At 39.1% G+C, this 144,179-nt stretch overlaps 5 protein-coding genes across 6 annotated transcripts; 3 read left to right on the top strand and 2 right to left on the bottom strand.

The window, feature by feature from the left end:
- Positions 1–4,001: 4,001 nt before the first annotated feature.
- LOC117303922 (alpha-2-macroglobulin receptor-associated protein-like) lies at positions 4,002–14,522 on the bottom strand. Its single transcript, XM_033788382.1, has 7 exons — positions 14,195–14,522; positions 12,221–12,365; positions 10,049–10,180; positions 8,540–8,647; positions 7,705–7,946; positions 5,651–5,815; positions 4,002–4,741 (listed from the first exon to the last, which is right to left on the bottom strand). Exons 1-7 carry the CDS (start codon positions 14,390–14,392, stop codon positions 4,673–4,675), a joined length of 1,059 nt encoding a protein of 352 aa, XP_033644273.1. The 5' UTR covers positions 14,393–14,522; the 3' UTR covers positions 4,002–4,672.
- Positions 14,523–16,226: 1,704 nt separating this feature from the next.
- On the top strand, positions 16,227–21,393 carry LOC117303986. The gene is made up of 4 exons (XM_033788457.1): positions 16,227–16,330; positions 18,109–18,496; positions 19,757–19,795; positions 21,046–21,393. The coding sequence occupies exons 1-4, from the start codon at positions 16,238–16,240 to the stop codon at positions 21,309–21,311; spliced, it is 786 nt and encodes a 261-aa protein (XP_033644348.1). The 5' UTR covers positions 16,227–16,237; the 3' UTR covers positions 21,312–21,393.
- Positions 21,394–76,799: 55,406 nt separating this feature from the next.
- Positions 76,800–98,528, top strand: LOC117304048 (low-density lipoprotein receptor-related protein 4-like). Its single transcript, XM_033788527.1, has 16 exons — positions 76,800–77,005; positions 78,119–78,250; positions 78,905–79,104; positions 80,078–80,265; positions 80,801–81,022; positions 81,478–81,668; positions 82,113–82,458; positions 82,581–82,685; positions 83,628–83,790; positions 84,442–84,676; positions 85,014–85,142; positions 87,586–87,702; positions 89,733–90,222; positions 93,199–93,357; positions 93,904–94,042; positions 97,718–98,528. Exons 1-16 carry the CDS (start codon positions 76,915–76,917, stop codon positions 98,126–98,128), a joined length of 3,318 nt encoding a protein of 1,105 aa, XP_033644418.1. The 5' UTR covers positions 76,800–76,914; the 3' UTR covers positions 98,129–98,528.
- A 7,628-nt stretch (positions 98,529–106,156) lies between these two features.
- LOC117303831 (prefoldin subunit 1-like) lies at positions 106,157–112,384 on the bottom strand. Its single transcript, XM_033788216.1, has 4 exons — positions 112,336–112,384; positions 110,661–110,827; positions 107,073–107,157; positions 106,157–106,447 (listed from the first exon to the last, which is right to left on the bottom strand). The coding sequence occupies exons 1-4, from the start codon at positions 112,372–112,374 to the stop codon at positions 106,358–106,360; spliced, it is 381 nt and encodes a 126-aa protein (XP_033644107.1). The 5' UTR covers positions 112,375–112,384; the 3' UTR covers positions 106,157–106,357.
- Positions 112,385–114,876: 2,492 nt separating this feature from the next.
- LOC117303714 (polycystic kidney disease 2-like 1 protein) lies at positions 114,877–137,015 on the top strand. 2 transcript variants are annotated; one of them, XM_033788008.1, is made up of 16 exons: positions 114,877–115,441; positions 117,772–117,885; positions 121,422–121,552; positions 122,262–122,515; positions 123,228–123,455; positions 124,659–124,887; positions 126,091–126,261; positions 127,054–127,235; positions 127,817–127,937; positions 128,496–128,728; positions 129,256–129,373; positions 129,849–130,027; positions 131,080–131,227; positions 132,633–132,809; positions 133,301–133,360; positions 136,522–137,015. In XM_033788008.1, exons 1-16 carry the CDS (start codon positions 115,072–115,074, stop codon positions 136,549–136,551), a joined length of 2,745 nt encoding a protein of 914 aa, XP_033643899.1. In that variant the 5' UTR covers positions 114,877–115,071; the 3' UTR covers positions 136,552–137,015. The 2 variants fall into 2 exon arrangements, with proteins under 2 accessions (XP_033643899.1, XP_033643900.1); XM_033788009.1 differs by lacking the exon at positions 133,301–133,360.
- Positions 137,016–144,179: the final 7,164 nt, after the last annotated feature.

Genomic DNA, 144,179 nt, shown 5'->3' with positions numbered 1-144,179 from the left:
ATTAATCCAAGGAAGATAGTAAAACTAAACCTCCGAATGGCTCTCAGGTTTGTTTTGTATCAAATGTAAAGTTTGTCAAGTATGCTTGAAAAATAACTTTAAGGCAGTAGACACTGTCAGATGTCCAGGCTCAGCCAAAGACAGCTCACCATTGCCCTCGTTCAAGGTGATGTCATATTATGCTAGAGGTCTATTCCCCCTCTTGCCCGCAAGGAACAACACAAAGATTACAGATCTCTGTATGAAACGATCTGTAATTGACTTCATTTTGTTTCTTTTTTGTCACTGTTTTGAATATTTTAAACATGCTCCTCAGTTAAAGGCAGGGGCACTATTGGTTTCTCAAAATAATTATCAGCATAAAACCTTTCTTGGTAACGAGTAATGGGGAGTTGTTGATAGTATAAAACATTCAGAGAAACGATTCCCCTTGAAGTAACATAGTTTTCGAGAAAGAAGTAATTTTCCACAAATTTGATTTCGAGACCTCAGAATTAGATTTTAAAGGTCTCGAAATCAAGCATCTGAAAGCACATAACTTCGTGTGACAAGGGTGTTTTTCTTCCAATTCTCTCGCAACTTTGACGACCAATTGAGTTCAATTTTTCATAGGTTTGTTATTTTGTGCATATGTTGGGATACACCAACTAAAAAGACTAGTCTTTGACAATTACCAATAGTGTCTAGTGTCTTTAATGAGTACACTTTCATTATTATTATTTTTCAACATGGAGACATTTGTATAGATTTGATAACATTTATTACTTCATGATCGTGCACTGAAGCTCTTTAATCCATGTTATCGTGACTCCACAGGGAAAAATTCACTTCAGAAATTTTAGAGATTACAACATTTCCATGTTATCGTGACTCCACAGGGAAAAATTCACTTCAGAAATTTTAGAGATTACAATATTTCCATGTTATCGTGACTCCACAGGGAAAAATTCACTTCAGAAATTTTAGAGATTACAATATTTCATAAACTACAAAACTACAAAATATTTAAGAGTCCTTCTTCGGAAAAAGCAGAACAAAATTCTTAATAAAACAAAATAAAAAAGCCATCTCATACGTTTACTTCTAATAGATTGAAATTTCAGACTTATTTGGAGAAGAATAGGACATCTCATTTTGGGAGGGAGTTTGGTGAACACTTTGAAAGTGTTAAAGGGAAGGTACACGTTTGGTAATTGTTAAAGACCAGTCTTCTCACTTGGTGTATCCCAACATAACCATAAAATAACAAGCATGTGAAAATTTGAACTAAATTGGTCATCGAAGTTGCGAGAAAATACTTTCAGAAGTCTTTGATTATTTTAGGGAGAAATTACCTCTTTCTCAAAATATATGCTACTTCAGAGTGAGCCTTTTCTGACAATGTTTTATGCTATCAACAGCTCTCCAATGCTCGTTACCAAGCCAGTTTTTAAGTTAATATTTGTTTTGAGTAATTACCAAACGTGTACCTTCCTTTTAAAGAAGTAGCATGCAGGAGCTTGTACGGTAACGTACTCTAGACATGGGGGGAGTTTGTTTTCCATACCACAAAATGGACTTAAAAATAGAGTCCCAATAAATGCTTACTGTTACTCCCATTCATGCATAAAGCTGGATAAGACAATCTCCCAACTGGATTCAATAAGTGCTGTTCTTAAAAGCCTGTATTAGCCTTTTGTCAAGGTCTTCGGGCCTTAGAGAGCCACGTCCCAAGCGACTGGAACATTAGAACAATATGCCAGTGGCCCGGTGGCTTCGCCACTCGATCGCCACCTCGACTCGTGCGCGTGGTCTTCCGTTCCAGTCGCTCTGCTGTTTACGCTAAAAAAAGGCTAGTATTATAAAAGTGCTTAAATTCACGCGGGAATTCGAAGCACGAATGACTGCTTCCTAAAAATAAATGAGTAACCTAAAAGATAACAAAAATAAAGACATATCCTATAGTTTCCTAATAATTGAAGAAAAAAAGAAGACTTAGAATAGTTATTAATCCAAGGAAGATAGTAAAACTAAACCTCCGAATGGCTCTCAGGTTTGTTTTGTATTAAATGCAAAGTTTGTCAAGTATGCTTAAAAAATAACTTTAAGGCAGTGGACACTGTTGAGAGTTACTCAAAATCATTATTGGCATAAAACCTTACATGGTAACGAGTAATGGGGAGATGTTGATAATATAAACCATTGTGAGAAGCGGCTCCCTCTGAAGTAACGTCGTTTTCGAGAAAGAAGTAAATTTCCACGAATTTGATTTCGAGACCCCAGAATTGGATTTTGTCTTCAAATGAATGTGTTTTTTATTTTTGTCAACATAATGCTGATTTATAGACAATTCCATCCCAACGTCACTCAGCCCAAGTTTCTGTCAACCGGGGATGGATAAATATGCAAAGCCATAAAATAAATGCCAAACAAAAACAGATGGCTACAGTTTGTCACACAGCTGTTCAAAAATAGTGTTGAATTTGTTTGAAACAAAAGGAGATATTTTATTTATTAGAAAGAAATTTGCAAAAAAATAATATTTACTTTGTTCAGAACATCGTCAACACGATTGAATATTTGCTTTAGTGTTGCATTTGTTGAGAACAAAGAATTTCAATAATGGTAGATATTTTCGTTGAAAATTTGGAAAACAAAAATTGAATTTGGTCAGAACATCTGTTCACACGATTGAATGTTTTGCTAATACGTTCATGCCAACAAGCGTGGTTTGCTTTATATCATGGAAAGGTAATAGTCCAAAGATCATCCAAGAGAGTTTCAGCTGAATACAGTGTACATTTCTCGAGGCGAAAAAGCGAAAACTGTCATGGTATTTTCATCAAAAGTACCGAATCGATCCGGTTTACATAGGTCACAGAGGGTACCAACCTCACCTCTGACCGCAGCATTCCCAAACGGACAACAGGTTTATCTAAATCTCGAACAAAATCAACTTGCAGCCAATGATAGACTAGGCCCCTGTCTTTATCCGAAAGGATAGCGGATAGAGACTGGACTTGCTTTTCCGGACCAGTGATTCCATTGGTACAATGTCATGGATAAACGTGCAGTGACGTTGCTTTGCTTATCTGTATTTTGATTGGTCCGGGGTGATGTGAGTGCAGCTGACAAACATCCCCTCGGACCAATCAAAACACAGATATGGAAAGCTAATTTTCGGTCGTCCGCATTAGTCCACATGTGTAGTATGTACAGTACATTGTACTTGCATGTAATGTTGGTGTAAAACTTGACTGCATATCTCTATGTGAAATGAATGTAGGTGAAAGGTGAATATGGTCGGGGATTGACCTAGGCTAAAGGCCAGTCTCTGGCGTTATTCACGAGCCTCAACGTGTGCTGTCAGATGTCCAGGCTCAGCCAAAGACAGCTCACCATTGCCCTCGTTCAAGGTGATGTCATATTATGCTAGAGGTCTATTCCCCCTCTTGCCCGCAAGGAACAACACAAAGATTACAGATCTCTGTATGAAACGATCTTTAATTGACTTCATTTTGTTTCTTCTTTGTCACTGTTTTGAATAGTTTAAATAATGCTCCTCAGTTAAAGGCAGTTGACACTATTGGTTACTCAAAATAATTATCAGCATAAAACCTTTCTTGGTAACGAGTAATGGGGAGTTGTTGATAGTATAAAACATTCAGAGAAACGATTCCCCTTGAAGTAACATAGTTTCGAGAAAGAAGTAATTTTCCACAAAGTTGATTTCGAGACCTCAGAATTAGATTTTAAAGGTCTCGAAATCAAGCATCTGAAAGCACATAACTTCGTGTGACAAGGGTGTTTTTCTTCCAATTCTCTCGCAACTTTGACGACCAATTGAGTTCAATTTTTCATAGGTTTGTTATTTTGTGCATATGTTGGGATACACCAACTAAAAAAACTAGTCTTTGACAATTACCAATAGTGTCCAGTGTCTTTAATGAGTACACTTTCATTATTATTATTTTTCAACATAGAGACATTTGTATAGATTTGATTCCATTTATTACTCCATGTTCGTGCACTAAAGCTCTTTAATCCATGTTATCGTGACTCCACAGGGAAAAATTCACTTCAGAAATTTTAGAGATTACAATATTTCATAAACTACAAAACTACAAAATATTTAAGAGTACTTCTTCGGAAAAAGCAGAACAAAATTCTTAATAAAACAAAATAAAATGGCCATCTCATGGGTTTACTTCTAAATATAGATTGAAATTTCAGACTTATTCTATAATTTGGAGAAAAATAGGACATCTCATTTTGGGAGGGAGTTAGGGTGAATACACTTTGAAAGTGTTAATACAACATACGCGAATTTTGCTGAGCAAAAGTAAGACAACAATTTGTGGACATGAAAATATTTTCATAAATAAATTTAAGCTAAAACGTAAATTTAAAAAATGAGCAAATGCTATTTCCACAAATAGTTCTCTCATTATTTTGTTATGAAATAAAACAAAAATGTCAAAAAGTTGTAGTCAGTACAAAATTGTTTTTAGTATCAAAGACGGTGGAAATTCCAAGAACTGACATAATTACTATACTTCGTTTCTAAAAATGAAAAAAAAATAGTTAAAAGAGATAATTATTTCAAATAAAGATTTTAAATAAAAAAGAATATTCCTGTATCTTTATAGTGGCGTATTTCGTTCTGGTCTATCTCTCTGTGGCTGGCGCTTGATTAGAGTTCATCTGCACGAAGCTTCCCTTTTCTGATCTGACCTCTCATGTTGTTTATATATTGGTTAACCTGAAATGAAGAAAATTAAGAGAATTCAATAAGAATTTTATTGTCAACATCATACATACAGAAGTTTAGTGTCTATTGCTTTTTAAAGACATTGGACACTATTGGTGAATGTTGAAGACCAGTCTTCTCACTTGGTGTATCTCAAAATATGCATAAAAAACCTGTGAAAATTTGAACTGTATTGGTCGTCGAAGTTGCGAGATAATAATGGAAGAAAAAACACCCATGCCACACAAAGTTGTGTGCTTTCAGATGTTTGATTTTGAGACCTCAAAATCTAATTCTGAGGTCTCAAAATCATTTTTTCTGTGAAATATTTTCCTCTGAAATGAACTCACTACAGAGAAAACTAAATTAGAAAACCTGAAAAACACCCAAACTGCTGATTTTTGGTTGTTACAACCGAACGTGTTTCCATGCAGAAATTTGTGCATAATGTATCACTATTTTCTCCGGACTCACGCGACGAACCAAGTCAAAATTTTCACAGGTATGTTATATCATGTACAACACAGGCCTGATACTTCACAGAGGCAATAAAAGCAACTGCCTCCATGCCCCCTGGTCATTGCCTTAATGCCCTCGAAATGCTCCAGTAGAAAATTGACAATTTCCTCAAATGGTGCCCAATCGTCAAGTACTTGCACTTCCGATCCCTATTCTTATCCGGACCTCTGTCATTGAGATTGTGAGTTATTGTTGTGCCAAGATAACGAAACTTGCTGACACGTGGTATCATGGCTCCACAAAAGGTGATTGTCACATCTGTTCATAACTTCACAAGGTACTCTGTCTTACCCGGATGAAAAACAAGGCCATACTCCTCAACCCCTTTAATAGCCCCCACCGCCAACCCCCAAACAAAAACATAATGTATTCTCCCCCCCCCCCCTTACATGAAGCACTAACCTTACTGCCGATATCACTAGCCTGTTCTCTTAGAGATCTGTGCTTCATGGCATCAGCGGGTTCACCAAGTTTCTTAGATACGCGATAATTCTTCTCCGCTTCCAGTGACTGTACATGTAGAGTCTCAAACTTGGTCAGCTTCACCTCAAAATGTTTCAACTCGGTCTGAAAGAAAAGTTTAAAAACTTTTACATGGGCACGTTGAGCAGTCTAAGCGCACCAAATTCCAAGTTGTTGTAGGCCATATGGGTTTGAATCTCGGTCTCTGCACTTATGTCCTTGAGCGAGACAATTAACTTCAATTGTTCCTTGTCCTTTATATCCTTACTTAAAGACACTGGACATTATTTGTAATTGTCAAAAGACCAGTCTTCTCACTTGGTGTATCTCAACATAGGCATAAAATAACGAAGCTGTGAAAATTTAAGCTCAATTGGTCATCGAAGTTGCGAGAGAATAATGAAAGAAAAAACGCCCTTGTCGCACAAGTTGTGTGCTTTCAGACGCTTGATTTCGAGACCTCAAAATCTAATTCTTAGGACCAGAAATCAAATTCAAAATATTTTAGTGAGAAATTACTTCTTTCTCAAAAACTACGTTACTTCAGAGGGAGCCGATTCTTAATATGTTTTGTACTATCAACAGCTCTCCATTGATCGTTAACAAGTAAGTCTTTATGCTATTAATTATTTTGAGTGATTACCGATAGTGTCCACTGCCTTTAAAGCCATTATACACTTTCGGTACAGAAACAAAATTAAGTTCAGATTTACAAATAATTTACAGGGTTTACAGAAGGTAATGGTGAAAGACTTATCTTGAAATATTATTCCATGAAATGCTTTACTTTTTGAGAAAACATTTAAAAAATATAAATTCTCGATAGCGAGAATTACAGATTTATTTTAAACACATGTCATGACACGGTGAAACGTGGGGAAACAAGGGTGGGTTTCCCAATTTTTTCTCCTGACTCCAATGACCGATAGAGCCTAAATTTTCACAGGTTTGTTATTTTATATATAAGTTGTGGTACACGAAGTGTGGGCCTTGGACAATACTGTTTACCGAAAGTGTCCGATGGCTTTAAATGGACTCTGCCGAGTAATGAAAAAGTCAGCTTGGACTCAAAGTCAACACTTGAAAAGTCAGACTTGTCAGTCTTGAGTTTACTGGCTTGAAGGTGAAATCACTGGCCTTGAGCCTGTGGTCCACTGGCCTTGAGCCTGCAGTTGACTAACCCACTCAGCTGCTCTACAAAAAAAGCTCAAGAGCAATGCCACACAGCACATCCTCTGTTCAAGTTTCTAAAAAACTGAACCTCACCAACATTTCAGATGCATAATACTGTGAAAATATAACTGACTGATGAACTCAAAAGAAAGGCACTGGACACCAGTCGCCTTTTAGGTAATTGTCAAAGACCAGTGTTCTCACTAGGGCCCAATTTCATAGAGCTGCTTAGCGGCCGATTTTGTGCTTACTGCACAATCTACATTTGATAGTGCTGCTAACCAGAAGCACACGAAAAGGCATGCTAACCTTCCGGTGCTTACCGCCGAAAATAAATGACGTCACAATGCAAATCCACGGTAAACACGCAATATGGCCGCCCAATTTTTCTGCTAACCAGTGAAATACGCTAAGGCTTAAGCAAATTTTTCTGCTACAGTAAGCACGCAAATTTGCTTACCGTTAAGCAGCACTATGAAATTGGGCCCTGGTGTATCCTAACATGTACATAAAACAACAAATCTGAGAAAAACATTTACTCAATTAGTCATCGAAGCTGCAACAGAATAATGAAAGAAAAAACACCCTTGTTGCACAACTATGAATGTGTTTTCAGATGCTAAATAAAAGGCTTCAACCCTGAAAATCTTTTTTAAATATTTTGATTGAGAAATTGCCTCATTCTCAAAAACTATATTACTTCAGAGGGAGCTGTTTCTTACAATGTTTTAACAGCTCTCCATTGCTTGTTACCAAGTGTTTATGCTAACAGGTATTTTGTGTAATTACCAACAATCTCCAGTGCCATTTACCCAACTCACCTTGAGCGACTCGAGTTCCTCTTCCGTAAAGTTTGAGAATTGGGCTTCCCTCCAGAGATTGATGATCCGTGGCTCAACGAAGTCGCCGCGATGACCCTCGGGAATTGTGATTGAAGAGAGTCGCTGAAAGTCACGACTCAGGCTCCGGTGCTGCAGCTTCAGATCGAGCTCCAAGATGGAACGATCTTTTGGATCCACCGGTTTGATAGAATCACGATCAACACGATTGGCGTCTTTGGCTTCTAAAGAATAAATTGGTAACAGGTAATAAAGTGAATCATCTATTGGCCACAAAGTGAGAATGGAAAACAGCAGACTTACAAACTGCATCCTACTTGACACAGGCCTAGGCAGATATGTGAAAATGATATCATCGCCAACACCACCTTCTATGTGAAACAATAGACCTTATGCATGGACGTCATCATGTCGCCATCTAAGAGGTAAAACGATGATGCAACAAATGGTGAACACACATCTATACACGCGCAGCGCGCAAGGTGGACCATTGAGAGACCTTCTTTTTACCTCTTGACGAGGGCACCCTACTCAAATGGCGTTATGTGCATAAGGTCTACGAAGAGCGCAAGAAAGGCAGTATTGGAGAGTGACATTTTGTGGGGGACAATGTCCTATAGGATATGGTCCAAGATTGATTGTTTATAGTTGAGTTCTCTTCAGTCCACAACTTGCAATTTTTGCCCAGCACTCTTGAGCAAAATATATTGTTCAAACCTGAATTGTTTAAAATCTACCCAGTCAGTTTCCCTTGTGGTTTACTATTTGATATAATTAATTAAATTCTGTTTCTTATGATTGCATCAAATTGACATACTGTCTCCATAAAGCTGTTCTGACAGTTGCTCAAACTGGTCTTGTTTTTCTTGATGGTGAAGTAGTTCTTCTCTAAGCTGTTCCAATTCCAGAGCGTTAAAGTTGGGTACTGTGTGGGAAAGAAGACAGAAATGTTTAATCTAAATGTTTTGTCAATTTTGACATTTAATGTTGTGTTGACGCCCCACTATTTTCCAGTCTAGCATTAAGGTGACGTGTATTTTCGTGTCCCATCATAGGACTGAAACAAAGGCTGCCAGCACCTTTACTGCACGAAGCGTTGTCAAAGCATGCACTCCTCGTGCAACGTTTTATTTCACACACACGAAGAGGACAACACACAGCAAGAAAGTTCTGCCTTTTGCTTGGATTTTTGAGTTATCCTCAATTCCAGGCCTTTTGCCTTTTTGCATATCGAGAGGCTTCCAGTATTTTTTTTTTTTTAGTTAATCCAACGGTTCTTTTCAGAACCACCCCCAACTCATTTAGAGACAGTCATTACATGGTGTTACCGCAAACTCTTCTATAGCATTTTCTTTTTTTCACTTTTTTTTACCAAAATTGACCGAAGGTCGTTTGAAGTCCTGCTGCTCCTGTAAATTTTGTCCTTGTTAAAACCCAAACTATTTCAAACTCAAACTTCTGGTTTGTTTATGAAATATTCAATTACAAAACAGATACATTGGGAGAGGCATCACAAACCAGGAGCTCTACGGTGGACTACCGAGAGTTAGCACCAAGATTAGGACAAGAAGGCTGAGATAAGCAGGTCACTGTCTCAGACATACTGAGCTGGCAGTGAGCAAGCTTGTGCTTTGGGCCCCTACCCAGGGTTACTGTACCCGAGGTAGACCACAAACCACCTATGTGGACACCTTGTGCCGGGACTCTGGCCTGCAACGGGAGGAGCTGCGTACAGCAATGGAGGACCCATGTGTGTGGAGGGACCATAGAGCTATATATATTGACTAGAGCGCTAACACCCCGTTATACACGCACTAAAGTTTTGAAGCCATGTGGGCGCATCCATGTTTATGTACAAACCAATACAAAAGCTTGAAATTTTGTAAGGCAATTGTACGGCTATTTGCATGATCGTGCGTCTGTTCTTTTTTATGTGCCATCGAAGCAAAAAATGCAGTAAATGTGAACGCACAATCTGCTGATCAGCGCATAAACTGCGAGCGTCATGTGCGTCATGATTAAAAGGCGCGTTTACTTTTTTTAGTACGGCAATCAAGTCGAAGTTACGGTTTTCATAGCGCGGACGTACGCGAGTGGACAGCTGCGTACGTATACGCACACGCCGAATGTAAAATAATCGCGGCAATGTGTGTTCTCTTAAAATTCCGAATTCACGCAACACACCAAACATGTCTGCGCCCAGGGTGGCTTCAAAACGCAGAACAAGTTAGCGCTCTAGTCAATATATATAGCTCTATGGGAGGGACACTATCCGATGCACTGCATCGACTGGATGAAACTACTGAATGAAGTATTCCAAACTTACATTGTTGCGCCTTCATCCACAGCTTGTTGATTTTAGCGTCACTGAAATCCCCGCCGGATGTTTTAAAAGCTTCTCTGGACTTCCTCCTCTCTGTCTCCTCTGGTGGAATCATCCCAAATTGTCTCATAATGTCTGAAAAATTATCAACACGGGTCCAAAACAAATCAGAATCTCAAATCTTTGATGGCATGTCAGTGAAAGTTTTTAATTTTAAATAATTTTGTTTACAGACAGGGAAAACTTATTACTAAGAAAAGAGACAAAAGAATTTAAAAAATAACATCCAAAAAATAATTACTTTTGGCAATGCTATTGTCTTATTTTGCCCGAATTGGTCTTCAAAAATGCAGAAAAAAATATTGTGGGAAAACCTCATTGCATAGCAGTCCCACTGTAAAGAATTGCATGCTTTCAGATGCCTGAAGCCTTTCTAAGATTAAAAACTACATTCTTCAAAGAGGGTCGTTTCTAACAAAGTTATTTTATGTAATCAGCTCTTCAGTGCTCTTTACCAAGGGGAAGTTTTTCAGTGCTCTTTACCAGTGGAGTGGCGGCATGTTGTTTGTACACTCTGTTTTAAATACCCCGTTCTATCTGTACATTGGCAAGTAATATAATAACTCATAATGAAGTCTTATATAGCGCATTTATCTACCAAACAAGGTACTCAAGGCGCTGAGTAATATACAAACTTTCAGAAAGACAGGAACATTGCAGTGATGAATTCTGAGACCCAATTATGTGACACCTGATAAGGATTTTACAAGGTGCTACATGTATGGCGCATACAGCAGTAAGTATATTGGACACCCAGTTTTTAAATTTTCCAAAAAATGTTGACACCCTTTTACCAAATCCTGGCTTTAACTTGCATTAACTTGTGGAAATTACCAAAAGTAATGTACACCTTGCCTTTAATGGTGAACAAAATAAACAGTTTATATGTTTACTTTCATTTGTTCCACCTGTCATAAGGGATGAATAAGCCCACTGTTTGCCAGCATTTTAGTTTCACTATGGTAAGCATACAAAACTGTGTACTTTATAATTAATATGAAAATTCTGACAATAATTAGTAATTAGTATCACTTTCTAATTCACCAAAAAATTACCCAGCCAACTTAGGAACTTCTTCGCCTAACTTTCTGCTATAAGCAATATTAGGGGATGTTTAAATTGAAGATGAATTTGCTACATTTTCAGTTTGTAATCTAATACATTAAAACTCGTAAGTAATAACCTAACTTCACAGTTCAGAATCTTCCAACAAAGAGAAAGAACTCTCTCTGTTTGTAAAAGTGCCCGAATTTTTAAATGCTTACAAATAAACAAAAATCAATTGACAAACAAACACAGCTGCAACAAATGAATTTTTGCCAGCAATGCTTTTCCATTTGACGTTTGTTTTACTTGCCTGTTTTCACTTGCTGTGACCTAAAGATTTCTGTGGAAATTTTAACCATTAGGCCTACTACTGCGTCCTTTGGACGATAGCCGTAGGTCCTGTGTGTTACTTGTGAAGAATGGGTTCGCCTGGTGGTCCTTGATTGGCAGCATATTGTGCCACATCACCTTGTAAACCATAGTAGGGTGTCGTGGCCGAGTGGATAAGAACACCGAACTCAAGCTCTGGTGTTTCTGTTCAGCAGAGTGTGGGTTCGAATCCCGGTCATGACACTTGTGTCCCTGAGCAAGACACTTAACTATAATTGCTTCTCTCCACCCAGGGGTAAATGGGTACCTGTGAGGGCAGAGATGGTTCTTGTGATTGATTTAGCCGAGTAGCGCATATTAATGTTGCACAAGGCTGTATACTCCCCACTAGGGAGCTGAGATGGTTTAAGGAGTGATTTAAGGCCCAGTGACCAGGGGTAATAATGTGATGCGCTTTGGGACGCCCTCCGGGTGTGAAAAGCGCTATATAAAAACGGGTTATTATTATTATTATTATTAGTACAGTATATAGGAATTGATCTCATACATGTACTTCAAGCTCCACAACACCTGTCAGGAAAACACTAAATGTTGAAATGCTTTGAGCGTCACTGAGTAATGGCTTTGACCGGTATATAAGAAGCCACTGTTACTTTATATCATTACAAGATCACCGAATAAGGACTAGACATGATCACAAGATAATCCAATTGCCAGATAATCCTCCTCACTAATCACCTGATAATCTTCGGCGTAGGAGTGCTTCGGTGTCTCCATCAGCATCCGCCCCATCTCGTTGATGTTTCTTCAACTGCATCACTTTAGTGTCATGTTTCAACAAAGACTCTCTTAACTCGTTCATCTTGACTGGTGGCATCTTCATCTAAATGCAGGGGAGAATCACCATTAGATTAATCATTTGATGCCAAAACATCAGCAAATGTAAAGGGTTCTGCCCAGGATTTCTTTACTGGTAAAAAAAGTAATCATATAACAGACTCTAACCAAAAAAGTACGTTCAAAATTAATGGCTTTGGATACAGTTTGTGTTCCTGGTAAAATTTTGTATTATACAAAACTTTACATTTCATTTTTATGTAACTGTTGAAAAATGTGCGGTGGTTGGAAACAGAAACAAAACTGTCAGTGGTGGCTGCAGAACCCTGGGTTTTCACCAGGGTTTCCTGAAGTGTGTCTGTCAAGTCAGTTTAAATTTAGTTTTGATGCTGTGAAATCTCTTTGGACACCAAGTAATAATTACACAATCTAGTGTCCCAAACGTTGTAACTTCTTGGGCATTAAAAATTATAAAACTTAACAACCTGAAAAGAATAATGCGACCAGTTCCGAATTTCAAACAAATTGTCCATCAGACAACTCGACCGTTCGAACTTAGCGGTTGGGATAACTTAGCAGTTGGGATAACTCAACAGATTTTATGTTCAACCGTGATATCGTGTGACACCGGCGTGTAGCAGCTGAGCGGAGTAGAAGGGGCCTAGCAGCGGGTGTATCATGACTGTACTGACTTGGCACGCACGAGTGTCCCCTGGGTATTTGGAGGTGGTATGACGGGGTACAGCGCCCTAGTAACCATGGTAACTGGGTCTAAAGTAGCCCCATAAATCGGTTCAATCCACTCCCTATCCTTGGCCCCAGCACGTCTGATATCTTTCGCTTCCTTGACAAACCATCTGCAACGATCTGCATCACGAAACTTACCGATCTAATGCTTCAGAAGTTGCAGATAGCCCTACACTTGGAATTGTTCAAATAGGTATCACAGGTTTTGAGTAAAAATCAAATGAATTTTGAGTGTGAATTTTCTCAACTACCGCTCTTTTTACCGCTAATGCCGATATGCCGATAGTCCCCGACTGTGCGCATATTTTTTTCCCAGGACAAACGTGTAGAATTATCTGCACACCTTCGTCCTGGAAAGAAAAAATACCCAAACCGCACTTTGTGTACAAACATATGGACACGCATATGGGAACTATTCTTTGTAGTCTAAAGCGCATGTCTAGTCATTGTTTTATAACACTAACAAACATAAGGTTTGTTGGAAACAAAACACCCTCTAAAGCCTGGTTCGTACTTCCTGTGAATGCGAATGCGATGCGAATGCTGACTTCACAAATTCGCAACAAAATCCACACTTAGTTGAGTTGTGCTCAACTCTCTAGCAAATATCGCCGCGAAAGAAAAGTAAGTTGTGACGTCAAATTCGCATCGCATTCGCAGGAAGTATGAACCAGGCTTCACTCTTCCCTCTTATCCTCACCAGTGACCATGCTCACTCAAAATTCAAGCAAGAAGTACAATGTCAATGTTCATAATAAATAAGTTATTAACTGTTTCGTTTTTTAATTTTGAGAAAATAGAATTAGCTGTTGCAAACAACTTCCAACCAAATGGACCGAGCCCCGAGAGTATAAATGCAAAAAATAGTTAATGGCCTGACGTTTCGACCCTAGTACTAGTAGCAGAGTCGTTCTCGAAGGCTAAAAAAAAAAAAAAAATACGGCTACTGTGCTAGTGCTAGGGTCGAAACGTCAGGCCATTAAAAAAAAAAACCTACTTATTAATGATTAAGTAGTTATTGTTTTTTAATTTTAATTAAAAGAAAGTAATAAAAAACAACTAGAAACCCACAGTCGCACTAACTTCTAGCTACAGTTTGCAGCAGAACAGGTAGTCTTGTGAACTAACCTTGTTGGCTTTCTCCCAAACTTGTTGAACAATTCTTGATCTGAAGTCAAGGTCTTCTTGAGCAGTTCGCTTTCCATCTCGAATGTTACGCCCACCCGACTCGTTGGTGTTTTCTGAATATTTACCCTGAGCTCGAACAACACTACAGACGAAAACCAATGTAAAAATAACTACAACTATTTCCTTGATCGAAAACATATTGGATATGGCAGCTTAGGTTGGAATATCTAGGGGTTTTAAAATAGAAAAGTCTCAGTTCACACGACGGCAGCACACAGTCGGTAAAGAAAACTCAGTGATATGACTGCTCTTCTTGCATGCTAGCTACGTAGGTGAACGACGTACAGCTATCACATGGCAAAACACAGTGCGACCTTTGACTTAAACGTACGGTCTCGTGATTGGCTAGCAATAAAATAAACTGGCAAATTAGTCCGTCGGCGACAATCTGAACCACAAACCAAAATAAATGTTGTTTTTTTCCCAATATTGTATTCTTTATGAGGATTTCAATTTATGATGAGAATTAATCTATTAAGTAGTTGATCGTAGTTGATCGGGACTTCTTGATGAGGGTAGACATTTCTGGTTACGAAAAGAAAAATAAGTTTTTCTCCATGTTAATTCACCTGACTCCAGTCCATCATCAGAATAATCTTGGATTCGCCATAATTGGTGGGCTATGTCATCACACTGTGCATGCATTAGACATTGAAAGAAGTGCGTATTTTAGGCGACGCGACATTTATGCAAACTATGCACTAAGAAAAAGTATGCGACAAAGTATGCGATAAAATCTGCGACATCGCAAACATCTGCAAAGATATTTGTGACATCGCAAATATTTTCAAAGATATTTGTGCATCGCAAATATCTGCAAAGATATTTGCAAAGATGTTTGTGACATCGCAAATATCTGCAAAGATGTATTTACAAAGATATTTACAAAGATATTTGCCATATTATTGCAAATAATAGTGAAAAGATATTTGCGCGATCACAATTATTTGCAAAGATTTGCAAAGTGCGATGTCCTTTCAGGGCCACCACCATACTATAAAATATAATTCCAGTCAAAAAGTGCTTCGATTTTTTTTATGAGGAAATGAACAAATCATTTTTAATGTTTTTTGAAGGGGGAGGGCCGGGACGCTACACAATATTTTAACTTTTGGGGCCTAACTATGGTGGCCCTGAAGAAACATTGAACATATATATTTACGTAAATATTGGCGTCAATATTCATGGATTTTGCCCTAAATCGCAAATATTCAAGTCAATATTCACGTAAATATGTGTGATTTGTGACCAAACGCAAATATTTACGTAAATATTCACGTAAATATTCACGATATATTTCTTTGCCAAAATCGTAAATATTCACCTAATATATTCAGTGTCCCTTCAGGGCCACTACACCTAACTGTGTTGGGCGCAATCTTTAAAGATGACCTTTTTCAAATTCGCGCAAGCTGCCATTATTTAACGGCGCAAACTTCGTTTCCTTGCGTGATTACGCAGGGGTAGGTGGGCGCAAAGCGACTTTGGCTACAGATACGGCTAGATCAGCGCGTCTGTAGTGTTGAAGAATGGCAGACGCGCGCGCCCTAGCCGTAGCCTGCTGTAGCATAGCCGAAGTCGCCAATTCGGACACGTCCGCCAGTCCTTGGATGGATCACATGTCACACGACGGTTTTGCAATGCACTATGTTGAAGGGAAATTCCCTTCCATTCATGAACATAAGTTATTTTATAATATAATCGTGCAGTATTGATCTACATTTCTTCCTCCATGATTAGATGAAGGCACGGCAACAATTAGTTGAAAGCCACACAAGAATAAAGAGAAGAGCTCGGCTACAATCCATGCAAGTACAAACAAGCTACATCATACATCATACAGTACATGTACATGGCGTAAACAACAACGGTCGGTCGGTCGTCAGTGCAGTGTAGTTTACATCCAGTCATTACACATTAGTGTTGAAAAGAAGATTGAGGTATACTACTATTTTACTATACTACCCGGTAAACTTTCTGAAGATGATGATGGTTGACGCGAGGCTAACTAGTGCTAGTGGGACTGGGACTAGTTTTTTTGGCACGTCGACAGGAAGCGCATTCAAGGACACGAAGGTAATTTTAAAATTAAAGCATTTCATTTCTCTTTCCAGATTAAATTTATTTCATGTCAACATCCATATGATATATCAATGTTGTTATTTATAGTCAGAAAATGTATTAAAATATCAATAAATTGTACAAATGAAATCTAAGTTAATGATGTAGGGATTGTTGGAAAAAGGAGAAGTAAATGCTTTTTGTTCCCTTTCCCTGATAAAACTAAAAAACAACTAGACAAAAAAAGAAGCGTATACACACAAAAAAGTAACAAGGTCAAGGGAGACAAGACCGACTTGTATGATGTTATTGTTATGTACAAACAAAAGGGACACAGGCATGGAAATGCATTATAAACGCTCCATCATGATCCTCCCGACCCAATGGTTGTAAAGTAGCCCACATTGTTGAGCTGTTAATGGCTCCGCTTTTAACATCGGTCTCATCACTGTCACCATTACACAGTGATGAGACCGATGTTAAAAGCGGAGCCATTAACAGATCAACAAGGTGGGCTAATTATTAAGGTGCTTCCGATGCCGGCAGGACTAGTTGGGATAGCATTAACCCTCCTCGCTTTGTACAAACAGCCGCCGGTTTGAGGGTACAGTACAGTGAAGAATTGTTTCTTATTTGAACAACTGTTCGTCTGCTTTAAATTCTGCATACTCCGTCAACAGAAGTTTGAAGAGGAATAATAATGTATTGTTACCTAGAGGTATAACAAAACAATGATTAAACATTGTGACGGGGGTCCATTGGTTTTGTACACCCTCGGGGGCAAATTGCACTTTCGGGAGCAAATGGCACCCTCGGGTGTGCAAAACGCCATGGACACTGTCACAGCGTGCAACAATTGTATAATGTTGTCTGGCAGACTGCTGTAAAGACTTGTTCTTCAGCGAACTCTCCCTTAACAGTGTTCTGCTGGCTGAAGACCATCTAAAGGCAGTGGACACTATTGGTAATTGTCAAAGACTAGCCTCCACAGTTGGTGTATCTCATCAACATATTGTATGCATAGTTGGTGTATCTCAAAATATATGCATAAAATAACAAACGTGTGAAAATTTGAGCTCAATCGGTCATCGAACTTGCGAGATAATAATGAAAGAAAAAACACCCTTGTCACATGAAGGTGTGTGCGTTTAGATGGTTGATTTTGAGACCTCGTGTTCTAAACTTGAGGTCTCGAAATCAAATTCATGGAAAATTACTTCTTTCTCGAAAACTATGGCACTTCAGAGGGAGCCATTTCTCACAATGTTTTATACCATCACCCTCTCCCCATTACTGGTCACCAAGAAAGGTTTTATGCTAATAATCATTTTGAGTAATTACAGATAGTGTCCACTGCCTTTAAAACACCAAAGGACCGGTCAAACTTCACTTTAAGTGGTCCGGTTGTCCAGTTCAGTGTAGGAAAGCATCCCTATTTCATTTAAAATATGGACCAGTGAAAGAGGTGATGGTCTAGTAAAACGAAATGACAAACAAACTGGTCCTTCAGCTAGTCACTGAATAAAGGTAGGGCAAACCTAGCCCTGGTAGGCATCAGTCAGTGCCAGTTTGAGTGCCACAGCACTGACCAACCTGGGCTCATGCAAACCCTGCCTCCAATGTATGTAGTCCTGGTTTAAGCTCCTCCCTAGCATTGTGGTTCCATAAAAGTGTGTCTATACTATCCAAAGCTGCTGTAGGTTTCCAACCAAAGGTTTTTAATAATGCCATTAAGATTTAAAAGAGTGATTACCGAAAGTATGACCTTTACCCTTTTTAATCTCTTTTTGTAGAAAGTACAGTATCGAAGAGTGCTGAGTGACATCGCAAGCAAACTCAACGCAGAAGATATAAAGACCATGCGATTTATTTGCAAAGCCGTTGATGGACTCTCAAAGAGAGATTTGGAACTAGAGGACCCCCTGGACTTTTTCCAAAAATTGGAAGACCGCGGAGTGATGTCTGACGACGATACAAGCTTTTTTAGAGAACTTCTCGATATGGTCCACAGACCGGACTGTATGGCGTTGCTAGATGGGTACGAGAGATCAAGAAGTGCAACTGAAGGAGCTGAACGAGTGAGGGATCATTTGGGGCAAAGGGTCTCTACCGACGGTGTGTGTGAAGACTTTCACAAGCTCTACGTACATGTAGGCATGCCTGGTCCACACAAAATCAGAGGTATGTTAAGTCTAAAAAAGGGATGTGTCTCAATCCCATGAGGCAATTTTTTATATTATGCAACATGACAGCATTGAACTGCACTGCAAGCACAACAAACCTAATTTCATGAGGTTAAAGTCTAGGATTCCCATTCAAGTCTATTTCCATAGCAGCTACGGCTATGGCCAGATCACCATGTCATTGTGCGATGAAGTATAAGACTTCCTTAGCAACACCCTTAGCAACACTTGTAGCCGTAGCTGTAGCCCCTGATTCAGCCATGGCACAACCACCCAACATACCCCATCTTGCCAACAGGCTGGTATAGTTACTCAAGAGTCAATCAAAGACTAGGTAGGATTTGAATCTTTGCGTGTTGGGAGTATAGTGTTGCTTGTTGGGATTATAGGCAGGACTTGTAATCACACAGTTGTGGGTTTAAATCCCCCCAGCTAACTGCATGATTTCACAATGACTAGGACAAACATTGACGTCTAATTACTGAATCACAATTTCTTGATTTGGGCATTGTAAGTTTAACCAATGTTTGAATGAGAGAGATTGGTTGTTGCCAAGCATGGTGTTTATATCCCCCTGTGGGAGTTTGCCGAGTTCCCTTGACAGGGGAAGATCATCTACATTGTAAACAAACAAATCAACAAACAAGATGCATTTGCGCTAGCACCATGTGTCAATCTATTTGAGTAGTTTTTGTTCTGAAAAGAACCATTCGACAACTCATCGTTTCGATCAGTATGCTCCGAGTATTAACCCGCCTGAAGGTGATCAGACGACCATAGCGTATTGATCGAAACGTTGAGTTGTCAACCACCGGTTCTTTTCAGAGCCAACACTAGAAAGATTACGGATGGTGCCACTTGTGGACGAGTCTTTAATGGTCTGTCACGGTGAGACAGTCGAGTCGTGGTGGTTTGCCACAGAACGAATTACTGCTGGCAAACTGCTGGCTGCCGACTTCTACTCCCTCATTAACGACTTGTTAAAAGGAACAGTAGTCGTGAGAGCAGTCAGTAGTCTCGCGGGGCCAGCAGGCTTGCTAGAATACCGCAAGTGTCGCGGGAATCGTGCAGGGAGTCAGAATCGCGGAGAGAGGGAATGCTATTACCACAACAGACAATTAACGACTTGTCCGCAAGTCTAGGTGCCACAGCAAACCTCACTGAATAAGAGAATTCTGTTTTATTGATAATTATTTCCTGTCAAGAAACACCTCTTTTAAACAGTCCTTTTTGTTTCCATTCCTCTCTTTTTCAAAAGGTCCTATCCAGCAACCAATAGAGGGTAGCTTTGGTGAAGGTGAGATAATCTTAAAAGATTGCGAAAAAGAAATTTCACGAAATTTACTTTTGAAACTAAATTCGAGTTTTATTGTAATACATTCCAAAATTGATTACTCATGTTTAAATTTAAAGCCACTCTGGATGATACACAATAGGTCTTGGTGAATAGTGAAAGTTGTTACTTGACTAATCGCGCCATAAACAGTCGCGGCTTTGACACTAGTTGTGACTAAATTTTTATTTCCAAGATGCGTTGCGCCATAATGTTTGCCACAGGCGCAATAGTTAAATTCACCCTTAGAAGATTGAAGGATTATGTCACTGACGTCTAATTGTGTTTTGTAAGTAAGTTATGGTGTCACAAACAGCCGTTAGCAACACAATTGGTTCACCAAACAGGTAGTCGCAACTATTTTTGTAGTAGTTGCGACTGTTTTTGTAGTAGTTGTGGCAGCACAATTATCCGATTAGTTGAAAAATGGTAGTCGCGACTCGACTGAGCAATCAATAGTTGCGACTTTGACACACTTCGCACTAGTGGCCCAGGGGTGGATTTCACAAAGGTAGTCCTAACTTAGGACTGGTCCTATCTCTTAGCATTGCCTAGGACTAGTCCTAAGTTAGGACTACCTTTGTGAAATCTACCCCAGGCTTAATTAATACACAGGGTTAACACAGGGCTTCCTTCTTTTTTTTTCAACAAGACAACAGGGCTTGTAGTTCAGTATTTTTTATTCCATTTTTTTACCCACTTGCATGAAGACTCTATTGGAAAATGAGTACACCACCAAGTTGAATTTGTCATTTCCGTTCCTATTTAAAAACACTGGACACTATTGGTAATTGTCAAAGACCAGTCTTCTCACTTGGTGTATCTCAACATATAAATGCATTTATAAAGTTACAAACCTGTGAAAATTTGAGCTCAATTGGTCGTCGAATTTGCAAAACAATAATGAAAGAAAAAACACCCTTGTCACATGAAGTTGTGTGCTTTCACATGCTTGATTCCATGACCTCAAAATCTAATTCTAAGGTCTCAGAATCAAACTTGTGGAAAAATTACTTCTTTCTCGAAAACTGCATTAATTCAGAAGGAGCCGTTTCTCACCATCAACCTCTCCCCAATCCTCGTTACCAAGTAAGTTCTATGCTAATATTATTTTGAGTAATTACCAATAGTGTCCACTGCCTTAAAGATGCTAGATTTGTTCAACTATCCATTCTCTGAAACCAACCCTCCCATTTCCTTTTGTTGACATTTAGATTTGTCAGAAGCTTTCGAAATTGTGGTCGAAGAGCTTGGTAGAGACTGGCGGCAGCTTGCTCGTAGACTTCAACTAACTGAGACGGAGATCGATTTCATCACTGAGAATCACATGCGAGATCTTAGAGAGCAGAGTATGCAGTGTTTGGTCGTCTGGAAGAAGAAGATGAGAACAAGAGCCACTAAAGCCGCTCTAATTGAAGCCCTTAAAAGATGCAAGATGATGTACATCTCAGACAGATTGGAAGGACTTCAGGTCAGATGATAGGAGGTTTTCTATCACTGCATACAAAAAAAAAAATCACAAGCCTGCCGCCGATTTCACAAAGAGTTTGGACTCGTCTTATCTCGAGTTAGGACTAGTAACTCGTCCTAACTTAGGATTAATCTTAAGGTCTGCATGCTACAGTGCAGGACTGGGACTCGTCCTAAGTCCTAAGATTAATCCTAAGTTAGGAAGAGTTTTGTGAAATCGACGGCTGATGCTTTAAGTCCGGTTCATACTTCCTGTTAATGCAAATTCAACGTGAATTCAACGTCACAACTCTCCTTCGCAGCGATATTTGCAAGTGAGTTGAGCAGAGTTGAAATGCTGCAAATTGTTCTTGAGAATTTGTGACGCCAACATTTGCTTCGCATTCGCAGGAAGTATGAACCGGGCTTTACAGGGTTAATAAAGACAGGTGCTTGCTTTTTAGGACAAGTGAGTTTGTTGGATACAATGATTTCGTTGGATAAGCGTGCAGTGATGTAAGCTTTTTTAACTGTGTTTTGATTGGTTTAGGGTGATTTGGTGCAGCTGAAAAACATCACCTTGGACTTGGACCAATCAGAACACAGTGATATAAAAAGGTTAGGCCGTGTCCGAAACGACGACTTCGGCTACAGCTACGTCTAGATTAGCGCGTCTACCAGTGTTGAAGAATAGCAGACGCGCGCGATCTAGCCGTAGCTGTAGCAGAAGTCGCCGTTTCGAACACGGCCTTACATTCAGCCGTCTGCATGCAGTATACACTGTGTACATATATTATGTACAGTACTTGCATGTAATGTTGGTATGTAGGATTTGACTGCGTACATGTGAAATGAATAATATAGTTGAAAGGTGATCAGGAAGTCTCTTCTGAAGAGTCGACAAAACCATGAAGTGTATACCATGTTTAATGCTTATATTATTACACAGTTGTAAGGGTTCTTTGATACAATTATGACATAATTTGCGGTACAAACTGTTAATGACCTGGGGCCAATTTCATAGAGCTGCTTTTGAAAGCAAAAAATTTGCTTCTGCACGAAAATAGCTGGCTAATTTTACACAAGTTACTGGCCAAAATGTCATGCCATATACATTGCTTGTGACTGGTATTTAGCTGTTGTTTACTTAGCATAACAATTGAGTGGAGTCTTGGTCGGTAATCTGTTTTTACTAAGCAAGGCTTTTTTTGCTTAAGCAAAACTTAGTGCTTAAGCAGCTCTATCAAATTGGGCCCTGGGCCCAACTTCATAAAGCCTGTAAGCACCAGAACCTGCTATGAAGCATACAGGAAAATCTTGCTCAGCAAAAACAGGGTACCAGCCAAAATTCTATGAAGGTTACACTGTTGTGACTGGTGCCCCACATATTTTGTGCTTAGCAGAGAAAAAAATGTCAAGAACTATTTTCTGCTATAAAACAGCTTAGTTTTGTGTTCTGGAGTGTGGGGGTCGAGGGTTCTATATCCACTTGAGTTGCTTGTGATATGTGAACTCCTTGAAGGACCCTAATCTAATTATAAGATGGCACCGGTCAATCATGAATCTCTAGTGCAGTAGCTGTACGAATGTACACTTACCATTCTTTGAGGAACTGGGCCCAATTTCATAGAGCTGCTAAGCGCAAAAATTTGTGAGCATGAAATTTCTTCCTTGATAAAAACAAGATTACCATCAAAACTTCCACGTGATTTTCAGGATAAACAAACAACAGCTAAATACCAGTAACAAGCAATATGCAACGAATAGAAATTTGGTTGGTAATCCTGTTTTTATCAAGGAAGAAATTTCATGCTTAGCAAATTTGTATGCTTAGCAGCGCTGTGAAATTGGGCCCACGTATGCACATGATGTACATGTAGATGTTATGGTATACTGGTTATTTTGGTGCAAAGCTTCTGTTTCTCGCTGGTGGTAAACAAAGTGGTGACATCAGGTCCCTTTTCTCCATGATGGCTGCAGGTAGTGTAACGAAACCTCTTCGGGGACCAGTTAACCCCTGTTTGTCAATCCACCATTCTTGTTTTTAACTAGGGCTTGAAAACCACTGATTTTTCAGTGATTATTACACATTGGTGAAGGGAGAACCTCAAAATAAGAAAGAAGTTCATTAATTTTTAATATGATTTGTAGTCTCAAGAGTATGTAAAACTTCTCACTGAAATATTAAAAGACTTCTAGCTAGAAGTCTTTTATTCCTATCTGAAAGCACACAAATTCGTCCAACAAGGGTGTTTTTTTCTGTCACCATTTTCTCGCAACTCCGATGACCAATATTGATCTTAAATTTTCACTGGTTTGTTATTTTATACTTATGTTGGGATACACCAAAAGAGAAGACTGGTCTTTGACAATTACCAAAGGTGTACCTTCCCTTTAATGTAAAACAAGTACACCCCTCGAGCCCAACCGTGTGCTTGTTCTACTGTTTACCCAAACGTTTTGGGCCCAAACGGTGTACCTGTAAGTAAGGGACTAATGCTTAGAAGCTTTGCTTCTTAGTGAGCTCCCCTACAGTGTTATAAAATTGTATTTATTTCCTCCTGGCTTAACTGTATTATTGTGAATATGTATATTATCGCCTGTTCTATAAAGTTAATGTGGATACAATCAACCTTAATAGAGCAAGGACCAGTAATGCAACTAATTACTGAAAATGTAATTCTGAATTCTGATGTTCTGGTTTCCATTGCAATCGTCACGTGTAGCCAACTTTTATTATAACTTTCTTGTATATATATTATCTATTCGGCATTTTGTTGTTTTAAAAACACACAGATCAAAAATTGAAAGAGAGTGATTTTAAGTTGAGAGCACGGTGTCTTTTAGAGAGTCGTCGTAAGTCCAGAATGAGATGACATAAAAGAAAGGTTGCTCAGATTGTCTGCTGCCGGCCACCTCGTGTCAAAAAAAGCTCATTCGGTAGTGTTGGGGATGCGCTTTGTAAATAACGGAAAGGAATTATTTGAGAAATCTTACATTTTAACCTTATGAGCCATAGATATTTGATCGCCCCTTCGAGTAAAAGATATTTTTTTGTTTAGTATTAATTTTGTGGTTGGTAGATACATTATAAACTTGCATTATAAACTTACTATAACAAATTCTTTAAGTGAAACACAACAAATGTTGGGACACCCAGTTGAGATCAGATACCAGTCATACCAGTACGCGTGGTAAATAATAACAACAATAATAAATAAATAAATAAATAAATGTATAAAGAAAATGTTTTTTTTTTCTTTTTTCGATACACCGATGTGTGTTAGCACTGTGTACTAAGTACTGTCCCGAGTCCAGTGAAAAAAATATAAAAATGTTACTCGGGTGGGATTCGAACCCACGACCCTTGCAATTCTAGAGCAGTGTCTTACCAACTAGACTACCGAGGTTGCCCGGTAGTTAGGGGCAGTTTGAATCCTATGTTATGGCAGCGCTTACCGCAACGATATAAGAGAGCTCACGGTAGTATTACAAGATCTATAACCTAAATTGGACTTGGTATAATCATCAATTGTTCTGATTGTTTATTAAAACAACCATGCAAGTTATTCTGAGTTAAATATTTTGAAGAACAAAAAACCTGTCGAATCAAATAAGCCATTCTGAACGTTCTCTTTAAATTTGTCTTAGGAAATGACGTAACGTTAACTAATCAATTTGTACCTCCATGCAAGGACATTGATGTTACAATACAAAACACTCGAAGTACTCTTACCATTAGTGTGAAAACATAATGATTAAAGGCGCGGCCCAAACAAGTAGTGGTCTTGCTAAAATAAACTGCGGGATTAAATTCAATTTTAGCACGCACTAATAAATAAAGCAATCAAGATTTGAAAAAAGGAAGGAAAAACAACCCATTATTTTATTTACACTGTTATACCAATGGCACAACCCCCAGTGTTCAAAAAAATTGCTCAAATTGAGAACTATTAATTAAGTAAGCTCTTTGTAAATAAAGGAAAGGAAAGGTATTTGATCGCCCATTAGAGTAAAGATATTTTAAGTTTGGTATTAATTTTTTGTTTGATAGCTAGTTCTTTGCATATATATAGACCATGTGAACTTTGTTTACAATAAGTGTGACCTTGTCCTTCTTTCAGTATTCTGGCAGGCACAATACTGCACAGGTCCTATGGGACAGTTGACATTTTGTGTTGTAATTTCCACATCAATCCAAGAATCGGTGAAAGTAAAAGCTGGACAAGTTTTGAGATGTGCCCCCTTTCATCAAATCTCCATAAAATATAAGATTTTATTATTTGTCCCATTAGGCTGTGTACAAATCGTGCCTGCAGGAAGTCAGGCTATGTGGCTCTTATGTAAACATGTGATGTCGCAGGTCACATCGTCTATAAACTCACAGAGAAAGCACTTTATACGCTAAAATATTTGTTTTATTTTATACAAAATGTATTGTTGGGAAATAGCGATATGCTTATTTAATTACAAGCGACCTCCATCAAACCATGGAAACACAATTGGGACATGGTACTGTCTCCACAAATCTGTCCCTTTTAGTAACGTTTTGAAATTAATATTAATGTTAAATACATTGGGTGTATTTCTGTTGTTTTTGTTTTGGTGGTTTTGTGTTTTGGTTTTTTTCTACTTTTTTGGGGTGTGGGGGGGGGGCACAAGTATTTGCTTTGAGAATACTTATAAAAGGGTTATTTTGTCGGTGTAGGCCTAAACCAATTAATAGAGATCAGTGGTGTAAACCATAGACTTTTTCGCAAAGCATACACATTTGCTTAGCATGAACTTTCCGTAGTAATTGTTGCTTTTTGCTGATACTAATGTCCAGCTGTCGTTGACTTATCATGAGAATCACGTGGAAATTTGGTTAGTAATCCTGTTTTTGTCAAACCAAACATGTCATGCTAAGCAGCTCTATGAAATTGGCCCCAGATGGGTGCATGTTGGTCATGCTAATGGCGTCTTGCTTCTGAGTTGGGCTTCGTGATTCTGAGATGGGCGTCGTGCTGGTTAATTGGGCGTCGTGTTGTTAATGTCCGTCGGAGTTGTGAGTTGGCCGTCGTAGTTGTGAGTTGGCCGTCGGAGTTGTGGGTTCCCCGTCGGAGTTGTGGGTTGTCCGTCGGAGTTGTGAGTTGGGCCGTCGTAGTTGTGAGTTCCGACGGTAAACTCACAACTCCGACGGCCAACCCTACAACTCCGACGGACAACCCACAACTCCGATGGACAACCCACAACTCCGACGGCCCAACTCACAACTTCGACGGCTCAACTCACAACAACGACGGCTCAACTCACAACAACGACGGAGGCTGTCCTCTATGGAACACCATAAGAGAGTATAATCCCTTTATTTTGAACATTGTGAGCTTCATAACCGCTATCTTGTTAAATGTGCAAACTGCGTATACAAACATTACATAGATATAATCGCTTTATTGTTAACATTCTGAGCTTCATATAAGGCATCTTGTTTATGCAAGCGTCTAACAGGTGGATGGAAGGTGAAAGGTGTGTGAAAGTTCGAGGCGGCGAGTATTAAGAGACGGCACCAAGCATGTGAATGATGAAGTGAACTCTCTAGGCTACCGTGCATGTGTTTTGAAGCTGTTTACATTGTGCGTTCATAGCCCGATTTCACAAAGCACTACGTCTTTTGTAGGGAATTCGTATTTAAAGCATGGAAACTATTGGTAATTTCTTAAAATAATTGTTGGCATAAACACTTATAGGCAACAAGCATTGAAGAGCTGTTGATAGTATAACACATTGTGAGAAACGGCTCCCTCTACCATGAAGTAACGTAGTTTTCGAGAAAGAAGTAACAAATTACCACTAAAATGTTTGAATTTGATTTGATTTCGAGACAACAGAATTACATTTTGAGGTTCCGAAATCAAGCATCTGAAAGCAAGAAACTTCGTGTGACGAGACTGTTTTTCTCTCATTGTTATCTCGCAACTTCGAGGACTAAATAGTTCACATTTTCACAGGTTTGTTATTTTTGTGCACATGTTGAGATATATGAGAAGACTGGTCTTTGACACCATCGTGATTTGTTTTGTGACATCACACTCTGCTTAGCAACTAAGATTGACAGACAAAGTTAGATCAATCTTAGCTCGTTGTGAAATCGAGCTGAATTAAACATGACGTGATACACATACTTGGTAGGATGGATATATACATTTGGTTTTAGGAACCTTTTGGGGTTTTTTCAATATGTAGGCCTATCAGGTATTTACAACAAAACTAAAATGAAAACATCATTTCAAAAAGGTGGTTATACGTTTTGAGATATCGCTGAAATCCGGAACGAATAAAAACCACGCATGGTACACACAATCTGCATTGAGCTGTAACGCTTCTCAGATTCAAATTTGGGAGCATCAACCTGATTTCTGTGTACACAAACCACATTTTACATTTTACACAAACCACAGTTTTATGCTCCAATCAAAATGACAAAGATCTACTTGGATGTTATTAAACAATGAATGTTTTACATTCTTGCAATAGTGACAATATTTTCATATTTTCACGAGTTGAAAGATGGAATGTTCCATTCGACTCGGCTTCGTCTCGTGAAGAACATTCCATCTTTCAACTCATGAAAACATTTGCACCATCGCACTCATAAACATTCACTGTTTTTGTATTTTTTTTTGGGGGGGGGGGTATTCGAAGGCGTCCAATATCTTTATGGTTGTGCGTAGGCGTATTCCAGGCTATCTGTGGTATAATACGTGTGTTGCACTTCAGATGATTCTCCGTTTGTTGGTTCGTTACAACCTTCTCCCTGGTTTTCGGTTCGTAGACCCAAGTTAGTCATGTAGGAGTGGTTGAGATTAGGTTGTATCTCATTGAGATGCTTATGAACGCGTCTTAGTTTGACGACTTTAAACAGTAGTCCAGCAGCAATGATGATGAATGATACCAATAACACCATGGCAAGTGCAAAGCCTATGATCCATGGGTTAACGTTAGTAAGTTGCGGGCCAGTTACCACGTCTGGATTCGGAAGTACCTGGATTGGCCCAATGTTACATGAACGTCTCATGTTGGGAAAATACTGGGACGAGATGGAGCACTCAAACTCGACACCATCATCTGCAACCTCCAACGTCAACCTGGAGGAGAGTACAATAGTGTCTTTCATGCTTGATGCTCTCCAAGTTGTATTAGGTGTAATGATAAGAGAGGCAATCTCCACATCAACTGCTGAATTACCATGTTCAGAGGAGCAATTGATATCTACTTCTGTCCCTGCCAATACTGTGAGGATTCCAGACGTGGAACACACTGGTGAAGCCTCGGTGGGGAAATAGAACACGGTAAGGGTTATCCTTGATGTGGTTACAGTGTCAAACGTATCGGGAACTAGTGTTGGTTCACGGATAGCACACACGTATTCATTGGTGTCATCTTTATGTGGGTTCACGATGGTAAATAGTTGTACAACTGTATTCGGGTCTTGTTGTATGGTATGAAACACAAATCTCGGGTTGATTGTTATGGTACTGGAACCCCAACGGAGTGTTGTCCATGGGTCCTCAGTTCTCCATTCCACGATGTGGTCCGGATCGAGGTTCGTAGCGATACACCTCATTTCAACCTGCCCGCCCTCTTTACGATCGGCCTCTGGTGTAAAGATCTCCGTAAAGACTGTTGGTTGAGCAGTGACGACAAACATCAGGAGTCCGCCTGCATCAAGTGAACACCAAACACACACCAGCAACACATACATGGAGACCTTTCCATCCATTGTATTGAATCTGATTCCTGGAAGTTGTTTGAGAAGAAGTTGGATGAGGATAAGGACGGATGAAATAGCATGAGGCAGACTCACAGCTTGTATACTGATTTATTGCATGATCATGAACTTGACTTTGGTTATACGCCCTTGTGCTACGCCGACGCGTCGTACTATTAATAACGGCCAAATCATCAAGGACTGCATTGTGTAATTCTATTGTTAAACTAACTGGGGTAGAAAGGGGAATTCCCTCACATTAAACTGTGAATGCTTCCTCAAAGGCAAAAGTAATTTTCCACGAATTTGATTTGAACTATAACTAAAAATATCCAAAGTCTGGCTGGGCCGTGAGGTGATTATACAGTGGATTTTAACTCAGATTCTATGCATCGCATATCTCTGAGTCACTTCGACGCAAAGTTCGGGTCATATCTATGACTCTAGACATTTTTATAACCTCAGTCTCAGACTTGAAATCAAGTCTAAGCGTTATGCGGAGAGGTGCGGATTGTGCAAAGGTTCTGTAGACCTCGCAAGTCTCGCGCCTTAAATCGAACATTTTTTTGTGCACCACTTTTTGAAGATTGAAGCAGTCTTATTTAAAACAAATAGAAGCCGGAAAGAGTGTAACGATGGTCAAAAGTGTTATGTCAGCTTTCTTCTTCAATGACTTTACACGCCAAATATTGACATGGTCGATTAGATGGGGTTTATGGGGGTACTTCAAGTTATAGGCTTCTTAGAAAATAAGGTGTGTTGATTCTTGGTCTTTGCTCAATGATTGACTGGAACGAATAGGCCCCTACATTTTTTGTACTTGCAGGATATGAGAAGTAAATGTTTTGACTTGGAAATGAACAACTATGATAATTTTATTGGTAAATACTCAAAATAAGTGTTAGCATAAACACTTACTTGGTAACGAGCAATGGGGAGCTGTTGAGAGTATAAAATATTGTGAGAAACGGCTCCCTCAACGAAGTAAAATAGTTTTTGAGAGAGAGGTAATTTCTCACTCAATTAATAATAAAAGGCTTATTATGCATCTGAAGGCACACACAATTTTAATTCATTATGTTGCAACCTTGATGTTCACACGTTCGTTATTTTATGCATTACTCATGGTGCCACCGCAAAGTTCAACATGGATAACCTTCACCATGCAACATTTCAATACTATTCGTAATAGTGCACTGTCAGGGATGAACATAATCACCCGAAAAAAACTTACAAGGGAAACAAGTCTTTTTACAACACACTGTTGTTCAGTTCAGACCATGTGGGTTTGTGTAAACAGTTTGAGTTCCGGTGTGGCGGTTTCAGTCTTCCGCCGTGTTCAGTTTTCCGGGTGACGTAGCCGGACATTTCACCACGTTGTTGGAACGGTTTAAGCTTTCCGGCGTGTTCAGTTTTCCGGGTGACGTAGCCAGACAAAAATACAGCCGCGAGTACCCTGGCGTGTACTGTAGTTCTCTCAGTGACCCCAAATTGTTTATTATTACGATTCTTTTCTGTTTAGTCACATTCTCTTGCCCCATCTTTACACGTTTTTATGCGTACAGCTGTAAGCAGGACACACTGCTTGTGCCACACCAAATTCTCTCATACGATCCACACGCGTTCGCCGCTCGTTGTATATTAGAGACTTTTCGTTTTCGACGACGGATGGTTCTGCGACGGTTGTTCAGCTAAACGTTGTCGTTTTCGGCACAACGAAGATTCATCCCAAGTACTGTCGTAGAAATTGAGGGACGACCGTCCTCAAAGCCGACGCATGCGCAGATGACGCCAAATGTCATCTTTACCGTCGCAGAACCATCCGTCGTCGAAAACGAAAAGTCCCTGTACTCGTGGACGCCGCCACGACAGCTACCGGAGAGTAACACGGATGACTCAATACAGCCCTCAAAATTGACTACTTTTGCTTGCTGTGCGCAGGCATCGCATGACGTAATGTTGCCGTATTTGGTCATTCGGAAAACTGAACACGGCGGAAAGTTGAAACCGCCACACCGGAATTGAATAATCAAATCATTGTCACCAGTAGTAGTATGCAAATTTGACAAAGTCTTCCAACAAACAATAAGTCAGCATAACGACTTCATGTTTTATTATGAAAACCGCATACTATCTGGATGAATGCTTTCAATGGCACACAGTAGTTGTAGTTCAGGTCCCTATGTCAGATTTCTTATTCCAGCTGGATTTTCGTGCCAAAATGGATTTTATTGGCTAACTTGGTCAATTTTGGGGTGCTGATTTCAAAAAAATAAGGTATCATTTTTTTTAAAGGTATAATTTTTTTGAATTTCAAAATGGCCGCCATTTTGAATTATATTTTGGCCTATATCTCAACTTCTGAGCAATGTAGAACAGTAAAAATGGTGGCTATACCCATGTTTATGATACCTAGGATTCCATTGACACATTTACCTTACTTGTAACTAATTTGGTTAAGCCGCCATATTGAATTTCAAAATGGCCGCCATATTGAATACACTTTTGTGTATATTTCAACTTGTGAGCGACGTAGAAAAGTATAAATAATGGTGGCAACACCCATGTTTATGATACCCAGGATTCCATTAACACATTTACTTTACTTGTTACAATTTAGTTAAGTCGCCATTTTGAATTTCAAAATGGCCGCCGTATATAATACACATAGAAGTGCCCAGAAATGGTGGCAATGCATGTGTTTATGAGAATTTTTTATTATATCCGTAACATCACAAGTCAACTAGAATGATAGAGACCTATCCTTTACTGCGATATATATTCTTGAAAGTTTATAGATCACTACTGATAATTTGTATTGATATGCTCTTTAGAAAAAGGGTCAATAAAGTAAGCAAAAGTCCAAGTGATTATTGTATTGTTAAGGCATTGTGCATTCATTGTATGTGGTTGCATCTGAAAGTAATCATATGCCTTTGTGCACAGTGCATGACAAGAACAGGAAATGCCCAACAGTCAAGGAGATGAGATGGGAGCTGTTAAAATCCAAGAATCTTGAAGCAGAAAAGTGCCTCCACGCAACAGTGTTAACATTGACTCAAATTGACTCATTTGACGAATTATTGTATTTCAAATGCAATTGAGCTCAAGTTTACACAGGTTTGTTATTTTATGCATATTTTGAGATACACCAAGTGAGAAGACTAGTCTTAGGAAACTACCAAGTGTCTTTAAACTTACACGGTTCGAAGATAATGCTAGTAGAAAGCTTGCTGTATAGTTTTTTGAGAAACGAGTAAAACGTTGTCACGACAATTATTTTAGCATGTAAAACGTATTTACAAGTACTGGTATTTGCGCGACTCCCCTGTGAACATATCGCTCTGTGATTTTCACTTTTTTTTTCTCAAAAACTAGACGACTATTCATGAAGCTGAAACTTCTACATGTATTAAAGTATATATACAACATAGGCATAATTATCTTCATTCACAGTGAATCGTGGCATACAACTTGATCTACAAAAGTAAACCAAAAAATTAATGGCGTCCAAAAGCTTGTATACTGGTTTCATTTCTTCAATGCAATAACACAAAATGTGCACTACAATGCAGAAACTCACACTAATAATCTACTGTGACAATAATATGCACTGTCGGAAGGTGACAAAACGGTCAGCACATGCGGCTTTCTCATACTGCAATCCACATATGTAATGTTCCTCGTGTCGAATAACAATAATGATTGCTAGTGATCATTTTTCAAAATGGGAACCAGACTATTTTGTTCTTCCTGCCTCGGTTTGGTTACACTGATATCAATGGGGGGAATTCAGTACGGCTGCACCATGATAAAGGTCTATAGCTACACGCCGCACACACATAATGCTGCATCATGGCATTGTGGTTATACACACCCGATCCAACTAGAATCCCTACAAATCACAATAATTCGGGTAAACCATGAGTGAGAGGCTAAACACACCAAAAAATAATCACAGATAGCTCTATTACTCTATTCCACCCCAAATGAATAGCTTTTAAAGCATGGCCAAGCCAGAGCCATGCTCCCTAGAAAAATAGAGGAAATACAAGACCAAAAGGTGGAGGGGGAGGAAAGATTCAACACCTGAACTTTCTACAAGTTCAACATTGAGGGCGCAGTTTGGCTTCCTGCATAGACCTTATCGCAAATACCAATGCGCAAGCGCAGACTGTTGAATGAGGTGCATTGTGGGATATATATGGATCAAATTTGGATACCAGCTAGACCACAATGCACCTAATTCCAAGCTTTACGCGCGCGCCCCGGTATTTGCGAAAAGGTCTATAGCCATTGTTCTTGTCCTCCGTTGGTTGCATCTCCATGTAGGGATCATCAGCTTTGGGAGTGACTCGGAGCATTTTGATCAGACGGTTCTTTCTGATCATGCAGGGGATGAGAACGACGGTGATGACGAAGAATGCAACCGCAAATGCCATTGCAACGATGAAAGCTAGAAACCATGGAGTTTGTGTCGAAAGCCAATCAGTCAATGGTGGAAATGATTGCGTGTCGAGGGTTGTGGGTGTCTGTGATGACGTCATATCTGTGGATACATCTCCTGATTTCATGTGAGATGTTATGGATGTTGATGATGGGTAGTCTGACGTCACTTCCACTGGTGTCGTTATCGTAATCGGTCCGATTGTACACGAGCGGTCTATGTTGGGGTAATACGTCGATGTGATGATGCATTCAAACGCAATATCATCATCGGCGACGTCAGCTGCCAAATCGGATGTCTTGATCAGTGTATCGTTTTCTTCAACAAACTGCTCTATCCACGGGGTCGACCTAACAGTACGCACTGTGGGATCGAGTGACATTTTTACCGTTCGATTACTGCCCTCAGATGTACATCTCATATTCAGCACTTTCCCATCGTCTACTGTAATGGGTCCATCTGGGGAGCATGCTGGAGAGGGAGCATGGGGGAAGTATAACACTGTAAGTGTTATCACACTGGATTGAGTTATTGGCCTGCCACCATACCGGAGCTCATATACCTCGCAGTAGTACTCATGAGTATCTGCCCTCTGCACATCGGTAATGGTGAAGTAGTGACGGGTCGTCGCAGGTGCCTCATCTTCCTCTATTTTAATCGAGTAACGTTCTGACACGGTTTCCCAGCGGCCCCAGTTAAGAAACCTATATGGATTCCTAACTGTCCACGTCACGGTTTGATCTGACTCGAGATTCGTAACAACACACTTCATATCAACCTGCCCGCCCTCCTTGCGATTAGCCACTGGTGTTAAGATCTCCGCAGACACTATTTGTTGAGCAGTGACAACCATCAGGAGTCCGCCTGCATCAAGTGAACACCAAACACCAACCAGCAACACATACATAGACATCCTTCCATCCATTGTATTGAACCAGATTCCTTGAAGTTGTTTGAGAAGAAGTTAGATGAGGATAATGATGGTAAACTTGCATGAGCAGTCCAGTCGCTTGTAGGACTCGTGGTTATTTGATGTACTCGACGAAATAAGATACGTTTATTTTGTTGAAGTTCTGTTTATGTTTGCCTCAATCATCTCATGTCATTAGGCTTTAACAATAATTACAATTCCACTTGAGTGACGTTGTACAGCTAGGCATAATGGTGCTGGGTTGACTGGTTTTTGAGAATACACCAAACCAAAGAGACTGAGGACATTTATTTTGCTTCCTCTTTGTTTTCCTGGATCCCACGGTTGCCTTTTGGTAGGAATAACAGTGTGGCTATAAAAGAGGCAGCAAACACATCAAACGTTTTCAGAACCACCCCCAACTCATTTAGAGATAGTCAATACATGGTGTTACCGCAAACTCTTCTATATATACATCAAACGTTATTATTATTTTTGTTTCAACTACAGGTTCGTCCATTTTCTCTGCCTGATGGGTAGCTCGTGGTCTACTTTTATCCTAGACTTGATTCAAGTCCCATTCTCGTGTGAGAGGCCCCTAAGCATAACCCCCAACTTACTATAAAACAACACGTAGCAAACACAGTACAGTGCAAAATGTGGTCCCGAGAATGCGGGACAGGTTTTGGAATGCAGAGCTTCACAAAACAGTAGTTTCCTGGGGATGGCATGGGATTGGGACTTGAGTCAAGTCTACCTTTATCCTGACCACTGTGTACTTTTTAGCCTTCTGCCAAGGCCTTCGTGGCGTAAACAGCAGAGCGACTGGAACGGACGATGCGCGCAGTGTGGCGAACTCGCGTGCGTGGTCTTCCGTTCCAGTCGCTTGGGATCCTCCAAGCAAAAGACTCCTTGACAAAAGACTGTAAGTACTTCCCTGAACTATAAAAATATGATGTCAAGGCCTGTTAGCTTTTAGTTGTAAATGTTGGTTGTCTGAAGACAATACTCCATTGAGTCTAAGTTCTTAGAAAATCATACGTTGCCTTGGATAGGGCGATAAGTTGGTCTATGAAAAGCGTTTGTAACCGTTTGTTATACAATTATTATGAATAGAAAGATGTTTGAAAAGTAGAATAATGATCCACACAATTAATATGTCTCGAAATTGTGTGGTTTTCCTTATACTTTCGCGACCTAACACGGTCGGCCATTTTATGGAGTCAAAATTAATTGACTCGACAAATTGGCGTGCCGTGTTAGTTCACGACGTTGGAAAACCGTGCAATTTCAGGCACATTATGTAGATCATTATTCTACTTTTTTAACATCTTTCCATCCATGCATTTCAAAACAAACGCTTTTCATAGACCCACTCGCCCGATCCATGGCAACGTGTCCCTGTAAGATAATTTGCTAGATTTTTCATTTACTCAAAATCCATTGCACCACTATGTACATTTGCTTTTGCCAATCATATTGTGACTTCTTTGGACCAACTGTTAACAGAAAAATTTGTATGCGTCTAGGTTACAAAATCACTGGATGTCAACCAACTCGGGCACTTTTTTTCGATAAATCAACAGCATGGGGAAGTGTGTCTTTTTAGAGAAGAGGCCATTATTTTGTTCATCATGTCGTGTCATGACGTCCACACAGAGGACGTTGTTCTCATTACCAAAAAAGAAAGAGTAAACAACGACAACCGTGCACTGCCCCCCCCCCCCCATGTTCAGGCTATGACAACCGTAGCCTGAATATCTGACGTCACATTTCGAGGCTCGTAAATAACGCCAAAGACCGGCCTCCAGCCGGCGTACACATTCACCTTTGACCTACATTCTACACCCCATCTACACACAAGTACATGCACATGCATAATATAATACTGTATACAATACGGGGGGCATTTGTTGTCGTACCACACGCTGGCCACGGGGTCAACAGTAGTCTTGGTTCAAGACTCTCCTGGATTTGTCACAACAGGGCGCGCAATCACCCCCAACCACGAACCGCTATCACCCGAGAACCGCTATCACAGGAGAGTCTTGGCACATTCGTTAAATCTCCCCCCCAAAAAGGGGCGGGCTCTGCGGGAAACCTACGCACGCGCATTATGTTTCCCCCCGATTTTGGGGGGAGATTTAACGAATGTTCCAAGACTCTCCTGTGATAGCGGTTCGTGGTTGATAGCGCGTTGGGGGTGATAGCGCGCTTTCTTGTTACAAATCCAGGAGAGTCCTGAACCAAGACTAGGTCAACAGTGAAGGGATCCGGGAAAGTGTCCATACCTTATGCGTGTATGCGATGGCCAGCATGTGGTACGAACAAAAAAACATCATACGGGGACATACAGGCAACCGAAAGTAAGCCACTATCTGTGTTTTGATTGGTCGCCCGAGGTGACTTCAGACCAATCAAAGCAAACACAGACACGGTAGCTTTTAGCCACTGTATTTATCCAATGATATAATATTTGTATCCAATGGAATCACTGGATCTGAATAGCAGGTACCCTGTCTGTATCCTTGCGGATAAAGACAGGGGCCCAGTCTATAACATACATCGCCTTTCATAGGATGAATGACAGAGGGCGCAATAACGAACACCGCTCTGACGAGCCTGCGTCGTCTAGTATAGGTCAAGAAATTTGGAGTGTCTTTTATAGAACAAACTTGTGCTTTCAGTGTCACTGACTTCAGTTAAATGAATAAAGATTATTTTAGTGTTGATTCTAGTTTATATGTGTATTCTAGAAACACCCGGTTCAGTTCCGAGTCTGGCTGGGCCGTGAAGTGGTTAAACCATGGAGGAAAAATCAGTGGATTTTAACTCAATATGTATGCCTCGCATAAGATTTCTGAGTCATTTTGACGCAAAATTCCTCCATAGTTCGGGTCATACTGTCGACTCAGAGCAAGCTCTAGACATTATTATTGCCTAAAAGCATAACCCGAAATGATAGACGCGCATTATGTAGACATGGTTCCTGCGCCCTCTTGTGGATAAACCTCCGTCACTAGCCTTGAGATTGCGAGTTTAATAGAGCGTATGCATGTATGATAGCAAATTTGCGGGGGAATTCTGCGTGGCCGATACAGAGAAACCGCAGTTTCAGACTTGAAATCAAGTCTAAGCGTTATGCGGAGAGGTGCGATTCGGGTGGTTCTGTAGACCTGGCAAGTCTCGCGCCTTTAAATCGAACATTTTGCACCACTTTCTGAGGCTGCAACAAATAGTAGCCATGAAGTAGTATAACGACTGTTTACAAAAAAGTGTCAACTTTCTTCTTCAATGACTTTACACGCTAAATATTTACACGTGGATTAGATGGGGTTTATGGGGGTACCAGAAAATAAACAGGGATAAGTCAACAAATAAGGTGTGTTGATTCTTGGTCTTTGCTCAATGATTGACTGGAACAAATAGGCCCCTACATTTTTTAATTTGCAGGATATGAGAAGTAAATGTTTCGACTTGGAAATGAACAACTGTAAAAAAAAAAATGATTGGTAAATACTTAAAACAATAATAATTGTTGTCCTCAACTTCGTTGGTAACGAGCAGTGGAGAGCTGTTGATAGTATAGAACATTGTGAGAAACGACTTCGTCTGAACGAAGTAAAATAGTTTTTGAGAGAGAGAGGTAGTTTCTCACTCAAATAATAAAAGGCTTGTTAAGCATCTGAAAGCACAATAGTGGTGGAACAAGGGTGTTTTTTTCTTTTCATTCATTATTCTCTTGCAGCTTCGATGTTCACAGGTTTGTTATTTTATGCATATATTTACTCATGGTGCCACCGCAAAGTTCAACGTGGTTATACTTCTACCGAGCAAAATTTCAAAATTCTATTCATAAAAGTGCACTGTGTAAAGGGATGAACAAAATCACCCGAAAAAACTTACAAGGGAAACAAGTCTTTTTACAACACACTATTGTTCAGACCATGCGGGTTTTTGTAAACAGTTTTAGTTCCGGAATTGAATAATCAATTTATTGTTATCTGTAGTATGCAAATTTGAAAAAGTCTTCGAACAAACAACAAGTAAGTATAACAACTTCATGCTATGAAAACCGCGTATCTAAATGAGCGCGTTCGTTGGCACACAGTAGTTTGCAGTGTTGTCTTTATACTTTGATTCGATCCCCTTGAGCCATCGTAGTGGTATTGTAACCTTATGGAATCATGGAGCTCCCGCCATGATCAAACCGAGGCCGGGATGACAATTTGAAAGCACTTGACACGTTTGGTAATCGTAAAAAAAACAGTATTCCCTCTCGGTGTATCCCAACATATGCATCAAATAAAACAAACCTGAGAAAATTTGGACTCAATTAGTCAATTAGTCAAAGAAAATAATGAAAGAAAAAACACTTGTCGCACAATATATTGAGTGCTTTCAGATGCATAATCAGGCCTGAAGTCTTTTTATTTGAGTGACAAATAACCCCTTTCTCAAAAAACTTCAAAATTTCAAAGGGAGCCGTTTCTCACAATGTTTTATTCTATCAACAGCTCTCCAATGCTCGTTACCAAGTAAGTTGTTAACATATTGATAACAATTATTTTGAGTAATTACCAATAGTGTGCCTTTAACTGGTTCTGCGTTACTGAAATCAGTACGTTCCGTCGTTGAGGCCCGACGAAGTGTGAGGCATGTGTTTATCGTCCAAAGGTTTGCCTCCCTGGGTCTTAGTGGGGGCGCTTTTTGGCCTTAGTTGAGAGGGCGCTTTTGAGAGTGTGACGTCATAAGCAATGACGGTTTGTATGGCCCTATTCGAATCCACGGCTTCGGCTCTAGACTCGGCTCAAGCTAACCTGGCCCCTGTGCTATACGCACTCAGGGCTTCAGACTGAGAGGGCAGAGCCTGGAACCGAATCCAAAGCCGAAGCCATGGTTTCGAAAAGAGCATCGATCGTGTTGTGATGAGAGTCAGAAAATATTTCAACAAATATCCAGCTACCTTTGAGTAAACAACATTGTCGACTACTTGTTTTCTTTTGTTTGACATAAAATTACTAACATTACCTCTTTCCGGCTTCAATTCAGTTTGTCTGTTCCAGATTTTAGAAAATGGAAACTCCGAATTGGCCTACTTTCTTTTTAGTTTTGACGTGACCGTGAGGGAAACGTATCCACCGGTCAAGGAAACCACATCAAGGTTAGACGTCTGCTGAGGAGAGAGTGGGTTTGTGAATCACAGAATCTAATGTGGACAGTATCATTGTATGAATGACGAAACCACGATGGGTATTCAAGGTCCAGCCCACCTGGGCCCAATTTCATTTATAGTCTGTAGGCCTAAACACAAAAACTTGCTAAGCAAAGACAAGTATTGCTGCTTGGGACGGACAGAGAAAGGAGTTTGGACCAATCAGAGAAAGGGGTTTCAACTTAGGCCTTCACGGCTGATGGCGAAAGACCGATATAGGGAGACTTTGGGGAACTCTAGGTGGCAGCAACTCTTTAAGGCAACTCCCTGCTCTCTAAACATCTTCCCGGATCTTGTGAAATTATAAAAATGTCATTTTGTGTAAAAGTGTGATTCATTTAAAAGGGAGGCTAAGGCCACTTCAGTCTCAATACACCGAGAGAACACTACTCTCTTCATGTTCACAGTCGCAGGGTATAGGCGTCTATCATCGGTAGGTCAGTTGGCCCCTGTTGCGGTAAGCTCAGGAATGGCGGCGTATTTAATGTTGAACTTGACGAATGAAATGATGTTGGTTTTTTGTGTATGGAAGTAGTATCTTTCAAAAATCGAGGTTGGTGGCTATATTTATTAATTACTGACTTGTTTCAACAACCATACATCGTATATTCTCTCCTGCGTTTCAGACAATTTTGTTCGTGGTGGCGCAGTGGCGTAACTTATTATTGACTATTATATGGAAGGGGCCGATTTCACAAAGAGTTAAGATTTAAAGGCACTGGACACTATTGGTAATTACTCAAAATAATTATCATCAAAAAACCTCACTTGGTAGTGAGTAATGGGGAGAGATTGATAGTATAAAACATTGTGAGAAACGGCTCCCTCTGAAGTGACATAGTTTTCGAGAAAGAAGTAATTTTCCACGAATTTGATTTCGAGACCTCAGATTTAGAATTTGTGGTCTCGAAATCAAGCATTTGAAAGCACACAACTTCGTGTGACAAGGGTGTTATTTTCTTTCAACTTCGACGACCGATTGAGCTCAAATTTTCACTGGTTTGTTATTTTATGCATATGTTGAGATACACCAATGAGAAGACTGGTCTTTGACATTTATCAGTAGTGTCCATTGTCTTTAATTGAACTGTAAAACAATCATGTTGGCACAGAGTGGGAAGTCACAATACAAATCACTCTGGTGATGCTGACACAGCCCTTGTGTCCCTCCTTTTAAAGGCAGTGGACACTATTGGTAATTACTCAAAATAATTATTAGCATAAAACCTTTCTTGGTGACAAGTAATAGGGAGAGGTTGATGGTATAAAACATTGTGAGAAACGGCACCCGCTGAAGTTCCATAGTTTCCGAGAAAGAAGTAATTTTCCACGAATTTGATTTCAAGACATCAGATTTAGAACTTGAGGTCTCGAAATCAACCACCTAAACGCACACACCTTCGTGTGACAAGGGTGTTTTTTTCTTTCATTCATATCTCGCAACTTCGATGACTGATTGAACTCAAATTTCCACAGGTTTGTTATTTTATGCATATGTTGAGATACACCACCTATGAAGGCTAGTCTTTGACAATTACCAATAGTGTACACTGGCTTTTAACCTAACAGGATTTCGGCACTGTCCTGACGTTTTGGCGGTATGGGCATATACTCAGCCATGTGAGTATGCAATGACTTTAAGTTTTGTCCAGACTTACTGATCACCAATCAAAAGGAAACTGTTTTTGGTGTTTTTATTTTTAGACTTTCGAGATTAAAGGCACTGAGCACTATTGGTAGTTACTCAACATAATTGTTAGCATAAAACCTTTCTTGGTAACGAGCAATGGAGAGCTGTTGATTGTATAAAACATTGTGAGAAACAGCTCCCTCTGAAGTAAACGTGGTTTTTAAGAAAGAGGTAATTTCGCGGTAAAATAATTATCTGAATTGATCAAGAATCTGAAAGCACACAACTTCGTGTAACAAGGGTGTTTTATCCCCCATTATTAATTGACGACTAATTGAGTTCAAATTTTCACAGGTTTGTTATTTAGTGCACGTTGAGGTACATCTTCCTCCATGGATACACCAAGTGAGAAGACTGGTATTTGACAATTACCAAAGGTGTCCAGTGCCTTTAAGCAAAATGTTGGACATGGAGGAAGGAAATAAGGTCGGAATGTCACAGCAAACCGTCATGTACAACAGAAAATGTTGAGCGTCAGAACACACTGAAAGTAAAGTGTCTGCATCACCTCTATGCCGCAGGAGGTTGGTGGTTGTTTTATACCTTTATCACGGTGGTCATCTTAATTTTCTTTTAATTCAACAAAATATTTCTAAAACTCCTATAGCATACAGTGCAAAATGCTAAATATTCTAAAATACACGAATAACAGTACTTAGAAGTCCAACAGCTTGTTACTACGGGAGGGGGGGGGGTCATCCATTGACTCTTGAACTTTAATCTGGATTTAATAATTTTATGGGCAGTTCCTGGGCCCGTCAAGTTATTCCCACTCCGAGTCAAAATACCCTACACCATTTTAATTTTCCAAACTTCCGATAATCAATCTTGAGAAATTTCCCCACTTGTCATTAAATATGACCAATGTTTTAGGACTCAATGACATCCAAATTACATCAAAATGGAAGTTAACAACCCCCAGGTCATTCAAAATCATATTTTTTTTTTTTAAGTTTGGAAGCAGACGACCTCTAAAAAGGAAACGGTGGACGTTATACATGGGTTTTTTTTTTTCGTTAAAGATCTAATGCTGTTGTAGGTTATACTATGACTTTCTAATTTTTTAAAGTATTGTTCATTAAGTTCCACATAGGCGTTGGATCCCTACGAAAAAGCAATAAATCACCGGGCGTCGATCACTGTCAGCTCGCCGGGTGATGAGCTTCGATGCCCCGGTAACGATGGCTGCCAACTGTGGCGTGAAAACGTCCCGCCACGGTCCCACAGAGGTCATCCGTGGCCCAACCCAAAAAAACGTACACCTCTGGTTTTCCCTTCAGCTTCTGTTTTTACAGTGTACTTAAATGACCCCATTTCTGACAGTACTGTTTTGAACAGTTTACAAAGAGCATGTATACGTCGCTCAGCAAATTTGAATTTCATCAACATTGAGGGCACTGGACACTATCGTTAACTAACTCAAAATAATTGTTAGCATAAAACGTACTTAGTAACGAGCAATGGAGAGATGTTGATAGTACGAAACCATTGGAGGAAACGGCTCCATCTGCTCTGAAGTGCTTTGTTTAGGCATATATTACACCATAGAGCAAGATTACACATAGTCCAACCATAGAGCAAGGAACCCATAGGGCACTATATGGTCCAACCGTAGAGCAAGAACTCCCTTTTTCCTCTTGCAACTTCGATGACCAATATTGCGTCAATTTTTTTACAGATTTGTTATTTTATGCATATGTTGGGATTCATCAAGTGAAAAGACTGATCATTTTCGCATTTCCACCTGTCTAATAGTCTAATTTTGTAATTCAAATTCAATTCGGCATCTGGTCGTGACTTTTGAAATGTTTTTACTATACCAATATTGTCCATGCAGCGCGAACATACCTGCCACAACTTCAAAAACCAAACTTTCTGCCGGTTCTTTATAAATTATAGTAGGATGGCCTCAACTTTGTTTGTCATTTAAATTAGTTGAAATAAACACAGATTTAAAGCAATGCGTTTGGCTGAACCATTGATCTAAAAACGGTCGCTTGTCGGACAACAATTTTAAATGGGTCAATCTTGTTGTGTTTGTGTCATTCAAAAAACGATCAACTGTTAATGTCTCCAACAAGACATCTAAGTTTCAACTTCCTTAAAATAGAACAACAGACGAAATTCATCTGGTGGACCACTCCTCCCCATTACGTATACCGAACACATAAACCATGTGTAAACCTCCTTTGTGGTTGGCTGTGAAAAGAGTCGCTTTGGTCTCGACGTTTCGAACAGTATACCCTGCTCGTCTTCAGATCCAACAATCACACAAAAGAGATTTAGACATTGTTGTACCTGCAAGTTTACAATTTGTTTAAAGTTTCTTCCTATTCCACTCCATGCAAAGCTTCAAACAATACTAACCAATACATTGTCCACCAAATGACATTCGCATTATAAACTTTCGCAATTGGCCACTTAGATAATCTATTCACTATAAGCATTTCCCTATGGATACGTTCGCAATCGGGCAATCGGGCACACGGACCACAGTAAGTGGATGCACAATAGTTAAAGACCCAGACACTATTGATAAGTGTCAAAGACTAGCCTTCACAGTTGGTGTATCTCAACATATGCATAAAATAACAAACCTGTGAAAATTTGAGCTCAATCGGTCGTCGAAGTTGCGAGATAATAATGAAAGAAAATAACACCCTTGTCACACGAAGTTGTGTGCTTTCAAATGCTTGATTTCGAGACCTCAAATTCTAAATCTGAGGTCTCGAAATCAAATTCGTGGAAACTTACTTCTTCTTGAAATCTACATTACTTCAGAGGTAGCCATTTCTCACAATGTTTTATACTATCAACCTCTCCCCATTACTCGTTACCAAGAAAGGTTTTATGCTTATAATTATTTTGAGTAATTACCAACCGTTCCCTTTTTTCCAATTTGTACAACCTCACGGTGAATTTCCAGTTTGCATCAGCTCCACTCCCAGCTTGAATTTGGATGATTTGCCTGAAACAACTTTGAAATTATTTTGATTCTTAAGGAGCGGTTTGTCATTGGCACGTGACTTGGACATGAGGATGGATGGTAGTGACTTTCACAATAATTCAAATTCACTTTAAAGGAACTGGACACTACTGAAGCCTTTAATTGTAGGCTAGGCATCTGAAACACAATACACAAATTGCGCAACAATTGTTTTTTTTTTCCCCTTGTTCTCTTGCAACTTCGCCGACCAATTGAGTTAAAATTTTCACAGCTTCGTTATGGTATGCTTAAGTTGAGATACACCAAGTGAGAATACTGGTCTTTGACAATAACCAAAACTGCTCATGCCTTTAAAATAATAGTTCTCAAACGAAGCAATGACAGGTTGTCATCAATGCCCGTGTTGCGGTCCGGCCACGTGGTATAAACATCGCCAGTAACGGCCGGCTTGTAGTAAAGACTCCACCCACACGGGCCTATTAACGGGCATGACAGACAAGGCTCTATGTGTATGAACTATCCTGAACGTTGAATCGCTTCCAGGTGACTGGCAAATAGGGAGATATACATTGATGATGTAGTGGTGGTGAAGTCTGGGGTGTTCACAGTTGAGATCCGATACCGGGCAAAGAGGTTGCGACACCGGTAGTGCCAAGCTACTTTATTGGAGGACCTTTCAACATAACCTCGTGGCTGACTTTGTTTGTCTCTTTGTATATCATTGACATTGGAAAGGTGTTCTGTAATGAGCAGACTTGTCTGTTTGTTCATTTCAGTTAAGAGCCAGGAGTTGTTGAACAAACATTTATTGTGAATACCTGACAAGGACCGCATACCGCAGTATAAATCATCAAGAATTTGCGTGGATGTCCAGCTTGAATGAAGTAACTGTTTCTTGGTGGTGGAGCCACATCAGCAGTTGGCTTTTGTCAATTCCTCGGACATAACACCCGGGTCCCCTTATTCAAAGGTTACATTTTTGGACGAGTTTTGAGGAAATTTTATATAGCAATCTTTTGGAGAGATTTTCTTGGTACATGCTCTGGTGGTAAACTGTAATCAGTTAGCGCGACAGCTGGGTCCAGCTGCACCGTCCAGTCTTATCAACTAACCCGTTGCTGCTCCCCATTGACCTGATTTCCCAAGACAAATTGACTTTTAATTGCTTTTCCATTTTTGGAGCTGGACTTCTTTTAAAGCCGCTGGTTAAATTTCCAAGATGGCAACATTATTAACTTTTGTACACAGCAAGAGGTTACGGTCGACATGTTTGCTTCTTCTTTGTGGTAAGTAAAATACTTCTGTCTTCTTGGTGTTTTTTTTACATGAGCACTGATTTTTGAAAGCTGATTTTGAAGTTGTTTTCAACGAGTTTTAGTTGTCATTGTTTGTGTCTGCATGACATGTGTCACGTGTGCCAGGAAATAACTTCAACGTGTGATGTGTGATATCTAGTCTGAACGAACAGGAAAGATCCTAGCCTACTTCAAAACAATGTTTTATGATGAACTTTATTTTAGTGTGATGACTTCCATATAAAAATCCATACCCCCATTTTGAGCCCCCCACTAGTCAAGAATATCAAACACGTCCGTTCTGTCAAGACATAACAGCTGTACCCACCGAATGCCTTTGGGGGTTTAACCGTCCAAGTCGTGCATTCAACGGTAGGAGAGATTACCCAAGACTACGGTCAAGCTTTTCGGTCCGGTGATCGGAGGGTGTGAAATAACAAAAACGGCACCATGTGCTCGCTGGTGCTAATCTTTTGTACCTGTGACTTGACAGGCGATTTGGGGTGGGAGGGGCGTGGTTTAGAGAATAGAGAAAGGGGTGGTGCTAAAACAAGAAACCTGCTAATTCAGTCAAATCGTCCTCTGACAGTCACAATAAAATTCTTTGTTGGTTCAATCATGGAGGAATAAATTAGGTTCAATTTAGTGTTGGCCAAGGCAAACAATTGTGAAAGGACAGTTTATGTTACAACCGTTTTTCTCAGAGATGTTTTGCTGCTAGCTAGGCTGGACGTCAACGAATTTAAGCATGGAGGAATGTTTTAAGTAAATAAAATATCAATGTGGCAGGAGCTGACCACCAGGAATTTTAGAGGGTTTTATTATTATTTGCAAACTGAAAGTGTATGAAAAGAGAGAGAACCCTCGACCTTGCAATTTTAACGGCCTATTTTATTGTTCTGCAATTCGTCATCAAAAGGGCCCATTTCAAGGGCACCTGTTAATGTACCCCTCGTCTGAATTTCGAAATGACCGAAATCACTAGACAATGTGACTCTGATTGTGTCTGGGTAGAAACCGTCCGGTCTCTTCCTGCCCTTTTTTCTCTCTTGTGGTTGTCCGGTGACGATAAACTCCTCCACATCAGACCGTCTGACAAAATATTAATCTCTACCCTTGATAATCAAACCACTTACAACCCGTCTTTCCTGTTTGTCTGTTCGTCGTCCAATTGGGTCAAAATAGTAGGCCTACACTAACACTGTGTGTTTTAAAATCCATAGAGGCACTGGACACTATTGGTAATTACTCAAAATAATAAGTTAGCATAAAAAATAACTTGGTAACGAGCAACTGTTGATTAGTATTAAACATTGTGAGAAACGGCTCCTTCTGAAGTAATGTCGTTTTTGAGAAAGAGGTATTTTCTCACTCAAATCTTAAGACTTCAGGCCTGGAGCCTTTTTTAAGAATCTGAAAGCACACACATGACTGTGAAAATGGGTGTTTTTTCTTCCATTATTCTCCTGCAACTTCGACCACATACAATTTCTTGGGATACACCAAGTAAAAATACTGGTCTTCGTCACTTACCAAAGGTGCCCAGTGCCTTTAAAACGGTTTCCACAGAGTGCAAGTCGATCGTAATTCTGAAGATGCATTTGTGTTTACTCTTCACTTGGCAGGCATGCTCAAAAAGCACTACCTTGCCGGGTGGACATAAAACCGCAGGCCTGTTTTTTTTCATCCGCCATTTCAGAGAAATGTTTGTAGGTAACCACTAATTGATTCTATAAACAAAGTTTACGCTCTGGACCTTGAGAATCTCTCTTCTGGGTGACCGCGCCTTGTTTCATGGGGTGGCCCCATTGGGTTGGTTGGTTTTAGGATAAAAAGGGGTACTTCATGAGGCTATGGGTGTACATGGGTGTACCATTTCCTTCGTGGGTAAACAAGCTCCCCGTTTGTTTATGTTTTCACGCAGCATTGATGATTTAATTATCTGTTTTTCTTTCAATCGATCTACCAAAACATATTTTAAACCTTTAAAGGCAGTGGAGACTATTGGTAGTTACTCAAAATAATTATTAGCGTAAAACCTTTCTTAGTGACGAGTAATGGGGAGAGGTTGATGGTATAAAACATTGTGAGAAACGGCTCCCTCTGTAGTGCCATAGTTTTCGAGAAAGAAGTAATTTTCAACAAATTTGATTTCGAGACCTCAAGTTTAGAACTTGAGGTCTCGAAATCAACTATCTAAACGCACACAACTTCGTGTGACAAGGGTCTTTTTTCTTTCATTATTATCTCGCAAGTTCGATGACCGATTGAGCTCAAATTTTTACAGGTTTGTTATTTTAGGCATATGTTGAGATACACCAACTGTGAAGGCTAGTCTTTGAGAATTACTAATAGTGTACACTGCCTTTAAACCATGTTTAAACGAATGTCGGTCACTTCATGTCACTTCGTACCCAAGGAAGTGACTTCGTACCTAAGTCACTTTGAACCAAAGTCACTTCGTGACCAAGTCATTTCGTACCCAAGTCACTTCTTACCCAGGTCACTTCGTACCCAGGTCACTTCGTACCCAAGTCACTTTGAACCCAAGTCACTTCGTACCCAGGTCACTTCGAACCCAGGTCACTTCGTACCCAGGTCACTTCGTACCCAGGTCACTTCGAACCCAAGTCACTTCGTACCCAAGTCACTTCGTACCCAAGTCACTTCGTACCCAAGTCACTCCGTACCCAAGTCACTTCGAACCCAAGTCACTTCGTACCCAAGTCACTTCGTACCCAAGTCACTTCGAACCCAAGTCACTTCGAACCCAAGCCACTTCGTACCCAAGTCACTTCGTACCCAAGTCACTTCATACCCAAGTCACTTCGAACCCAAGTCACTTCGTACCCAAGTCACTTCGTACCCTAGTCAATTCGTACCCAAGTCACTTCGAACCCAAGTCACGTCGTACCCAAGTCACTTCGTACCCAAGTCACTTCGTACCCAAGTCACTTCGTACCCAAGTCAATTCGTACCCAAGTCACTCTGTACCCAAGTCACTTCGTACCCCAAGTCACTTCGTACCCTAGTCACTTCGTACCCAAGTCACTTCGTACCCAAGTCACTTCGAACCCAAGCCACTTCGTACCCAAGTCACTTCGAACCCAAGTCACTTCGTACACAAGTCACTTCGTACCCAAGTCACTTCATACCCAAGTCACTTCGAACCCAAGTCACTTCGTACCCTAGTCACTTCGTACCCAAGTCACTTCGAACCCAAGTCACTTTGTACCCAAGTCACTTCGTACCCAAGTCACTTCGTACCCAAGTCACTTCGTACCCAAGTCACTTCGTACCCAAGTCACTCTGTACCCAAGTCACTTCGTACCCCAAGTCACTTCGTACCCAAGTCGATTCGTACCCAAGTCACTTCGTACCCAAGTCACTTCGAACCCAAGCCACTTCGTACCCTAGTCACTTCGTACCCAAGTCACTTCGTACCCAAGTCACTTCGTACCCAAGTCACTTCGTACCCTAGTCACTTCGTACTCAAGTCACTTCGTACCAAAGTCACTTCGTACCCAAGTCACTTCGAACCCAAGTCACTTCGTACCCTAGTCACTTCGTACCCAAGTCACTTCGTACCAAAGGCACTTCGTACGCAAGTCACTTCGAACCCAAGTCATTTCGTACCCTAGTCACTTCGTACCCAAGTCACTTCGTACCCAAGTCACTTCGTCCCCAAGTCACTTCGAACCCAAGTCACTTCGTACCCAAGTCACTTCGTACCCAAGTCACTTCGTACCCAAGTCACTTCGTACCCAAGTCACTCCGTACCCAAGTCACTTCGTACCCAAAGTCACTTCGTACCCAAGTCGATTCGTACCCAAGTCACTTCGTACCCAAGTCACTTCGAACCCATGCCACTTCGTACCCTAGTCACTTCGTACCCAAGTCACTTCGTACCCAAGTCACTTCGTACCCAAGTCACTTCGTACCCTAGTCACTTCGTACTCAAGTCACTTCGTACCAAAGTCACTTCGTACCCAAGTCACTTCGTACCCAAGTCACTACGTACCCAAGTCACTTTGAACCAAAGCCACTTCTTTGCAACTGCATTTTCGTATCGTTTCTCTTTCTGTCTTATATTGCACGAAAATAACGTTTTTAAATCATTTACTCAGATTTTTTTCAAAGGCATAATATTAATACTATGGTGGTTTTTTGTTATGGATATAAGCATTATGCTATATCTACATCAACGTGACAATGATCATTGTAATTGTCAGGAACGTTTTACATTTCGTTTAATTGTCAAGATTTTTGTTTTACTTTTCTCTTAACATTCTCGTTTACTCTTCTGTCTTATTATTTAGACGAAAAATAACTTTGTCGAATCATTGGCTCAGATTTTGTCAAAGGCATATTTTGTATGTCACACGTGGGGGTTTTGTTATGAATGAATTAGCATTCTATACGCATCAACGTGACAATTATCATAATAAACAGAATATTTCTATTCAGTAGTTGCTGAATGGAAATATTGTATTATTGTGATCAACGATCAAAGAAGGGAATACAGTGAGCTGTTTGTTGATTCAACGTCGTGGAGGGCGTGTTCCTCAAACCGCAATTAGATGAAAACCGCGTGACATAAAAACCGCGTGACATAAAAACCGCGTATTAATATAACAAGCAAATCTCGCGTAATACTCAGACACAATCATTCCTTTACATAGAATTGTTCTTCATTATTCACAGCCATTTATAATCGTTTTCTGATGTTGACCAAATAATCGATTGTGCTTCGTATTACGGAGCAGAAGGCTTAAAAACTAACCACAACTTCCGTCAAATTAAGAGCTGACCAAGAATGTCACCTCTTGTTATTTTGTTAAAATTAAAGGAACTGCCTTGGGAAAGAATCCCCAAGTAGTTGTGTAATAATTTTGTATCCAACATATTTGTTAAATAATGATGGGATTACAGTAAGTTAATTGTAGGCAAGTTCAGCGGAAAGCATCATCAATGCTCTCCCTTAAAGGCACTGGACACGTTTGGTAGTTACTCAAAACATTTAGGCTAAGCATACAAAATCTACTTAGTAACGAGCAAAGGGGAGTTGTTGACAGTATGAAATATTGTGACAAACGACTCCCTCGGAAGAAACGTAGTTTTTAAGAAAGAGGTAATTTCTCACTCGAACGTTACTTATCAGTTCTTTGATCATCTTTTTGGAATTGCGCTATATAAGAGCTGGTTTTATTATTCTGAGGACCAGATACAAATTTGGTAAAATTCATGTGGTCCGGCTGGCTGTGTTGTTGTGTTGCTTCAAAGAGTATGTGTGATTCAATGATTTCAAACTAAGGTACCATACAAGGTGCATACAGAAAACCGTTAAATATCAATAAAAAGGTCTGGCGGAACGGCGAAATGATAGACTAACTTATCCCGCTGACCAGTCACTGAGTAAGCAAAGGGAGAACCCAGATCCTGCAAAAGTGGTCCCCGTTGATAAGTTAAAAAATCAACCGAGAAGTGGTATAACCAAGGCCTGAGTTTAATCAATGGCGGGTGAACCAGTGTACATGTACTATAGCTACATCGGCAGTCAACAAGAACGAAGCATGGCATGGTTACAGAGGTTGCCCGAAGCACCGCAAAGAAACTCGTAAGAGCGGCGAGCTGGGGGCAGCGTACAAAGCTACCCTGTCCTCTCAGTTTACCGCAATCTGAACGGTAGATTAGCTACCCACAAAACACACCTTATTCCACATCAAACAATTTGCATGGCATACAGTAACTCAGTAAAATCAGACTTCCACTCTACAGTAAAATCAGACTTCGATGTTCAATGGAAGGAACATTTTATCATAAATTAATGCCCTTGTACTAGCAGGCCATTGAACTGTTTTTTTCACCGGTGCTGACAAGGAAAAAACAGAAACGACATTTATGGAACGTTGCCTTGGATCGGGCGGGTTTATCTATGAAAAGCGTTTGAAAACTGTTTGTTATAAATGCATTGATGGTTAGAAAGATGTTTTAAAAGTAGAATATGATGATCCACCCGAAAATTCCTCCAAATTGCAAGGTTTTCCTTGATATATTGTGAACTAACACGGCACACAATTGTGTTGAGTTAAATTTTGACTCCACGAAATGGCCGACCGTGTTAGTTCGCAAAATCAGAGGAAATCACCGCGGTTTCAAGGCATATTTGTGTGAATTATTTTCTACATTTAAAACATCTTTCTAATCATAGGCCTATTCATTTCATAACAAACGGCTTCAGACGCTTTTCACAGACCACCAACCTTGCCCGATCCAAGGCAAAGTGTCCCTTTAAAGAAGCAGGATGTTTTCTGTTGTTCTTTTGTTTACAAAATACTTGGACGCATTGTTCTGCATAATCATTCCCATGTGCATTTGTGCACTGTTGGTTTTCGACTGATTTGCGACTTCGTCACCACACAACACGGACATGGGAACGTCACCTTATAATTAACGATGACGAGGAAAAGGTTTCATATCGCAAACTTGAACAGTTAAAACAATTTTACTACATACTACATGTATATCAACTCTGTTATTGCTATTAGTCTGTAATATTCTTTGTTCCGATGCAAATTTAACGTCTGTATTAATTTATATCAAAGAGGTAGATACATACTCCATACTTAAGTGCACTGTAGGTCTGTATAGATTAATTTAATGCTAATAAGTTAAAACGGTAGTCTTTGACCCGGATAACAATTGTACACCAGTTCTTTGTAATAAATGCGACTACTGTATTTGCAAACACATTAAAAACGCAGCCATAAAACAAGAGCGAATTCGTCCTTTTTCTCATTCCCGAAGTGTTTTTAAAAACTTTTCTTTCTGGGTTTTGGACAATTTTCAAGAAATGCTGAAGCTGAATGGTGTGTTCAGATCATTTGATTTAATTTAATATATGGTAGGCATATAATGTTGTATGTTATGTATTTATTTTAAATCTTTAGACATACACAATAGTTACAAGTTGTACAGGGGCTGTCAAGGTTAAAACCAAAGTATAAAAACTTTCATCAAAAGATGTGTAAAACCAGACCCCTGCCAACGATAGAAATATAATTATACAATATAAAAAGGTAATTGCACTGAAACACAAGAAAACATTAAAACACAAGCAAAACCAGATTACTGGTTTTAAAAACAATTTGTTTTATGCATGGGCCACTTTAGTTTTTAAGATTTTGTACTTCGAGTACAGACCTATCTGGCTCTCAATTTCCTTCTCTGCCCGGACCTCTGCACGACCCTATTCCTGCTTCGGTGCATCTTTGCACTCCTAACACTAACAGTAACACCGCAATATTTCGAAATCACAGCCCCACACTTATAAGAATGACAATGCTCTTTTCCAAAAGTTCTTTACAAAAACGTTAATGAGTTCTTTTACAACCTTACCTGTCAATGGTTTCCGTGAGTATATAAAAACTATTATCCCCAATAGAAGGTTTGATTGATATACTTTCATTGTATAGTGATTTTATAGTCAAGAGAGTGAATTGTGAAATAAAGTTCTTTTCAATTTGTGTCAATTGTGGGATAAGCTTGACTTGGGAGTAGGAAAAGGAAGTTGGGGTGAAAACAAGGTTCCCATTTTTAGTGGGAATTGAATGAGTAACAATGGCCGGGAAGTTCGTTACACATTGAAACTGACCGCAGATTGATACTTACAAACAGCTCTAAATATAATCCTTAGACTCTATTCACTTCGGCAGAAAAAAAAATCCACATCCACCCACCTTTTTCATTTGTGTAGTTAAGTGCACCAAGTCACAAAGTAGTTTCCCCCGACATGACACTTCCACCGACCATAGATATAGCAAGGACCCCACTCCCGTGGATGCACCAGACTTCATAAAATGTTAAAGGCCCATTGATGCCCTTGGGCAAATGTTCTCTCTGTAAAGAACGTTTGATTATCTTTTATTGTGTGTGATTTGAACGTCTTTTAAAATTGTAAAGTTTAGAATACAATTTGGCTGTTGGACCGTGAATTTTTGAATGTTTTTAAATAAAACATAAATAAACCATAAATAATCAAATAGGCCAAAATTCATGCGCCAAGCTGATTATCGAATTTTGTAAACTATACGCCCTCAACATCTTTCGAGTAAGAACGTTTTTGGTGGGTAATAACAACATTGTTTAAAGGCAGTGGACACTATTGGTAATTACTAGTTATTTACTACAAATAATTATCATCATAAAACCTTTCTTGATTAGTAATGGGGAGAGGTTGATAGTATAAAACATTATGAGAAACAGCTCCCTCTGAAGTGACGTAGTTTTCGAGAAAGAAGTAATTTTCCACGAATTTGATTTCGAGACCTCAAGTTTAGAATTTGAGGTCTCTAAATCAAGCATCAGAAAGCACACAACTTCGTGTGACAAGGGTGTTTTTTCTTTCATTGTTATCTCGCAACTTCGAGTACCGATTGAGCTCAAATTTTCACAGGTTTGTTATTTTATGCATATGTTGAGATACACCAACTGTGAAGACTAATCTTTGACAATTACCAATATTGTCCACTGTCTTAAAGAGCCTGCCCCACATCTTTTGAGGAGATTTGGTAAATTTAGGCTATATAGTTGGTAACTATTTGGCTTGGGAATGGGAGGAAGGCCTCCATGGAAACTAGCAGCAAGTCGGTTTTGAAAAAAGGGGGGTTTCGGGGGTGTTTTTTTTCTAGGGTAATACTGCAAAAATTCCAAACGGCTGACCTACCAAAAAAAGTTAGTTTAGTCGTCTGAAAATATATCTGATTGGTTTTCAAGAGGATAAGAGACTTTATATTTGGGTATTTATTTTAATATTTTAGCATTTAGCATTGGTTAATTGGAGTTAGTTTAGTGTGGTCCACCCCGATAGCATAATGGGAGAAACAAAGGCCCTGCCCTCCAACAACCCTCTTCCATCTGCTTACAAATTGAAACAAAAAGAAGCGGGCCTTGATAATCGATGCACCATACGTACAACTCCACAGGAACTTTCATAAAACTACATTACTATAACGGGAGTTCTCTGAAGTTACAGATTACCTGGTCATGTGGCTGGAGGCAAGAAGTACTTTACGAGCGAGGGGTTTAGACCCGCAGTTCAAGCCCTTATTTAGCCCCGTTTATGGGGTGCCTTCAGAAGAAAGTCTCCCCACAAGCTTCGTGATTAGGTCGCGAAGACAGAGGAGCTAGTGTTGTCTGATGTACACCCTTTCTGGCTCTTCTCTTTGCACATTAAGTCTGAGAGGTGACGGGGTCGGTTTGAGACAAAGGGGGTTTAGCTGGTGCCCATGTGCTTGGTTCTTGCATAGATTATGTTTTGGTAGTAGCGCACCAACTATGAGTTGACAAATCACCTTGGTTGATGACGACCCCCAGAGCATGAGAAACATTTCAATCTTGGACTTGCCCTGAGAAACTGTCTTGGGCCAAACGGAATGGGGATTATGGATTTGGAAACGAAACTGCAAAGCGAGGCACCACCATCACTCAATTGTGCTTACAGTACAATTCTCATTTTAATTTACCGTAAAGAATTAATAAAACATTTCGTAGATGTGCACTCTAGAAATTTTGAGTTTTAGGTAATGGTGTTAAAGGGTGTTCTGCAGGATTCGTTGAGCTGACAAAATAGTGCCAGACACTGTTCATGTCTTATAGCCTATGTGATTAACCAAAACCTGTGAAAACTAGGGCTTAATCCCTTGTGTCGGTGCTCAATGTTCAGCATGTGGCTTTAGGCTAAACACATTGCCATTAATTCTGGTTGTAACAACCGAAAGCAGCTGTTTGGTTTTGGGTTTTTTTTAGGGTTCCTCGAATAATATATATGACTTCATTTCAGAGGAACATATTCGCAGTAAATAAATTGTTCTTTAGTATGAACTTCATAATAAATCAGTATAGGCATATCTAAGCTCCAAGACTAAACTTAACAGTGATTGTTTAATCCTTACAAATCCTGTAGTGATAATTACATTTTTAACCAATTAAAATCTTTGTGCGGTTATGCCACAACCTTCCCTCCTCCCTCCTGTCATAGAGCAAACCATCATGCTCTCATGCACCGGGTTGTTTTTGGATTGGTCGAGTTGGTCTTTGAAAAGCGTTTGTAACCGCTTGATATTTTAAAAGTAGAATATGATGATCCACACAAGTATCGCTCGAAATTGCATGGCTTTCCTTTAATACCTCGTCGACAACGCGGTTGGCCATTTATGGGAGTCAAATTTTTGACTCATATTAATGGCCGACCGTGTTAGTTCGAAAAGTATAAAAGGAAAACCACGCAATTTCGAAGCAAATGTGTGTGTGGATCATTGTATTCTACTTTAAAAACATTTTTTTGACCATATGCATTTTATGAAAAACGGTTGCAAACGCTTTTCAAAGACCAACTCGACCGATCCAAGGCAACGTGTTCCTTTAACCTTTGCCTGATTGTGATACATGCTACATCCATCTATAAATCTGCTCTGAGTGCAACAGGTTGCTCTTTAATATATTTTACAAAAACGATCTGTTTATCCGCACAGATAGAATAATTACAGGGATAGGATAGAGCCATGGGTTGTTCTTTTTTACTTAAAGGCAGTGGACACTATTGGTAATTACTCAAAATAATTATTAGCATAAAACCTTTCTTGGTGATGAGTAACGGGGAGAGGTTGATGGTATAAAACGTTGTGAGAAACGGCTCCCTCTGAAGTGCCATAGTTTTCGAGAAAGAAGTAATTCTCCACGATTTTTATTTCGAGACCTCAGATTTAGAACTTCAGGTCTCGAAATCAACCATCTAAACGCACACAACTTCGTGTGACAATGATGTTTCTTCTTTCATTATTATCTCGCAACTTTGATGACCGATTGAGCTCAAATTTTCACAGGTTAATTATTTAGTGCATATGTTGAGATACACCAACTGTGAAGGCTAGTCTTTGACAACTACCAATAGTGGCCACTGCCTTTAAAATTGGGTTTTATAAGCGTGCCTGGAAAATCGAAGTTGTCATTTGGATGAAGGTCCCCTCTTTCCAGTCACCTTGGGAAAGGGACCCCTGCACCGCACTATGGTTAACCCCCAATAACTTTAACACATGTTGTGGATTGTTCGCTTCAACTGATCCAAGGCAGACTGTGTTTACTGTTTGTGCCAAACCGTTACATTCGAAGATAAAAGAAACATCCTTTGTGTCCATTTTGGAACATTAAAGGAGCAGTATAAACCTGGTTTTTATTATTCAATTATCCACGCAACGCATTCACCTTAAAGGCACTGGACTCTAGGCTTTGGTATTTACGCCGCATAGTTAGCATAAACACTTACTCGGTAACGAGCAACGGAGAGCTGTTGATAAACATTGTGAGAAACGGCTCCCTCTGAAGTAATGTAGTTTTTGAGAAAGAAGTAATTTCTCACTGAAATATTTGAATGGAATTCGAGACCTCAGCTGAGCATTATTTTTCGAAAAAGAAATTCTTTTACACTTTTTATAATTTTTTGTTTCAAGACCTCAGAATTAGATGTTGAGGTCTCGAAATCAAGCATCTGAAAGCACACACCTTCGTGTGACAAGGGTATTTTTTCTTTCATAATCTCGCAACTTCGACGACCAATTGATTTCAAGACTGGTCTTCAATGACCAAAGCTGTCCGGTGTCTTTAAGAGTAATACTTATTCCTACCTTCAGCTTCAGTGGTTATTTTCATCTTAGATATTTTCTTCTTGTATCCACTTACTTATCAAGAGTTGTTTGAGGCGAACTTGTATAAATAAATATAAATAAACAAAATGGCATCTTATCTTAAGTTATTCTGAGGGAAGGTTTGTGATTGCTTCAAATTCCTTCCCCCATAGCGTGGTATCAGCACTTCCTTCCTCCATGCTCTCTCAGAGCTCAGAGCATGGAGTTCAGAGGCGTGTGTCCCAGTCCCACATCTTTGTCCCTCCGTGGTCTGTCTAAAGTGATAAAACAATATCACATTATCAGCATACTCAAATCTGTAATAAAACAACTTGATATCTCAAGTTATAAATCACCAATTTGTCGAATTATCGTCAAAACCGCTGTACGGTATGTCAAAATGGACCCTTGTGGCTACACAAGAAGTTGCGCACTTTGGCGCCAACGTTTTTTAAGAGCTCCTGTGTATAATTTCGGTTGTAATTTACGACGTGTACCTTGAAGTGTTGTTGGAGGGAAATTTGTAGTCAAACGACAGAAATGAACTTGTACTAAATGGACCTGGAATGCCGATGGGATAATGGCGTCAAGTTTGACATTATTTACGATTGTACGCGAGTGTTTTCCGCGCTAAACACGGACACGAATTTGAGGAATTGTCGGTTGACGAAGAGTACCTTGTTCTTTGGTTTTTGTTTTGATTTTTAGTAGAATGTTGAGCATTAGACTGTTGATTGATGTCACTTCGACCTTCTTCCATACCTCAACTGTCTTCAGTTAAAATGTTTCTTCTTTGTGATTGGTTGTGCTATTCACTGCTCGGACTTTTTGAATTTTGGGTTTGGGTGAGGGTGAGGCCTATACAGACAAAAATACCCAAACCTAATACTCAAAAACTGCCATATCATTGTGCCCATCCACCATTATCTAAATATTGCTATTGAGAGAGTTGCAACATAGAGGGACCAATTTTCTTCGGTCACGTGGTTGATGGACGCCATTGGGCAGGCAGACTAGTCTGGCACCCAGTATTCGTCAATGCGGCATTTTATACATAAAATGGCTTCTAATCGAAGTTTATAGAGTGTTAGAATTACACCAATATTTGTTTGGCATAATTAAATGTTGTTTTAAAACCTATGTTAGTAGGGTTTAAAACTTTGCACGATGTTATCGGTTGCGGTAGCACCGTCTCGTTTGAGTTGTGTTGGATCTAGAAATAACCGATGTAAGTTGTTTATTGTGATTCTTTTTCGGTGTCCACGTGTGATATTTGTTGCAGTGTACATTTCTGCACTCTAAACGGCTAGTTTAACTGATGGAATAATTAAACACCGACATTTTTTGCTTTTGATCAAAAGGTTTAAAAAAAATGAAGAAGTCAAGTTCCTCGAAAGAGTTCTAACCTCTTGACTTTGACTCACAGAGTCCAAAAGTAATTTTGACCCGAAAGTGAAAGTGAAGTTTTTAGCTTTAATTAAACCTGTTCGTACTACACATCCATGCCCGGTCTGTCCACGGTCCCACCCCCTTTGACATGCCTATTTATTATTTCAAGCTGATGCTCCATTTTGACAACACGTCTTTACTGCTCAGATCTCAGCGTGATTCTAGATTGCTTGGGGCACATGCACCGGTTTAACTTTATTACATTTGCGTTGTATTTATTACGAGCACATGTTCTGAGAAAAACTTGGGTTGATTTTAGCCCCAGACGGTCCGATCTTTATCGTGTTAGAAAACCGCGGGCGACGCAAATTATGCCCAATTTCGTCACTGAACCAATGTTTGTTTACCGACCGCGAACAGCCGTCGGACAACAACCTTCACTTGTCATCGGTCGGCCAAGTGGCGGTGGTGCATGGTTGAGGGCGCTGCAGGGTCAATGAACCCTCCGTGGCTCTCGCCACTTGCAATTAACCCGTCACAGTGAAATGGGGAACAATAAAAGACAGTGTTTTGCCTGAATTCAAATGTTTGTAAACAAAACAACATGGCGTAGCGCAGTAATGGTGTACACGTTTTTGCGCATGACCGTTTTCGTTTTCGTTGGCAGCTGAGTGGCTGATGATGACAAGTTGACATTTGACCTCTAAAAGATGTCCACTGACGATCGAACATTTAGAGAGGTCATCGGGCATCTGGTTTGACATTGCTGTTTTACATGTGGGTAGCAAGCATTGCATATCGTTAATAGGCTCTGGACTCTATACTCAAAAATAATTATCAACATAATAACTTACTAGGTAACAAGCAATGGATAAAACTTGTGACAAAAACGGCACGGAAGTAACAGTAGTTTTTTGGGAAAGAGGTGATACTTCACTAAAATATTGGACTTGAGATCTGACTGAAACTTGAGTGAAAGCATCTGAAAGCACACAAGTTTGTTTTTCCGTTCATTATTCTCTTGGAACGGAACGTCAGTAACTTAGTAACCAATCGAGTCAAAATTTTCACAGACGTGTTATTTTATGCGTATCGTCAGATACCCAAAATGAGAGTACTGGCCTTAGACATTATTACCAAAGCGAGTTCAGTGCCTCTAATCAAAACAATGACAAGTCTGTATAATTAAGTGTTCACACTGCACTTTCGGTTTTGCAGAAGACATGAAGAGGTTTGCACTCCTCCTGAGGAAGCAAGTCACGTGGGACCTTCTTCTCGTGAGAAACCTCATGAGAAGCTTTCTTTGTCTCTCGTTCCATCTTTTCACACCACCTCCAAAGTGCATTGTGATCCATCAACATTTACTGGTTGTACCACCTGCTCTATAGAACCCTTGCTCTAAAGGCCAAATAAATAAAAAATACCAGTTGATCGTCCTCTCCCTCATCCTTTTTTGAGGCCGCATCCTTTCTTTTTTTTTAACTCTTTTTTCCCCTTTCTTTTCAAAAAGACAAATTTCTGTGTGTGTGTTTTTAATTTAAATTAGACTTATCTTTTAAGAACTCGTTTGGCCAGTTTGCAGTAAAATGCTTGGCGGCCAACTTTGAAAGAAATGAAAAATTAAAAGGCCCTCTTCCTTCCTCCTCTTTTTGGAAAAGCGCGGACGATCAACTTAAACAAAAATTTACTCGGCCTAATGTCTAGAACACGGTTAAACTACCCCGTGGGATTGAACCATCTTTAGGACGTCTACAAACACCGAGTCTTAGAGAAAATCAAATTTGATTCCTCAACGGATTTTTTTTTTCTCCTTTTTTGTTCACATGATTCTGGAACTAGAGTAAGGGTTAAATTGTTAAGCATGTGGTTTTACAATAGCTTATTCAATTTGGTGGGAAAGAGGTCATAGGCCACTGGGGGTTTTAGTTAGAAGAGAACAAAGAGAGTCTTGGACAAAGATCGTCATTGTTTTAGTCCAGGCGTTATGGTTAAACCCTTTTTCTATGGTTAAACCATAGGGTAAGGACAGAGAGAAACCAAGACCAGAGAATCCTTTGTGATTCATTTAGAGACTTGGGGCCTTGCCAAATGAGGCAACCTTTGCAGACAGCTTCGAGGCAACCAACTGCAGTGCATGATACATGATACAATTGTTAGCAATTGATTGAGTTATCTTTGAAACAATGTGCTAAACGATCATCCCCAAGATAATCACATTCAAAATGGCAACCTTTTACAGGCAATTTGGAGGCAACCAACTGTCACAGCACCACTTTGGTGGCACATGAGTCATTTCTTAAACAATGTGCTACTATCCCCAAGATGTGACAATTCAAAATGTGAATGAATTCTCTTGCCTGAGATATGAGATTGCTTGGAACTGGTTGCCTGTAAATTTCCTCGTGTGTCATGACCCCTATACTAACAGAAAGAGGTGTATAGATGCCCCCCCCCCTCCCCCACCTCACCCTTTATCACTACCCCAACACCCTTACCTTAAAGGCAGTGGACACTATTGGTAATTACTCAAAATAATCATTAGCATAAAACCTTTCTTGATTACGAGTAATGGGGAGAGGTTGATAGTATAAAACATTGTGAGAAACAGCTCCCTCTGAAGTGACGTTGTTTCCGAGAAAGAAGTAATTTTCCACGAATTTGATTTCGAGACCTCAAGTTTAGAACTTGAGGTCTCGAAATCAAGCATCAGAAAGCACACAACTTCGTGTGACAGGGGTGTTTTTTCTTTCATTATTATCGCGCAACTTCTGCGACCGATTGAGCTCAAATTTTCACAGGTTTGTTATTTTATGCATGTGTTGAGATACACCAAGTTAGAAGACTGGTCGTTGACAATAACCATTAGTGTCCAGTGTCTTTAATGAGTTTCGGAATCGCCGTCTTCATTATTTGTTTCCCAATAATGTGGCTCGCCATGGGAACCCAAATTGTCATTGTTTTAGGTTATGGTTAAACCATAACCGGGACTAGAAAACCCTTTGTAGTTCACTTGTTGGAGAAAGGGGTATGGCACCCCAACCCCTAAACACTACCATCTCCACACCTTAACCTCACTTGCAATCAAGTCTCGAACTCGCCGTCTTCATTATTTGTTTCCCAATCATCTTTCTCGCCATGGGACCCCATTGAAGCCATGCGAGCGTCAGGTGCGCCTCCTCACAAAAACCCAAAATGACTGATTAAAAAACAGCGCTGTTGTAAACTACAGCTCTCTGCGTGTGAGATTCGCTCCACGCAACATCGCCTCCCAAACTTCTTAACTCTGGAAACCGTACTCTAATTAAATGTAAACAGTATTTACATGACGATGGGGTGACATGGTATACATTTCATTATGTGGTGTAACTGTTCTATCTTTGCCTTCTCTCCGGATTCGTGTGTCATTTGTTTTTCCAGCAGTACGTGAGCGATTTTTGTACGGGTGGATTTGTCACTTTACCCCGGCCTCCTCCTTCTGCTTGACGTACCTTGGTTCTCGGAGGTTTCGCGTGTCTGTCGTCTCACTCTAAAGCTATGTGGTTTCGCTTGCAATACTGTGAAAAGATTCCTGGCCCGATTTCACTTAATATGCCTGGGAATCTTAAAGAGAAAACCTTACTTTTTTTTTTTTTAATTGTCGGTGTTGCTGTAAAGGGGTAAAATGAAACACCATGGAGCTGTATTCACGAGAGAATACACGAGAACACACACGAGAGGCTCATTCCAACAAAAGTTCTATTTCAATGTTGAGTCATTGGGTCCATCAATTCCATCATTTGATGAGATTTCTAGGCAATGTGCCCCTTTAAACAAGCGAGTGACGTCATTCAAATTGTCCCAACTACTTGATTTGTTGTAAAACTGTTCCCACGCATCCCACACACAATTTTCTACTTAATCCGGTTAAAGAGTGGAGTGGAAGAAACATTTTCTGTTTATTATTAGTCATGATCCATCTAGAGTTTGGTGGTCCCGAATACGGTATTGTCACCCAGTGCCCATCTGTCAATGTCGAAGCTTCGATGCGCAGTGACCTTAGCTGTCTTGATCTGACCCGAGTGGGAACCATGACTGATTGAGAATATGTCAAGAGTTAACGTGTGTGTAATAGCCTCTATATGCTAGATGTAAGGCATACTGTTCGTGTTCTAAACGATATGTATGGTTTTACCTAGACTTGTGGACAAGTCGTTAAATGTCTGTTGCAGCTGCCCGCGATTCCCGCGGTATTCCCGCGAGACTGCTGGCCTGCGAGACTACTGCTCTCGCGAATACACGGTTTGGGGAGAAGTCGGCAACAAGCACTTCGCGAGAGAGCACCGCCACAACTAGACTATCTCACCGTGGCAGACAATTAACGACTTGTCCACAAGTCTAGGTTTTACCAGTTGTAGGTAACTGTTCAATCATTATTCCCGAATCGACAGTGTTGATGTTTGGTGCTGAATTTCTCTTCAGAAAGTTGAGGACCATATCACTTGGGTTTGGGTCTTTTCAAAGCTTCTAGTCTCTCTAAGCTGCCAAATCAAACCGTATTCTCCAACATGCAAAGTTTAAGATTCAATACAAAAGGGTACTTGATTTGTACACGTGGTCCCTAAAGGATTTGTCTGTAACCCAAGCTATTTTTGGAGGAGGGTGATAAGCCAACATGAAGCCTTTTGTACTATGGAATCGTAACCAAACATTACCCGCTACACTCAAGTGCACTTATTGCATTGGCCGTTGTAACATCAACACTCCGCAGCGTAAGTGTTTGTGTTTCTCGACATTTCAACTTGACAAAATCTGGGAGAAGGAAAAAAAGGAAGTTGTCTATACAAGTGGTTCAGTAGGGGCTTTGAAATGTTGTGTTGACAAGCATTGGTTGTATACTTAAAGGCACTGGACACCTTTGGTTATTGTCAATGGGCCCAATTTCATAGCGCTGCTTAGCGGCCGATTTTGTGCAATTTCTATTTCATAGCGCTGTTAACCGTAAGCACACAAAAAGGCATGCTAACCTCCCGGTGCTTACCGCACAAAAATAAATGACGTCACAATGCAAATCCACGGTAAACACGCGATATGGCCGCCCAATTTTTCTGCTAACCTGTGAAATACGCTAAGGCTTAAGCAAATTTTGCTGCTACAGTAAGATCGCAAATTTGCTTACCGTTAAGCAGCGCTATGAAATTGGGCCCAGTATTCTCACTTGGTGTATTCCGACATAATGTGCATAACATAACAAATCAGTGCAACGTTGGGCCCAATTGGTCATGGAAGTTGGAAGAGAAGAATGGAAAAAAAACACTTGTTGCATAAATTTGTGTGTTTCCAGATGCATAATTAAAGGCTTGAGCTGAAGTCTTTCAATATCTGAGTGAGAAATAACCTCTTTCTCGAAAACTACGTTTACTTCAGAGAAGGCCGTTCCTCACAATGCTTTTTTACTAACAACAGCTCTCCATTGCTCGTTACCAAGTATAAGTTTTTATGCTAACAATTATTTTGAGCAAATACCAATAGTGTCCAGCCGTCGATTTCACAAAGAGTTAGGACTCGTCTTATCTCGAGTTAAGACGAGTAACTCGTCCTAAGTTAGGATTAATCTTAAGGTTTGCATGCTACAGTGCATGGTTGGGACTCGTCCTTAGTCCTAAAGATTAGTCTTAAGTTAGGAAGAGTTTTGTGAAATCGACGGCTGGGGTCGATTTCACAAAGAGTTAGGACTCGTCTTACCTCAAGTTAGGACGAGTGACTCTTCCTAACTTAGGATTAGTCTTAAGGTCTGCATGCTACAGTGAAGGATTGGAACTCGTCCTAAGTCCTAAGATTAGTCTTAATTTTGTGAAATCGACGGTGTGCCTTTAAAAATACGCGCGGGCAGAAAAGTTAACATTATTAACTAGAGAGGTCACTTTGGGGGATTCAGTCGACGAGACATTTACGATGTCTAACAGTTGTACTTTTTTTTTAGATTGATTAGGAGTAAAGTGTGCAGGATTTTATAGGTTTGATTGTAACAATGGTTTGTCTGTTTGTTGTGGTTTAAATCCATTACGTGATGCAATTTCTGTTGTCGCCTAAAGTTAGGATCTGATCACTTTGTAAAAACAATTTGTCCAACTTTTTCTCGACTGGCCCGATGCACGGAGACTTTCGATGGAAAGTGCTCAAAGTCTAACCCTGCTCACATAATCTGAACGTCTTTCGAGACTATACCCCTGCCAGTCGCATTTTCAAATCAGTTCAAACCGCGTCGATTATTTAATTAAGAAACTGTTAATTTATGGCGGGTCTGTCACTGCCAGGTGTTTTTTTCTAGTCTAAGCTTGGATTACATGGTTATAAACCATCTGCAGTGGTTTTATTTGATATTTATTTTGATTTTGATTGATCACCAACAATTTCAGATGCACATGTGTTTCCATATAAAAAATAATGACAACATGTAATTTTATTGAGTTATGCAAAACGTAACGATACGTAGCAATGATCAGTATAGATGTATTGATAAACAAATTTCACTCGACAGCAATCCAGCAGAGGTCCCGTGCTTAATTTTAGCATGGTTGTGAAATTGCATTTCGTGTGAAAGAACACTGTGTGGACTGTCCAAGGTCCCTTTTGTGAAGTCTCAAATGTTCTGTTCTTTATGAACAGTGTAAACATTGTCCTTTCACACGATGTGCATTTTTGTAAAAACTTTTAAAACGTGCTAAAAAATAAGCAAGGGACCTCTGCTAATTTGCAGTCGTGTGAAGGGTCTATTTTGTGGGTTGTTTTGTAAAGCAGAACCATCAGTATGATCTGTGTCTGGATCGAATATTTTTTTTCTGTTTCTTCGATCTGCATGAATCCATTTTAATTCAATCATTAAACCATACGAATTATGAAAACACCTGTAATTTTCATAAGTTTGACCTTGAGTTTCTGTTCATACATTTGTTGCCACTCAGTGAAATTCCACCTGTTGGTTTACTTTCTTATCACAGCACTCTGCCATGATCTTGTTTTCGATGTATTCGCTTATATTAAGCCTATTGCATGTTACTTGACAAGATTATGGGTTTGGTCAATAAGCAACAATGTCAAGCGCACGTGAGATTTATTTGTATTTGTTTTAAAGAACTTGCCAGCCTGATTTCCAAGGCCTAAGAAAGTCAATCACAAACAGATGACGTTTATTTGTATCGGTTTGAAAGCATGGTTAGTCCTGTTTTTCAAAAAGGTCAAATCAAAATGGCGGCACCAGAAGCCTGGGTTTTTTTTCAAGTCGTCCCGTTTATGTTGGAAGAGCTTGCAATTCTGATTTTCAAGGCTTAATAGACAATGTCAATTACAGGTGTCGTTTATTTTTGTCTCAGTTTTGGAAGAATGGTAATCATGTTGGTATAAAAGGTTAAAATCAAAATGGCGGCACCAGAAGTCTGTTGTGTTTTTCTTATTGTCTGGTTTTTTGTCTGAGTTTGTTGGACGAACTTTATATGTTGTTTTTCAGGGCTTAACAAAGTTAAACTCAAACAGATGACGTTTATTTGTCTCCATTTTAAACTTGGAAGAATGACAATCCTGGTTTTTTTTAAGGGTAAAATCAAAATGGCGGCACCACAAGTCTGTTATGTTTTTCTTTAAATCATTTTCTCCGTATCTGGTTTAACCATTTGATAACCTACACGTTATCACATCACAGTATCTATTCATCTTGTAAGGTGATTCAATCCAGGCTTGGCCTCACTGGTTCACCAGTCCCCTTCAATGAGAACGAACCCAAGAGACCAGTCGATCTGCGCGTTATTCCCCTAGGGTGCACTGGAGTGCCAACGTACCCCGTGGCCGCTGACCTTAGGCGTGAAGAGTCGGCCATCAAGCGTCAAACAGGAATACAATTAATGGTTGAAAATCATCACTAGAAGTTGGATCGAAACTTTAAGCTAGTTCCGTAGATAAACTGCCAATGCCAAGATGTTTGTGCTATAGTCCTTTTCAGTCGAAGGGTTGATAAAGGGTTTGATACCTTTGTAGATCAACTATGCGTCCTCACACAGGAATACAATTAATAATTGAAAATCGTCACTACATGTATACGGGAGACCTACCGTGACCCACTTTGTCAGGGAGGGGTCAACTTTTACTGTCTAAAACCTGGCATAATATTATTATAGAGGATTCGCCTTAAACGGTCCATTGTAATGGGAGGAAGGGGAAGTTATCATTTTCTCACGCTGTGCGGGAAGAAATTGGTTTGACCATGGATGTAAGAATGGTTTAACTTCAATAACAGACAACAACATTAAGAAAATTGATGTTTGTTTTAATTGCTAATAAAACAGCATCCCGGTGTATGTAAATACTTACTTTCCCATAAAGCCAGATGAGTTTGTATTCAAAATTTTCTCAGACAAATTGAAAAGGGATGAATGAAGGAAACGCGCAACTGACTTGACACTGACATCTGACAGTGTGAATAACAATGCACCGAAGAGGGGTCGGATCTTACCGTGTCCGACCGGAAAACCGCGCCGTTTGAATGGCCCGGTTCACCGGTGCATAAACCCATCAATCACACGTCAATCTCCGGGGCCATCCGGTGGTCAAACCCCTTGCCAAACACCTTGACAGACAAGGTCAGTTTACGTACTACATGCAAACAGAAACTATTGAAACCGTCAGACTCCGAGAGTAGATGTTTTATTCATTGATAATATTTTGCAGAATGTATACTCCGGCCGTCTTTTCAACCACTTAAATATAAAAAGGAACAATGTTATCTTTCATGTTTTGGTTAAATTGTTTCCACGTATCCCAGGCCTCGAAGTAGCCCACGACAACCACAGCAATCGCCGTGCTTTTGCTGTGGTGTATGCCCTTTCCTAAACACATGAATAGCCTTTTTGAAACACTATGACTACTAAATATACTCTAACCCTAACTCTAACCCTAATACTAGTAGGTATGTGTGATTACGGACAAAATGTAGGCCCATACTCCAACAAGACAGTGTTATTGTAATGTGTACACCGTACGTCAAAATGGCTCAATAGAATTTGCGCCTTCCATCCTCAAGGGAATTGCTGTGCCCCTTTAAGAGCGGAGTTCAAGGCCTGCAAACTGTTTTAAGTTTAAATCAGTTTGAACTTTTGATGAGTTGCCAGTCTGAAGAAGCCACCTATAGTGGTGAAATCTTACTGAAAATGTGTGAGTTTGTTCTCCATAATATGCATTTTGCATCCATGGTTTGGAATTGGTAAACTGAACATCTTTAAACGAAGTTTGAACTTTGAATGCAAAGTTGAAACTGACCCAAACCTCATGTTCATGGCCATTACTTGCTTCCCTGTGCCAAGGTGGATTTCCTTGGCCTTTGAAGGTCAAGGTTCACAAAGTAACAATCAAGTGACGGTGGTTTGTGAAGGAAGAGATTAATCCCTTCCCTTGTTTATTATCATGCGTGGCAAATTTATGAGATAAGTGCTTAAAATTGTCAGTTTGGAAAGGTCGACTTATAAAACCGGAAATGAAGGTGAAATATCCGGAACGCGGATTTTTGAAGGAAAATAAATCTGAAGGCGTTGGTAATTTAATGTACTTAATGTACAGAATTGTTAGAGCTGTCAAAATTTGTGCGTGTTTGTGAGTCAACACGATAAAATAATAGCAAACCTGTAAAAGTTTGGGTTTAAGCCGTTGTGTCATTCAGGAGAAATTAGTGAACATCCACGCATACTTTTCAGGACGTTAACTGTTGCGTTTTTTAGGTTTTCAGATAAATGTTCACAGAAAAAAATTGGTTCTGTAGTGTAACTTCATTATAAGTAAGCTTTGGATGTCAATAACCAATCCATATTTTATATAATACCTTCACGGGACTAGGCACTATTGGTTATTACTCAAAATAATTGTTCGCATAAAATGTTGGCATAAAAAAAACGAGCAACGAGGAGCTGCTATATGGTATAAAAAAACATTGTGAGAAACGGCTCCCTCTAAAGTAACAAAGTTTTTGAGAAAGGAGTAATTTCTCACTCAAATAATAAAAGACTTCAGGCCTGAAGCCTTTCTCAGGCGTTTGAAAGCACACAAATTGGTGCATCAATTGTGTTTCTTTCTGTCATTCTTCTCCTTGCAAATTCGATGACCAGTTGACCCTTATAAATATTCACAGGTTTGTTAACTTGTGCATATAAAATTATGGGATACACCAAGTGAGAGGTCTTTGACATTATTACCGAAGGTGTCCATGTGCCTTTAACGGTCAATGTCCATGTTTTAAAGGCAGTGGACACAATTGGTAATTACCCAAAATCATTATAAGCATAAAACCTTTCTTGGTGACGAGTGAAGGGGAGAGGTTGGTGGTATAAAACATTGTGAGAAACCGCTCCCTCTGAAGTGCCATAGTTTTCGAGAAAGAAGTAATTTTCCACGAATTTGATTTCAAGACCTCAGATTTAGAACTTGAGGTCTCGAAATCAACCATCTAAACGCACACAACTTCGTGTGACAAGGGTGTTTTCTTCTTTCATTGTTACCTCGCAACTTTGATGACCGATTGAGCTCAAATTTTCACAGGTTTGTTACTTTATGCATATGTTGAGATACACCAACTGTGCAGGCTAGTCTTTGACAATTACCAATAGTGTCTACTGTCTTTAAAGGGCGTTGCTTTGGTTTTCTCAAACAGATAAAAATAAACCACAAATGAAGCTGAAATAAAAGCGGTCTTTCCGCTCATTGATAAGAACAAAAAGATAAGGAAAGCAATTTGCATGTCTGTTCCAGGATAGTCTGGCTCGGGAACCTATCTGGTAATCATTAATACCAATGGTCGTAGCACCCGCCTCCGGATGCGGTGCATCCGTATCGCTATGACAATGGTTCTGTAATTAACTTGTTGTTTTTAAAAGCATGCGTTTTGTTATCGGAATGACAGGAACAAGGGGATTAACTGAGATTAAAGGGTTAGTGGAGTCGGTAAGTGTTAAATGTTGACGTCTGTTTACAAACCAGTCCCAAGGTTGGAGATGGTTGGAGGATGGTTTGAGCAACCGCGAAAAATCGTATACGTTTGTACGAGGACTTCAAGATAGATCCACTAATTTTTCTCTATGAAAAGTTGTATATAACTTCACCCGGATTAAGCTAGTTTTGGGTTGTTCGTTAATCCGGAGAATTTCTAGCTATGAAAACTGTTTAGTGAATGCTCCAGTATAATCCGGAGTATCTCCGTGTTAATGTTTTTCTAAGGCGGATGTTATCCGGATTTAAGTGGCTTCACTCTCTCAAGACAGAGTGTTAATTTGTTATTTTCTTGGAAACATTTTTCAAAGGTTTTAGAGAGGATGGTCCATTGAAATCTTGTAAAAGTTTTATAACTGTTTAATTGTTTTCTATACTATGACAATGTAGGCTACTCGATATGAGAAAAAAACATTTCCGTTTCCACTGGCTTGTGGCTTCCTACTTTTCTCACTGATCGAAAGACAATTTATTTTTTTCCAAGAGATAATGGTCGAAACCTGTTTAATTTAAACTAACCGAACAAGACAAACAAACAAAACAAAGCAAAAACGACAGAACGAACGGATGTATAAACTTCTAAAAAAAATGTTAGTTCATTCCAGACGATGTTAAAACAATAAAAACAACTGTTTTGCAGAAAATACTTCTAAACCTTATTTGGTTGCAGGTTGCAGTTTAAACCGCTGATTGGTAGACGTTTGTTTATAACCATACATTACAAAGAGTTTTCTTTATTAATTTAAATTTTAAAACTTGTTTTTTAAATGACATGACACCCTCCGTCGAGGTCACTTGACTTGGTGACGATGACATTCTATAGGTTACTACCAACATCAATTGTTTTGAACTGTTTCTTTTCAATACCCCCCCCCCCGTCCCATTTCATTTTGGGGTTTTTTTTTCTCTCACCCCCCTCCCCCCCCCCCCCCCCCCCCCCTGTTTTACCATTGGCTATTATGAAAAAAACATATTCGCACTTTCGTATCTGTAGTTTAGATCGCCAACAGCTAAACGCCAACTCTAAAATGAGGTAAAATTCGACATTGCATGTATCGTAACAACCTAATAAAAGACTCAAATCTTGAACTCAACGGATTATGTTGAGACCGATAAGCTTTTGAAGTCGGCGTATTCAATTGGGCAAAGACCCATAAACTGTAAACAAATTAATCAAATTTAGGAGTAATTCTTTAAACGCATGGCATTTCATTGATATACCCTAAGACTGAGTCTTGTGGTTGGGTCTTAGAATTGACTGCCAAGGGTAACACTTGGAGCTAACCCATTCAGCCGGAAATCAGTTTATTTTTGCATCGAGTCCCCCTGGCCAGTTTATTCCAATCAACAGAAAAAAAGTTTGGTTTGGGCCTAAAATAGCTGTTGGTAATTGTGCACGTGTAAATATTGGAGGGTATTCGGTGCCTGGGGCACACTTGGATCATAACCAGCAAAAACTCCTTAAAGACACTGGACACTAAAGTTATTATTAGCATAAAACCTTACTTCTGGTAACGAGTAATGGGGAGAGGTTGATGGTATAAAACATTGTGAGAAACGGCTCCCTCTGAAGTGACATAGTTTTCGAGAAAGAAGTAATTTTCCACGAATTTGATTTCAAGACCTCAGTTTTAGGACTTGGGGTCTCGATATCAATCATCTAAACGCACACAACTTCGTGTGACAAGGGTGTTTTTTCTTTCATTATTATCTTGCAAGGTCGATGACCCAATGAGCTCAATTTTTTCACAGATTTGTTATTTTATGCTTATGTTGAGATACACTTACTGTGAAGGCTAGTCTTTGACAATTACCAATAGTTTTTTTTTACAGAACGTGTGGCCATAATTATAGCTGAGTACATAATTTCAGTCAGACGTCTTAAAGGCACTAGACACCTTTGGTATTTGTCAAAGACCAGTACTCCCACTTGGTGTATCCCAACATAATTTTATGCATAAAATAACACAATTTTTGTGTGAAAGTTTTGACTCAATGTGTTATCGGAGTTGCAAAGATTAATGAAAGAAACAAAAACACCCTTGATGCACAAAGTATCCTTGGTTTGTTTTCTGATGCATAATCAAAGGCTTCGGGTCTGAAGTCTTTTAATATTTGAGTGACAAATTACCTTTTTTTCTTCTCAAAATCTACGTTACTTCAGAGGGAGCCTCTTTGATTTATACTATCAAAACAGCTCTCCATTGCTCGTTATCAAGTGGTTTTTATGCTTACAAGAGTCATTACCATTAGTGTCCAGTGCCTTGAGCTTTCCTTTCTCATGTCTTGGGGAACTGTCTTGCCGCATCAAGTTGACTCGGGTGTGGACTCTTTTAACGTTAGACTCTTTCGCTCACGACTTCTTGAGGACGTTGTTATTTTGAGAAGTTTTACAATGACCAGATGGGCATCTTATGAACTTGCTATAGAGATCGTTAATAATCTGCGAGTGGTTTGCAAGGATTATGTTCGTCTTAAGTTTCATTTAGGTCTGTCTTCGTGAAAGACCTCTTTGTTGTCCTCAAAGTCATGGTTTATTTCTCAGCCTGGGTGCAAGGTTACGCATGGTGATCCATGCCTTTATTTAGGGAGGGGTAATATGGCGACTTGTCACACAAGGCAATTAAAGGCAGTGGACACTATTGGTAATTGTCAAAGACCAGTCTTCTCACTTGGTGTATCTCAACATATGCATAAAATAACAAATCTGTGAAAATTTGAGCTCGATTGGTCGTCGGAGTTGCGAGATAACTATGAAAGAACAAAACACCATTGTCACACGAAGTTGTGTGCTTTTCGAGACCTCAAAATTCTAAACTTGAGGTCTCGAAATAAAATTCGTGGAAAATTGCTTCTTTCTCGAAAACTACGTCACTTCAGAGGGAGCCGTTTCTCACAATGTTTTATACTATCAACCTCTCCCCATTACTCGTTACCAAGTGAGGTTTTATGCTGATAATTATTTTGAGTAATTACCAATAGTGTCCACTGCCTTTAATTTAAAGGCAACCAGTTCCGTGCTCAAGAATCCAGTCACATTTGAATCTTCACATTGTTATTCTTGGGGATCATTCTAAAACATTGTTTGAAAAATATCTCAGGTGCTATCAAAGTGGTCCATCCTGTTTAAACTCGTAGCAAATAAACAACAACAACTTGTTGTTGTATGAATTGTGAGAAAATAAGGCTAACAATAGTTAATGGCCTGACGTTTCGATACAGTACTACAGCCAAGAACAGATTTATAACTGTAAGGCAGTCAAGTGGAAATACATGAAAAGACAGATAGAGAGAAAAGCACACAGCTAAAAGCAAGGAGTAAACAATGAATGATATTGTGCTTTAATTGTTTGCTAATCCAGGCGTGATGTTCAGTGTAAAGTTGCAGGTTACATTACAACTGATAATCACGTGGCTGTCATATCTGTACTGTCTGATGCCCAGACGTCTAGTCTTTTGTTACGTCTACCCAAATGTACATCAAGGTTCCTCAGTCTACCCATCCGTTTGTCTGACTAAATTGTCTGTCTGTTAGTTGAAAACCCTGACTGCTGTTTGCCGTTTTGTTTCCTCTTATTTTGGTGAGAAGAATTTTAGACTTATTTTAGAAGAATCTGTAGGAACAAATCAAAAGTTATAACAAAATGTTTCAATACGTGTTTTTCGTTTGACACGCATCCTGCACCGACTAACTCCGATGTGAACTAAGCTATACACCCCAAGGCTATAACTTATTAGTGCATAGACCAATATTTTTACGGATATTTTAATAGATTTCCCACAGCGATTGTCACGAATTTATTAGGTTGTGAGTTTACCCTAGATGTGAACAAAATATAATCCATAACATAGTTTGGAGCCCGCCGGATATGGAATCAGACAGATTATGGTCAAAACCTCCCTGCAATCATGGGCTGCACTTGGGTGTTATTCTGGGCTGACAGGGTGTTTCATGCGACAGCAAGGCTCGTTTGCTGATACCTGATGGGTCAGGATTTGCTCCATTGTTAATGCATGCTACCAGTTGTTGTTCATTGTTGTGTTTTTTGTAAAAAGGGCAAGAGCAAAGTGTTTCACAGGAAACTTGACTTACAAAAAAAAGCTCTTTTTGTATCAATCAATAGTACAAATAAAAATCAACCTGCCAATCAATCAATCAATATTCCAAAATAATCATTTTTATTGAATGAACGACTGAAATTGTTTGTGTTCCATCTTGTTGAAGCTAAAGGTCTTTGTTGTGTTGGTCTCGGTTCAAGGCGCATAAGCTCGTTTTGCATCGATCAATAAAACGTATAACAATCAACCTGCCAATCAAATCATCCAATCAGTCAAGCATTCAACCAATATTCCAAAATAGTCAATCAATCAGTTTGACATTGTTTGAGATCTAATTGGTTTAAGGTGAGGGATTTGTCTTGGTTCCGCCAAGTCCCAGTAGTTTTTGGTTATATCAATCAATAATAATACGATTAACAAATCAGTCAATAAATCAATTTCCAAAACAATCCATACATCGGTTAGAAAAACAACACTTCGGTCCCAGTGCTTTTGTTGGTGGAAGTATTCGATCGAAAGGCTGAACTTCTTCCACATCGAGAACTTAAAGTGTAAAATGGTAACGGTATGTGTTACATCTTCTTGCTACATGTTGGCGTATGAAGTCTGTTAATCAAGTGTTACCCAACCTCGTTCTTAAAGTCACCTGGAAGTGGTATTTTTTTCAAAATAAAGCTTTTTGTCACTAATATATGTGTTTTGATGAGTGGAATGTGAATAAACAGTTAACTAAGGTTTTAAAAATCATTATTTTCTTATGTTATTTACAAATTTAAGAGTAGACCCCGACCCGAGAGGGCGCTGTTCGTGACGTCAATCGAGGCAGACTTTGCCTGTAATGCGTAGAGTAAACACAATTGCAAAGTACATGTACGGACCAAGTCGTGAGTTTGTACGTTTCAAAAAAGTTTTTTTTCTTTTTTTCCGGCAATGCCGACCAGATGTATTGCTGCTGAATGCAGAAAAACACTTTTTGAAATGTACCAACTCACGACTTGGACGTACATGTACTTTGCACGTGGGTTTACTATACGCATCGTCTGCCTCGATTGACGTCACAAAAGGGGTAGGCGGAGTCAGCCCCCCAAACAACTTTACATATTTTTTAAACATATAAATCGTGACAAACAATTACTAAAAAAATTGTTTTATTGTTCGTAAGCATATACTCTTATATTTGAAAGAAAACAAATTCTATTTCCCGGTGACTTTAAGTGAGGGTCAGTAGAGTTCATGTTACAATCCATTATCGCTGGATGGAAGAACATGGGCATACATTAAGAACATTAAATCGAAAGTCATTCACTGCACTTAAAAAGTCACAATAAACAGTAGTGTTCATCTGGGACCACCCGTTGCCATTTAACACATTGTGGTTTAACGAGGGTTTTTTTCAGTGTTTATGGATGCAATAAAATTAGTTGTTTCAAACTGTTTACCTCCAAAAGGACTCGGGGTATAAATGGGGGGGGGGGGAGGGAATGAATGTGCTGACTTTTCAACCATAATACAGCAGACTGAGTCTCTTTCAACTTATGACAACACAAGTAGGGCCCATAAGCAGAAGTGGAAATAAATGAAAAGGTATAGGCCCTCTATGCTATTACTCAAGTTAAACAAAAAAATTATTGTGGAAAATTTAGAGTTGTTTACAAAGACAAAATAATGGAGAGTTGTTTACAAAACAAGATCATTGTTACTTTCGTTGAATCTGAGTTTTATAAATGAGCAAGGAAAGACTGATTGAATGTTTCATTATTTGACGGTCCTCGGAAAAGAAAACATTTATATTATTATTGTTGTTTTAAAACAACGTTACTTATTCATTTTTGACAAAATAATACAAATCGCAGATTTAAACAATAATATTTGTATTTTGGTTGAAGGTCATGGCAAAATAAATGATAGCAGGGCCCAATTTATGAAAGCTGTTAAGCAGCAAATTTGAGTTTGGCACCAGCCACAACAATGCAAACTTAATGTAATTTTGGCTGGTAACATTTTCTTTCCATCTAAGCAATAAAATAGTCTGTGCTTATAGCAAGGTTTTGCGCTTACTGGCTAGAAATTGGGCCCGTGTAGTGTTATCACCGCACAGGATGCGTTTCGTTTCGGTCTGGATTAGGACCCACTCATGTCACTTTGAATACCGTAACTCATCCTGTATGTGATGGAAACCATACTATTTTCATTATATTTATCTTATATCGCGCGCCAAGATGATCAAATTCGGCATGAACATGATCCGCCTCTCTCTTTACTTGTGATTACTAAGCGTTTAGTGTCTATTTAGCTGGGCGCCCCAGGCGATGGTGTAACGACCGGCGCCAGACTAAACCGCGGGACTGTGGAAGAGTGACCATAAGAAGTATAAACGACTTCTTCGGATTATGATTTGCGTGTAAGCCCTCGAGGGACTCGTTAAAAGTCTACTTGTTCTTGGCAGTTCTTAACATTGTAAAGATCGTGTCCAATTTGTCAGAGAGTTTGTTGCCGGGCTCGGAAATTTTTCAAATTAAATCAAACTGACGTGTTTTTAAGTTTGTTTATTTGTTATTGGGACGCCCTTGGGAGATGGGGAATGTTTATTATTTTATTTGAGGGAAATTGTGTTAAGGACATTGAGTGAATAAAGGCTAGCCCTATATGAAGGCAGTTGAAATACCTCTGCGTAAAGTTGTTGTTTGAAATTAGTTTGTTTATTTTTGAAGGTACCGGACACTATAATTGTGAGCTCAAAAACTTTACTGGTAAAGTGAAAATTGAGGGCTGTTGATAGTATAAAACATTGTGAGAAACGGCTCTTTCTGAAACAACGTAGTTTTTGGGGAAACAGTCATACAATTCTCAATCAAATAATACAAGATTTCATACTTGAAGCCTTTAATTATTATAGGCATCTGAAAGCACACAAACTTGTGCATCAAGGGTTTTTGTTCTTTTATTATTCTCTTGCAACTTCGATAACCAATTTAGTCCAAAGTTTCGGGGTTTGTTTTCTGTTTTTTTTTTTTTTTTTTTTTTTTTTGCATAATGTTTCGATACACAGAGCATACTGGTCTCACTTACAAATTATTTTACCAATAGGTTCAGGAATGATTTTTTCTCTAATAATGTTTTTTTTCGTCCGTCAGAAGTCTTGTCATGAACCGATTTCAAGAAGTATGGCCCATAGTTTTGCTTTTAGCCTCATTGATATCGAATGATATTAATTGATTGATTTCTTATTTTTTTTTTTTTTTTTTTAGGTATGATTGCGTCATTAATGACGTCGAGCGTTTGCCAGGCTGCATCTACGTGCCCAACTGGGTATCGTCTCTCAGCATCCGGGGATTGTCAAGGTGGGTTCGAAGTTCTTCGAAACATTATTTGGGCCTATTTCCCTTGTTGTATGTAACATGGCAGAAATGTTTATAAAGTGATCATCGGCCATTCACTACGCCCAACGAGTGGTCCCAACCACCCTTGAATGTTCAGCTCTCAACCAAAATAATGAATGTGACAAAAAACAAAAGAGGGCGGTATATAAGTACACCGTAAAAAAAAACCTGGAATGACTTTTCGACCGTGTTTGTATGATGCAGCACGTGTGTTTGTTATGGCATGGAGAAAAATGTCAGTTCTTGAGGAGCTGGTCTGTTCAAGGTTCAAAACTAGCGAAATTCTTGAAATATTGGAGCTGGTATCGTCCTTAATGTCAGTCGTTTTGTAGTTTATTAAGAGATTTGAAGAGTTCAATTCATCAAGTGTTCCCCAGTTGTTCAGGCGGTGATCTATGGCATTATTTGGTTTGAGTGTATCTCAACAAATGGAGGTAGCCTCAACAGAAAGATTATAAATTAGTTTACTCTGGTTTAAAGACAGTGGACACTATTGGTTTATTGTCAAAGACCAGTCTTCTCACTTGCTCTATCTCAACATATGCATAAGATAACAAACCTGTGAAAATTTCAGCTCAATCGGTCATCGAAGTTGCGAGATAAAAATGAATGAAAACAACGACCTTGTCACAGTCACGTGGAAAATTACGTCTTTCTCGAAAACTACATTACTTAAGAGGGAGCCGTTTCTCACAATGTTTTATACTATCAACCTCTCCCCATTACTCGTTACCAAGTTTTAATGCTAAAAAATATTTTGAGTAATTACCAATAGTATCAACTGCCTTTAATTTACTCTTTTTTTTGCGGTGTTGAGGCTTGAATTGAATCGATTCGGCTTATATGTACCCCTCTTGACTTGACTAGGTTGGCGTTAGTAAGACGATGGTAAGACCTACTTCAGAGGGTAAGAACTCCAGTGGTTTTTTTTTTCAGCTCTCCTTTGGTTAAATTGGTTGATGGATGAGGTGTTTACTGCAGATTCTCAAGAAGTCCGTTCTTCTAGTCAAGTGTACAACGAATGAACAATTTTTTATTGGCTTATTTATAGATATTTGTTCTTTCATTTTGCAGATATTAATGAATGTTTAGAAGGAGGACGACCTCAATGTGGGCAGCTATGCACCAACACGTTAGGTTCATTTCAATGTTCCTGTCTGGCAGGATACACGATAGAGACCGACAGATGGTCATGTTTTGTACAAGGTGAGATCCAAAACTTACTTTATATCTTCAAACCGTAAACGGAAATGAGGCAATAATTTTGCTTTAAAGGATTTGGGTACTTTTTGTAACACAAAACACGATGTTCACAGATGTACATCAAACTTACACCGTTAGAAGATAATGATAGTAGAAAGTGTACCTTAAAATATTAGTTGCTGCGGTGCTGTAGGTTTTGAGAAATGAGTAAAACAATGTCATGTATATTAAAAGTATGTTTTTACATGCTAAAATAATTTTTGTCTCATGATCACAGAGACAAATTTATTTTAATGAGATTGTTTTTTTAAGAAACAAATTATGGAAATAGCCCAGAGCTATGAGTATAGTACTAGTACAGTAGTCTTGCCATGAGGTGAGCTGAGCAGCAGTCCTGCGAGATTTTTTTGAGAAAGCCATTTCACTATCACCGTGACAGAAACTGAATGATTTGTCCGCAAGTCTAGTTGATAGAGTGACAAACTTCTTATAATAATTCCGATTTGTAGATCCCAATCTTCAATCATGTTCAGCGGTCAGTCATGGACGAGCCATCCCTCAGAAACGAGTCGTATGTTTTGTCCACAATTCTAGTATTTAGAGTGACTTCTTCTTTATTAATAATTCTGATTTGATCCACATTTATTTGTCTATTAGATCCCAAACCCTCCATCATGTTCAGCCATGGTCGAGCCATCTCCAAGATGAACGAAGGAGGAACGAATCTCTTACCCATCCTTCAAGATGTCGGGACGGTTCACTCCTTTGATTATAACATCATGCATGGTAGAATCTATTGGATTGATACAACGAGGAACGTGATTGGCTGGTCGGGATTGGACGGCAAAAATAGCGAGGTTAGTTTGACCAATCAGCAGATGAACCAGGCTTGAAATTACACGGAGGGCACTAAGGCGATGGCCCATGCTGCCCCTGGTCTTGGCCTTGGTGCCCCTTCAAAAGTTTCCCACTGTCTTGATTTTCCAATGGAAGTGCCCTTTGCAAAATGAGACTGGCCTTGCCCTTTCAACATGTTCAAAGATTCCAGGTCTGATAAACCCAATTCAAGATGGTTTTTAAATCCCAAGATTTGTTAAAGGAACATTACAGAATTGGTTTTTGCTAACAAAACAGTTGTGGGTAGTGTAAGCACTTTATGTAATCCATCATTGTTTATATATATGTACAATGATGGATTATAAACTGACACACCTGTAGAAGTTTGAGATACATCGGCCATCTGGGTCACGAGAGAATAGTGACAAACCGATTACAAGTTTTGCATTGCATCAATGCCAAACTAAAAATGAATAAAACGCTCACTGAGCAATAAACTCCAAACGTGAAATTAGATTATTCTTTTCTCATCAAAGATGACATTTCAGACAGAAATATTTCAAGGGATGTTTTCTACTAACATCATCATTAGACCGAGTAAGTTTGATGTAAATCTGTGATCTTCACGATTTTGTTTCTTACCAATAGAATACTGTAACGTTCCTTTAACAGTTCCGAGTATGTGCACATTACCAATAACAATGATTTTACCTGGTAAGTCTGCTGCCACCAAGCGTTCCAAAAGACTCCCATTGATTTAAAAACTGTTTACGACAACGAAATGGATTTTTTTTCCTTTCACAATTTGCTTTTATGGTTCAGGACGTAACATCTAAAACTTCCAAAGAAAACCACTATCCATTAACGTTCCTTTAAATTTTCACTTGTGACTTTTATTCAATCTTTCTTTATATTTTCGGAATCACCTATAAACCAACATTTTGTTGACAAAAAACTAATCTGTGACCCTTCCTTTTAAAATCTTGTTTCCAGATAATTATTTCTAGGGACGTTGGTCGACTGGAGAGTATAGCAGTAGATTGGATTTCACTTCGGATTTACTGGTCGGACTCGTTATTCAATCAAATTGAAAGCAGCAATATCTACGGAACAGATAGAAAGGTTGTCATTCAGACTGGTACTCGGACACCATCGGCTATTGTTCTGGATCCAGTGGAAGGGTAAGTTAATCATTTTTATTTTTCATAATCTTGCATAAAAATTCCCTGAGATCCAAGTATTGCGCACACTTGAAACAGTAATTGCTTCAGATTTTTTTTACTGAGAAAACTTAACCAAAATAATCTACTTTGAGACTAGAACCAGTAACTGGAATGCTGTACTCCTTTTTCAAAATTTGTGTACGAAAAAGCCTTCAGAGCGCTACTGCAGCCCCAGGGAGCTGAGAAAGATTAAAGGAATGTTATTGGCCCATTGACCAGGACACTATGTAAACTTGCGCATTGATACGGTTATTGTAAAATGCACTTCTTATTACTAGCTGTTTTGCAGGGGAATAGCCCTTGTTTTCATTTAAGTTTTTAAATTTTGTTTATAATTGTATGTTTCAGACTATCGGAAGTCATTCAAACAAAACATTGTGCGTTCTTAGCAACATTTTGTACACTTCCCGATAAGCAGTTGCAATGAAACTTTCAGTGATGTCACAAGACGTCATCTGGAAGAATTATACTCTTCTATTGTTATTATACCCAGGTATATTTTCATGAGTACAACGGGGCGTCGACAGAGAATCCAAAGAGCAACGATGGACGGTTCCGGTCAGACCTCGATCGTCAAGACTGGACTGGAAGATATCAAAAGTCTCGTTATCGACTATGTAGACAGGCGCCTATTCTGGTTGGACAATGGAACTAGGATGATTGAGTCGAGTTACTACGACGGAAGTGAACGAGAGACTGTCAGATCTGGAATGAAGTAAGTCATCGGTTTGAGATAAAATTGAGACAAACTGGAAGATTCTCATGCGCAAATGAAAATCTACTCTGGCAGCAGAATATATAGCAAAACAGTTCTCTAAAGAACAAACTCTACCTGGCAAGTAGATTGTATTTCTACTTGCCATGGTGTTGCCACAAACCAAATTATAGTTCCAAGTTGTTCCATCATTTATTAAATGTTGTGGTTGGACCAAGGGGTGAATTATGCTTTTTTTAAACTCTTTTTCAATTCCTATTTGGTACTAGTATGGTTTTTGCTTATCTGCTTATTGTAAGATTTTATGAGTGTTTCTCTTTGTATTTTTTATGTAGCTGATTTTTATATTTGTGTAAAGCGCTTTGAGGCGTTGCATAAGGTGCTTTATACATGTTCATTTATTATTGTTATTAAATCAGACAAATTAACCTTTGATTGGTTTGCTTTCTCCTCAGTTCGGACTGCTACGGGCTGTCCCTGTTTGTTGATCACATCTACTGGACGAGGCTGACCGATCAGACCATCAGTCGAGCCAACAAGTACACCGGACATGACATGGTCATAATCACAACGACCTACCTGGATTCGAACCCCCGGAGTATTCACGTAGTGCATCCGTACAGGCAACCACCTATCAGTCCAACAGGTAGGAAGGCAACCAGAAACAATTCCCTTCAAAGTCATGTGGGTTTAGAAAAAGCATTTCAAAAACATTTCAATCTGAAAAATGCTTCATGCAGAAGCGTTTCTCAGACTGTGCATTCCAAATACAAACTATTCTTCTTGCGTCGATGTAACTGCTCCAGGTTTTCGGCAATGAAAATGAGTTTAATTGTATGTGAATTGTATATGTTGAATATCTATAGGATTTAAAAAACAAAGGTAAGGTTCCAAAACCAAAGTAATGCTTTGCCTTCCCTCCCCCACCCCCTGTTATGTATTTTTCCCCCTAGCTTCATCCCCTAATGTCAAAAAAAATTCTTTGCCTCCACTCCCCCCTTCCCCATCTGCTGGAAGAACTATGGCTCTTGCACTTGCACGACGTTTATCTTCTCGCATTTATCATTTTTGTCCTCGTCTCCTCTCACAGCTCGCCTCAACTGTACCACCCACGGAGATTGCCGCATCGACATCGCAGAAGAGACTCTGCCCGAACCCAAACCCTTCCTCATCTTCACCAATCAACACAACATCCAACGCATCAACTTTGACGGCACGGACTACATGCAGGTGGCCAACAGCGACATGATGAACCTCACGGCCCTCGACTACAGCCCGTCCGAGGAGATGATTTATTTTGTGGATGGGGGGAGGAGGGTCATCGAGAGGGTCGGAATCGACGGGAGGAATCGGAAGGTCATCCTGTCCGGACTGGGGATCGTAAATGGGATTGCCCTCGATTGGCTTCGCGGGAGACTATACTGGACAGATTCAGAGTAAGTCACTGCTCACTGGTACCCTGCTCACTGGTACCCTGATACAAAACACAAACCTCCACACAGTTACATTATACTTCAATAAAGAAGAATTTGATGATTTTTTTTTTTCTTTTTTTCAGGCGAAGGCACATAGCGACTTGTAGTGTATATTCCTGCGAGCCAGAGGTCATCGTCGATACTGGCTTAAGAAACCCAACTGGTATCGCTGTCCATCCTTCATTGAAGTAAGTCAACCAAATTCTCCCCCTTTATATAAGAACTTGTCTTATATCATGAATCTTCGTTTGAGTTTTCACACTCGGGGCTCTTGGACAAAACCTCAGATCTTGAAGCTCTAAAGTCTCACCTGACCTGAATTTATTTTACACAAGACCAGATTCAAAATGAGTTGAAAACAACAAGCACCAGGAGAAGATCTAGATAATTGAAAGATATTATCTGATACATAGCCATAGAGTTATGTATAAGAACTAGAGGGCGCGCACTGCTGATGCTGCTTGCACAAACGCGACGGGACCGTAAGGAGACATGCGCGCGCCATTCTGTACACGCGTTGAATATGAATCTCACGTTGAAGGTTTTGTTTATTGAACGCTATGCGATGCTGTTTTGCCAACTTACAAAATGGCCGCACAAATAGACGCTGTGCAATGCTGTTTTGTCAACTTAGAAAATGGCCGCATACGCACATGCCGGAGCGCGTTTATAGGCCAGTGCGCCCTCTAGTTCTTGTATATAACTCTACGCTCGTAGCCAACACTTTTTCACAAAGAGGCAGCCAATTTTTATTCAATTGATAAGCCGAGACCCACTGGGCTTGTCTGGTCGTAAAGTTACTGGCCCGACACTTAGTTCACTGGCCTCAGCCTGCCATCCAAAATGTTGAGCCCTGTTAATGTCTGGATGTAATTGTCAATTACAGGACTAGTTAGCTTGTCATTTCGCTGGTCTGTAGAGTCGGCTTTCTTTCCCAGTCTGTATTCTGTATTAAATATGGATGCTTTTCATCACTGAACAAGCAAGCCAGACCACTTTGAAGGTTCTTAGACTGGCCCTCATGCGTTTCGACTTGCCCTCGGGTGTTCTAAATGTTGAAGTGCCATGAGCATCACAGAGTGACGGATAAAAGCGCTATATAACAAGACATTATTATTGTCTCACTGCAGTTTGATCTACTGGACTGATATGGGCGCACCGGGCAAGATCGAGGCAATACGCCATGATGGCAGACACCGAGTAACCATAGCAACGGATAACATAACCACGCCAATCAGCATCACCATTGATTATAAGAACCAGCGATTGCTCTGGATCGATTCAACAAGACAGGTTTGTAGTTTATTCTGCTTTATAAATCTTGGCCCACATCATGGCTCTGTTTCCCGACGAATTCTGCACTTACTTACATTCATCATTCGCCACTTACAATTGCCATTCTCCGCTTATTTTGTGCACTTTTCAAATTTCTGTGCTAGCTGAGTAAGCGAAGGCTGCCTTCATGGAGTACACACGTGCATAAGCAATCATTCCCTGCTAACCCATAAAGTACACTCGCACCAATTATTTTGCTTTACTTTTAAGTAATGATTGAATTATTGTCTGTGGTAACACCATGTAACGACTATCTCTAATGAGTTGGGGTGGTTCTGAAGAGAACCGTTGATTTCAACGGTTGGAACCAACGGTTCTTTTCAGAACCACCCCAACTCATTACAGATAGAACCGTTGGTTCTTTTCAGAACCACCCCAACTCATTACAGATAGTCATTACATGGTGTTACCACAAACTTTTCCATATCGTGTTTCCACCATGCAAAGTTTCAAATCCTACCTAAATTATTATTATTATACTGTTGGATTTACCCCCATCAAACTCGCTTGTCTGGCCCTACAATATAAGCTATAACAAAAATGTAAAGCCAAGGTTTGTACATTGCTCTGATTAATGAAGATGTTAATTATTTTAATTTGAATATGCAGGTGGTTGAAACATCTAAACTAGACGGAACAGAACGTCGTGTAATTACCGACACCCATCTCGGTCATCCTCACGGCATCTCGGAGTTCCAGGAGTACGTCTGGTTCACAGAATGGAACGAGGATATGATTGTTAGGGTCAATAAGGCGACGGGTGAAATACGCGTCCGCCTAAGAGGGAGCATGACTCGACCGACGGGGGTACAAGTAGTCCACCCTAGTAGGAGGGAAATTTCAAGTAAGTTACCATGGGTCATGGGGATCAAGGGTCATGACCTCTTGCCGCCCTATCTGAGTTTTATAGTCATAACCTCTCTTCATCCTTTATAAGTTCATAGGGAGCAAGGGTCATGACCTCTGCCGTTCCTATCTTATTTTTATATCATCACAGGGGCAATTTTAGTCATAGGGAGCAAGAGTCATGACTCTGTCCTTTCTATCTAGTTTTTGTTTTCTTTACAGGGGCAAGGGTGACTTAAAAACAATAAATGATAAAATAAGGTTAGATTTGTTTTGAGGAGTGAACAATTCTCAAAGTTTGCAAGTTTGAATATTGTTTTGTTTTTTATCATCAGGTATCAACCCATGTTCCGTATTCAACGGAGGCTGTGAGCAAATATGCATTCAGGCTCACGTTAATCAAGTTGTGTGCTCTTGCAATAGCGGCCACTGGCTACGCTCTGATGGAACCACATGCAATCAAGGTACAAAGGGAATTACTAATTAAAGGAGGCATCAATCATCAACAGGTTTTAATTACAGGAAATTTCTTAATCTTACGGAGTTAGCCAGCACACCCCCACCCCCTCCCCCCTCCCCCCCTTGTATCATTTCTAAAGTAACCCATGGCCAACTTACATGTAAGGCCCAGTTACCAGTTAAAAGAGACATTTCCTTGTTGTTGGTTGGACAAAAAGTCAGCTGGTTCCCCGCACCATGTTAGTTGTTTGTAGCTGGTTGCGGAAAACCATTTTAACTTTCTGGTCAAACTTGAGAACAAGGCTGAAGACCTGACCTACTCTCAGTGTTAGTGACCAGAGGAAGGGGATGGGGGAAGGAAGTCTCTCTTGGATGGGGTCGCCCTTCTCTGCACTCAATGTGCCACCCCCCCCCCCCATAGCCATAAAAGGGAGAAGTCACCAAAATGCAGAGTTGATTCTGCTTTTTAAGAAGTGCTCGAAGGTCAATTTAGATTTCCTAATGTATAGTGTCCTTAGAGGCCAATCGGACTCAATAGACTCCCAAGTTGCCTAACATTAGCAAACAGCGTGTGTGATGACACCAACTGATGATGGTGACCTTGCCCGCTCACCTGCTCACCTTGCCCCCTCTGTGACTGGAAATGCCCCCTTTTGTGACTGGAACGTTAAGTTAAAAGCTTTACCGCCAGACGAATCAGATAATAATAGCCTGCCACCCCAACAGCTGGCGTCGGGAGTGTCTGATTCCGTTCCCTGCAACGTCTTCCTTAGCATTGAGTCAAATGCTTGTGACTAAATTGTTTTTACAAAATGTTTCCACGGTCGCTAGAATACATCATCTCTTAAAGCAGTCTTCTGCAAATTTGACGGCAGGGCTTGCCCTAAACACCCACCCTACATTGTCTGTTAACCCATTTGTTCCAACTATATACGGTAATCGTCACCATATGACCAGACATGGCTCATATTTTAAAATTTTTCCACAATTTTTTCTTGTAAAATTGTCTGACAAAATGTTGTCTATTAACCCTGTTATTTTATATGAGACTGTTTACTTCTGTATTATCACCACCATACAACCAAACATGGCTGATATTGTTTTTTACATAATTTTTTTTCTTGAGTAACGGATAGGAGCACTTTAAGTGTCTGAACAAACAATATGAAACAGACATTTCAAAAACATGAAAAATGGGTTTGGAAAATATCAATTCAGGTCTTGGCCTTGCCTTTGATCTTTTTGTTTGAGTGGAAGTTGATCAGATCTTGCAGCCGTTAGTGGCCGCTATGGGCAATTTGGTACAAGTCGTTTTTCGCTGCTATGGGCTCTGAAAGGTTAAATACTGCTTCGGGCTAGTAAGCACCGCTTCTCAACTTGCCCTGAGGGGCTAATAAAACGTGTCCAACCTACTTGTTTGTAATGAGTAGTGGGTAGCCACTTAGTCAGGTAATTGCAAGAGGAAAATTTTTGTTAAAAGAGTATTCAATTTGTATTTTTGGTATATATCCAAATGCTAATACAGAGAAAATGAACCGCTAACTTTAAACCCCCTTGATTCTTGATTGACATCCAATTACCTTGTACAAAGTTGTGTTCGGGGATGTTTTAATTTTAAGTTTTTAATCTAGTTATTTCCTGGTCACCCTGTCCCTAACCGCAAACTCTCAAATCAATCATTTCCTGTCGATAATTTAGTCAAATTTTGTTTTGTCCCTCACCGAGGAAATGTTAGCAATTTGTCCCCTCTGATATCACAAACCCATCCCCTTGTTCCAGTCACTCTCGTACCCAAGCCACATCAAGTACCACCTGCCTTTACAAATTACCAGCAAATTTTAATGTTGTCAAAGTCTCTGAACGGACATGTAAGCTTTCAAATCTCTTCGTTATACTACAAAGAAACACTTCATTTGCTGCATTTTACAGATTTTGTTCTTCAATTGCTTCCCCCTCTTTGGTTTTAATTGTTCGCATGTGTCATCAGCATAAGTAGTGTCTCTTCTTGTCTCCTGTACCCCTTTTAACTTTTATAAGAGTGCTGGACCTGGAAACATAACTGCAACAAATTTTAATCTTGCCCTAGTCTTCCTCCGCGCCATGAACTGTTCGTCTTTCTAATCTATTTGATATTCCACAAGGAAATGCTCTACTTGGTTTGCTTTATAGTTTACTCACTCCTCGCTTCTTTGGTGTTAATTATGCGCATGTGTAATCAGCATAAATAGTCACCATTCTTGTATCCCCAGTACTCCTAGTCTTCATCAGCGGGACAAACATTTTGTCTTTCAAATCTCTCGGTTATACTCCAAGGAATCACTGTACTTCGCTGGCTGCATTTTATGGATTTTATAGTTCACTAACTCCCTGCTTCTTTGGTGTTAACTATACGCATGTGTCATCAGCTTAAATAGTCACCATTCTTGTCTCCCTTAACTCAACTTTCAGACGAGTGCTGGACCAGGCAACATAACTGCAGCGTCAACGCACTCTGTGAGGACGCGGATCCAGGATTTGTCTGCCGTTGCAAACCGGGATTTAAAGGGGATGGACATACTTGCATAGGTGAGTTTTGCTCAATCTCTGAGGGGATTAATTTAGTGAGGAGAGATTAGGAAGTTTTGATGAGTGAGTTGATTAATTTACTCATGGTATTACATTTTTGTTGCTAACCTGTCATCACTTTAAGAAACTTTACTAACTGGAAGGACTTTGATTTTGAACCAGTCTGGGTTTTAACTCTGGTATTTTATCTGGTTTATCTCTGGTTAACAAGTTTTCTCACTCTCAATAGCCTTTGTGATTAAAGGCAGTGGACACTTTTGGTAATTAGTCAAAATAATTATTAGCATAAAACTTAACTTGGTAATGAGTAATGGGGAGAGGTTGATAGTATAAAACATTGTAAGAAACGGCTCCCTCTGAAGTGCCATAGTTTTCGAGAAAGAAGTAATTTTCCACAAATTTGATTTCGAGACCTCGGATTTAGAATTTGAGGTCTCGAAATCAAGCATCTGAAAGCACACAACTTCATGTGACAAGGGTGTTTTCTTCTTTCATTGTTATCTCGCAACTTCAACAACCAATTGAGCTAAAAAATTTCACAGGTATGTTATTTTGTGCATATGTTGAGATACACAAAGTGAGAAGACTGGTTTTTGACAATTACCAATAGTGTCCACTGTCTTTAAAGGCAAAGTGTTTTGGGAACCGTTCGATTTTTACATAAAAAACTAAAAGGTGAACATTTATTTTAAAAGGTGGATTGTGTTTTTGAGATGTCTAAAAGATTTGGAGTGGTAATGTCCATGCAGGAGTACAATAGGAATACACAATCTAAGAAGCGTTACTGCAGTAACGCTTCTCAGGTTCAAGTTTGGGGGCATAACAACTTATGAGGGGGAGGGGGAAGAAAGTTGGTAACTAATCAATTTCTTATCAGTGGTGAGCCGTCCGTAGAAATTGAACAAAGAAACTAGCACCAACTCTAAAAAATTAATGACAATAAAAAACCTTATAGATATTAAAATCTATTGTTAAAACCAAAATTAATGATAAAAAACTTATTGGAACAGCAGTTTACAGTGGTATAATGCATTTTGAGAAACATTTCACTTCGAAGGAATGTGGTTATGGAAAATTATATCACTTTGTATCATAAGGCGTAAGACATAAGAACACTTTATTGATCTCCAAAAAGAAGAAATTACAAAGCTCGCACAAGTTTATCCTTTGCCTACTTAATAACAAAGTCATGTCTTAGTGCTTGTTTTTACTTTTTTTTAACCCGACTTTGCCCGACGTTTCAAAAGAAATTGAGATCGTCTTCTTCAAGATATGTGAGAGTGATTCAACCTTTGTCTGTTCAACCTTTGCCTACTTAATAACAAAGTCGTATCTTAGTGATTGATGTCTTTTTCTTTCTCGTTCAACCCGAGTTTGCCCGACATTTTGTAAGAAGTTGAGACCCTCTTCTTCAAGATATGTGAGAGTGATTCAACCTTTGTCTGTTCAACCTTTGCCAACTTAATAACAAAGTCATGTCTTAGTGATTGATGTCTTAGTTTTGTTTTGGTTTTTTTCAACCCGACTTTGCTCGGCGTTTCTGAAGACCGTCTTTATCAAGATGATGTGTGAGAGTGATGCAACCTTTGTCCAGTCAACCTTTGACTATTTAAAGGGTTTGGGTAAAACGCAATGTCCGCAGATTCACAATAAACTTACCATTGGTAGAAGAAAGCTTCCCTTAAAATATTACTTGCTGAGGTGCTGTATTTTTTAGAAATGAGTAACACAATGTCACAAAAATAGTTTTCGTCTCAGGAGACAAACACTTATTTTAGCTTGACAACACGACTATCCTGAAAACATTGCTCTGTGATTTTCCCTTTTTTTCTCAAAAACTTGATGACTAATGAAGCTGCAACTTCTACAGGTAAATTAAATTGCATACATCTTCATTCACAGTGAGTAGGGATTCATGTCATGGCCGAAAAACTTGATCTACAAAAGGCATAAAAACCCTTTATGAACAAAGTCATGTCTCGGTGAAGTGATCGATGTCTTACTTGTTCTTTTCTTGTTCGACCCAACAGCACCGACCACACCCAGATCAGAGTTGATAGCCCCGCCCCACATCTCCTACCCCTACATACCCCCTAGCACCACGACATCTGCAACCAGGATGCTGAGTTTCTCGGAAGCCACTCACAGCGCCACCCGTCATAGGGGTGGTGCCCCCCTGACGACACTGCGTAGCACCACAGTAGCAAAGTCCACCCTACCTCCAAAAGGTGGTATACCCGGGGGTGTACCTCTGCCAGGTTCCCCCGGGGGTGTGCCCCTGCCAGGTTCCGCCGGGGGGAACCCAACCTATAAAGGTGACGGCGGCGGTGGTGGACAACAGCCTGGCCTAGGTGCAGAAGGTACCGTCTCTATGGTAACCGGTACGCGACATCCCGATGATGTTTTGGCGATCACAACCAGGTCGGGTCATTTTGGGGAGTGCGGACCGGAATATCGTTACTTTTGTGTCAACGGTGGGAAGTGCACTTGGTTACGATATATAGAGAAACCAGCATGCAGGTAAATTCATTTTCAACTCATTTGATAATAGACCGATCCAGTAGGCTCCGCCCACGACGCACGTGTGAGCAAGAACACGTGGGGCTCTCCAATGCCTTTCTGCACAACTCTGCCACGCGCGCCAAGATACGCGCACGCATGTCGAACCTTATTTGTCGGACCTTCGTTGCGTTGTGATTGGTCAATCCGCAATGGGGCAGAGCTTAATGGATAGGTCTATTGTTCCCAAATAAGGACTCAAATTTAGGCGGGAAATCCACAAGACCACAGGGCTTGTAGGTTACAATTTTTACTGGACCAGCATTTATTGTACAAGACCACAGTTCAAAATGTAATTGTAAACGAGCTCTAAGAGAATATCTCATTATTTGTGTCTTTTGGTATTGTTATTAAGTTTCCTTCAATTGGCCCCTTGCACGCACGTCACACGCGGCGACTGTGCCACGCTCACCAACGCCTACCAAGGCCTTGGGCTTACGTGTAAACCCCACGTCGCCTAAAATGCGCACTTCACTGAATAACGCACAGTGACATTGCCCACCAGTATGGCGCATCCAAGATTATTCTGATGATGACGTCAGGTGAATTGGGTTAAAACTAAAAAAAAAGATATTACCAGTTGAAAGATATTATGGTACCTTAAGTCAATTGAAAAACACAATCCTGAGTTTTCTGGCCTGAGGCTAACATCACTGTCATCGGGCCTGCGGTCTAGTGTTAAATCCGAGCCCTGCAAAAGTGTTAAAGACAGTTGACTCTATATTTTGGTAATTGTTAAAGCCTGGGTGAACTAGTATACACATATTGACTGGCAACTAGGCATGGGTGAATAATTTGAATATCCGGTTAATGGCGAATAGGTTTTCCTATCCGTAACCGCGAATGCCTTTTTTTTCTTAACCGGATATCCGCAATGGGCGCGAATACCTATTTATAAACCGGATAGTCCTGTAATTACAACCAAGTAACCGGATATTCTTTAATATCCGAATATCCGCAGACGTCGGGCGACAACTGATAGGAATGTTTTGTCTAAATCCTTATGAAACTTCTATTAAGACAGCATAAAACAGCATAAACTAAGTATTTAACTATGCTCACCTCCGTGAAGAGTTAAAACAATGATATTTCTGACGTAATTTGTTCAAAGATTACGAAAGTTTTCCTTCACGCAGAGTCAATCACGATGAAAAGAATTAGCAAATCGCCATTATTTTTATGAATGAACCGAGTGACACTGTCTAAAACCAATATCAATCCGCCCATAGACCTTTTCGCAAATACCGGGGCGCGCGCGTAAAGCTTGGAATTAGGTGCATTGTGGTCTAGCTGGTATCCAAATTTGATCCATATCTATCCCACAATGCACCTCATTCAACAGTCTGCGCTTGCGCATTGGTGTTTGCGATAAGGTCTATAAGGTCTCATTCACAAACAAACAGGGCCCTCTAGCGGCAAAAAAAATATTTTTTTTTTATTTTTATTTTTTTTTTACTAGCGTCCTCTAGCGGCAAAAAAAATTATTCGAATATCCGGTTAATTTCGGATAGTTGGCCAGCGGTAACCGAATACCAAAATTTCACTATTCGCCCAGCACTACTGGCAACGGGGTAGTGTACGTCTATTCCCCCGAGGGACTTTGAGTGACCAGAAGGCCCCCCAGGTCGAAATTCCAGTTGAACCTAGTTAAACTGGGTTTAACTGGAACTAGTTGAAACCAGTTGATAAACTAGTTAAACCTAGTCCAAACCAGTTGGTTAATATGGAAAATGGACGAGTTTGGTCACTTTCCAGTTGAACCAGTTGACCCCAGTTAACTAGGTTCAACTGGAATTTTGACCTGGGCCCTCTTCTGGTCACCTACAGGCCCGAGGGGGAATAGACGTACACTAAATTACCGAATTATGCCAGTCGATATGTGTTTTATAACACAGCTTGGTCTTAAATGTGAAATTAGAACAGAAATCTGGAAAAGAAAAGAAGTTTTGTAGTTGCTGTTCACGGTTGAAGTCAAGAGAGGGCGCTGTAACCGGGCACTATTTTCAAAGACTAGTGCCCGCTTGGATACTAGTTCCCGCAAAGCTCGCGCGCGCTAGCACTAGACTATATTAGTTCATCCCACGTGACCTTGTTTCAGCCAACCAGAATACAGAACAAGCAAGAGGTGTGTTGTAATGAGATTTAGGGCCATGTCACGCGAGGCAATTTACAGGCAACAATAAGTTCCAGGCAATCTCCAAGAAGATATTTCATTCATATTTGATTGTTCACATACATTTCTTGGGAGTCGTAAGACATTGTTTGCAAAATTACTCATGTGCTACCAAGGTGGTCCTGTGTGGCATTGCACTGCAGTTAGTTGCCTCCAAATTGCCTGTAAAAGTTGCCTCATGTGACAAGGCCTTTACTTCTCGACGCCTCAAATAGTCGGGACTTCTACACTAGTCGCACTAGTCATCTAGGCTTACTGGGTAGACAGTGCTTTACACACATCGGTGTATGGGTAAAACTAAATATTATTCTTGAATAATCATAATGCAAATTTAACATCTATTAAACTTTGATTTTCTCTTTCCAAAATGTGTTATTATTCTTTTTAAATAAATCTGTATTTGTAAAATAATGCATTTGTAAACTTTGGTTGTTTTTGTTTTGTTTAATGGTAGTTCTTTACACTGTTTTAAGTCTCTGTTAAAAACTCATTTGTTTGAAAGCTGCTTATTTGATATCTGCGTACTTGTAATGTATGTATCGTTCACTCATTGTGTATTTCATTGTTACCTTAATGCCAGGCTTTTTCCTCTCCCCTTTACTCGTTACCAAGTTAGGTTTTATGGCAATAATTATTTTGGGTAACTACCAATAGTGTCCACTGCCTTTAACTAGTGTATTTTTAAGAAAGATTTTTGGTTTGTCTACTCTCTTCCTAACATTTCTAATACGTTTCCTGTGTTATTGTGTGGTTCTGTTTTCTAGTTGTCCAAGTGGCTATGCGGGCGAGCGCTGTATGTACGTAGAGCCAAACATACCAGCTAATGGTTTGAGTGGGGCGATGGTGGCTGCCATATCAGTTGGAATACTCGTCCCAATCTTTCTTGTTATTGTCGGCATCGCCTGTATCGTCCACCGGAGAAAGTAAGTCAGTTGAGATAACACAGTGTTATTCCTTACAGGTATTATATTACGTTAGATAATTGTCAAAGATTAGTATTCTCACTTGGTGTATCCCAACATATGCCGAAAGTAACGAATCTGTGAAAATTTGGGCTCAGTTGGTCATTGAAGTTGCGTGCAAATACTTTGAAGAAAAAAACACCCCTGTTGCATAAATTTGTGTGCTTGAGGCCTGAAGTCTTTGAATTACTTGAGTGAGATATTGTCTCTTTCTCAAAAACTACGTTATACTTCAGAGGGAGCCGTTTCTCACAATGTTTTATGCTATCAACAGCTCTCCATTGCTTGTTACAAAGGAAGTTTTTATGCTTGCGAACAACTATTTTGAGTAACTACCAATAGTGTCCACTGCCCTTAAGAGCAAACCATGATTGTATCACTTACTTACTATTGTTGCTATGTCTCAGTTTATTTGATTTTGTTTCACAATGTTCATAACCTGGAGTTGTGGAATTTTGTGAGGGACAAAAAAATAACAAAAAGTTATGATGTTTGTTTCTCTTCTAGATCCATGATGCCTAAAACTGTAGACACAGAGATCAGTTTGCAGTCTCTTGATAGGCTGCAAAGCAGACCGAGGTGTGACGAACCCCAGAGCAATACCTGTGACAGACCAACAACCCCACCCTCACCGGTGTCAACCACGGTAGGTTTCTTCTTTATGATCGACAAATAATTATTATGTTCAAATAATTAAAAACACGGTGGCCCACTGGCCCAAGACCATGTGCTAATATGTTCGGACCACCAGCCGATTGCACAACAGTTGAGACTTTTATGGTTCTGATCTTTGACTGTAATAAACTTCACCCGAAAGTGCTGCGAAGCACAGACCACATTTTGATCACGATGTACACAGCGCACTGTTCTGGCACTACGATGCTGAACGGTTTTACATTATTACAAATGTATGGTGGGCCAGTAACGTGTAGAAATTAATTTAATTTCGACCCCCTGTTAAAAACAACCTCTAGAAATGATGAACAGGTGATTAGCTGTGACAGCATTCAGTTATCCGTTTAGCTGTGAAAGCATTCCGCTATCCATTTAGTACACTCTTAGCACGCAATCTGTCCTAATTTACACATACAGAAAGGTCATATTGCTGTGCTATATCGTTCTATTACTTTTGATTGCTGTTAAGCTGTTGGGATGACAGCTGCCAAACTTGAGGGCTGTGGGTCACTAATTGTCTAAGATCGCTTAAATCTTGTTCACAACTTAAGTATATTAGGTTAGTTAAATGTGATTGGTTACAATAACACTCAAACCGTGTGAGATTTTATTTAACAACCACGCTTACAAAATTTAAGACTAATTTGAAAATGGATTGGATAAATAAAACCGAATCCGTGGGTGTGAAAAACAACATCAGCTGTTATGTGTTCCTAAACCATGATGTAATCGGACCAAGTGACAGCTGACCGGAACTGGCCACGGTAACAGTCGTAGATGAGAATATAAATGCAAATTTTTCAAAAGAGCCACCTGACACTTTTTAAAAGACAACTGGCCGGGCTTTTTTTCCCAAATGTTTTTCTTTTTCTGAGATAATTAAAGTGTATCATTTTTTTCTGTTAATAAAAAAAAAGGAGGCGGGCCTCTTAAAAGAAAGTGGGCGCGGACGCTACACGTTTTTTGGTATTTTTGGCCTAATCTGTTTTTTCTCCATGACCTATACTTAATCCCAGCTTGATCTCTTGTCATTTTGTAAGATCATAGAGGCAATGTTTCTCAACCTTGACATTAAATTAAAATAGGCTAGTATCTCGTAAAATTTACCAAGCGTCATGTGCGCACACAGCTAAATGTTTCACTTATTCAATTGAAAATTCAATTCAAATTTGGTCTAATGTCTAATGTTTTTATTACTATATTTTATCTTAAACCACTCTTTCTAATCTAGTGTTTTTGCCATGGTTGTTTGTCCCAGCATATTGATTGCGAATTAAAGGGGCGGTAAAAAAGCGCATCAACAGAAATATACCTGAGATGTGATTTCTCTGGGGGGGTTTTGTTGTTGAAGAAAAACAAATAATAAATCCTTCTTGGTTTTTTTATAACTATTATTAAATTCATAAGAACACGAAGATAAAACCATATAGATTGTAGAGTGGGGCTTTTAAAACCAAACATAAATGAATGTAAGCAGGCTTCCCACTCGCAAGCTTTCACGCTCGCAAGCTTTTATGCTTTGCGCTCATAGCTCAGGTTTTTTCAACAGCCTATCACATCCCTGGCATTGACAAGAATAAACGTCACAAGGAGTATCAAATTACCCAATAACTAGCTGCCTCGGAAGTTGTGGTTACGACCAAATTGTTAACAAATTGATTGCTTGTATATTAGTATGGATGACAAATGCTGTTAGTCACGTCGCATTAGACAATAGCTGGATAAAAGTCTTGTTGCGCCAAGATACTACGAAACAAGGAAATTGTCAATGTCACGTTCTTAATGACAGGATTGTCCGAAGATTAACAAGGGTTTTTAAGAACAACAATTTATACAGATGGGGGGTTTAGTTTCAAATGTCAAAACGTCCTTGATTCCTCAAACAGCTAAATGCGTTTTTGTTTTCGATGATGGAAGTAGCTGGATTATCTATTTAAGGAATAAACATCCATTACATGTGGGATTTACACTTGTGGTTTTGAAGCTAGGATTAGCTGTAAGGAAGTGTGTCTGTTTATGATCTTACTAGCTGGTTGCCACATGGTTGCCATAATCGTTTTTCTTTTATTGCTTGGATTTTACAAGTTTTCTTTCAAACTGCCTCTAGCTACCGAGCAATCTTGGGGCTCTAGATTGGCAAAGGTTGTGGGTTCGAATACCACCCGAGTAATATGGCCTGTCTTATATTTTTCACATAACTCGTTTAAAGGCAGTGGACACTATTGGTAATTACCCAAAATAATTATTAGCATAAAACCTTACTTGGTAACAAGTAATGGGGAGAGGTTGATAGTATAAAACTTTGTGAAAAACGGCTCCCTCTGAAGTAACGCAGTTTTCGAGAAAGAAGTCATCTTCCGCGAATTTGATTTCGAGACCTCTGATTTAGAATTTGAGGTCTCGAAATCAAGCATATGAAAGCACACAACTTCGTGTGACAAGGGTGTTTTTTCTTTCATTATTATCTCGCAACTTCGACGACTGATTGAGCTCAAATTTTCTCAGGTTTGTTATTTTATGTATATGTTGAGATACACCAAGTGAGAAGACTGGTCTTTGACAACTACCAACAGTGTCCACTGCCTTTAAGTACAGAGTAAACAGTGCTTACACACATCGGTGTGAGGGTAAAACACAAATAATAAGTTGTCTTTTATTGCAACTGTTTTAACTAATCCCTAGACACCATCCGAGCCTGTAAATTTAAGGCCTGGAGTTACACGAAGGCCACTCGCAGGCGCTTCAGAAGTTTCACATAGACTTTTGAGAGTTATCCACTGGAACTACCCTTTGCAAAACAAAAATGGCCTTGCCCTTTCAAAGATGAAATTCCGGGCCGGTTTTGGTTTCTTCAACTCAAGTTCAACCTGTCGCAAGGATTTCTCGAAAATCTCTTAGCGGCTTATGCTTCTTACTCATTAATTTCCCATTAGAGTTAGAATGACACAATTATGCCACTTGAAGTTGCACGAAAACACCGAAGAAACGATAAGGGGGTTGTCAGTTGGGGGATACTTGAGGATCGACACAGGAGCGTGACTCGTTAGATTTGACTGGGCAACCCAAAGAGCCAGGTGCATATACTGCCTAGCCTAGGAGAGGTTTGGGGAGATCTAGAGTTTCCTGTGACTACTACCTGAGTCATAAGACACAAGAACCAGGCTAGTCTTGTTGCAACGTGTGAACTTGTGGAAAGGACAATTCAATACAATCTTTAGCCAGGGGCAATACAACTTTATTAGCAACACTTATAGTTCAACATTTGTCCTGAATGTTAAATATGTCACTCTGAGTCAAATTTTTTGTGACAGACTTTTCAGATTCCAAGTAACTGCTGTACTATACATTCCCATTGGAATTCCAGGAGAGCTGCTTATTAATTGATTTTTTGGGGGTGAACAAAAAAACCTGATGGTACAAGACAATTCCCATGCTATTAAGCTACGTATAGATGGGGAACCTAGGATTTTTTTTGTTTTTGCGGGAAACTGATTATTTCTTTACAAACAGACACTTAATTAGTGTTGGATGGCATCATGCAAGGTTTAATTCAGTCAATTTAAACTCATTTGTTTAACTGAAAAGTACAAAGGTACAAAGATTGAACAAATGAATGATCAGTCTTATGTTTCCCGTCGCCTTTCAGAAGCTGATATCCCCTGAAAGACCGCTGCCTACGGCATCCTCCACCTTGCCTCTCTACTACTCCTGCAAGAGGAAAGCCCCCAGTGTGCCCTCTGACACCGAACGCTACATGGAACCCGCCCATATCCCCACCTTGAGGCGTACCGGGATGTCAGGGTACCAGACCCCGAGGAAAGGAGCGCCGGCCATCATGCCCAAGCCACAGTTCAAACTAGCAGGGGGCGTGGCCGCTCACGCCCTCATGCACCGGAAGTTATCCATCGAGCAGGAGAAACTGGAACAGGATTACGCCGACATTGACGCCGATCTGAGGTCCCAGAGTCAGTACGATTTGTTGGTCAGATCACAGGGTCTCCGGCCGGACAACTTGTACGTGAATACTCCCAAACTCATACCAAAGATGTCCAAGTGAGAGGGCAACTGTTGAAATCATGCTGCAGGAGCGGTGTCCTCGGGGGAATCTGTCCTAACATGGGCTGGAGGAAAAGGATTTGAAAGAGGGCGCTATTAGTTTGTTCCGAGTTTGCCATATGGAGGGACAGGGGGACAGAATCTCCTGCCACACCGGCTTTGGAAGAGCCAGCACTATCCTGTAAAAAGTCTTCCCTTCTTTTGTAAACCCTTACTACTCCTTCATGAAATTTTGGGGTGAAAATGAAGAGGGCTTTCGAGAGAAAACTAATGGTTTCAAATTACCATTTTTACTAAACCCATAAACTATACACTCACTCACTTGAGCCCGGTTTATACTTCCTGCGAATGCAAATGCGAATGCGAATACAAATGTTGACGTCACAAATTCGCAACGAATAATTCGCATCAGTTCAACTCTGGGTAACTCACTTGCGAATATCAGTGCGAAAGGAGGGTTGTGACGTCGAATTCGCTTCGCATTCGCAGGAAGTATGAACTGGGAATCAGTCGACCCGAGTTGTCGCGTAGTCACATGTTTGAGTCGGGTTCGATGTCTGACACACCACACAACTCTATCCTGCATACAACTGATTAGCTCCTCCTTGTTGCTTATTCCTGCATCTTCAATCAGGGTCATGGTCTTGGTGGGTCTTAGTGGGTCTTACAGATGATTATAAACTTATTAAAACAATTGTGTAGGTATTACTGTATATGAGACTAGTAATGTATAGAGATAATTAATTCATATTTATGCGCATATTCATTCAGCAACTTAATATCGAATCTGATTGGTCAGAAGTAAATGTTGTTCAAAAGCTGATTGGCCAGTCATATTTATAAGCCAATTTGACTATGCACCACATTGGTTTTTATCTTGTAAGTGTTGTTCCCTGACTGCATAAGTAGTTATGATAATAACAATATTTGACAGGTACCCATCTGTCAAAGCCGGGACTGTCATTCCAATACACTTTTCAGTTGGCAAACAGGATCCTCACAAAGTGGATTTGGAATTTAAGACTATTTAATATTGTTACTGCCTGTAATGTGCCTTATTAAAAGAAATAACTTGTGAAATATATCTGAAAGCATAGTATTGTTTATAACTGTTAAAGAAAGTTAGTAACTTGCTGCTGCATGTATAAAGGAAAGTTAAAAAAAGATTGTTGTTGAAAAAGGTTAGAACCGAGTGTTGAGTTTTTTATACCAGCTTTTTTTTTTCAAGAGATTTTTTACATGGTGCTGCTGCAAACCCTCTCCTTGAAAAAAGAAATATTTTCATGGATTCATTAAAGGAACACACTGCCTTGGATCGGACGAGTTGGTCTTTGAAAAAGCGTTTGAAACTGTTTGTTATGAAATACATATGGTTAGAAAGATATTTTACATATTTTATATATTAGTAGAAAATAATGATCCACACAAGTATGACTCAAAATTGGTTGTCCTTTTAGGTTGCGAACTAACATGGTCGGCCATTTTGTGAATGGCCGACCGTGTTTCTTGGCGCCGTAAAAGGAAAACCGTTGCAATTTCGAAGCATGCGAGTGTGGACCATTTAATTCTACTTAAAAATTATCTATCTAACCATTTGCATTTCATATCAAACGGTTTCAAACGCTTTTCAAAGACCATCTCAGCCGATCCAAGGCAACATGTTTCTTAATGTTTAGGACTCATTGTGTACATTTGTATTTGTAATTTTTGCAATTTATTATCAACTCCGACATATTGTGCAACTTTTATTTGGGATTATAAATAAAAACTGCCCTACCTTGTATACATTTTTTATTTATTTTTATTTAAAACTTTTTTGCCTGTAAATATCTTTATATTTTTTATTAGATGTCTTGAATTAAAGGCACTGGACACGTTTGGTAATTACTCAAAAACATTATTAGCATAAAAACTTACTTCGTAAACGAACAACGGAGAGTTGTTGATAGTATACAAAATTGTGAGAAACGTAGCTTTTGAGAAAGAGGTAATTTCTCACAATTGAATCTGAGAAAGACTTCAGGCCTGAAGCCTTTTTCAGGCATCCAAAAGCACACAAAGTGGTGCAATAACTGTGGGGTTTTTTCTTTCATTCTTTTCTTGCAACTTCAATGACCAATTGAGCCCACGTTTTCACAGGTTTGTTATTTTATGCATAAATATGTTGAGATACATGGCAATTACCAAACCTGTCCAGTGCCAGAAAATCGGACAGCCAGTTTTCCTGGGAATTTTGACAAATTTGAAAATGGAGGTTTCAGTTACTGGACAATGCCTGTGTAAATCACTGGCAGATTGAGGTGAGGTTAAAGTAAAGTGGCGTTTGAAAAATCAACTCAAGTAGAAACAGATTTTATTTAATAAAACAAGTAGATCACTACAAAACTATGTTATTCTTTTGTACGAATACTTTGCATATTATTGGCCAACGGTTAACGTATTTGCTCAATATCCACTAACTATCTATTCGGTTTAAATTTTAACAAATTACCCTCTTTCTTTTCATGTCTTTTTTTTCTTCTGACTTTTCTTCAAACTATTCTGCTTTGTGATCAATGTTAAACATTTGTTTCAATCAAATGAGTGAAGGGTGTTCACTCTGTGATGAACAAATTTAACCTTTATCTATATTCAGACTTTTTAAAGTCTGCCTGATTACAGACACTGGACACTATTGGTAATTGTCAAAGACCAGTCTTCTCACGTGGTGTATCCCAACATGCGTAAAAAAAAAAAAAACCTGTGGTCATGGTCTTGGCCTTGGTGCCTCTCCACAATTCCCCCCCCCCCCCCCAAAAAAAAAAAGATTTCCAATGGATTTCCAAAGTGCCCTTGCCCCTTTAAAGATGAAATTCCAGGCCTTATATACATAAATTTACGAACCTGTGAAAACTTGGGTTTAAAGGAACACGTTGCCTTTGATCGGTCGAGTTGGTCTTTGAAAAGCGTTTGTAACCGTTTGTTATAAAATGCATATGGTTAGCAAAATGTTTAAAAAGTAGAATACAATCATCCACGCACATTTGCCTCGAAATTGCACGGTTTTCCTTTTACTTTGCGAACAAACACGGTCGGCCATTTATGGGGGTCAAAAATTTTACTCCCATAAATGGCCGACCGTGTTTGTCGATGAGGTAAAAGGAAAACCATGCAATTTCGAGTGATACTTGTGTGGATCATTATATTCTACTTTTAAAATATCTTTCTAATCATATGCATTCTATAACAAACGGTTACAAACGCTTTGCAAAGACCAACTCGACCAATCCGCGGCAACGTGTTCCTTTAATCCGGTCTTAAAGTTAGAAAAAACATCATCGTTAACGTTTGAAAGCTTACTGACTGAAGTCCATACTAATACCATTTTTGTCAGTGAAAGATTTCCTTCTGAAATCAAATTGTATTTGAGTTGATCTGAAACCCTTTAAAACAAGCAACAGCTGGTTTTGCATCAGTTGTTACATCCAAAATTACGGACGAGTGAACAGGCTGAAAATTGTGAGTGGTCCTTCTCTATTTTCTGCTGACTCAGGTGGATTAGACCCAAACTTCACGGGTTTGTATGCAATATGGTTAAGGTGTCATGGCCAAGTGACTTGGAGCATCAAATTCAAGTTCTGGTGATTTAGTCATCGGGGTGTGGGTAAGAATCCGGGTCATTACACTTGTGTCCTTGAGCAAGACATTTTGGTATAATTGGTTCTCTTCACCCAGGGACATAAATGGGTACCTGCGAGGTTTAATATTGTGTTTGAAAAAACCTACTGGTGAGCGTCACGGCCTATTGGGGCTGTATACTCCCACTCCCCAGGGAGCTGAGAAAGATGAAGAAAAAAAGTTATGTTAAGACTAGTCTTATCTCGAGTTAGGATGAGTAAGTCCTAATTACTCGTCCTAACTTAGGACTAGCCGTAAGTGTTTTATAACTTCTAGCTAGAAGTCTTTTATTATTTTAGTGAGAAATTACCTCTTTCTTTTGTTACTTCAGAGGGAGTCGTTTCGCACAAGTTTTATACTATCAACAGCTCTCGAATGCTCATTACCAAGGGAGTTTTAAAGTTAATATTTGTTTTGAGTAATTACCAAACGTGTACCTTCCCTTTAAGTGTAAAATGTTTTATATAAGAAATATAATTATCACACAAAACATGAACACTGGCTGCGACTATTGTGTAAGCTCTACCAAATCCTATAACGGTGGGCAACATGGCACGTGCTGTGGTGTGCTGAGATATGTTAGAGCCATGTCACACAAGGCAATTTAACAGGCGCAACTAGTTCCAGGCAATCTCCAAGAAGAAAAGCCATTCACATTTCAATGTTCAGCTATTTTTTTCTGGGGATCATTAAGACAAAGTTCACAGAATGACTCCTGTACTAACAGAGTGGCCTTGCAGCGTGCACTGCTGTTGGTTGCCTCCTGTAAAAGTTGCCTTTTTTTCCATTTTTTTTTTCAAGGGTGGAAATAATTCTTGAGGGTCAAGAGACAGAGATAGACTTCCTGGTCAACCATGATCCCGGAAGGAATGGATTTGTAGATGGATTTGGAAAACGAAAAAACTTAATTATTTTTTGTATATAAAATGTATGTAGTCGTCATCATATGTATGATTCAATGGTTCAAATAATATTTATTTGCCATTTTGTTTATACGATTTGTAATAAATAATCGCATTTTTATGCCAATTTATATAGTATTATTTCTAGATGCTTTGGATTATTTTGTCGTATCCCTGCTCCATCTTCAACAAATCATACCTTGTATTTAAAGGCACTGGACACTATTGGTCATTACTCAAAAAAATTGTTAGCATAAAAGCTTACTTGGTAACGAGCATTGATAGTAAAATAAACATTGTGAGAAAAGGCTCCGTCTGAAGTAACTTAGTTTTTGAGAAAGAGGTAATTTCTCACTACGATATTTGATTCTGAGAAAGACTTCAGGCCTGAAGCAAACAAATTTGTGCAAAAATAGTGTTTTTTTCTTTCATTATTCTCTAGCACCTCCTATGCCAAATTGAGTCCACATTTCACAGGTTTGTTATTTTATGCATATGTTGGGATACACCAAGTGAGCTGACTGGTCTTTGGACAATTACCAAAGGTGTTCAGTGCCTTTAAAGGCCTTGACACTTTTGGTAATTACTCCAAATAATTATCAGCATAAAACCTCACTTGGTAACGAGTAATGAGGAGAAATTGATAGTATAAAACATTATGAGAAACGGCTCCCTCTGAAATGACGTTGTTTTCGAGAAAGAAGTTATTTTCCACAAATTTGATTTCGAGACCTCAAGTTTAGAATTTGAGGTCTCGAAATCAAGCATCTGAACGCACACAACTTGAGGTCTCGAAATCAAGCATCTGAACGCACACAACTTTGTGTGACAAAGGGTGTTTTTTATTTCATTCATATCTCGCAACTTCGATTTAGCTCAAATTTTCACAGGTTTGTTATTTTATGCATGTTTAGATACACAAAGTGAGAAGACTGGTCTTTGACAATAACCAATAGTGCCCACTGTCTTTAAACCTACAGGTCTTTAGTTGGATTCACACTCGGAACATACCGAGATGAGTAAAATAGGGAAGCAAGTACTATCAGCCGAACCAAGCGAATTAACGGAGACAGCTCAAAGCTTGGTGTAAATATCAGCTTCCTTCATGGTTGCAATATACGACGACAAATAAAATCACAATGATTCATCATGTTTTAACAAGAGTGCATCGACACTAAGAAGAGACTCGTATCATAGGGTATACGGTTGCCATCTTGGAGAGGGGGAGGAGGGGGGGGGGGGGGGGTCACTATACAAATCAAATGTATGTAACCAAAGTGAGGCCCAAGATTTCACAAAACCTGTAAGCAGACAAACTTACTAAGCAGAGAAAAGTTTTGCTTTGCAGGAACAGTATACTAGCCGGAATTACATTAAGCTTGCACTGTTGTGGCTGGTGCCCCACTCAATTTTTGCCGAGACATCTTAGCAAAGAAATTTGTCCAGCAATAATTTCTGCTTAACAGCTTTTTGAAATTGGGCCCAGGTCATATGGACAATTTGTGTCTGTTATCCTCCGCTCAATTGTTAAAGACACACTGGACACTATTGGTAATTTTCAAAGACCAATTTTCTCGCTTTGGCAGGTGTATCTCAACATATACATAAAATAACAAACTTGTGAAAATTTTAGCTCAAACGGTCGTCGAAGTTGTGAGATAATAGTGAAAGAAAAAACACCCTTGTCACACGAAGTGGTGTGCTTTTAGATCATTGATTTCGAGACCTCAAATTCTAAATCTGAGGTCTCAAAATCAAAATTGTGGAAAATTACTTCTTTCTCAAAAAATACGTTTTTTCAGAGGGTGCCGTTTCTCACAATGTTTTAAATACTATCAACCTCTCCCACAAATCGTTACCAAATAACGTTTTATGCCAATAATTATTTTGAGTAATTACCAATAGTTTCCACTGCCTTTAAAGCCATTGGACACCTTGGTAAGCAGTATTGTCCAAGTCCCACACTTTGTGTATCACAACTTATATATAAAATAACAAACCTGTGAAAATTTAGGCTCAATCGGTCATCGGAGTCGGGAGAAAATAACAGGAAAACCCACCCTTAGTTTTCGCACGTTTCCTTATGTCATGGCATGTGTTTAAAATAAATCCGTAATTCTCGCTATCGAGAATTGATATTTTTTTAATGTTTTCTCAAAAAGTAAAGCATTTCATGGAATAATATTTCAAGAGAAGTCTTTCACCATTACCTTCTGTAAACCCTGTAAATTATTTGTAAATCTGTGAACTTTATTTGTTTTTCTGTACCGAAAGTGTCCATGGCTTTAAGCAGTACTTCTGCTTAAGCAGCTCCATGGAATTTGGCCAAGGCATCTTCTTCGTACTTCCCGAGTCTTAAAAGTCCAATGAAAAGTCCAATGAAGCATGTCAGCCCTTGTTCTCGGTAATTTGTCCCACGGAGTATCATGCCTGAAATCAAACAAGTTTGACTCTACCAAGACTTGACTAGTAAAAAGAAAACTACAGTGAGATGTAACTCAAGTTTAAGGTGGAAACATTTATTTTCAAACAAACGTTCAAACAATTCAAAAACGATGAGCACTTATAACACTTTACAATACACGTTTTATAATGGGAAAGCTAGAACAAAATAGTAAAGTGAAAACCTATACAAAAAGAAGTACCAAAAGCGCTCTGTTCCAAATTTCGTCTGTTAACAACTCCCTCGAAAGAATAATGTTTGTTTGTTTGTTTGTTTGTTTATAGATGATATTCCCGTAAAGTGAACTTGACAAAATCCCATAAAAGGAATTAAATACCAAGCTGGCAACAGCCAATCTCTCTTATACAAACATTGTTTTAATGTCTATGATTATGAATTACACAAATCAAGAAATTGTGATTCACTAACTAGACGACAACAATTATTCTAGTCATTGTGAAATCAGCAGTTAGCTTGGTAGGATTCGAACTGGCAGCCTTGTGGTTGCAAGTCATGCAGTCTAACTACTGTACCACTGTGGCCTTGGATTAGAAGGGTGTTTGGAGAGAGCAGAGTGTCATTGGGAGGGGGGAGAACCTGGGGCTCTAGTGTCTCAACAACATCTCCCAAAAGATTTGCTACAAGGTATCCAGAAGATAGAACAAGATCAGGGTTTGCCCATAACTTGTCAGCATCTAGCCAGCAGGACTGTACAGCTTGTCATTTTGCTTTTCAATGGCTTAATTAAGGGATTTCCTTTCAACATATACTAGCGTGGAAATATGTGATTTGAATGAGGCAATAATGAACAATTATGGGTTTACGTGTAGCAGCGGGAAGCAACCAACTTGCCAGCCGGACTAGTTGGACAGAATTCCGTTGTAAAACTATGTACATGCTAAAATAATTGTTGTCGCCCAAGATGAAAATGATGTTTGTGATATTTTTTTACTTATTTCTCAAAAACTTCAGCACCTCAGCAAGTAATATTTTAAGGGAAGCTTTCGATCATCATCATTATCTTCAAACAGTGTAAGTTTAGTGTAAATCTGTGGACATTGTGTTTTGTGTCGTACAAAAAGTACCCAGACCCTTTAAGGGAGAACGCTGAACATACCCAGAGGACAGATCTAGTTAATCAATCAGACATTACGGAACAAAAGGACATAAATTCACAGCATACAGGGTGTCGTTGGACATGGGGGGGGGGGAGGGGCGTTGAGTAGCATCACGACTTGGCAGCTTGCTTACTGGCGACCATCTCCCTGAGGTTTGTTTCACTCTCCTTTAAGGTTCGCTCCAAGTAGGCCTTGCTGTTCTGTAATGAAAGGAGTGAATATTATACATCCATTACACTCTGTATTGGAAGTGTCGTGGACAAGCGGTTAAGAGCACCGAATTCAAACTCTGATGTTTCTGATCAGCAGAGTGTGTGTTCGAATCACCAGCTGCGATACTTGTGTCCATGAGCAAGACACTTAACCATTGCTTCGTCCTTCAGATGGGACGTAAAGCCATTGGTCCCATGAGTTGTGTAACGCATGTAAACAGAACCCAGTGCACCTATCGAAAAGAGAAGAGGTTCGTCCCAATGTTCCTGGCTGTGGCTGCTGTATCAACGTAGCACCTTGTTAACCCTTATAAGGTGCTAAATAAATGGGTCTCAGAATTCATCAATGCAATAAGTTTGTATATCCTCAACGCCTTAAGTACCTTCTTTGGTAGATACCTGCGTTATATAAGACTTTGATATTATTATTATTATTATTTTGGAGTGAGAAGGGACGGAAAATTCATGAGGAAGCAGTAAAGGTTGGGCAGGAAGAAGAAAATATAAGGGAGGAAGATGAGTGAGGAAGAAGTAGGCAAAGATGGAGAATGGAAGCAAAGTAGAGGAGAGGTGGAGAAAAGATCAGGGAAGAAGTTGGCATAACAATGTTTACCTGCAGCTTCTTAATCTTATCATCAGCCGCCTTGACTCTGGTAGTTAATGTGTCCTTGATGTTGGCAATGTCTTGAAGAAGAAACCTGTTAATAATAATAATAAAAATAATGATAAAAATAATAATACATTTTTAAATAAAGCGCTTTACACACACGAAGGGCATTTCAAAGCGATTCCTACATTATCAACCCTGGTCACTGGACAATGGGCCATTATTACATTCCTTAAACCATCTCAGCTACCTGAGGAGTATACAGCCTGCGGAGCAAATTATGCGCTACTAAGCTAAATCAATCACAAGAACCATCTCTGCCCTCACAGGTACCCATTTATCTAAGACTCTCTATCACATGTTGCCAACAATCATCTCGATCTGTATTTTACTGTTTGCATTTTTCTTCCCTACCAGGGCCCAATTTCATGAAGCAGAAAATACTGCTTGGCAAATTTCTTTGCTATAAAAAAAAACCACAAGTGAGACACCAGTTGCAACAATGTAAACTCTTTGGAAGTTTGCCTGGGAACCAGTTTCTGCTAATCAAGATTTTTCCACGCTTAGCAATTTTTTCATGCTTACAGGATTTATGAAATTGGGCCCTGGAAGATGCCAGGGCTGGAATTTTAGACTGGACCACAGGCACTAGGCCTGTGTTTTTAATGTCGGGCCAGTAAACTCACAACTGGACAAGTCTGGCGGTCTAATGATGTTCAATCTTCATTAACAAAAATTATACTCCAACCAACTAGTCTGATAAATATCTTTCAATTTATGTTGAGTACCCAGATCAACTTGAAACCCATAAGACGAATATTTTTCAACAGCAGCAACAACAACAATAACAACAATGTATTTTTTTTTTTTTTTTTGTCATTTTGAATCTGGTCGTTTGAAAAAAATTCTGGTCCAGTAAAAATTACGAGCCACAAGACATGAATTTGTCCTCCATATTCCAATTCCAAATTTCTTCAAATTGATAGTTTGGACTGATCCACAAAATTATGTACAAATCGTAATCTGGGAATTCAGTTGGATAATTGTTTATGACTACTTGGAAATCTTTCTGCTATCCCGGTTGTTAATTGAGACTAATGATGTCACATCCTACTTGTTTCATCTATCACAGGGGGCTGAATTTTCTAATTGAGTCTCAGCTAGTATAGAGATTACCTTTAAGACATTATCCCAAATCTCTTCAACTTCTTTTAAATTGATAAATTTGGACTGATTCATGAATAGGTACAAATCGTAACCTGGGAATTCAGTTGGATACTTGACTACTTCGAAATCTATCTGTTGTCCCGGTTGTTAGTTGTGACTAATGATGTCACATCCTGATTGTTTATAGATTACCTAAAGACATAATCCTAAATCTCTTAAATTTCTTCAAATTGATAGTTTGGACTGATTCACAAAACTATGTACAAATCGTAATCTGGGAATTCAGTTGGATAATTGTTTATGACTACTTGGAAATCTTTCTGCTATCCAGGTTGTTAATTGTGACTAACAATGTCACATCCTGATCGTTTCATTTATCACATACCGCCGCCCTGACTCCGGCTGACATGTCACATACCTCATGTGTACACACATGGTCGGGCGACGAGAGATTGGATTATGACAAATTGATGCGCAACATTCTGCAATTCATGTTGGGTAATCGTTGGGTGACGATACGATCGTCAAGTACTCTAGGTGTGTAGTGAGTAAGCTTGGGCGATATCGATTTATTTTATTCACGATATATCGCCGACAATATATCACGTTATTCGATATAATCGCGATTAATGAAATTTGACATCATCAGTCTTAAAACTCCAAGTGAAAGTTGTAGAAGAGACAGTCCTAGCATAAGAGAGGTGTTCTAATGACATATTCTTCTGGTTTTACTCCAAACCTATGGGGTGAAAGATGAATCAGCAAGCAAATACATCGCGATATTTAATCGATATATCACGATATATCGCGATATATTGCGATATATTGATATTTCGATTAAAACCAAATCCATCCGATATCGAAATCGTGTCCAAATTAATATCACGATATTCGATAATATCGTGATATCGCCCAAGCTTAGTAGTGAGATCATATACTGGAAACACTTTTGATATGCCTGATTACATAAGTAATAGGTGTTTAAATTTGCATCAGGGATAAAGAATTTTAAAAATTTTTTAAATCAATGGTGGGTTCGAATTCCACCCGAGTTATATGCCTGTGATATTTTTTTTGCCCATTGCCCTCGTAGAAGTTAATATTATTTTGGAATAATATCAACTTCTTCTTAATATTGTTTTAATGATTACATACGTTTTTGCCATTGCCCTTGTAGAAGTTAAAATTATTTTGGAATCCGACCTGAACATTTTTTTTTTCACAGAACTCGACAAAGTACAAAGTATTCAGTTCTTATAGGCACTGGACACTAATTGATAACTACTCAACAAAATTGTTAGCATAAAAACGTACTTGGCAACAAGCAATGGAGAGCTGTTGATAGTATCAAACATTGTAAGACACAGCTCCCTCTGAAGTAACTAAGTTCAACACAAATAATTTGGATTATCAGCTGAGCTCAGGTGCTTTTAAAGATGCAAGGTTACTCTCTAAACACTGATTGAACTTACTTAGACTGACCTAGTTCCAAGCTCCTCTCACATTATATTCACAGTTTTCCAAAACCTTGTTTTTAAATAAAATTTCCACGGAGCCAGGAGTCCACTGGCCAACAATTGAACTTGACAATTGGATTGGTGTCGATGTCCATTCTAGACGATGACTCACATGGAATTTTTCATTGGGGCTACCTTGAACAAGTCTACCTTGACTACTCGACAACTCTAATTAGAAAGAGCACTCTATTAAACGAACAGTTCTGCTTATTAAAAAGTCGCATTCCCTTTATAAGGGTTTGTATACCTTCTATATATCAAGTTTCTGGAAGATATAACTGTAGATGTTTCAGCTGTCAAGTTTTTTGAGAAAAAAAAGTGAAAATCACAGAGCAATGTTTTCAGGAAAGTAGAGTAAATCCCTTGTTCATGCTCTAAAATAAATTTTGTCTCACTGACACAAAGAATTGTTTTTGTTTAATTGTGTTAACTACAGTACCTCAGCAAGAAGGCCTAATATTTCAAGGGAAGTATTCTACAATCGTTATCTCAAAACCCAATAAGTTAAATACAAGTCTACAGACGTTTGTGTTTGGTATTACCCACCCTTTTACCCTTTTAGATGATCCCCTTGCTGCACCTTCCCAGGTTTTATTATAAATTTAGATGTGTTTGTCATACGCCTCTCTTAATATTTATGCATGACGTCATAATTCTTACCCAAAATGAGGCTATGGGCGCAAGTCCCCTATCACTTGCAGTGGCTGCGCCCATCGCCTCGTTTTGGGTTAGCATTGTGACGTACCCCATGCATAAATATTAAGAAAGGCGTATAGCTATTTCAGCATTTAGCAATCATCCACATCACATATATGACAATCCAGACTTGATATAAATAAACCCCGATCAAAGCCTTTACCCCAAATGAGACTATCAACAGTCCTCCAAGGGGTGCCTAGTTTCAACTCACATTCTACCGACTCCTTCATAGACTCTCGTCGTTGGAGGCAGCTGAGTCAGCTCGCTATCTGTTAGTCTAGCGTGGTGTTGTTGTCTCCTTAATTGCTCTATCTGGGCATCGGAAATCTTCAACTGCTGTGATGTATCAATCATCTTGATCTGTAGTTCTTGAAAAGCCTGACGGAAAGACGACAGTGAAAAATATGTCACAACGTTTTTAAGTCGTAAAAGCAATAACTGTAACCCTTGATGGACGACTCCTACTCCTAGAACTATGAGCTTCAAGGAGATGCCAGCAGAACGAACCTCATAGTCATAGTTCTACCTTGGTTCTACTAGGAGTAGACGATAACTAGCAACTTGCACAGTAAGTAGGTCACGTCAAAGCAATTCTAAAAAGAGAACAGCACATGTACGTATAAGATTCTCACCATCAACAAGCTAGCGTATCAGGCCCATGCAAATCGTGTGACGATACGTATGCAAATATTGCCTGATACACCAGACAAAAAAATAAAATTACTATTTCAAAAAATTTAACATAAAACCATTTATATCGCTCCAGGATGCAATGCAATGCACATTAGGTAGGGCACTTGAACCAAGATAAAAAAAAAAGGCAGGAAACATTCAAAAGACCTTGTTTCAATTCAACTTGTTTAACCCTTTGCGTGCTACGGGCGCAAATTTGCGAACGCAACGTTTATTCCCTCACTGGCCAGATAACGGACACATATCTATGGAAGATGGGGCCGAATCTGACGATGGCGATGGCAGCTTTCCTATGCAAGGAGGGAAACAGGGTAGAACTGTCCATGGTGTTGGGGAAATTTTTCGCCGTGCTTTGGAAGTGTGTATTTAATAAATTATGTACCCGAACTCAATTCTGTTTGAACTAACTGGTTGTCCGTATTATACTCTACATTTATCTTATTTTGCATTTTGCAATAAAATAATTCCTTCACACAGAAAAATGCTTTCGAGTACAGATGTGTGTAATTTTAATGATTGTGCAAAAAGATTCCAGCGGGCAGGGAATAGTGTGTGTAATGAATGGTAGCATGCAAAGGGTTAAGGCGTTTCAAAATATGACCAAAAGTTCAGAAAAATCCTGGTGAGAGCCCTGAGAAGGGAGAATATTGTTATTTCTACATATCTTGTCCACTGCTGGTTTCTGCCCAAAAAACGGATAACTTTCCCTACGGCGCCACCACTTTTTCACAATTTTTTACAAAAAGGAATATCTCATTGAGATAAATTAGAGATAAATGAGATAAATTAGATACTAAATATTATTTCATAATCGAATGAAAAAGTGTTGGCGCCGTACGGAAACGTATTTACCACCCATTCATTTACTTGGGAAGGGAAATATTCAGGGAAACATTTACTGTTCAGGAAAATGTCAAATAACTAGATGAACATGAAAAGCAATGTACTTTAACATGTAAATAAACAGAGGAATGTTTTTAAAGTAAAATGATGTGTACATCATCATCACTCAACACACATGATCAAATGAATATTGATTGGTCACTTGTGGTCATTTGTTTCATCAACTTAACGCACAAATTCCAAAGTAAAATGTTCGTCCTCCAACCGACTATATTATAGATAACATAATAATGCAATAAAATTGATAAATGATACTTTAAATAAAGAGAATCTAAAGATATTTTCATCACCTTCTTGAGCTCAAGATCAACTGAACCGGGGGCTGCCATGATGACTATAAATTTCTGGCCAAGAGAGGGCGCGGTTCTCGGCACCGTTAAAATTAATTTTGCTCTCACTCCTCAAAAGGGGGTGGAGTTATCCCCGGTCGGTGAGAGGGGGGAGCAAACAAACTAAACCAAACTGTTTTAGTTTAGTTATCTCTTCTATGTTGTAGGAAATTATAGTTAATTTAGTAAAGAGGGTTTGCAGAGACTTGCTTGTTTCTTCTTTGAATGCCCCGCCCCCGGGCGGTGGAGTGAAAGTGTTATTGATTGCAGTACTGATCCAGATGGTATGTGGTCTCCTATTACTATTGTTTCAAGGGTCCAAATTATATATATATTTTTCTGTGTAGACCCAACTAAAAGTGTGGCCGACTGATATCTCCAAGTTCGTATTTTGTTTTTACAAGTCCCCTTTTTAAAGACCCTGGACACTATTGGTAATTGTCAAAGACCAGTCTTCTCACTTGGTGTATCTCAACATGCATAAAATAACAAGTGAAAATTTGAGCCCAATTGGTCGTCGAAGTTGCGAGAAAGAAAAAACACCTTGTCACAAGAAGAGTGTGTGCTTTCAGATGCTTGATTTCGAGACCTCAAGTTCTAAATCTGAGGTCTCGAAATCAAATTCGAGAAAAATTACTTCTTTCTCGAAAACTACGTCACTTCAGAGGAGAGCCGTTTCTCACAATGTTTTATACTATCAGCCTCTCCTCTCCCCATTACTCGTTACCAATATTATAAGGTTTTATGCTAATAATTATTTTGAGGAATTATCAATAGTGTCCACTGCCTGGGTTTGGACATTTTTTGTAGGAGATAAAACACAATTCAGATTTACACTTAAAACATGGTTGAAGATAATGATGGTAGAAACTTCAGCATCCATCCCCTTATTATAGTTTTACTTGTTGAGAGATTTTGTTCAGCTGTATTTTTTTATAGTAAATAAATGAGTAAAACAATGTCAACAGATTAATTCTCGTCTCAAACAAAACTGTTTTAGCATGTACATTTACACGTACTTCATGGTAGTATTACTAATCCTGTATACAAGAGCATGACAAATTAATCGGGGGGGGGGGGTCGGGGAACCCGGATTTGTGGCCAGGGCCACATTTCATAGAGATGCTAAGCACAAAAAAATTGCTTAGCATGAAATTTCTTCCTTGATAAAAACAGGATTACCAACCAAATTTGCACACGATTTTCAGGATAGGCAAACAACAGCTGAATACAAACAATAATATATGCAAAAAAAATGGAAATTAATTGGTTGGTAATCCTGTTTTTATCAAGGAAGAAATTTCATGCTAAGCAAATTGTTGTGCTTAGCAGCTCCATGAAATTGGGCCCTGCCCTAGCCATAGTCAAATCGAGACCCATAGGGTAGCATCGAACGAGAATTTTCCAAGGGTCACTTGCTTTTGTCATCACAATCGGCAATGCCAATGGTGGTAGTTATCAACATCCAATTTGTCTTGAATTACATGCTTCGTGTGATCTGCCAGTAAAACCTAATCAGTTCTAGAGGGTATATCCGATGTGATGATTATAGTTTACAAGGAGTTGATTTTAGTTGTGGGGGGGGGGCATAGAATTCTTTACAAAACAAAAATAGTGATTGGCTTTTTTGATGTGCTAATAAACCTTGACAATTTGGATACTATTATTTTGAGAAGTTTGAGTGCCAGGCAGGTTAGGTTCGCGATAGACCCCTGAATTGTTGAATCTTTCGAAATAGTCGAACTCAGGAACGAAAGATAATTTCAACACTTAGGTCTACAGCATGGGTCTAGTTTTCGATATGGTTCAAGGGCTTGCAGTAATATCTGTTTGTTTGTCAATTATTATTTGTTATACCATAAAACTAGTAACCTGTAGGCCTCCAAAGGGTGGTAGTGTTTTCGAGTATTGCCGAAGGAGCGCCAAACCTTTATGTCCACGCAGGGGGGGGGGGGTCAGCAATTACCGCGGCAACGCTGCTGATATACAAATTTGGGAGGGGTAAAAAGGAATATGTTTTTCCAGAACCGAATTGAAGTACTTTGAAATGGAAGTTTCTCAAATTGTTGGCCTATCTGTCAAAAGCTGCTTTACCCCCCCCCCCCCACCTAACCCCACCCCTACTTCTTACAGAGAAAGTTTTTCAGAGTAAATACCAAACGTCAGCTAATCTTATTATCCAAACAGTATAAATTCGTAAAGCCTTTTACTAGTGCCCCAAAAAATGACTGCGGCCGGCTGAGAATATTTACTGTTCTTTTTACTTTGTTGTTTACTACACCAACCACGAGTTGATTGAAACTAAATTCTCCCAACTTCCCTGAAAGTTTGGAGAAAGTAGTCGTCACAAAGTGGGTGGGGAGCTAGACTGTTCTAAGACGCGTAAAGAACGTTAAGTTATTGAACGAATCGATCGAAGCTTCTGGCACCTGACTATTTTATTGCACTCCTCAGTTTTTGGACGACCGTCGTGCGCTTTTTATACACACAAACAGTATACCACCCACCATAAGCAGAAAGCATCAGTCAATTCAAGGACCAAAAAGAAAACACGTACGAGAGGAAACAATCATCCATGGTCGTACCTAATTTTTGCCTCCAGTTTATGCTTTAAAGTGGGACTGGAGTAATTATCATTCACTAGTCGTTGAGTAGATAAGACATTTCTCGTGCTGGTGATAGAGTTACCGAGGGAACATGGCTTCAAGGCGGGTAAGTCCGCGACCAATATCCAGTGGTTCGACTGCTGCCGGGCGACTGACGCCAAGAGACGAACATGAGATGGATCAAATCATGGAGGATGAGGTGCAAAGACGACCGTCTAGCTCAGCCTCTCGGCAGGCTTGGAGTGACAACGATGGTTTTGACATGGGGAGCGAAGAAAAGGGAAATTATGGTCAAGATTTCGACGACCAAGATGAAGAGGATAAGGTTCATGCTCCCACCGCCATGGAAAGCGAGTTGTACGTCGGCGGTGAAATTCGTACCATCGACCCCAAAGTAGCAAAGCAGAAGGCGGAACAGGCAAAAGCGGGATGCTTCACCAAGATAAAGAGAGGAATAAGATGTAAGTAAACATTTCTGGAAAGACTTGTTTGAATTTATTTATTTATTTACAGCTGGTATGTAATGGATATCTTTGTATTTTGCTCTAGTTAATCTTTGTATTCTAATTTGAAAAACACATGACAAGGTTGGTTGGCCATGGATATTCATAACAAAAATACTCACTCAGTCATGGATGGGCAATTTACACCAGTTTTACACTCAGTCTCCACCATGTTTGTTGTAAATTATTTAGTGGACATTTAGTGGATAATTGGACCATGTGGACATGGCACATAATAAAATCACTACAAAGTACCGCCAGTTTGAGTTATTATGAAGACATTGTCTTGCTACTTAGTTGTGAAATCTAACTTCATCTGCTGTACAGTGAGTTGCAACCAACGAGAGGATGAAGGGTTATGATTATTGCAACTTTTTCTAAACTTGTTCATAAAATAAAATAAAAAGTGTTTTGTACAATAGCTTCGTATATTTTGCATTGTTAACAACATTAATAAAAACAAAAGAATGATTGATATCAAATTACTTTAAAATGATTGGCAGGTATTGTTAACTTGCATTAAACAGTTAACATAATAAATTGCAATAAATGTAAAGATGTTAGCAATATTTAACGGAAAGGGAATGAGTTAACTGTTGAATTTGACTTTCAGATTCTGATCATTTTGTCGGTAATTTTTAACCAACCAGTTTGTAAACCCAATTTAAAAGAATCACATGGGGCCTTTTATCACTAATATTATGTTTAAAACCATTTTTTATTCTAGCAAAATGTTTACAAAAAAATATTTAAAGTGCCTTTATGTTTGTAATATTTCTAGGGAGATTTTGTAATGTAATCATCCATCCATAATGCTATTTCACATAAAGTAAAAAACAACAAATTGTTATTGTTGTTGAAACATTATGTAAAAGTGACTTAAATTAAACTCCAGCCTCTAACCATACACTGCTGACAAACATTGTTAAACTGCCCAGTGCCCGTCGTAGAGCCAATATATTTATTATTAGCAAGTCCTGGAGAATTAACGATTGAGTCCCCTCCCAGCTAGGCAACCACAATAGAAATATTGATCAAGTTACGTCAAATGGGTCCTCCATACAACGCAAATGGTTTTCACCATGCCTCGGAACACCGCCAATAAATAGTAAGAACGCAGATGAATTATTGATGAGTGTAACAAGTCATACAAATCAATAATTAAGAAGAGAAGGCATGAAAGGTAGATGTAGCCTTCCGTAATATGACAACGCCACAAATCATGCAAATATTTTTATTGACTCATTTAGTTGAGACAGTCAGCCGTAATTAAAAAAAGCCAATTTGATTTCAGGTTTATTGAAGTTGCATAAAAGTACTCATCGATTTTCTCTTGGTGACAGAATGAAACAGATCAAAATTACAAAAGTTTCATGATACAATTACTACCTTTTGGGTGGCACATGTTTGTGACAAAAATTTAATCCAGTTCACACTTCTTTTGAAGTTCACAAATTAATTAATTTGTTTAAAAAAACCTTAAAACTCCTGCCCTTGGGTAGAAATTAAGTTTCTTTCAAAACAAATATTTGGCTGTTAATTGCACAAGGACAAGAAAACTATGTGGTTTTCTTGAAAATTAAAACTTACAAAACTTTTAGAGGCCTATATAAATAACAAATTAAAAAATTCATTTTTAAAAACAAACGTTTTTCAAATTAGTGTTAATTGTTGTTGTGTTTTTCATCAATAAAAGGTGAAAATGTGATAAATTATTAAAATAAATTGTAAAAATAAGAAGGAAAAAAAACCTATTCACAATCAAATTTCTGTTTCCTATTCTTTGACTAATCTTTTGTTTAATTTTAATTCACAATTTCTGAGGTTAACTCATTATTGAAGTACTTTTAAAACAGTTTGATGTATTTCACAATAAAAGATTAATAGAGCTGACAAAATAGTCCCACAGAATAGTCCCACCATAATGCCTGTACAATTTGGGCTTAATATCATGTGTAATAGGAGAAAATAGTGACAAAATATGCACACTTTTAGTTGTAAGAATCCAAATCAGCTCGATGCACTTTTTTTTAGCACTCGTATTTATGACTTCATTTCTTGAAAGGAAAAAATATTTCAAAGAAAAAAATGGTTCTAGTAGGCCTACAATGTGTCAAGAGCTTCATAGGCCTTATTAAACACTGATTGCCTTTCAACCTTACCAAACTTTCCTAACCAAACTAAAGCAAGAAAGGTATTACTTCTTTCAGATAATTTTTTTCTTCTTTATTGGTTGTTTAAAAGCTTTCCAGATACATTTTCTAACAAACGTTCCGTTTTTATTCTAGCTCTTTGGCGGACTCGGCAGACAGATGACACTAAACAAGATAAAGAGCTTCATGTTAAGACCACCCTGAGAGAGCTGATTATTTACCTAGTATTTCTGCTCTTTTTGTGTTTGAGTGAGTATTAACACTTAACATTTACACCATGCTTAATACCATGTTTCCAAGAGCGGCATTATTTATCCTGTAGAGTATGCATAGCTACTGTTTGAAGTACATGAATGATACCTTTTTTCTTTACATAGTATATTAATAACAATAATAGTAAGCATTTATACAGCGCCATTTTTCTAGAAAACTAATCCGAGGCGCTGCAGAGGAAATAAACCGAAACAAAAATTGTATACAAAGTAAAGGATCAAAGAGTGCCTAATTAAAGTGACTTAGGAAACAAATCGGTCTTCAGTTGCAATTTAAATGTGTCTAAGGATGAAGCTGTGCAAATGCCTATTGGTAGAGTATTATAGAATACCCTGGAATTGGTTTCCCAGGTGCTGTGTTGCAGTATGCCGCCAATCAAACCAGGATCATTGGGGCGAATAAGTAAAAGGCTAATTATGTACAGGCCACAATTTCAAAGAGCTGATTTTAAAAGCAAAAAAATCTTTGCTAAGCACAACAAAATTTGCTTTCCAGAATGAAGTTATCAGCCAAACAACCATGTCACATGGCAGAAAGTTGCTAGGCAGAAAGTTGCTTTTAATTGCAATATTTTCTGCTCTATGAAATTTGTCATGGATGCATACGTATATTTAAGATTGTTAATGTCTGAAGATGTGTTTCCTAAAAGGCCACCATCTATATTGGAGCTCGAGTCTTTTTTTCTTTTTTTTTATCCACTCAGCCACAATATTCCGAGTATATTAAAACACTTTGAAGTGCTGATATTACAGTTTGGATGCAGTAAACAAAATATTGATCTTCCCGCCCTGATTATTTTTGTTAAATTGGGTTCTTTTATAACTGTTTATTAGACAACACACAGGACCTACTTGCTTTGACCAGACCGCACTCCGCTAATCAGAATCACCAGAGTCATGTGTTCTTATCCACTAAGCCACGCACGCCATGTATTATATTAAAACACTTTTAATTGCTGATATTACAGTTTGGATGCATTCCATTCTTTGGACAACTGCTTTTTACCCATATTTAAGACTTCTGAAGTCATTTTTGTTGACGCTTTCCTCCTTTGAAAAACAAATGATTATGAAATGAATGACATGGTCCCCTACCCTCCTCTTTCTGAAAACCCCTCCACAAATTCCCCTGATTTTTAATTTTTTACTTGACCTTAGACATTTGTGCCATAGAGAACCCTGATGCTTTGTTTTTGAAAGGGCAAGGGCACAGAGGTGTTTTTAAAAAATTTGGAAAATTTCAATAGACACCAAGGCAAGTACATGGGCAACGGGGGCCTTTGATGTACAGTACTGTATCAGGTCTGATAGAGAAAGCTACACATGACATGTACATGAACCAAATGTGTACAACATGGAGGCCTACTCTAAAATCCTGTCGAAATAATTTTCCTACACTGTTGTTGTGCCTCTAAAAGATACAATAAATATATTATGCATGCTAAATGTGTTATTTGTTCAACCCCTTACATGTTTGTGCATGCAGTATACAAATGAAAACCATTTCTCTTTCTATAGGCCTACCGGAAAACCATTAAATATAATAGGTTGCGGTGATATTGTGTCCACTGAATATTATGTGGTCATTGAAGCATACAAAATATTTCAGTCTTAAACTGCAATGTACAATTGTTCAGAAATTCAACACTGAAGCCCCTTCACCTTCCCCCCATGTTTTTAGTTCATCCTCGCTACGTTGTAGCAACAGATGCAGCTGTTGCTACCTCAACCTGCCTGTTGGTACCCGTTTCCATGGCAATGATTGATCAGTCATTTATAGCTTTATTGCGCAGCAACCTTCATTAGACTGACTGCGTATCTTCAATGCATGGTATTTGAAGTCGAGGCATTATATTATGTAGTATTGAAAAACAATGAAACAACCTTTGACAATTTGATGGTCGTCCAACCTGTTCGTAATGTGAATGACGTCGGTTGGTCGCTAGACAACTCGGACCAATCAATTCCCGGGGAATAATGAAAAATTAACTCGCAGGAGGGATATTTTTTAGGGTCAAACGCACAAAAAAAAAGCAATTTTACAAGCGGGAAAAGAAAGAGGCTAAGCCCCTGCTAAGATCGAGCATACATATTTTTACAATTTTTCTTGAGGAGCATCAGGGCACTTACGTCAGTGCCTCTCAGAGACACTTATTTATTATTGATGAATCCTCTTTAAGTAAATACACGGTGACAATAGAGGCTTGCCTTGGAAGAAGCTGGGGGCTGAATAGACAAGATGATTGAAGTACATGTAGGGAGAATTTAAGACATGGCCGTGGTCATTGTGTGGTCCTTGTTCTATGCTGTAGTGTTATGTTGTCGTCTTTCACAATTCAATGTTGCCTCTATCCCCCTTCTCTCTCCAATTATTAAATTACGTTTGTGATTGTGAACTTTTATCAAGTTTAGTTCATTGATCATGTTATAAATAATCAGATCAATCAATATGAAGATGTAGACTAGTCAAATGTTTCTGTTGTCCAATTTAACTTACATGTAAAATTCATAATAGTAAATAGATGGTTGTTTCAGTGAACAAGACAGCATCGTCACCGTTTTCACAAGTTGGCAATTCTTGAAAAAAAATCAGACATTTTGGCAAACCGAGGTTTTTTACACATTTTGGATCTATCATTGGTATCAAAATTGTTCAAGTCTTAAAATGTTAGGCCAGTACATGTAGTTTCGGAACAACACTAGTTAGCTCAAGAATTTCACCGAAGTGACCGTTTTACATATTCATGAAAATCCCCTTTGATTTACAACTTTTGACATAAAAATTAAGTAAATAGTTCTGGCACGGTGCCAAAAACGCATACTATGCATTTGGGCTTTCTTAAAGAGAAACTTTGTATGATCTTAATTACTCATAAATTAAACTTACTATGAATAAATCAACAGCTGATTTGCATGATTAGAGATCTCCACTTTCATGCAAAGAATAGTTTGGCTGCCATTGCTAACGTGTCTCTTTGTGAAAACAGTAACAATGTATGTCAGATTTTGTAATCAACAAGGCCTTTAGAAATTAATCTTCTAATTTGAATAGTTTTTAACACTGAGGCATGATTATAGCTAAAAGAACAATTTTCTTTAAATAACATAGTTTAAAGGGAAGGTACACTGTTGGTCATTGTCAAAGACCAGTGCTCTCACTTGTTGTATCTCAACATATGCATTAAATAACAAACCTGTGTAAATTTGAGCTCAATTGGTCATCAGAGTTGGGAGAAAACAATGAAAGAAAAACATCCTTGTCGGACGAATTTGTGTGCTTTCATATAGGAATAAAAGACTTCTAGCTAGACGTCTTTTATTATTTTAGTGAGAAATTACCTCTATTTCAAAATCTATGCTACTTCAGAGTGAGCCGTTTCTCACAATGTTTTATACTATTAACAGCTCTCCAATGCTCTTTACCAAGCCAGTTTTTAAGTTAATATTTGTTTTGAGTAATTACCAAACGTGTACCTTCCCTTTAAATATTTTACATTTTGTTCTCCCTTGCAGTGACTTTCGGCATGACAAACTCCAACATGTATTACTACACCAAGGTGATGTCGGAGCTTTTCCTGGACGCCCAATTCCCTGACACCAAGAATACTTTCCGTGGAATGACAACAATGACTGATTTCTGGCGCGTATGTTGTTCACTTCTCTTCATTCTCAGTTGTTTTCAGGGTTCAATTTTTACACAGGCCCTTGGCCAGTAGTTTAAGTATCAGGCAACAAGTACATTCATGAATGCACAAGTGAATAATAACACTCTACTGTGTGTAGGCATGAAATCTTGAACAAAACAAATTGTGTTAAAACGGTGAAAAAACGTTCAACTATATCGAGCAATAAAGTATACCCATAACGACAAGTGAGACATGTGGGCTGGTTGGTCAAAACAATTTCATTTTTTTTAATTTTTTATTTTGTAACATTGATCATTCTTAATGGTCCCTAAGTCAGGTAGTTTTGTGTATGGATGAAGAGGATCAATTGCAAAGTCCATCCATGCTCTGTTGCTCTGTGCTTGTGCTTTCAAGATTGTGCTTGTTAGACCTCTTGCAATATGCGCAGCGTACTCGCATGTGCCTATCCTGGGTGTCATCCTGTGTGTCAAAATCATATACAAACAATGCCCAAAAGAAAGTTGACACCCAACATTAGGCGCATTGTTCGGAGGCCATTCTGTATTGTGTAATAGCTCCCCCTTGCATTATGCGAAACACTACAGGTATGCTGAGGTCACGCGCACGTTTTTTCGCACAGAGAACAGCTATTGTGACGTCATATGTGCAATGGGTCTATAAAAAAGATGGTGACTTTGTAGAAAAAAAGTTCCTTTTTTTAATTCAGTTTGCAGAAACTCCACTGATGGACGGCCTGTACTGGGACAAATGGTACAATGATGAGAACGTAACCGACGAGGCACGAGGGTACATCTTCTACGAGAATAAACTCCTCGGAGTGCCACGTATCCGACAACTAAAGGTGACCAACTCCTCGTGTGTGGTCCACAGCGATTTCAGAGACGACATCAAGCAGTGTTACGCGCCGTACTCGGAGAGTGTCGAAGATAAACAAGCATTTGGGCTTTTGAATGGCACTGCGTAAGAGCTAATTTTTTTACTCTTAGTAAACTCTTTGTGTTTAAACCTCAAAAAAATAATACGTGGTCTGACATTCTTTCTCGAAAGCTATATGACGACACAACACACATGAACAGGTATGTGTTATGTAATGAAGTCAGTTAAGTGGAAAAAACATGAATCTAGAGAGAGAGAGAGAGAGAGAGTCAGAAAGAATGCACCAAAAGCAAGAATGATTGGGGAGCGGAAAGGGGTGGGGGTTGTAGGAAAGAGGCTCTGCTAGGGTCGAAAGGCAGAAAGCATGCACCAAAAGCAAGAATAATTGGGGAGCGGCAAGGGGTGGGGGTTGTAGGAAAGAGGCTCTGCTAGGGTCGAAAGGTCAGGCCATAAACAACTTTTTTGCATTCATACCATATAGGTCAATATGTTTGGTAAGCACTTTGCAGTCAGCTAATTATTTTTTGTACGTCACAAAACACAATGTTCAAACATTTTTCATTAAACTTAGATGGTTTCAAGATAATGGTGATAGAAAGCTTCCATTAAAATATTACTCGCTGAGGTGCTGTAGTTTCTTTAAGAAAATATTAAACGAAGCTGAAACGACTGATGAAGCTGAAACTTCTGCAGGTAAATTATATTACATACATCCATTCACAGTGTGTAGGGATTCATGTCATGGCCAAAAATTATTAAATATTGAGATTTTAATTTTGATTGACGCCCACTTTAGATGGGAGTACAGTTCTGAGGAAGAACTTGACGGCTCGGGGCACAAGGGGAAGCTGGGTCCCAACTACAGCGGCGGAGGTTACTATGTGGATTTGAGCCATTTCAGACTCCGGAGCAAAGCCATCATTGATGAACTGAAGGAGAATCTATGGCTTGACCGAGGAACGAGAGTCGTCATCATAGATTTCTCGGTCTACAACGCCAACATCAATCTGTTTTGCATCGTGAGGTAAGAACAGGGGACTTTACAGGGAATTTGTCTGTAACTGATACAAAACCAAATGTCTTTCGGGGTTGAACAAAGAGTTGACTAGAGTGTGATTCGAACCAACAACCTCCGGATTAACGTGCCGGCGCTCTACCAGTTGAGCTATCTAGCCCTATGTTGGCGGTGTCCCTATTTTGTCAATATCTTTGTTCAGGGGTGCCAGTCAGAAGCCATTCAACCGTTAACTGTCGTGTAGCCAGGGATCACACCCAAATTTTGATACAACCTGGGAAGCGTCAGCCAGGGGATCCCCTTAAGGAAATGCGACTTTTTGTTTCAGATATCAATATAACCCACAAGGGAAACTGACTAGGTAAATTTTGAAATGATTTTTGGGGTTGAACAAAGAATTGACTAGAGTGGGATTCGAACCAACGACTTCCAGATTAATGTGCCAGCGCTCTACCAACTGAGCTATCAAGCCCTATGTTGGCAGTGTAAATGTGAACAGATTTACATTAAACTCACACGGTTTAAAGATAAAGACGATAGAAAGCTTCCCTTAAAGACACTGGACACTATTGGTAATTGTCAAAGACTAGCCTTCACAGTTGGTGTATCTCAACATATGCATAAAGTAACAAACCTGTGAAAATCTGAGCTCAATTTGTTGTCGAAGTTGCGAGATAATAATGAAAGAAAAAAACACACGAAGTTGTGATTAATTTTGAGACCTCATATTCTGAATCTGAGGTCTCGAAATCAAGTTCGTGGAAAATTACTTCTTTCTCGAACACTACGTTACTTCAGAGGGAGCCGTTTCTCACAATGTTTTATTCTCTCAACCTCTCCCCATTTACTCGTCACCAAGTAAGGTGTTATGCTAATAATTATTTTGAGTAATTACCAATAGTGTCCACTGCCTTTAAAATACTATTTGCTGAGGTGCTGTAGTTTTGTTTTGAAATGGGTAAAAACAAATCGCTCAGTGAGACAAAAAATATTTGTGTATGTATTTTGGATTTACTCTCCTGGAAACATTGCTTTGTGATTTTCACTTTCTCTAAACTACACGACTTATGAAGCTGAAACTTCTACAGGTAAATTATATTACATACAAAAAATTAATGATGGAGGAGTAAGGAAATTGATTATCTAAAACTTACTGTTTTGGGAATTGTTATTGATTTATTTTTAATTGAAGTTATGTTTTATTCAACACAGACTGGTAGTTGAATACCCACCAACTGGTGGCGCTATTCCATCATGGACATTCCGCACAGTCCGGCTCCTCCGCTACGTCACTGCCTTTGACTATTTCATCATGGCTTGCGAGGGTATCTTTTCTCTCTTCATCTTGTACTACATCGTGGAAGAGATCTTGGAGATTAAGAGGCATCGGTTCGCCTACTTCAAGAGCACCTGGAACTGCTTGGATGTCATCATCATCATTGTAAGTAATCTAATATTAATAGAGAGGTTTCGCAAGCGTGCGGATACAGATACCGATACGGATATGATAACCGTATCCGTTCACGTCAGCCGCGTGTTGGATTTTGTTTTGCAAAGTATAGATATGTGCCACTAGAGTGTGCTCGCATTCATCATGAGTGTTTTTCTCGACAAGCATGACTTATAGAGACCCTGTGTTTTATACACTGCATTTTCTCATCGTTTTGCTTGTAAATGACTAACCATTTGCTACCTATATCAAGCACGATACCAGTGAAAGCAATTCCGTTGGAAATGTTTTTGATCTGGGACAAAAAGACAGCTAAAAGGCTGCCAAACAGTATCCGTTTTTCTACGACGTGTATGAGCTCCTGTATCCGTATCCAACGTGTGTGCAAAATACGATAGTCGTGAATACGCGTCACGTGAACACACAAAGTGTCATAGTATCGGTATCTGTATCATGTGTATCCATAGACTTGCTAAACCTCTCTATTGACTCTGAAAACTAATGGCAACAAAACTTACATTTTAAGGAGTACATGTACAGTGACTTTGGAAAGCATTTTGAAAATCATTTCACTTACAAGTACTATTGTTATGGGAAAGAGATCTCATTTTTTATCCCCAAAAGTTTGAATACAAGAAGCGTTTCCATTACCGCTTCTCAGACTGTGTACTCATAGAGGGGTTATTCTTTCTGCATGGACATATTTGATCTGGAGTTTGGTTGATATCTCAAAAACCACCTTTTGAAATAAAATTTTCAAAGGTTAATTTTAGTGTACACAACTACATTTTTTGTCGGTTAAAACAATATGGCAATGTTTGCGGTTAAGGCAATCAAACAGTTTCAAAACCCAAACGTATACAGTCCCTTCCTTTTAAAGATACTGGTATAAAACATTGTGAGAAACAGCTCCCTCTGAAGTAACGTAGTTTTCGAGAAGAAAATAATCTTCCACTGAAATATTTGAATTTGATCGTGTGACAAGGGTGTTTTTATTATCTCACAACTTCGCAACCAATTGAGTTCAAATTTCAACAGATTTGTTATTTTGTGCATATTTTGAGGTGAGAAGAATGGTCTTTGACAATTACCAAAGGTGTCCAGTGTCTTTAAAAATTAACCATATTTAAATAAGCATTCACCATATGTGTGTAATTCAGTCAGTTTTATATCATGATTGATTGATCTCGACAGGTGTCGGTGATGTGTATGGGCTTCTACGTTTACCGTTCCATGAGTGTGACTAGCATGATAGACGTTCTCCTGTCTCAACCGGATCAGTATGCCGATTTTGAGTTTCTCGGCTACTGTCAAGCCGTCTATAATAACGTCATTGCTGTGGTGGTTTTCCTCGCTTGGATTAAGGTAAAAACACTCAAGATAATTGTTGGCATGGGCATCGTAAGGTTTAACGCTGGGCCCAATTTCATAGAGCTGCTAAAGCCGAAAATATTACTTAAAAATTTTCTGCTAAGCGGAAATGAGCAGGGCCCAATTTCATAGAGCTGCTTAAGCAATACCATGTGTATATAAGAGCAGTGACTGACTCTTAACTGAAACACCTCTGAACCCCTAAAAATAGGTCAACATTGACCTTTTATTGGTGACTGTGTTTTTATGAGAGCAAAAAGGACAAAGGAATTTCCCATGCAGGCACAATAAAGTTTGATTGTACTGTACTGTATTATTGTATTGTATTGTAATATCTCTCACACCAAGCTAGGCGAAATGTCAAGACCAATATTAAGAACTCACTCCAAGGCAGTGAAGTTTATAACAAAAAGTCCCCTCTATCCATTAACCGAACGAAGTAGTCCCAGGTGAGTTTCTACATTCTGCCCAGGTAGTAGTTAGTGGGCCGGACAGTTCTTTTCAGAACTGAGAAGTCTCCTGAATTCTGAAAATCTAATCGGTGGCAGAAGAATAAATAGCAAGACAAGTTCTCAAAAAGAACATAATCTGCCTCGCATGACTTAAGCCCGATTCATACTTCCTGCGAATGCGAAACAAATTGTTTCTTCACAAATTTGCAAAAGTTGAGCTATGTTCAACTCCTCCGAAACATTCACTGCGAAAAATCACAGAAAGTATGAACCGACCTTTACTCTTGAGAATTTTTGCAAGATTTACAATATTCTCCTCTGGTCTTTCCTTCAGGTTTTCAAGTACATCAGCTTCAACAAGACGATGAATCAGCTGTCTTCAACTCTGTCTCGCTGCGCCAAGGATGTTGGAGGATTCACCATCATGTTCCTCATCATCTTCTTGGCCTACGCCCAGCTCGGCTATTTGCTCTTTGGCACACAGATCAAGGATTTCAGCACCGTCGAAAACTGCATGTAAGTTTGAGATTTAAGTCTAGGGTGTTCATACTTCCTGTGAATGCGAATGCAGTATGAATTTTGACGTCACAAATAATTTGCAACAGTTGACTTAAGCTCCACTCCTGTGCAAAAACTGTGATGTCGAAACTCTTATTGCAGGAAGAATGAACTGGGATTTAGCCAATAGTTGCTGAGTTTATAATTCTGCGCAGAGTTTACTTTCAACTTGGTGGTCTGGCTGGTGTAGAGGTATCTTTCCTCAGCTGCCACCTCAGCTGCCACCTCTACCCCCCCCCCCCCCCGACCCCCCCCCCCCCTAAGTCCCTACTGTACTGCATGGGTTTTTCCTTGAATAATTCTCTAGAGTTTTCTTCCCACATCATCTAATACGATTCTTCCCTTGTTGTTTCTCCATTGGGTTTCTTTCTAGTACAGTGATTATTTTTGCTTTTCTGAGAGTCCCTAGCCACACAACCAGAATTAATTAATTAATTGAAATTAAATGCAATGAAACTTCTCCGATGAAATAAAAACTTTTTTGATCAATTAGTCTTATTCAGAAATAATTGTTATCGTTTTTTGTTTTGATGTCTTAGTTACACTCTGTTCCGTATCGTTCTTGGTGATTTCAACTTCCACGAGCTGGAGGAAGCAGAGCGTGCCCTCGGTCCGATATTTTTCATGACATATGTGTTTGTCGTCTTCTTTGTGTTGTTGGTAAGTAGTTCATTGATAATTAATTCCAAGGAAGTAAGTTATAAAGCTGAAGAACAATCTTGTGTAAATCTCTTTTGTGGGAGTGTTGGCTCTGAAAAGAGCAATTGTGGTCTTGAAAGTTTCAAACAGTATACTCTGCTCGTCTTTTCAGGAGAAGACTGAAGACCAAAGATGAGCAGAACGTACCGTTCAAAACGTCTAGACCACACCGTATCTTAAAAGAGCCAAAACTTCTCTCAAAAGATTTTGTATACAAGGTTATTGCTACAAGTTTACTATTTATAGGTACTTCTAACACCTCATAATTACCAAAAAATCACAAATGTGAAAAAAGGCCAATGATTACAAAATGTATACCTTCTCTTTATTATTATTATTATTTTATTATTAATAAGTATTATATATACGGGGTAGCCCCATCAGTGTAAAAACACTGTTCTCCCTGGGGGCCCTGTAGTAAAAGCAATACACAGAACAAGAGATAAACAAATACACATACATGTAATCTATAAAGGTTGTTTCTTATAAAATTCATTCTTGAATGTAAACTCCCATCAGAACATGTTCTTGGCCATCATCAACGACACTTACAGCGAGGTCAAGGCGGACATTGCCAACCAGAAGTCTGAGTTTGAGATCTCTGACTACTTCAAGAAGGGCTATGAGAAGATGGTTGGCAAACTGAACTTCAAGCGAGACAAGATCGCCGACATTCAGGAGGCACTTGCCCATGCTGACGCTAATGCAGACCAGCATCTAGACTTTGATGAGTGGCGCCATGAGTTGAAGTGGTGAGTAATTGTCTCTGTATCATCTACCTCTTGCTCTTGCAGATAGATTATTCTTTGTATATGGCCCAAAATGTGGAATAAGCTTCAAATTGGAAATGCCAGCTCACTTGTTCCAGCAGGCGTACTAACTGTTCATCTGTGCCTCAGCACCTTAGGCCAATCTTTTGATTTTGCGCTCTGTAAATGACTTTTGATTAATTGATTGACTGATTGATTGATAGCAAGCCGAATAATAATTAGAGGTATTTGTAAAGCCCTTCACAAAAAGATCAAGGCGCTGTAGGAGGAGAAACAAAAACAAATCCTTCATGCCTAAAACCTTTCTAAGATTAAAGTTCTGTGTCTAAAACTACGATGCATCAAAGGGAGTCATTTCTACAGCTCTAAAGAGTGCTACATACAAAGAAAGTTTTTTTATAGGCATTTATCTATTGAGAAACTACCAAAAGTACACCCTGCCTTTAAACATCAGTGCAGGATAGGATGTTTTGGATATGTCATTGTAAACATATTTGTTTGATTTGCAGCCGTGGCCATGCGGATGCTGAGATCGAGGCGGTGTTTGCCAAATACGATGTTGATGGTGATCGCATCTTAGATGCAGAGGAGCAGATGAAGATGGCTGCAGACTTGGAGGGACAGAAGGTAAAGACATGTCCTTAATGTTGCGTGATGTGGCCCGATGAGAGCACCGGACTCATGCTCTGGTGTTTCTTATCAACAGAGTGTGGGTTCGAGCCCCGGTCGTGACACTTGTGTCGTTAAGCAACCATGATGCTTTGTCTTTTGGATGATTAGTACAGCCATTGGTCCTGTGTGTTGTGTAATGCACTTAAAAGCTCCCAGTGTACTTATTGTTAAGATAAGGGGTTGACCTCGTTTTTCCTGGTTTGATTGGGATTACCTTGTAATACCAATAAATGGTGTGTTAAAGGAGTAGGTCTCATACTTCAAAACATAGTTCCACATACCTTGCAAGTAAAATTACTGAGTGCTTTCATAGGCCTTGAGGGATGTGATAAGGCACTATTTAAGAACCTAGTATTATTGTTATAAATTACACCCTCATTCGTCCATCAAACATACAAATTTGCATCTCCCTTGTGTCTCCTTTCGATAGACGGACCTCAACAACCAGCTCGCTGAACTTGAAGAGGCGCAGATTACTACCTCCAATGCTCCTCCTGCACGGAGCAAGAGCCGTGTCAGCTTCAACGACGGACTGGACAGCGAAGACGGTGACTCCAACGTCGGAGGGCGTGGTGGTGTAGGCGGCGTCTCCTACGAGGAGTTTGTTGTGTAAGTAACCATGGAAATACAACCCTTCAGATGAGTCATCTTTTATATTTCTGTGGCTGACAAATTCTTGATATTTAGGTTTAAAGACACTGGACACTATTGGTAGGTGTCAAAGATCAGTCTTCTCACTTTGTGTATCTCAACATATGCATAAAATAACAAACCTGTGAAAATTTGAGCTCAATTGGTCGTCGAAGATGCGAGATAACAATGAAAGAAAAAACTCCCTTCTCACACGAAGTTGTGTGCTTTCAGATGCTTGATTTCGAGGTCTTGAAATCAAATTCGTGGAAAATAGCTTCTTTCTCAAAAACTACGCACTTCAGAGGGAGCCGTTTCTGACAATGTTTATACTATCAACCTCTCCCCATTACTCGTTACCAAGTAAGGTTTTATGCTAATAATTATTTTGCGTAATTACCAACAGTGTCCACTGCCTTTAAAGGGAAGGTATACATTTGGTTAGAAGCCTACAGCACCCTAGTGATGGTTTAAATTATTCTGAGAAACATTTCACTTCAAAGTAATTTTTTGCATAAAAAAAAGACAACAGTTTCTTGCCCCAAAATTTGAATTTGAGTAGCTTTAACGCCAACATTTTCATCCTGCTTGGACATTGATTTGCTTCAGGTTTTTTTTCGACGATATTTCAAAATGACGACCACCATTTGAAATTAATTTTTTCAGATGTAAGTTGGTTTTTTTACATCAACATTTATATAGGATTTAAAAAATTGACATTTCCAAAAACCACAGGTATGCTTTTAAGATGCAGGCATTTTCTCAAGATTTTTTCAAAGGCCCCTTTCGAAAGAGACTTCACTTTTTTTTGGAAGATAGAAAGCATTCTCTGAAGAGAGAAAGAGGTCGCCCACATTGTGTCCAAACCTGTTTTTCTGTTGATGCACAGAATCTGTAGAATGTAGGAGGCACTGGGTCAATAATAAGGGGGGAACTCAGGCCTTGAAGCCATTTTTTCAGGGAATTTTTCACAGTCATTGAATCTGATCCATGAAGATGACCTCTTAGAATTGTCTTGATTTACATCTTAGATTGAGCCGACGTGTGGACCGTATGGAGCATTCTATCGGAAGCATCGTGTCTAAGATAGATGCTGTCCTCGTCAAGCTTGAGGCCATGGAGAGGGCCAAGCTGAAGCGCCGTGAGACCATGGGCAAACTTCTTGATAGCATCACAGAGGTATGAAAAACAGAGAATCTTTCTTTTGGGACACTAGGTGGCAGCAGACTTACCAGGTAAATTCATTGTTCTTGGTTATGTGGGCGTGCTCAGAACAACATGAACAATTTAAATTTACTGTGAAGCCTGCTGTCACCTAGCGACCCAAAGTCTCCCATTAAAGAAGTAAAATTTCTGTTGTTCTACTAGAGTTCTCATGGCGTTATAAATGGTGTTGATTATCAACTACAAGGGTTGAGAGGAAGACAGTTTTGTTCAGCTCAACTATTTTTTTATATTTTTTTTTCCTCAATCCCCCCCCCCATTTTTGTGATCTATGCCACTTTGCCCAAAACAAGGGTAAAATCCACCCTTGGTAAGGGGCTATGAGATTCAAATTAACTCACAGGAGCTGAGGGTAGTATTGGCATACAATTTGTGTGTATTGGCCCGAAACGCATGGAGAGATCCATGGATTTGTTTTTAAATTCCAACAAAACACTGGTGTTTTTAAGACGTTCTCAAACAGCCTGTTCTCAAGGCTCTTGTTCAGTATAGATCACTTTCTTTGAGAGAAAACAAACTGTTGTAAGAAAGCCGTCAGTGTCTCTTACCCCCTCCCGCCCCACTCCACGTTCTTGCTTCTCCTGCCTCTCTGCCATTTCTCTTTAATGATCAGTGTTGCTATGGTTACTATGCATGCAATAACCCAAGGAGCGAGAGGTCAAACAGGCCTATAAAACCACCATGAACTTGCAGTCGAGGTCTAGTTCCTCGGCTTCTGGCTACAGTGAATATGCTGATGATGAGGTATTGTGTGTGTGTGTCAACAGGTTATCTTTGCACCAGACTTTTCCTAGGAGTGATTTTTTCATTTGATGTGCATAATAATAGGGTTCTTAGCTCGTAACCAAAGTTTTATAGATGTTAAATTCGCATCGGGGATAAAGATTGTTCATATTCCTAAGACACTGCTCTAGAATTGCAAAGGTCGTGGATTCAAAACCTACCCGAGTATTAATATGCCTGTGATTTGTTTTCACAGAGCTCTGGAAAGTACCGAGTATACAGTGCTAACACACACCGGTGTATATGGGGGGAAATAAAGTCAATAATAAAAACCACAAGTGTTGAACATGATTAATTTTATGCAAACCAGTTTTCAATTGACAGTTTTAGGGTTAGATTTTTTTTTTAAAGTTCACTTTTCTCGGTTTCGCTATCTTTAGTTCACAATTTCTGTGTTTTGTTTGAGTTTGCTGTGATTTTTTTATTAAAAATGTTTGTCCATGTGATGTGAATCTCACAAAAGGCAAAACATGCTTTGTAGTGTGACGTATTTACGAACACCGAGTGATTTCCAGCACAATTCAAAAACTTATCACGATACAGATCCAAAATCTTGTTTATCCATCTCTCCTCTTAGGACGAGACCGGAGGAGGCAACAAGCGAGAGCAGATGGAACGTTTGGTCCGCGAGGAATTGGAACGTTGGGACTCTGACGCCTCCTTCTCACAGAGCAGCGGTAGGGCAGGGAGTCGAGGTGGCAGCGCCCAACGCTCTCGACCAGGAAGCTCTGCTTCACAGAGGATCAACATCGGGGTAGGTAGCCAAAGATCGTAAACAACTGTGGATTAACATGGTTTTAAACAGAAATAAGTTTCGTTTTAGAATTGTTATTCTTTCTGAACAGGGAGCGGTTGGAAAGTGTCAACTCGGTTTGATACCTTTTCTTTGGCACTCTTGTTAAAGCGAAATTAGTTCAAACACTTTGGTCGATTGTGGCCGCTATGGTCATTTTGGTTCAAGCCGCTTAGTGGCCGCTATGGTCTCTAAAGGTTTCTGAATTGTAAATGATGTTCAACCTCTATCGCACTTCAACGATGTTGCCGCCTTATGAAATAAATCTATAGGTTTTCTGTGTTTGTAGAACAATTTCAACTCTTGGTTTTATTTTTATAAACTGTTTACTTTAGGAGCTCTAACACTTCTGAGTCTACAAATATTCAAGCTCTATATACTTTAACAATACTACCTTCTCATACTTAAATAAATCTTCAGGTTTTCTAACGATCAAGTTTTTACGTTTGTAGAATAATGCCAGCAGAACATCCACGAGCATGTCGAGGGCTGCGCCAAGTCGTCAATCTGAGGTACATATCCAGCTTGATGCTGACCTGCCTTGATTAACTGCACCAGATGATCACATTCCATTCCTATATATTGATAATTAATTGCCACTTGTTGTGTTCATCAAACAGAATACTAAGAATAAAAAACTGGGCCCAATTTCATAGAGCTGCTAAGCACGGAAATTTGCTTAGCATGAAATTTCTTCCTTGATAAAAACAGGATTACCAACCGAATTTCCTTTTTGCTTCATTTCCTAGTTACTGGTATTCAGCTGTAATATGCTTATCTTGAAAATCACACAGATATTTGGTTGGGAAATCCTGTTTTAATCAAGGCAAACATTTCATGCTAAGCCCATTTTTGCGCTTAGCAGCTCTATGAAATTGGACCCTGTTCACTTGGATTCATCCTCTTTGATATTGCTTATTTATGATCCACTCTTTTCCTTTTCTCTACTAATTCTACTCGCTGCACTTCTCACAAATTTGAAGAGGGTCTCCTCGGTCAAAATAAGATTTGTGATGCAATCATTTTCCAATATTTTTCCAATTGTTTGTCTTTTTATTTGATACTCTTTTTAGAAAATATTAGCGAAATTTGAAATGTGATGGCATTGATCGTCAAATAAAAGTGGGTCTGTACATTTCAAAGAGAAATTGTGCGCCAATAAAAAAAAAAGGTAAAAATTCATCGCTGAATGAATTATATCAAAATTCAGAGATCAACTGAAAGTTCTCCGTACAGAAATGTACAGACCATTCTTTGAAATGCAACGTTTTTGGATTTTTACAATTGAATTTTTTTTAAATGGTATCAAACACTGTTGCATTTCACACCATATTAATGTTAGAGACTTGAAATTGTTCTTATTGTTTTTTTTTTTTCATTTTCATAATGCCGCTATCTTTTGGAAAATGGGTTTATCGCAAAGCTTAGTTTAACCTTGGAGCCCCTCTTTGAAAACAATCAGATCCTCTTTTTTATATCTGTGAAGAATTCTCTACCCTACTAAATTTTCTATCAATTTGCACAGGTATTTTCTATTGTAGATTTGCTTCTTAAAACTGTATTTTCAATGTTCCCCGCACGCTGCCAAAAAAGGTTACCTCACCAGTGAGTCGATCAGGATCAACGATGTCGAGACAATCCTCAGTGTCTCGACAATCAGTCGTGTCCCCGAGACCTCAGACGAGTGTGTCTCAGGTTTCGGTGGACGTTGAGGTCAACGTAAGTTGGTTTGCTGTGAACATCTCATCTTGTTTGAAATTAAATACCTATAGAACGGTTACCACATTGTCTTCACATCATCTCACAATACCATTAAGCTAGACGTCTTCGCTTTACAGACTCTTACAGTTGTCCGTACCCAGAGCGTTTCATTCTTGCGGCGACTGGATGCTGCACCTAAATTCTGTAACAGTCTTCCTCTACACTTCCGCCGACAAGATTCCATGTCAATTTTCAAATCTTCACTCAAAACTCATCTGTTCAATAATGCTTTTTTGTTGAAAAGTTGTCTTTTTTGAATTCGCCATGAGCGTCATGCTTGACGGATACCGACGCTTTACAAGTGTTCAACATAAGTATTATTTTTATATGAAAACCAGTGCTTTCAAAAAAATATTAAAGATAAACCTTGACCCTCTGTCAAGTCATAACATCTGAAACTTCTACTATCAAAGGTCCCTCCAGATGACGATGACGTCTTTGAGAAGGCGAGAGCAGCCAGTGTGGCTAAATCTCGCGCCTCGTCCAGAGCCGCATCATCGAGGGCAACTTCCTCAAGGGCGACCTCCTCAACCTCCACTGTCACTTCAAGAAACTTCAGTCCACGATCAGACTCTGTTGTCTCAAGTGTGAGTTTTTTACCATCACGGCGAGATTGATGACCAATCCTCTGATTCGTTGCTGTTAGTGTGGATAAAGAAATCGGTCATTTCAGTTGCAGCGTCGCGAATTTTTTTACAGTCCCAATTATTTTGGGATGATCATTTCCTCCCCTCGGAAATTCATTAATTTCTCACAACTGGAATGGCGTTTTCTTGGAATCCCAGCACGTGTGTAACATGAAAAGCACAGTGTGACATTTTGTTTGTTTGAAATTTTTTTCCCCAGTGATTAATTGCATTATTTCCATTCAGACGAGCTTCAACACTAATATTTGATTTCAGAGTGTTCCACATCTAACATAAAAATCCATAGCTCCGAATCTTTTGAATTTGAAGCACAGTGTGAAGTTTTGTTTGTTTATTTGATTCTTTTCCAGTGATTGTTTGCATTTATTTCTTTCAGACGAGCTTCAACACTATTATTTAACTTCAAAGTGTTCCTCATCCAAACTCCTAATCTTTTGAATTTGTCTCCCCTCCCCCCAGCACTTTCACTTTGTTGAAGCACGTTAGAGATACACCAAAGTCCTTTAAAAGCAAGATATGTCTCCGTTAAATTTCACTGTGGGGTTTATGATTTCTTCCCCAAGCAAGCCCAGGTTGGCTTTCTCCCACAAGCAAGCACAGGAGTGAATAAGCACGTTTTAACAATCTAACACTTAACTTTTTAGCATTTTTTTTTTCGTGGAGTGTAGAGTGAGATTTCTACACCATTCAAACAGATTTTTATTGTATGAAATTTTTGTTTCCTCCTATCGCTGCCCAACAGAAATCCTCAGTGGATGATGATTCAGATGATGATGATGAAGTTTAGTAAGTCAACGGTGTGAACCCCCCCCCCCCAAGAGTGCACCATGGTTAACTAAAGGTGGACTATTTTGACTTGAACCCAGGCTGGTTGACCATTGGTTGACTACTGTGGTCGACCATTTGGAACCAGCCTCGAGCCCATGCTTTCTTCACTGGTCCCAACAGCCTGTTCCATGCTAACATGTGTAAAGCACAGAAAAGTGTTCAATACCGTGGTACCAATGGTTGACTAGAATTGCAACCTAGTCCTTCGAGTGAGTGCGTCACTACGCATGTACGTTGCTGGCCAGTAGTCGACTAAATGTGCGTACTCGGACTTGCTCCAGGCTTGTCAAAAGGATTCAGTCACCCCGTTTTATCAATGAAAAGTTATTCACACTTGCCTCATTTAAAAGCCATCTGATTAACAACTAAATGGCGATAATTCTACGATTTGTGCCACTTATTCATATTAATTATTCATAATTTGTTCTCTTGTGCAGGATTCTAACATGTCGACAAGCAACGTTTAAGATTTCGGTCGGCCACAAGTTTTAGGCATTCAGTGAACAATATCACCACTCGGGCCCCTTCAAGATCAACATCTCATTGGAGAGAACTTCTAGACGTTATGCAGGTGCCTTAACTAAAGTTCTACCTGCTACTTACTGCTTGGATCCCAGGTACCAGATACCAGATACCAGGTACCATCCTCTATTAAGAAAGTACTGCTACTCAACATTCCATTCTGAGACAAATTCAGTTGAACATGAAAACATTGTGTAAGACTTCTGCATCTAGGAGTACTAAAATATTTTCAGGCTTAGGGCTTAAGCATTTTGTAAAGACGCCAACCGGGCTAGTGAACTGTGCATTTTACTTACCAGTTAAATTACCCAATGAAGCTCTAATAGCCAATACAGGTATTTTAAGAATTTGTTGTCATAAATGTGTCTTTCTGATGTATTTCACAGTGGCAATCACAACCAGTTTAATGATCAGAAACTCAAAAACAACTTATATTATGTACATCAGTAAAGGAAAAAATGTGAGCATTTTAAGCAACTAGGTTGGACAGTAACCCACAAGGTAAGTTGAGAAGTGGTGTTTACTAGCTCGTAGCAGTTTTAGACACTGTACACCAGGCTAGTGTAAAGGGTGAGCCTTGCTTTTAAAAAGGCTCTTAGAACAAAAACATCAATAAACAAATATATGCCATTTCATTCCGGCTAGTAGAGTTAAAGGTGACTCCTGCTTTTTAAAAAGGCTCTTAAAACAAACAAAACAAAAAATATGCCATTCCAATTCTGATCAAAAGTTTAAATATTAAGACATTTTTAAGAAGCTGCCTGGTTGTTACAGTAGATGTACAGTATTGTGATTTGTGATGTGGTTAATAAAGCTATTTTTTGGTCAATATGTGAAGATAGAACTGTGGTATTTCACTGAGATAAGTTGTAGTGTACATTAATTATAGGTGAAAAATTTGAAGTCTTAATAGATATATAGTGCCTACAGGGTCTACCTTTGGTGCACTCCAAAAACAAATGACCATAAAACCTTACTTGGCAAAGAACACTTGAGAGCTGTTGATTTGTATAAACATTTTGTGAAAGGCCCCTTTGAAGTAATGAACAAGTAGCTTTAAAAAAAAAAACAGTACATGTTAACCAAAGAAATTTGAAGCCTTTCTCCGGCATCTGAAAGCACACAATGTTGTCAAACTAGGGTGTTTTTTCTCTCATTATTTTCAACTTAAATAACCAATTAACCACCAATTGCCACAGGTGTGTTGTATTATGTTGTGATACACCGAGTGAGAGCTGTTCTTGGACAACTACCAAAAGTATACCCTGTCTTCTAACCAAGAAATAGCGTAAAAATTTGTACCTCAAATGGGGGCGTCGAGCAAAGAAAGAATTACAAATTTCAAGGTATAATAGTTGTACATTTTTGTAAAAAGTGTCTTGTGAGTAGTAGGTGCGTAAGATTGCAAAGATAAATAGCCGTCACTAAATAGTGCCTTAAAATATTATCGTAATGATTTTAATCGGTGTTTTCATTGTTTTCACTGATTTAAACTTAAATTAGGTACCCTGCACAATAAAATTTAGAAGAAATATTTTGTGGTCAACAGTAATACTTTACAGTTTCTACCAAAGATGAGCCTGTACTTATTCTTATTTTTCCCACTTGTTAACTATAAATTGTACTTATTTCCTGTAATTTTGTCCATTTTGAAGTACCACAAAAAGTTATAAAAAAGCTGCACTTAATATAAAGTGATAATGGCTCTTCTTGTCGGAGCTCTAGTGAACTATTGGTAAAGAACTCTTGAAGTCATTGGAGTTTCAGTTACTTCGCTTTTATTTATGTTATATTCATCTGAAATCTTGTTACTTCTTATAGACCGTATTGAATATGACCTCACCATTCAAATATCTGACCTACAAGATGGCGTATGTGCGCTTGTGCGTGTGCGTGCACGTGTGCCGTAGAAATCAAACCGGGAATGGTCCGGCTGCGTGCTTCGATTATGTACGCGTTTGGACGCGCATACGGTTTGACCTACACGATGGCGACTTTTCATAGCAAAAAGGGGTTATTCAATACGGTCTATTGTCTTTAAAAAAAAATATATATGTTTTCGGAGCAAAACTGTGCTTGCCGTCCTCTCAACGTACTTATTGTTGAACATCTTGAAATATCTGAATCCAGGAGACTGGCCGCCTGATTGTAAATATTGTAGAATCTTTGGTCAGTTAATTCTGGCAACTACCGAGGAACAAATGTTTATTTATTTATCTTGTAAATACATTCTATTTCTTAGAATTGTTTGTCATGTTATCATGTTTATATATGTGCCTTATATACAGTCTGTAAACACTCTGATTGCCCTTGAAGAATGTTATACAAGTTAATTTTTTTTCGCAGCCACTTTTGTTGTATTCAATATTTGCCTCACCCACTCTGAATCGTACTTGAAGAAAACCACTTGATTTCAGAAAAGGTAAAACTTTAACTTAGAGAAAAAAACAAATGAAAGGAAGTCAATTCAAAATCAACATTAGAATGTGAATAGTTGAATGATAACTATGTCGGGAAAAACAACACTCTTTAAAACATTTTTGTTGAAAAAGTAAAATTACTTCAGAAACAAAGGAATATTTTTTAAGATTTTAAGAATCCTGATGTATAGCAAAGTATTCCTTGATGAATTCAACCAACCTTTTTTGGCGATTTGAAGAAGCAATAGGAAAGCAGATGCTTTAAAAAAAAAACTAAAATGTTATTTGAGTAATACAAAAAAAAACAGTCCATTGTGCCTTGTTCCTATTTCTGTCTTTCAGCTAAAGCTGTCCTAGTGTCACTTTTATCTTGCCTTTTTTTAATACATTTTCTATTCATTGAGCAGCCACCAACGTCACTAGTTAATCAGGAGGTCGTTCAAATCCCACTCTAGTCAGTCTTTCTTTGTTCAACCCTAATTCATTTTCTATTCACGTGAAGTTTGTATTCTTAAGTCGCCTCATGTCATTGTTGTGGTTTTACTTCTTCAAGTTGTCAGTACCAATCCGGTCGAAATTTTTTTCCTGTTCTAAATTTTTTTTTTTGACAATGCTTGTACTTCATAAAAGTGCCTTCGACATTATATTTTTGAGTACTTCTTATCTTTTGTACTTACTCTTATGCTTCACCTTGATTCAGGAATTTTTAAAATCAATTAGTGCCTTTTCCTCTGCCTTATTGGTTTTTTCGTAGACCTACTCGCCCGATCCAAGATGACGTGTCCCTTTAAAATATGAATTGTATACTCGAGCCATATTGTAAATATTCAGCTCCTGAAAGCTTGACTTGAGTAGACAAAACAATAATGAATAATCTTGGGGAAGTTGCATCAATGTATGCATTTCTGCTAAGCTGATCTGTGTGCTGAAAAGTACTTTAAAAAATAATCTGAAAGGTATAAAAGATTACATTTTTAAAACAAATTGCATGGTGAACTTTAAAAGTTACTTTAAAAGATTCATTGCAAAATTTTGAATGGTGAACTCTAAAAGTTCCTTTGAAAAATTGGTTATTCTCTTTATTAAAAACCCACTAACCATCTTATACTTTGGACAATCATTTAATATGTTGTATTCCTCCCTTTAAAAGAAACTTAAGCTATTGTATTCCTTAATATGATGTAGTTGGAGATTATGCTTGTGTTAGCTGCCTATAAAGCCGTAGTTGTGTATAATACTAACTTGCCAAAGTTCATATGTGATGGATCTATTGTATGTATATAGTTTGGCAATTCATGTACAATTTGATTTTACGATAGATAAGTGTGCTATTGTCGTATTATAACCGATAACTGATTTTAACAACCTTTGAAAGCTGGAAGATGAATTCTAATTCCTTCTCACAATTCAATCTTAAACGATTGGAGATGGTTGATATTTCGTTCTCATGGGAAAATATTCAGAAACCTTTTCAAAATGTCAACATTTTCAGTTTGGTTTTATTTTTGGCAGAGTTCCATCTTCCAAGCTGATTCAGAGAGCCAGTCACTGTCAGTAGAGAAGAAAGAAAAGAAAAAAACTAAAATTTCCACAACTTCAAGCAAAAAAAAAAGTACACAGAAAAAACGATTATTAAGGCCCGGTCACAAAGGCCCCGATAACTAGAACGAAAAGAGAACGATAAAAACGCACGCTCGCGATTGGTTGAATTGCTCAACGCAGAATACGCCCACGCTCATTCAACCAATCGAGGGCGTGCATTTTTACCGTTATCGTTGTCGTTCTCGTTATCGGGGCCTGTGTGACTGGGCCTTTACACACCCCACCTTCACCAAATTATATTTGCACCTTACCATGCAGTCTTATTCAAATATTATTATTATACTTGGAAAATATATTACTTTTGAGTATTCATGTTAACAATTTATTTAAATTTTAATTATTTGGAAGTAGTTGAGATGGTCTTTGTTTTATTATGAAGGTATCTGATCAGTCAGGGTCACACTTATGATTTTTATCCATATTTATTATTTCATTTATATAATTTACTTATTTTTATTTTGTTTATCTTAAATTATTGTGTGAATTTTTCCTTCATTTGTTGTATTAATATTTATTTACTCGGGTTTTGTTTTCTTTTTCTGATCTTTTATTAATTTTTACTTGTTTTTGTTTTTTTAATTTCTTTTTTTTTTTTTTTGGGGGGGGGATCTGGTAAGAACATTTTTCAACTTTAAAGGCAGTGGACACTATTGGTAATTACTCAAAAATAAATTAGCATAAAACCTCACTTGGTATTGAGTAATGGGGAGAGGTTGATAGTATAAAACATTGTGAGAAACAGCTCCCTCTGAAGTGACGTAGTTTTCGAGAAAGAATTTTCCACGCATTTGATTTCGAGACCTCAAGGTCTCGAATTCAAGCATCTGAAAGCACACAACTTCACTTGGTGTGACAAGGGTGTTTTTTAAAACATTCATATCTCGCAACTTCGACGACCAATTGAGCTCAAATTTTCACAGGTTTGTTATTTTATGCATATGTTGAGATACAGTAAGTGAGGAGACTGGTCTTCGACAACTACCAATAGTGTCCAGTGTCTTTAAGCCACTCTAGAGTCAAGACATTAGACAGGGATTTGTCAATTGTACATTACTGAGACAGATCCTTTGGGAGTCGCAGAAACAAAATGTGGTTTATTCCTTTTTCTGAGAGATTGTCATTTTTGGAAAGTTATTCTCAATTGTGCCTCTCAGGGGATGGAAAGTTGTTCAGAAAGTAGGAGAATGGTTAAATAATGATGAATTACTTGTAATAAAGCATTGACCAGCAGTGTAGAATTCATAGTGTGAAATTGCAGCTTATTTCAGTGTTGTTTGTTTCTTTGTTGTTGGTGGGTTTTGGGTTTTTTTTGGGGGCGGGGGTGTTAGATGATCCTCCCATTAAGGGAATTTAGCAATGGGGAATTTGTTTTCTTCTAAATCGATTTTAAACAAATCCTTTAAAGGTTCTAATGGGTGATCACCACGCTGGTTTCGACTGAGTCCCCTGAATGCTCACTCTGACTAATAACTTTCTGCACAAATTTACTTAAATTTTAATTAACTTTACGATTTGTATACTAAAGTATTCAGACCGGAATTTTTAAAATATAATTTCAGAGGGGTAAGTACAGACATTAATTGATCAAATGTGAGCCCCAAATTAAAAAAATTGCAAGGGGTAAGCCCAAGTCCAGCATTTTTATTTGTGCCAAAATTTAGTTAAAATATACGAGGAAAGTCCAGCATTGTTACCCAATAAGGGCAAACTAATTCACGAAAGAGAAGCAATCAGTCTTTTTAAAGCCTTATTTTGTAATGTTTAAAAGAAACTTCACGCTGAACAAAAATTCAGACAAACCCCGGTTTCCCGTGGAATTCTGTACACCGGAGATTCGGTCCACCAATAGGAAATTGCTGGGACGTCCTATTCCCGTGCAAAAGGGACATGACTGTTACTGCTGGCACCAGTGTCTCTCCCCAAACTAGGAAAGGGTGATTATTCCGGGTGGGAAAGTAAAGGAGGGATCTGAAATAGCCACCCCTAAAAAAAATCAGGACAATTTTTGATGATGGCAATTCTATACAGACAGCAGCAAAATAAATTGCCTCTGGTCCCATCGCCGTTCCGTGGTCCAACAATTATTATTTCTGTGTAATATACAGCCGAACGTGAACAGCGCCCTCTTGCTCGACTTAAGCCGCAAAAAAAAAATTCCTGTTCTCGTTTGAGTGGTGCCTGTGTGAAGTGAAGATCAAATTACTGTTGCAAATCCATGCTTGCTAGAAAACATCAATTATGTTTTGGTATAATATAAAGTGTGACCAATGTACGGACACGATTTTTACCCAATTTTTCCTGTATGATTCGAAACTTTGCCTAATGCGACATCAGGTCTTAGGTGTGCGCCATGTGTAAAATTAATGATCCACCTTTTTTTTTTCTTTTTTTTTCAGAACCAATACTATACTATTCAAAAGAGATTACCATGATGCTAAACGCAATTCCCTCACCTTACTTAAACTGTTGTTCACAAAGCTGAATCATCTGTTTAGCTGGTGTCGAAGGTTTAGAAACCCAAGGGGCGTTGGGATGTCTCTTGATGGGGTGGTGTTGTTCTTAAACATGTCTAGTCAATTTTCAAAAAGAATTCTACCCCAACAGAAAAGAGGGATGTTCAGAATAACAACTTTTGTCATTATTTATACAAAATAATATGAGATTTTTTTTTTATTTTTTTTTTTTAACGACAACAAGAGCCCGAAGACAACAGCCTAAACACTGATAAGCAGTATAAACCTGATCGTCTCAGAGCCACATAGGGATTTGACATACTGCAGCGCAAACCTTACGATGACCTTTACTAACTACTTTCAATTATCAAACAAATGTTGATAACAAGTACTTTTCACCGTTTGTTTTAAATCATAATAACAAACCGCATGGGAAACTGACTGGGGTTGAACAAAGACAAAATTTACTAGAGCGGGATTTGAACCAACGACCTCTAGATGAACGCGTTCTATGCCCTGTTAGGAGTCTTTTTCTGTATGATCAAAGTTTTACTTTTTATCATCAACAACCTGTTATTTTCATCCTTTTAAAACATCAACCACAATTGCATTCTGTTATGTATTCGTCCCACCAGCAGCTGTAGAATAGACTACATGTGTCTCTTTGTGTGTGTGTGTCTCAGTGGAAAGTATCAATGTCTCTCATAGTACAATCTTTCCCATCGTCTGAGTAATTATCATCCATCATGCTACCCTCCGTCTTCAAGTAGTCTTCAAGAAAGACTCAAAAAGTCCTTGCCCGTGATCATGAAGCACGTTTCGGTGTCATTTCTTCGGTGACTCTGCTCATCTGCACACCGGAGCCTTCCAGACGGCAGACGCCATAGGATAAACACGGCCCAGACACCCGATCGAGACATCGGGGGAGTACGGGCGCTGTTTGTGCTGTAACTTGATGAACTCTAAAGATTGTCTTCGTTTACATCTTACGGATTACAAAACTCCTTGTGTTACAGTTGCTGGATGGTGCCCTATGAGCAGGAGCCATGTTCTCGGAATAGAAAGGTAGACAACAAAAATATGAAGGGTGAAAGGGGG

This window comes from Asterias rubens, chromosome 20, assembly GCF_902459465.1.
Source record: "Asterias rubens chromosome 20, eAstRub1.3, whole genome shotgun sequence".
Classification (NCBI taxonomy): domain Eukaryota; kingdom Metazoa; phylum Echinodermata; class Asteroidea; order Forcipulatida; family Asteriidae; genus Asterias; species Asterias rubens.
This window is presented reverse-complemented; position numbering and strand designations above follow the sequence as displayed.

Bases quoted from the DNA above. Each gene is read 5' to 3' on its own strand.
- LOC117303714 (XM_033788008.1), top strand. From the start codon at position 115,072: ATGGCTTCAAGGCGGGTAAGTCCGCGACCAATATCCAGTGGTTCGACT. The intron at 126,262-127,053 runs GTAAAAACACTC...TCTTTCCTTCAG, and splicing joins TTTTCCTCGCTTGGATTAAG to GTTTTCAAGTACATCAGCTT. The intron at 133,361-136,521 runs GTACATATCCAG...TCTCTTGTGCAG, and splicing joins CGCCAAGTCGTCAATCTGAG to GATTCTAACATGTCGACAAG.
- LOC117303831 (XM_033788216.1), bottom strand. From the start codon at position 112,374: ATGGCAGCCCCCGGTTCAGTTGATCTTGAGCTCAAGAAG. The intron at 110,828-112,335 runs GTGATGAAAATA...TCTTTCCGTCAG, and splicing joins TTGATCTTGAGCTCAAGAAG to GCTTTTCAAGAACTACAGAT. The intron at 107,158-110,660 runs GTGAGTTGAAAC...TATTATTAACAG, and splicing joins TATGAAGGAGTCGGTAGAAT to GTTTCTTCTTCAAGACATTG.
- LOC117303922 (XM_033788382.1), bottom strand. From the start codon at position 14,392: ATGTTTTCGATCAAGGAAATAGTTGTAGTTATTTTTACATTGGTTTTC. The intron at 12,366-14,194 runs GTTAGTTCACAA...CCCTGCATTTAG, and splicing joins TTTGGGAGAAAGCCAACAAG to ATGAAGATGCCACCAGTCAA. The intron at 10,181-12,220 runs GTGATTAGTGAG...ATAATTTTTCAG, and splicing joins CCTACGCCGAAGATTATCAG to ACATTATGAGACAATTTGGG.
- LOC117303986 (XM_033788457.1), top strand. From the start codon at position 16,238: ATGATGATGGTTGACGCGAGGCTAACTAGTGCTAGTGGGACTGGGACT. The intron at 16,331-18,108 runs GTAATTTTAAAA...CTCTTTTTGTAG, and splicing joins GCGCATTCAAGGACACGAAG to AAAGTACAGTATCGAAGAGT. The intron at 18,497-19,756 runs GTATGTTAAGTC...CTTTTTCAAAAG, and splicing joins TGGTCCACACAAAATCAGAG to GTCCTATCCAGCAACCAATA.
- LOC117304048 (XM_033788527.1), top strand. From the start codon at position 76,915: ATGATTGCGTCATTAATGACGTCGAGCGTTTGCCAGGCTGCATCTACG. The intron at 81,023-81,477 runs GTAAGTCATCGG...CTTTCTCCTCAG, and splicing joins ACTGTCAGATCTGGAATGAA to TTCGGACTGCTACGGGCTGT. The intron at 85,143-87,585 runs GTACAAAGGGAA...CTCAACTTTCAG, and splicing joins TGGAACCACATGCAATCAAG to ACGAGTGCTGGACCAGGCAA.